The sequence below is a fragment of the Eucyclogobius newberryi genome, unplaced genomic scaffold (genome assembly GCF_026437365.1).
Source record: "Eucyclogobius newberryi isolate DKJ021-1_F unplaced genomic scaffold, fEucNew1.0.hap1 SCAF_15, whole genome shotgun sequence".
In the NCBI taxonomy this organism is placed as follows: domain Eukaryota; kingdom Metazoa; phylum Chordata; class Actinopteri; order Gobiiformes; family Gobiidae; genus Eucyclogobius; species Eucyclogobius newberryi.
Window position 1 is genome coordinate 37,435,663 of NW_027315779.1, and position 144,179 is coordinate 37,579,841.

The window sequence follows — 144,179 nt, forward strand, 5'->3', positions numbered from 1 at the left end:
TTAGCATCAGATGGGTTAGCGTTAGCGCATGTTAGCATCAGATGGATTAGCGTTAGCGCATGTTAGCATCAGATGGGTTAGCGTTAGCGCATGTTAGCATCAGATGTTTCCTGTTCATCGACGCGCTGCATCTAATTATCCAAACGCATGACGTAAAGAGACATTAAAACAGAAGTGACATAACATTGTCCCTCAGTGCTGCAGGTTGTCATGGAGACGACCAAAGCATCAAGTCCCGTGTCATCTCTTTGTTCACCGTGATGACATCATCAATATTTTTGTTCGTTCATGTTTCAGCCAATTATGACTTTTCTGACGTTCGTTTACTTTTGTGTTTGTTTTAGAATCGAACAAAACCTAGTTCAGTTTTAGAGCAGGATTTCTTGTGCCTAAAGGACGTCGTCATGACAACTGTCATATTTCCCTAGTAAAGTCGCCACCTGCTGGTATTAAAATGAAATGACAGGTTTTTAATCTTTACACTGTAAAACCAAAAGTTGTATTTATAGAATGTGAAACTGAAAAACAGAGAGAATGTTTTTCACTGTTTTTATTTTGTTTTTGACGTTTAAAGTTTAAAGGACACATTTAAAACTTAAAGGACACGTTTGAAGTTTAAAGGACACGTTTAAAGGACACGTTTAAAGGACATGTTTAAAGTTTAAAGGACATGTTTAAAGTTTAAAGGACACATTTAAAACTTAAAGGACACGTTTGAAGTTTAAAGGACACGTTTAAAGGACACGTTTAAAGGACATGTTTAAAGTTTAAAGGACACGTTTAAAGTTTAAAGGACACATTTAAAACTTAAAGGACACGTTTGAAGTTTAAAGGACACGTTTAAAGGACACGTTTAAAGGACATGTTTAAAGTTTAAAGGACATGTTTAAAGTTTAAAGGACACATTTAAAACTTAAAGGACACGTTTGAAGTTTAAAGGACACGTTTAAAGGACACGTTTAAAGGACACGTTTAAAGGACATGTTTAAAGTTTAAAGGACACGTTTAAAGGACATGTTTAAAGTTTAAAGGACACATTTAAAGCTTAAAGGACACGTTTGAAGTTTAAAGGACACATTTAAAGAACACATTTAAAGTTTAAAGGACACATTTAAAGGACATGTTTAAAGTTTAAAGGACACATTTAAAGCTTAAAGGACACGTTTGAAGTTTAAAGGACACATTTAAAGAACACATTTAAAGTTTAAAAAACACATTTAAAGGACATGTTTAAAGTTTAAAGGACACATTTAAAGCTTAAAGGACACGTTTGAAGTTTAAAGGACACGTTTAAAGGACACGTTTAAAGGACACGTTTAAAGGACACGTTTAAAGGACACGTTTAAAGTTTAAAGGACACGTTTAAAGTTTAAAGGACACGTTTAAAGGTTAAAGGACATGTTTAAAGGTTAAAGGACACGTTTAAGGTTTAAAGGACACATTTAAAGGACACGTTTAAAGTTTAAAGGACACGTTTAAAGTTTAAAGGACATGTTTAAAGGACACGTTTAAAGTTTAAAGGACATGTTTAAAGTTTAAAGGACATGTTTAAAGTCCTTTAAATTTTAAAGGACACGTTTAAAGTTTAAAGGACATGTTTAAAGTTTAAAGGACACGTTTAAAGTTTAAAGGACACGTTTAAAGGACACGTTTAAAGGACACATTTAAAGTTTAAAGGACACATTTAAAGTTTAAAGGACATGTTTAAAGTTTAAAGGACATGTTTAAAGTCCTTTAAATTTTAAAGGACACGTTTAAAGTTTAAAGGACATGTTTAAAGTTTAAAGGACACGTTTAAAGTTTAAAGGACACGTTTAAAGGACACGTTTAAAGGACACATTTAAAGTTTAAAGGACACATTTAAAGTTTAAAGGACATGTTTAAAGTTTAAAGGACACGTTTAAAGTTTAAAGGACACGTTTAAAGTTTAAAGGACACATTTAAAGGACACGTTTAAAGCTTAAAGGACACGTTTGAAGTTTAAAGGACATGTTTAAAGGACACGTTTAAAGGACACGTTTAAAGTTTAAAGGACACGTTTAAAGTTTAAAGGACACATATAAAGTTTAAAGGACACTTTTAAAGTTTAAAGGACATGTTTAAAGTTTAAAGGACATGTTTAAAGTTTAAAGGACACGTTTGAAGTTTAAAGGACACGTGTGGCTCTGTCTCGCTGCTGGACCAAAGACAGGAAGTACAGTCCTGCTGCTTTCACTTTATTGTGAATATTTGCTCAGTATTTTCTCGCATGTTCTTGGTGTGTTAGACTGCTGGTTCTGTCTGTCTTTTAAGTCTTTATGCATTTTCTATGTTTGCCCTGTTTAATACCGTCAAATGTGTGCGTGATTTGATTTTGAAGAGGAATTGAAACATCTTCCGCTGTTCACTAAATCATAATAAACGTATAACCCAATTTATGTGTGTCTCACTTGAACCGATGGCCGGCAGATATCGAGGAGGTTGTTTCTTTTCTGCTGTACACGCCCCTCAGTGTGGAGCAGGTCTGTTACTATTGGTCACACGCTTGACCGTGGGCGTGGCTAGAGGACTCACTCTGTGACAGTTTAATGTGTAAAGTGCGTCTGACACGTCGGACAACTCATGGAACTAAAATGCATTTAAGATTAATATATTTTTGATTTAGCTAAAAATGATGAATATTATCACAGAATAGCAAACATTTTATGTTTATAATTTCACTTCTTGTTTGTAATGACATCACCCGGCAAAATCTCATGTCACTTTTTTGTGTAAATGATGTTATTGTGTAAATGATGTTATTGTGTAAATGATGTTATTGTGTAAAGTAAATGATGTTATTGTGTAAAGTAAATGATGTTATTGTGTAAATTTTGTTATTGTGTAAATGATGTTATTGTGTTAACACAAATTAACATTTGACTGGTATGAGCAGCCCAAGTTTGATTGGTGTTAAACTCATTTAAATGGATTTCTGGCGTCTCGCAGTGAAACTTCATTCTAACTTTTATTGTTCAAGGGTAAAAAAAATGGAAAAATATTGAATTGGCCATTTGTAACGATCTGCTCCTCTGAACCCAATTACCATTATTTATTTAGGGAGAAATAGTGATGCTTTTGTGCCTGTCTAAGCTGCTAATAATGTCAGAAAATGTGTAACTTAGAAAATAAAATGTCCACGCCCCAAACTCTTTCGTTGTGGCCTCGTGCCTTTTACTTTAACCAAACAAAAAAACACGTCACATGCAACACAGCTGACGGCTTCAGTTTACAGTCTCGACGGTCCAAACCTTCCCGGCAGTGGACCCCAAACTTTTTGACTCGAGGGCCACATTGGGTTCTAAAATTTGGCCGAGGGGCCGGGCCAGGAAAATATGGTGTGTTTGTGTGAACTAATGAATTACAATAAATTACACGCAATATTTGACCTGTAACTTGTAACAAAGCAACAAATGCATTAAATAATGATTAATTATCTACTGTCTTCTACTGTCCACAAGAGTCTTCTACTGCTCTGTATAGAGCTGGTCCAGTGTTCCACGACCGGGACGAAAACCACTCTGCTCCTCCTGAATCCGAGGTTCGACTATCGGTCGGATTCTCCTCTCCAGGACCTGGAATAGACCTTACCCGGGAGGCTGAGGAGTGTGATCCCTCTGTAGTTGGAACACACCCTCCGGTCCCCCTTCTTGAACAGAGGGACCACCACCCCGGTCTGCCAGTCCAGAGGCACTGTCCCCGAACGCCACGCGATGTTGCAGAGACGTGTCAACCAAGACAGTCCTACAACATCCAGATACTTTAGGTCCTCAGGGCGGATCTCATCCACCCCCGGAGCCCTGCCACCGAGGAGTTTGCGAACAACCTCAGTGACTTCAGCTTGGGTGATGGATGAGCCAGCCTCCGAGTCCCCGGTCTCTACTTCCTCTTCGGAAGACGTGACTGAGGGATTAAGGAGATCCTCAAAGTATTCCTTCCACCGTCCGACGACATCCCCAGTCAAGGTCAGCAGGCCTCCACCCGCACCGTAAACGGTGTTGGTGAGGCACTGCTTCCCCCTCCAGAGGCGCCGGACGGTTTGCCAGAATTTCTTTGGGGCCGACCGATAGTCCTCCTCCATGGCCTCCACAAACTCCTCCCAGGCCCGGGTTTTTGCCTCTGCGACAGCACGAGCCGCGGCTCGCTTGGCCTGATACCTGTCGATGACCTCGGGAGACCTACAAGCCAGAGTGGCCTGATAGACCTCCTTCTTCAGTCTGACGGCATCCCTTACTTCCGGTGTCCACCACCGGGCGGAGACCTTGCGACCACAGCTCCGAGCAGCCGCATCAACAATGGAGGCGGAGAACATGGTCCACTCGGACTCAATGTCCCCAACCTCCCCCGGGACATGGGAGAAGCTCTCCCGGAGGTGCGAGTTGAATACCCTACTGACAGAGGGCTCCACAAGACGTTCCCAACAGACCCTCACAATGCACTTGGGTCTGCCAAGTCTGTCAATTGTCTTCTTGATATCAATCAAGCGCGTCCTCCTGCTCGTCCCAGCGCGTTCTCCGCCGCTGAATAAAGCGTAATCCGAATCGGCAGCAAGGTTCGCTACGTGGGTTTTGCCCCGGTGGTCCTCACAGTCCGGTTCCACTTCCACAAGTTCTCACGGTGGGTTTAGGCGGCCGCCGCTCGTCTCTCAAGATCCGGTCCGGTACCAAATTTCACCAAAACGAAGCTCCTCCCCCCACCTGTAGTAACCCTAATAAACGCTCCAGTCCACACACCTCGGACACGCCTCCCATTCATAAAAGGGATACAGGGCAGAATAAACAGAAAAGCGGCACATTACACACATTTTTGTGCACCTTCTGTGGCTCTGCTACAGAGTGAATTGGAATTTTTAAAGTCTTATGTGTGAAAAGTCTTCAAATCGGTCCAAAATTAGAACTTGGCACAAATGTATGTTCCATGACGTCGCCAATGGCGCCCTCTCGAAAATCAAAATACAGTATGCCTGTCCCTGCATTTGAACAAACTTGTCCAAGGGATTTGTCCTGATGAGGCTGCCTCATCAGGATCAAAAGTTGTTGAAATAATTTACGTAAGTCTCAGGGTCATAACGAGATCTTAAGAAAAAGAAGAAAAATCCTTCAAACACGCTCATATTTGGACAGACCTCATGAGGCTTTTCTGTATGTTGACGAGCTGGATATAAGGATATTTGAATTAAACGTCTATCTTTAAAATGTACTCTCCAGCGCCGCCTACAAAGTTAACATGGGACAAATGTAGACCACGCCCTATCTCCACCCTCACTGGCATGGCCACCTCTCGTAAAATGGGAGTGAAACATCTGGTACCTGTCTGTGACCTCGAGCAGAAGTCTCATGGGACCACGCCCTATCTTCAATGGGAATGCGGCCATTTTGAATAAAAGTCTGCAGAATCTACAAACTTGTCCTATGGTTTTCATCACCAAACTGACACATCATCAGGGGGATCAAAAGTGGGATCAAAAGTTGTCAAAATAATTTGCGCAGGTTTCAGGGAGTGGTCATAACAAGCTATTCAAAAATATAAAAATCCTTGTAAATTTGGCAAACATCAGATTTAGAAAGACCGATGAGGCGTTTGTGTATTTCTATAAGCTGGACATATTGATATGTTAATTATATTATCATTATTGATATAATGGGATGGAAACTGCAGTTTTTCAAAACTTGTATCACCGCGGTGGGTGGACGGCCCTCCCACTGCAGGGCCCTCCCACTGCAGGGCCCTCCCACTGCAGGGCCCTCCCACTGCAGGGCCCTCCCACTGCAAGCCCCTCCCACTGCAGGGCCCTCCCACTGCAAGGCCCTCCCACTGCAGGGCCCTCCCACTGCAGGGCCCTTCCATAGTCACAAGGACTGCAAGGGCCCTTCATTTAACCAGAAAGTCCCACTGAGATGTAACATCTCCAGAGGGGCGGAGCCTTTAGCAGGGAACCCAGAGGAAAACTACAGACATGGGGAGAACATGCAAACTCCACAGAGAAAGGCCATAAGACTAAGCATGAAAGACTTCATAATAAAAAATAGTTTATTAAGGATGTTTAGTAAGCCAAACCCCTTAATGAGTTACTTAAATCTGAGGTACTAATCAGGTACTAATCTGTTAATTATGCATCAAATGGCATTTTAAAGGTCATCAACTGTTGTGTCAATTAGACGTTTTGTCTTTACTAATGTCCAACCAGGAAGTACAATATATAAATGTCATCAAATCTGAAACAAAATCATGTCGTCTAACCTGCCATATGCATCTTCATGCTTTATTAAGTTAAAGGGATAATGGAGGATTTTTTGGCGCCAAATCTTTGTCTCATTTCCTCGTGGCGTGGACAGTTCATTCACGTGTCAATCATAGGATGCAGAGCCCCGTTCACCTGCAGAGCCCCGTTCACCTGCAGAGCCTCGTTCACCTGCAGAGCCCCGTTCACCTGCAGAGCCTCGTTCACCTGCAGAGCCCCGTTCACCTGCAGAGCCCCGTTCACTTGCAGAGCCCCGTTCACCTGCAGAGCCTCGCTCACCTGCAGGGCCTGGTTCACCTGCAGAGCCTCATTCACCTGCAGAGCCTCGTTCACCTGCAGAGCCCCGTTCACCTGTAGAGCCTCGTTCACCTGCAGAGCCCCGTTCACCTGCAGAGCCCGGTTCACCTGCAGAGCCTCGTTCACCTGCAGAGCCCCGTTCACTTGCAGAGCCACGCTCACCTGCAGAGCCTCGTTCACCTGCAGAGCCTCGTTCACCTGCAGAGCCCCGTTCACCTGCAGAGCCCTGTTCACCTGCAGAGCCCCGTTCACCTGCAGAGCCTGGTTCACCTGCAGAGCCGCGTTCACCTGCAGAGCCCCGTTCACCTGCAGGGCCTGGTTCACCTGCAGAGCCCCGTTCACTTGCAGAGCCCCGTTCACCTGCAGAGCCTCGTTCACCTGCAGAGCCTCGTTCACCTGCAGAGCCTCGTTCACCTGCAGAGCCTGGTTCACCTGCAGAGCCTGGTTCTTATAACTTGGCCTACCGGCTGCTTGTCTCCATGGAGATGGATAAGTTTAAGTTAGTTGCTAAGTTAAGCCGTTCAAATGTGGCTAAATGTTGAAAGCATGTGTCTGGTGAAGTGGATTGGACTTTAAAAACACGGAGAAGACAACCACGTGATAAGACAAATAAAAGCTTGACAAAACCGACACATTTTCTATCAAATCATTTTATTGAGTTTAAAGGGGTCATTGAATTGAAAAGCAGCTAATATTGTACACACTCTACAGCGACATTAGGACACGAGTCGTTTTCATTCTTAGCAAATTTGTCACTACAAAAGAGCGTCAATAATAGTAATCAGTATTTCTTTGCATATGAAAACTCTGAATGCTATAAAAATACGTGGGCTAAAAGTGTGTGGAGGTGGTCGTCATGCTGCTTTTGAATTCTCTCCGGTTGGAAAAGAGAGAAAAACACCCACACGGCAAACGAAAACGACTTTGTACAATTTCTCATTTAAAACAAAAAATAGATTTGGACTATGTTTTTATGTACAATGCTAGCAATGGATATGCTATTGATAGAACAGTAAATGTTTAGGTCCAGACATAGAAAATCAACAAGGGAGTTTCAAAGTCACACAGAGCTCTCCGCGGGAAACACAACTTAAGAAGAACAAAATGACTGACGTCATTTGCAACGGAAAAAAGAATAAAATAAAAATGTGTCTCTTTTGAATTCATTTTCTTTTGGGTTCAGAATTATCATGGATTTGAATGATGCACGTGGCGTTTCTTGTTGGGCGTCTGTCAGTTTCCCGTTTCCTGTCTCCATGGAGATATTGCTTTGCCTGGAATGTTCTACAGTTTGGCATTAATCATATCTGTCCTGCGTTTATTCAATTACAAGTGTTTTTATTACTGTCACATGTTTTGTTTGGTCATGAGGTCAGTTTAAAGTGACACTCTGCACCTTTAAGAGGACTTGATGTGTTCTGCACCTTTAAGAGGACTTGATGTGTTCTGCACCTTTAAGAGGACTTGATGTGTTCTGCACCTTTAAGAGGATTTGGTGTGTTCTGCACCTTTAAGAGGACTTGATGTGTTCTGCACCTTTAAGAGGACTTGATGTGTTCTGCACCTTTAAGAGGACTTGGTGTGTTCTGCACCTTTAAGAGGACTTGATGTGTTCTGCACCTTTAAGAGGACTTGATGTGTTCTGCACCTTTAAGAGGACTTGGTGTGTTCTGCACCTTTAAGAGGACTTGGTGTGTTCTGCACCTTTAAGAGGACTTGGTGTGTTCTGCACCTTTAAGAGGACTTGATGTGTTCTGCACCTTTAAGAGGACTTGATGTGTTCTGCACCTTTAAGAGGACTTGATGTGTTCTGCACCTTTAAGAGGACTTGATGTGTTCTGCACCTTTAAGAGGAGTTGGTGTGTTCTGCACCTTTAAGAGGACTTGGTGTGTTCTGCACCTTTAAGAGGACTTGGTGTGTTCTGCACCTTTAAGAGGACTTGGTGTGTTCTGCACCTTTAAGAGGACTTGATGTGTTCTGCACCTTTAAGAGGACTTGGTGTGTTCTGCACCTTTAAGAGGACTTGATGTGTTCTGCACCTTTAAGAGGACTTGATGTGTTCTGCACCTTTAAGAGGACTTGGTGTGTTCTGCACCTTTAAGAGGACTTGATGTGTTCTGCACCTTTAAGAGGACTTGATGTGTTCTGCACCTTTAAGAGGACTTGATGTGTTCTGCACCTTTAAGAGGACTTGATGTGTTCTGCACCTTTAAGAGGACTTGGTGTGTTCTGCACCTTTAAGAGGACTTGGTGTGTTCTGCACCTTTAAGAGGACTTGATGTGTTCTGCACCTTTAAGAGGACTTGATGTGTTCTGCACCTTTAAGAGGACTTGATGTGTTCTGCACCTTTAAGAGGACTTGATGTGTTCTGCACCTTTAAGAGGACTTGATGTGTTCTGCACCTTTAAGAGGACTTGGTGTGTTCTGCACCTTTAAGAGGACTTGATGTGTTCTGCACCTTTAAGAGGACTTGATGTGTTCTGCACCTTTAAGAGGACTTGATGTGTTCTGCACCTTTAAGAGGACTTGATGTGTTCTGCACCTTTAAGAGGACTTGGTGTGTTCTGCACCTTTAAGAGGACTTGGTGTGTTCTGCACCTTTAAGAGGACTTGGTGTGTTCTGCACCTTTAAGAGGACTTGGTGTGTTCTGCACCTTTAAGAGGACTTGATGTGTTCTGCACCTTTAAGAGGACTTGATGTGTTCTGCACCTTTAAGAGGACTTGGTGTGTTCTGCACCTTTAAGAGGACTTGGTGTGTTCTGCACCTTTAAGAGGACTTGATGTGTTCTGCACCTTTAAGAGGACTTGATGTGCTCTGCACCTTTAAGAGGACTTGGTGTGTTCTGCACCTTTAAGAGGACTTGGTGTGTTCTGCACCTTTAAGAGGACTTGGTGTGTTCTGCACCTTTAAGAGGACTTGATGTGTTCTGCACCTTTAAGAGGACTTGGTGTGTTCTGCACCTTTAAGAGGACTTGGTGTGTTCTGCACCTTTAAGAGGACTTGATGTGTTCTGCACCTTTAAGAGGACTTGGTGTGTTCTGCACCTTTAAGAGGACTTGATGTGTTCTGCACCTTTAAGAGGACTTGATGTGTTCTGCACCTTTAAGAGGACTTGGTGTGTTCTGCACCTTTAAGAGGACTTGATGTGTTCTGCACCTTTAAGAGGACTTGATGTGTTCTGCACCTTTAAGAGGACTTGATGTGTTCTGCACCTTTAAGAGGACTTGATGTGTTCTGCACCTTTAAGAGGACTTGATGTGTTCTGCACCTTTAAGAGGACTTGGTGTGTTCTGCACCTTTAAGAGGACTTGATGTGTTCTGCACCTTTAAGAGGACTTGATGTGTTCTGCACCTTTAAGAGGACTTGATGTGTTCTGCACCTTTAAGAGGACTTGATGTGTTCTGCACCTTTAAGAGGACTTGGTGTGTTCTGCACCTTTAAGAGGACTTGGTGTGTTCTGCACCTTTAAGAGGACTTGGTGTGTTCTGCACCTTTAAGAGGACTTGGTGTGTTCTGCACCTTTAAGAGGACTTGATGTGTTCTGCACCTTTAAGAGGACTTGATGTGTTCTGCACCTTTAAGAGGACTTGGTGTGTTCTGCACCTTTAAGAGGACTTGGTGTGTTCTGCACCTTTAAGAGGACTTGATGTGTTCTGCACCTTTAAGAGGACTTGATGTGCTCTGCACCTTTAAGAGGACTTGGTGTGTTCTGCACCTTTAAGAGGACTTGGTGTGTTCTGCACCTTTAAGAGGACTTGGTGTGTTCTGCACCTTTAAGAGGACTTGATGTGTTCTGCACCTTTAAGAGGACTTGGTGTGTTCTGCACCTTTAAGAGGACTTGGTGTGTTCTGCACCTTTAAGAGGACTTGATGTGTTCTGCACCTTTAAGAGGACTTGATGTGTTCTGCACCTTTAAGAGGACTTGGTGTGTTCTGCACCTTTAAGAGGACTTGGTGTGTTCTGCACCTTTAAGAGGACTTGATGTGTTCTGCACCTTTAAGAGGACTTGATGTGTTCTGCACCTTTAAGAGGACTTGATGTGTTCTGCACCTTTAAGAGGACTTGGTGTGTTCTGCACCTTTAAGAGGACTTGGTGTGTTCTGAATAAGTCTGGAAAAAAGGTTTATTACATTATTAGATTAGTTAAAAGTTCTGATTTTGTTTGGATAGTTTTCACTCGTTAATATGTATTTACTTGATGGACATAGAATATTTTTTACTCGTTACAAGACGTTTCTGCCTTGTATGAATACATTTCTTCCTTTTTCAAGTCCAAATATTTCCCAATGAGGTAGGAAATACTTTGATACTTTCTTAGTTCAAGCTAAATTATCAGTCACATTATTACTATTATTGTTTTTTAAATATGATACAATAATTATAACCTGGCTGAAACAATTCAATTTAATTTTAATGATTGGAATTTCATACATTTCCCCAAGGCTAGATATTAATTTCTTTGCAGTGCAGGATAGTTCTGGTCCTTGCATAAGTGGTGGTCTTAGGGTCAGGGGTCAGGGGTCATCAGCGGAGAGCTCTGTATGTTTTGTATTGCCATAGTAATTCAATGATATGTTTGAGAACACTTTTCACAAGGCACTGAAGCCCTAGAGTCTGGTCAAGTGTCCCTGCCACATATTTACAGTGTGTTTGACCTGTGCATATGTGCGTTAAAGCAGAACATGTGGAAATAAAAACACATTTAGAGAATTTTGTGTTGAACGTTTCAACCAAGGCTGAATAAGTCATCGAAATCAAATCAAAAATTGCAATTTGAATGGTAGTGATTAGCAATAGATACGGAACCCCTAAAACCCCCGAAATAATAAGAAACATCTTGTTTCGACAACACAATTGACAAGATAGTTTTGTCTTTTTGATGTGGCATTAGGGGCTCCGTACATGGATGTTTTCTTCAATTAAATTTTGAGAGAGAAAAAAACAAAACAATAAATTTGCAACATCCGTGAGAAAAATTGCAATTTGATAGAATTTCAAAATAGTTCAGCCCTAGTTTCAGCACATGACTAAATATGTCCATCAAACATTTTCTCCCCAAATAATGTTTTACTATGATAATATCACATTTCGGCCAAAAGCATTTTCCCCCCTCAAAAACCATGAACAATATGCACACAAATTTACATTTACTATAAAGATAAATGTAAAGCTTTTCAATCTTCGAGCCCTTTCCATAAAACTCTCAGGTTTCTCTCAAGCAATCTTATTCTTTTGTTTTTATTTTTTCCCCAACTCTTGCATAATGTTATGTTAAAGGAACATTACAACCAAGACCATTCAAAATGAATACAGGCATTTTTCTCTCTGGACATATAAACATAAGTATTTTATCCTAATTCATTCAATTTAAAACGATCAACAAAAATTAAGACGTGTTCAGAAATAACTACATCATTATATGAGCAATTTGCTTAAATTAAAGGTCCCATATTAAGACAATTATGAAAGCACTTTTTTTTTTAACACATCTGCATTCATATTTCATGCAAAAACAAAAGAGAAAACGCAGAGAGTCGAGTCCAGTGACGATGGACTTTCTCTGGAGGGAAATATGATGATGATAATATCTTCAACATGAAACAACACCCAACTCCAAGTAAACAACATGATTCAAAAAGAAAGAGGCATAACATGGGACCTTTAATCATCTTCAGACTCACACACTGGACACACGCGAGCGCTTGGTCACTCAAACAGAGTTCATATTTCTATTCTTCAACATGATCTCCGGGATCACCATAAAACTTCAGCAGATAAAATAAATCACTTCATTAGAATATTTAAATATCTTCATAAGCTCTCCCATTTTAAAATAATACAACCCTGAGCAAAGAGTCAAACTTTCTGTAGGAACAATGTCAAGTAGGTCAATGAGTATTTTGATATAGAATACAGTTATGTTATGGCAGTGGTTTAAAAAGTCCTGCTTCTCGTGAAATGACCATGTTTGTTACATCTTTAAAGGACAGATATTATGCACTTTTTTGGATTGTTATTGGCCTTTAAACGTGTTCTAAAAATTGGACTACAAGAAACCCTGAAATAGAACTCCATCTACTGGTTGCAGAGGGAATTACATATATATAAAGCTAGCTTGCCCCCGACATAATACAGCAGGCATGCAGTTGTAATGTACGTGACTTGAGGCGTAAACGCTCAGAACAACTGCACAGGAGACATCGGAGCGCTTCACATTTGGAGTGTTTTCTGAGGCTTTTCTAAACTAGTGAATGAAGCGACTCCAGGTGTGTTTGTGATGAAGAACAATGTTAGAACAGGGTTGAAAGCTCTGAAAGTCCATTTAGCATATAACGTGTCCTTTAAAGGTGACACCTTTAAAGGACACGTGTCACCCCCCCACGTGTCCAATAAAGGTGCACTGCGCAGCTTTCCAGGTGGGGGGGGGTGCTTTTTTCTTTTTATTGAGCAATAAAAACACTTATAATGTAATAAATACTAATTGAGACAAAGCAATAAGAAGCAGGTGCGGACCCCCCACCAGAAAAATGATGCAGTGTAACTTTAATACAGACATGAAAGTGATCTCAATTATCATAATCACATGATGGAGTTGAAAAGCCCTTTTGGCATCGATTTCCTCATTAAAATGTCTTTATCACATACAAATGTATGATTATATTTTCATATATTGCTTTTTCAATGAGTCATTAATATTGATATGGTAACAAAATATTTCATTAGGGAAACATTTTAGTGTAGGATATGGTTCAAAACGTTGCTTGTGTAATACAAATGGGACAAAATGATGGCTCTACACAGAATATAATTTACAATATAATTTTGAAGATATATTTTGGGTGTTGAAATAAATACAGTAAAATATTGATAAAAAGCTTCATGGCAGTACCTCATAACAGCCCTTTTCTGTACTTTGTCAATATGTTTTGCATAGACAACAAACAGCACATCTACGATAATATCATGAGAACTATGTCATAAATAATGTAAATGATGCAATTATTGCTCTGAAGTGCCACACCCAACTACACTATCGTAGCAACGGACAACAAAATACTGGCCAATATTGTACAGTTTGACACTGATGGAATCATTTTGGACCGAAATGCTGCACGAAGAATGACCTCTGCTGTCAACGGTCGATCATCATCGTAACTCTAACCCATCGAGATGTTTTTTCGACTGCCATTCATTTCGACTAATGCAACAACACATCATCAGGAAGGTAAAACTGTCCCACAACAGTCTTTGTCCCACAGAAACAAAGACAAAGTCTTAGCGTCACCTCCAGAGTCTCTAAAACCTACAAACCAAGTGATAAATCTGGAGGTAATAATGGACTCAGACTTGAACTTTAACACATCAAATCTATAACATCAGCAGCTTTTTACCCTCTAAAAAACATCGAAAATATAGTGTCTGAACCAGATTTGGAGAGACTTATCCATGCGTTTGTCTCTAGTACCAGGTGTTCGCAAACTTTTCATGCCAGGCCCCTCAAAATAACCATGCAACCGACTCGAGACCGCCACAGTGAAAGGAAATAACCTCTGTAATCATTTCAAGTTGTAAACGTTTAAAACCAGTTTTTTTGTATTTATTTTAGCAGTTTATTGTGTCAATTGACCAAATTTGTCTATAAAATACAGTTTTCAATTAAATGTATTTAATACAGTGTAATCCTCCTGCTTCAGGACCCCAGGGGATCCTGAACCCCACTTTGGGACCCGCTGGGTTAAGCCACTGTAACGGCTGCTCACTGCCGCTCCAGCTGCAGCACCTTTACCTTTTATGCAGCTTAATGTGGAAGAGAGGCCTCTAGAGGGAGGGAGCCGCTCTAGAGGCAAGAGAGCCGCTCTAGAGGCAAGAGCCGCTCTACAGGCAAGAGCGCCGCTCTAGAGGCAAGAGCCGCTCTAGAGGCAAGAGAGCCGCTCTAGAGGCAAGAGAGCTGCTCTAGAGGGAGAGCTGCTCTAGAGGGAGAGAGCCGCTCTAGAGGGAGAGAGCCGCTCTAGAGGCAGGAGAGCTGCTCTAGAGGGAGAGAGCCGCTCTAGAGGGAGAGAGCCGCTCTAGAGGGAGAGAGCCGCTCTAGAGGCAAGAGAGCCGCTCTAGAGGGAGGGAGCTGCTCTAGAAGGAGAGATCTGCTCTAGAGGGAGAGATCTGCTCTAGAGGGAGAGAGCCGCTCTAGAGGGAGAGAGCCGCTCTAGAGGCAAGAGAGCCGCTCTAGAGGGAGAGCCGCTCTAGAGGCAAGAGAGCCGCTCTAGAGGCAAGAGAGCCGCTCTAGAGGGAGAGAGCCGCTCTAGAGGGAGAGAGCCGCTCTAGAGGGAGAGAGCCGCTCTACAGGGCAAGAGAGCCGCTCTAGAGGGAGAGAGCCGCTCTAGAGGGAGAGCTGCTCTAGAGGGAGAGCCGCTCTAGAGGGAGAGCCGCTCTAGAGGGAGAGAGCTGCTCTAGAGGGAGAGAGCCGCCCTAGAGGCAAGAGAGCTGCTCTAGAGGGAGAGAGCCGCTCTAGAGGGAGCGAGCCGCTCTAGAGGAGAGAGAGCCGCTCTAGAGGAGAGAGAGCCGCTCTAGAGGGAGCGAGCCGCTCTAGAGGGAGAGAGCCGCTCTAGAGGGAGAGAGCTGCTCTAGAGGGAGAGAGCCGCTCTAGAGGCAAGAGAGCCGCTCTAGAGGGAGAGAGCCGCTCTAGAGGGAGAGAGCCGCTCTAGAGGCAAGAGAGCTGCTCTAGAGGGAGAGCCGCTCTAGAGGGAGAGAGCTGCTCTAGAGGGAGAGAGCTGCTCCAGAGGGAGAGAGTTGCTCTAGAGGGAGAGAGCTGCTCTAGAGGGAGAGCCGCTCTAGAGGGAGAGAGCTGCTCTATAGGCAAGAGAGCTGCTCTAGAGGGAGAGAGCTGCTCTAGAGGGAGAGAGCCGCTCTAGAGGGAGAGAGCCGCTCTAGAGGGTAGAGGGAGAGAGCTGCTCTAGAGGGAGAGAGCCGCTCTAGAGGGAGAGAGCCGCTCTAGAGGGAGAGAGCTGCTCCAGAGGGAGAGAGCTGCTCTAGAGGGAGAGAGCTGCTCTAGAGGGAGAGCCGCTCTAGAGGGAGAGAGCTGCTCTATAGGCAAGAGAGCTGCTCTAGAGGGAGAGAGCTGCTCTAGAGGGAGAGAGCTGCTCTAGAGGGAGAGAGCCGCTCTAGAGGGGAGAGAGCCGCTCTAGAGGGGAGAGAGCTGCTCTAGAGGGAGAGAGCTGCTCTAGAGGGAGAGAGCCGCTCTAGAGGGAGAGAGCCGCTCTAGAGGGAGAGAGCCGCTCTAGAGGGTAGAGGGAGAGAGCTGCTCTAGAGGGAGAGAGCCGCTCTAGAGGGAGAGAGCCGCTCTAGAGGGAGAGAGCTGCTCCAGAGGGAGAGAGCTGCTCTAGAGGGAGAGAGCTGCTCTAGAGGGAGAGAGCCGCTCTAGAGGGGAGAGAGCCGCTCTAGAGGGGAGAGAGCTGCTCTAGAGGGAGAGAGCTGCTCTAGAGGGAGAGCCGCTCTAGAGGGAGAGAGCCGCTCTAGAGGGAGAGAGCCGCTCTAGAGGGAGTGAGCTGCTCTAGCGGGAGAGAGCCGCTCTAGAGGCAAGAGAGCTGCTCTAGAGGGAGAGCCGCTCTAGAGGGAGAGAGCTGCTCTAGAGGGAGAGAGCTGCTCTAGAGGGAGAGCTGCTCTAGAGGCAAGAGAGCTGCTCTAGAGGGAGAGCCGCTCTAGAGGCAAGAGAGCCGCTCTAGAGGGAGAGAGCTGCTCTAGAGGGAGAGAGCTGCTCTAGAGGGAGAGCCGCTCTAGAGGCAAGAGAGCTGCTCTAGAGGGAGAGCCGCTCTAGAGGGAGAGAGCTGCTCTAGAGGCAAGAGAGCTGCTCTAGAGGGAGAGAGCTGCTCTAGCGGGAGAGAGCCGCTCTAGAGGGAGAGAGCTGCTCTAGAGGGAGAGAGCCGCTCTAGAGGCAAGAGAGCCGCTCTAGAGGGAGAGAGCCGCTCTAGAGGGAGAGAGCTGCTCTAGAGGCAAGAGAGCTGCTCTAGAGGGAGAGAGCTGCTCTAGAGGGAGAGAGCTGCTCTAGAGGGAGAGAGCTGCTCTAGAGGGAGAGAGCTGCTCTAGAGGGAGAGCCGCTCTAGAGGCAAGAGAGCTGCTCTAGAGGGAGAGCCGCTCTAGAGGGAGAGAGCTGCTCTAGAGGCAAGAGAGCTGCTCTAGAGGGAGAGAGCCGCTCTAGAGGGAGAGAGCTGCTCTAGAGGCAAGAGAGCTGCTCTAGAGGGAGAGAGCCGCTCTAGAGGGAGAGAGCTGCTCTAGAGGGAGAGAGCTGCTCTAGAGGCAAGAGAGCTGCTCTAGAGGGAGAGAGCCGCTCTAGAGGGAGAGAGCCGCTCTAGAGGCAAGAGAGCTGCTCTAGAGGGAGAGCCGCTCTAGAGGGAGAGAGCTGCTCTAGAGGCAAGAGAGCTGCTCTAGAGGGAGAGAGCCGCTCTAGAGGGAGAGAGCTGCTCTAGAGGCAAGAGAGCTGCTCTAGAGGGAGAGAGCCGCTCTAGAGGGAGAGAGCCGCTCTAGAGGCAAGAGAGCTGCTCTAGAGGGAGAGCCGCTCTAGAGGGAGAGAGCTGCTCTAGAGGCAAGAGAGCTGCTCTAGAGGCAAGAGAGCCGCTCTAGAGGGAGAGAGCTGCTCTAGAGGCAAGAGAGCTGCTCTAGAGGGAGAGAGCCGCTCTAGAGGGAGAGAGCCGCTCTAGAGGCAAGAGAGCTGCTCTAGAGGGAGAGCCGCTCTAGAGGGAGAGAGCTGCTCTAGAGGCAAGAGAGCTGCTCTAGAGGGAGAGAGCCGCTCTAGAGGGAGAGAGCTGCTCTAGAGGCAAGAGAGCTGCTCTAGAGGGAGAGAGCTGCTCTAGAGGGAGAGAGCTGCTCTAGAGGGAGAGAGCCGCTCTAGAGGCAAGAGAGCCGCTCTAGAGGCAAGAGAGCCGCTCTAGAGGGAGAGAGCCGCTCTAGAGGGAGAGAGCTGCTCTAGAGGCAAGAGAGCTGCTCTAGAGGGAGAGAGCTGCTCTAGAGGGAGAGAGCTGCTCTAGAGGGAGAGAGCTGCTCTAGAGGGAGAGCCGCTCTAGAGGCAAGAGAGCTGCTCTAGAGGGAGAGCCGCTCTAGAGGGAGAGAGCTGCTCTAGAGGCAAGAGAGCTGCTCTAGAGGGAGAGAGCCGCTCTAGAGGGAGAGCCGCTCTAGAGGCAAGAGAGCTGCTCTAGAGGGAGAGCCGCTCTAGAGGGAGAGAGCTGCTCTAGAGGCAAGAGAGCTGCTCTAGAGGGAGAGAGCCGCTCTAGAGGGAGAGAGCCGCTCTAGAGGCAAGAGAGCTGCTCTAGAGGGAGAGAGCCGCTCTAGAGGGAGAGAGCTGCTCTAGAGGGAGAGAGCTGCTCTAGAGGCAAGAGAGCTGCTCTAGAGGGAGAGAGCCGCTCTAGAGGGAGAGAGCCGCTCTAGAGGCAAGAGAGCTGCTCTAGAGGGAGAGCCGCTCTAGAGGGAGAGAGCTGCTCTAGAGGCAAGAGAGCTGCTCTAGAGGGAGAGAGCCGCTCTAGAGGGAGAGAGCTGCTCTAGAGGCAAGAGAGCTGCTCTAGAGGGAGAGAGCCGCTCTAGAGGGAGAGAGCCGCTCTAGAGGCAAGAGAGCTGCTCTAGAGGGAGAGCCGCTCTAGAGGGAGAGAGCTGCTCTAGAGGCAAGAGAGCTGCTCTAGAGGGAGAGAGCCGCTCTAGAGGGAGAGAGCTGCTCTAGAGGCAAGAGAGCTGCTCTAGAGGGAGAGAGCTGCTCTAGAGGGAGAGAGCTGCTCTAGAGGGAGAGAGCCGCTCTAGAGGCAAGAGAGCTGCTCTAGAGGGAGAGAGCCGCTCTAGAGGGAGAGAGCTGCTCTAGAGGCAAGAGAGCTGCTCTAGAGGGAGAGAGCTGCTCTAGAGGGAGAGAGCTGCTCTAGAGGGAGAGCCGCTCTAGAGGCAAGAGAGCTGCTCTAGAGGGAGAGCCGCTCTAGAGGGAGAGAGCTGCTCTAGAGGCAAGAGAGCTGCTCTAGAGGGAGAGAGCCGCTCTAGAGGGAGAGAGCCGCTCTAGAGGCAAGAGAGCTGCTCTAGAGGGAGAGAGCCGCTCTAGAGGGAGAGAGCTGCTCTAGAGGGAGAGAGCTGCTCTAGAGGCAAGAGAGCTGCTCTAGAGGGAGAGAGCCGCTCTAGAGGGAGAGAGCCGCTCTAGAGGCAAGAGAGCTGCTCTAGAGGGAGAGCCGCTCTAGAGGGAGAGAGCTGCTCTAGAGGCAAGAGAGCTGCTCTAGAGGGAGAGAGCCGCTCTAGAGGGAGAGAGCTGCTCTAGAGGCAAGAGAGCTGCTCTAGAGGGAGAGAGCCGCTCTAGAGGGAGAGAGCCGCTCTAGAGGCAAGAGAGCTGCTCTAGAGGGAGAGCCGCTCTAGAGGGAGAGAGCTGCTCTAGAGGCAAGAGAGCTGCTCTAGAGGGAGAGAGCTGTGCATGTGAAAGGATCTTCTTTTGGGAAGTATTATAAAGATTATGTATGTTTTTATTTCTTTGTATTGCGGTTTTAATACATTTTTGTGTGAAGTACTTTGAATTAGGTTGTGTACAAATACTTTTCCCTTGCCTTGGTCTGTGTAGTTCCTTGGTTAGCAAAAAGAAGGCCTTTAGGCCACCACACTTGGCATTACTGAACAGTCATGTGACTTTTCATACAGCAATATTATATCTATTTCTCTCTGTGGCCCTCAGGGGCCACCGTTGTTGTGATTTTGGGCCTTACAAAAATAAATTGAATTGAATCTATGACGTGTTTTAACATCTCTTTATATAATGCATTGGATTGTGATCATTAGATGCATTGTGTACTTGAAATATAATAGTTTGGGTCTTGACGCGAGTGCCCTTCATCGATAAACAGGAAACGACTGATGCTAACATGTGCTAGCTTTGTCGGCGCAACATCAGTGGAGAAATGATTCTTATCTGTTTGTATCTGCATTTTCTGTCTTATTTTGGCGTTGGCGTGTGTTCTGTGGTGTGAAGGTGAACGCTCGACACAACCTCTGACAGAAACATTTGTAACTATGCGCGCGGAAATGAGCGGGATTTCCAAGCAGCTAGCTCAGATTTCTTGGGTCGACACGGCGCGCAGACTATAGATACTGCCTCTTCCCCGCTGCCCTCAGCACGTCTCATTTCCCTGTGGAATTTACATGTGTGACGTATAATACAAGCTTTAAGGTGTTGCAGGAGCCAAAGCGAGCAGACCGCGTGGAAAGCTCAGGGGCCGCTCCGAAGCCATGGAAACAAGCCTCGGCGAGCATTAAGATAATTCCAACACAAACGCCTCATATTGGCCATTATTATGTTATTGGTTGCTAGAGTCACACACCAGACAATTAAAACTGTCCCACCCTCCAGGGCCCAACCCTAACCCTCCAGGGCCAAACCCTAACCCTCCAGGACCCAACCCTAACCCTCCAGGGCCCAACCCTAACCCTAACCCTCCAGGGCCAAACCCTAACCCTCCAGGACCCTAACCCTCCAGGGCCCAACCCTAACCCTCCAGGGCCCAACCCTAACCCTAACCCTCCAGGGCCCAACCCTAACCCTCCAGGGCCAAACCCTAACCCTCCAGGACCCTAACCCTCCAGGGCCCAACCCTAACCCTAACCCTCCAGGACCCTAACCCTCCAGGGCCCAAACCTAACCCTCCAGGGCCCAACCCTAACCCTCCAGGACCCTAACCCTCCAGGGCCCAACCCTAACCCTAACCCTCCAGGGCCCAACCCTAACCCTCCAGGGCCAAACCCTAACCCTCCAGGACCCTAACCCTCCAGGGCCCAACCCTAACCCTCCAGGGCCCAACCCTAACCCTCCAGGGCCCAACCCTAACCCTAACCCTCCAGGGCCCAACCCTAACCCTCCAGGGCCCAACCCTAACCCTCCAGGGCCCAACTCTAACCCTCCAGGGCCAAACCCTAACCCTCCAGGACCCTAACCCTCCAGGGCCCAACCCTAACCCTCCAGGGCCCAACCCTAACCCTCCAGGGCCCAACCCTAACCCTAACCCTCCAGGGCCCAACCCTAACCCTCCAGGGCCCAACCCTAACCCTCCAGGGCCAAACCCTAACCCTCCAGGACCCTAACCCTCCAGGGCCCAACTCTAACCCTCCAGGGCCAAACCCAAACCCTCCAGGACCCTAACCCTCCAGGGCCCAACCCTAACCCTCCAGGGCCCAACCCTAACCCTCCAGCGCCCAACCCTAACCCTCCAGGGCCCAACCCTAACCCTCCAGGGCCCAACCCTAACCCTCAGCATTACCCGTAAAGCCTGACCACAAAGCTCCCATGGAAGACAAGCTCAAAGTATTTGTGCAATTGTACGAAATTCACATGTAAATAGGTCGTTCAATCCAATAGGAAAAGTTTGATATTTTTGCATCTTCAGGCAACAAATGTGTGGGTCTTTATTTGAAGTATTATTCTCACTGTTTGCTTGTTCATTTGAGCATGCGTTTATGTTTTTTGACCACTAGATGTCGTTCTAAGACATGTTTCTGCATCAATCCTAAAGAACTAAAACAACACATTTTTTGTATGTTTGTGTGCACGTTTTTAAACTGGTGAATACATAATAACAAGCCATAAATGTTGCATAAAATGAAATAATTTAGAAGAATAAAACACTTCATTATTGGGTGTTGGTCACATTAAACGAGGGGTGAAGTTGGGTCCCGACCGAAATCAGACCAGCTGAAAAGCCTCTAGAACATTCCACGTGACAGAGGAACGTCACGGGCCAAACCTGCTCAAGCAAAATGTAGTAACGTGTCATGTAGTGAAGAAAAGCCCCGCCCCGTAACATTTCTGCTTCCAGAAGGGGAATGAGAGTAAAGCCGTACTTCTGGAACATTTTTCATGGAGTTTTCAAAGTACTGATACAGAGGCAAAAAAGTATTGAATTACCCTTTGAAAAATGAGTAATTCACTTGTTTTGATAAAGAATTGTGCAGATTTTTGGTCAAAGGAAGAGACTGAATCCATAAGTTAAAGCTGCGGCACCATTTTCTTTTGTATATTTAGTGTTTATCCAAAGAGTCTATTGTAAAAGCTGCACTTTGTGATGGAAATGAGACCTTTGCACGCTGCATCTAATAATGAAGTATTTTATGTCTCATCAACCAGGAAGTAAGAGCCTGTAGCAGCGCTCTGATTGGCTGTGCTTGGGTGCTTCGCCCCAGTTTCACTTCAAACACATCAGCAAATGAAAGCATGTGATTATTGTGAGCGCTCGGGACGGGGTTCACGGGGTACATGGGGTACACGGGGTTCACGGGGAGCATGGGGTTCACGGGGTACATGGGGTACACGGGGTACACGGGGGACATGGGGTTCACGGGGTACATGGGGTTCACGGGGGACATGGGGTACACGGGGTTCACGGGGAGCATGGGGTTCACGGGGTGCACGGGGTACATGGGGTTCACGGGGTACATGGGGTACACAGGGTACACGGGGGACATGGGGTTCACGGGGGACATGGGGTTCACGGGGTACATGGGGTTCACGGGGGACATGGGGTTCACGGGGTACATGGGGTTCACGGGGTACATGGGGTTCACGGGGGACATGGGGTTCACGGGGGACATGGGGTTCACGGGGTACACGGGGGACATGGGGTTCACGGGGTACATGGGGTACACGGGGAGCATGGGGTTCACGGGGTGCACGGGGTACATGGGGTTCACGGGGTACATGGGGTACACAGGGTACACGGGGGACATGGGGTTCACGGGGTACATGGGGTTCACGGGGGACATGGGGTTCACGGGGTACATGGGGTTCACGGGGTACATGGGGTTCACGGGGGACATGGGGTACACGGGGGACATGGGGTTCACGGGGGACATGGGGTTCACGGGGTACATGGGGTTCACGGGGGACATGGGGTTCACGGGGTACATGGGGTTCACGGGGTACATGGGGTTCACGGGGGACATGGGGTTCACGGGGGACATGGGGTTCACGGGGTACATGGGGTACACGGGGTTCACGGGGAGCATGGGGTTCACGGGGTGCACGGGGTACATGGGGTTCACGGGGTACATGGGGTACACAGGGTACACGGGGGACATGGGGTTCACGGGGGACATGGGGTTCACGGGGTACATGGGGTTCACGGGGGACATGGGGTTCACGGGGTACATGGGGTTCACGGGGTACATGGGGTTCACGGGGTACATGGGGTTCACGGGGGACATGGGGTTCACGGGGGACATGGGGTTCACGGGGTACATGGGGTTCACGGGGGACATGGGGTTCACGGGGGACATGGGGTTCACGGGGGACATGGGGTTCACGGGGTACATGGGGTTCACGGGGGACATGGGGTTCACGGGGTACATGGGGTTCACGGGGGACATGGGGTTCACGGGGTACATGGGGTTCACGGGGTGAAACCTGCTTCTGGGGGTGCAGTTCCCTCACAATCTCCAGGATCATACGATGATAAAAAAGATGCAACAAAAAAGTCAAATATGCAGTAAAAGTACAGATACTGCTCTCAAACCTTGTGAAGTGAAAGTATCCAGTATAAAATGTCCTTAAGTACAGTAACAGTACTTTCAAATGTGTACTTTGCTACTTTCCACCACTGCCATGACATAACCAGATGGCAAGCTCACAGCGGAGACACATGTCTTATGTCCCACATTAAGCCCCGCCCACTGCAGTGACTTCTGTCAAATGGACAAAAGAAACACATCCGAGCGTTCTGCTCAGTCTTCCACATGTGCCTGAAACGGTTGTCTAGGTGACAGAATTCAATGTTCTTTTACCATGTTGAAATGTTACGTGAAGGGGCTTTACAAAGTCATGCTTTTCTTTATTTAGACCTCTATTTTTAACCTTGTTTTGGTCTCGATTTAGTCTCGGCCATTTTTTAATTTTTTTTTTTTAAACACAAGTTATGTGAATTAAATCGATTCTATTTAAGTTTTAATTCAACTGAACTTATTGTATCATATCCAACCCATATTTGTCATATCATGCAGCCCAAATAAAAACCCTCTAAACTCCTGTCGTCATTGGCTCAGGGCGTCGTCTTTAACTTTAACACCATTAAAATCAAAACAATCATTCAACCAGGAACATCATAAGAGCCATTCATCCGTCTGTACACTTCTGATCATTAGTAGTTAGGAAGGCTAAGCTAGCACTGCTACAACTGGTAAAGAGTTCAATAAAAGGAGGTTTCCACAAGTTCAGAATAATAATATTTCTGGAAACCTTCATTACAGTAAAGTGAAAGATAAAGTCACATTAAAAAGGATATAAGTGACAGAACTGACCTGTTGAATCACAGCAAAAATAACATCTACACCAGTTAAAATGACATCAAATTATTTAATTTGTGTATTTGGACCATATGTAAATTTCTCATGCTGTTTTTGACTGGTCCCGCCCCTTTTTTTATTTCAAATTTACTGCCCAAAATAAGAACAAAATTGTCAATTGTAATTTTAATTCATGGTTTGTTATTCATTTCTTTTTTAAAATTGACTGCCAGTGGAGTATGACATTTGCAGCTATATATATTTATTTTTAAAGGATATTTTTTTTCCTCCACTTGCAGAAAATGTATGTAAAAATCTAAATAAATAAGAAAATAAAAATTGTCAAAATGATTCACATCTATATTGTTAATTGTAATTTTAATTCAGTTTGTTATTATTTACTTATTTCACATTTACAGCTAGTTGAGTTTGACATTTGCATCTTTATATATGTCTTTTTTAAGGATAATTTCTTCCCCCAACAAATTTATGTAAAAAAAAAATAGAATAAAAAATGAGTCAGAATTACTCAAATCTATACGTTTCATTGTAATTTTAACTCTTGTAGATACGATTTTTTGCGGTGTAAAATTCTAGCTTAACATTACGCACTCCGTATCCGACGTTCCTCTCGCCTGGGCCTTATAGAGCAAAGTGAATGTAGTGGAAAAAAATCAACCAAAATAAATATCAACTGTTTCAGCAGCTTATCGTCGCCAGGAGAGTCCAGTCTATTCATAATTCACAAAAAAACTAAAGAAAAAACCTCTCACGTCAGATATGTCTGTTTAAGATTCGCTAAGAGGCATTGACGTGTGCGGCGGCGACGCCCAGGGCCGCGGACGTCCTGAGAGGGCGAGCGCGGCGTCAGTTGTCTTTGGCGCCCCCTGGTGGTGCGCTCGCCCCTCGGCTGCGCTGGTACAGCCGGTAGCCTTTCCGACACAGCAGGATGAACCAGTAGAGCTGCGGCGCCAGGATGCAGCAGCTGCCCAGGTTGGTGGCGGCGGGCAGGTGGAAGGGCACGAGGTGGAGGGGCAGCCCGTGGTGGTGCCCGTAGCTCCAGTACATGAAGGGGAAGAGGGCGATGCGGCACAGGAAGAAGGTCAGGAGCACCATGCCACCGTTGGCTTTGTGGATCCAGCACTCCTGTAGGCCCAGCTGTGCAGAGAGAGAGCAACGGAGGGAGGGAGCAAGGGAGGGAGGGAGCAGGGGGCCGAGCAAGGGAGGGAGCGGGGGAGGAAGTGAGGGAGCAAAGGAAGGTGGGAGAGAGGGAGGGAGGGAGCGGGGGAGGAAGCGAGGGAGGGAGCGAGGGAGGGAGCAAGGGAGGGAGCGAGCGAGGGAGGGAACAGGGGAGGGAGCGAGCGAGGGAGGGAGGAAGTGAGGGAGCGAGCGAGGGAGTGAGCAGGGGAGGAAGCGAGGGAGGGAGCGAGGAGGGGAGCAAGGGGGGGAGGGAGGGGGAGCGTGGGAGGGAGATTTCCAACATATTTTACTCTTTCAGTTCCGGATGTTTCCAGTTTTTTGTCAAAGCATTTTACACTGTTATTCAGACCTTTTCTTTTTTAACAGACTAATGAGTTAATCCCAGATAAATAGATTATGGTCTTGTGTTGTTTGTTATTATCTCCCTTTCTCCATATTTTAAAATCTATATATCAGCACAAGCAAATATGGGTTATTGATATCCAACACTCGGAGCGCGATATGATTATGAATGTCACGGTATGACATTCATAATCATGTGACAATGTGACAAAAAGCCCAAGATTAAAAAATAGGTTCTTTACATTTAGGTGTTAATTTTGCTTCTAAAATGTAATTAATCCAATAATGGTGACATCCCCAGATACGATGGATAACTAACACATCCATGTTCAAAATATCCTTCATATCAGAAAACAATTCAACAGCTCAACTTTATGAAACTTTTTTGTATCAATATTTTGTGCAGATGATGGTGATGATGGTGACGATGGTGATAATAGTGATGATGGTGACGATGGTGATAATAGTGATGATAGTGACGATGGTGATAATAGTGACGATAGTGATGATGGTGATGATGGTGATGATGGTGACGATAGTGATGATAGTGATGATTAGTGATGATGGTGATGATGGTGATGATAGTGATAATAGTGATGATGGTGACGATGGTGATGATGGTGATAATAGTGATGATAGTGATGATGGTGATGATGGTGATGATAGTGATGATGGTGATGATGATGGTGATGATGGTGATAATAGTGATAATAGTGATGATGGTGACGATGGTGATGATGGTGATAATAGTGATGATAGTGATAATAGTGATGATGGTGATGATGGTGACGATGGTGATGATAGTGATGATGGTGATAATAGTGATGATGGTGATAATAGTGATAATAGTGATGATGGTGACGATGGTGATGATGGTGATAATAGTGATGATAGTGATAATAGTGATGATGGTGATGATGGTGACGATGGTGATAATAGTGATGATGGTGACGATGGTGATGATGGTGATAATAGTGATGATAGTGACGATGGTGACGATGGTGATAATAGTGATGATAGTGATGATGGTGATAATAGTGATGATAGTGACGATGGTGACGATGGTGATGATGGTGACGATAGTGATGATTAGTGATGATGGTGATGATAGTGATGATGGTGATGATGGTGATGATAGTGATAATAGTGATGATGGTGACGATGGTGATAATAGTGATGATAGTGACGATGGTGATGATGGTGATGATGGTGACGATAGTGATGATTAGTGATGATGGTGATGATAGTGATGATGGTGATGATAGTGATAATAGTGACGATGGTGATAATAGTGATGATAGTGATGATGGTGATAATAGTGATGATGGTGATGATAGTGATAATAGTGATGATGGTGATGATAGTGATGATAGTGACGATGGTGATGATAGTGATGATGGTGACGATAGTGATGATTAGTGATGATGGTGATGATAGTGATGATGGTGATGATAGTGATGATGGTGATAATAGTGTTGATAGTGATAATAGTGATGATGGTGATGATGGTGACGATGGTGATAATAGTGATGATAGTGACGATGGTGATGATGGTGATAATAGTGATGATGGTGATAGTGATGATGGTGATAATAGTGATGATGGTGACGATGGTGATAATAGTGACGATAGTGATGATGGTGATAATAGTGATGATAGTGATGATGGTGATGATAGTGACGATGGTGATAATAGTGATGATAGTGACGATGGTGACGATGGTGACGATAGTGATGATGGTGATGATGGTGATGATAGTGATAATAGTGATGATGGTGACGATGGTGATAATAGTGATGATAGTGATGATGGTGATGATGGTGATAATAGTGATGATGGTGATGATAGTGATAATAGTGATGATGGTGACGATGGTGATGATGGTGATAAGAGTGATGATAGTGATGATGGTGACGATGGTGATGATAGTGATGATGGTGATAATAGTGATGATGGTGATAATAGTGATAATAGTGATGATGGTGACGATGGTGATGATGGTGATAATAGTGATGATGGTGATGATAGTGATGATGGTGATAATAGTGATGATGGTGACGATGGTGATGATGGTGATAATAGTGATGATGGTGATAGTGATGATGGTGATAATAGTGATGATGGTGACGATGGTGATAATAGTGACGATAGTGATGATGGTGATAATAGTGATGATAGTGATGATGGTGATGATAGTGATGATGGTGATAATAGTGATGATGGTGACGGTGGTGATAATAGTGATGATGGTGACGATGGTGATGATGGTGATAATAGTGATGATGGTGATGATAGTGATGATGGTGATAATAGTGATGATGGTGACGATGGTGATAATAGTGATGATAGTGATGATGGTGACGATGGTGATGATAGTGATGATGGTGATAATAGTGATAATGGTGATGATGGTGATAATAGTGATAATAGTGATGATGGTGACGATGGTGATGATGGTGATAATAGTGATGATAGTGATGATGGTGATGATAGTGATGATGGTGATGATGGTGATGATGGTGATAATAGTGATGATGGTGATGATAGTGATGATGGTGATAATAGTGATGATGGTGACGATGGTGATAATAGTGATGATAGTGATGATGGTGACGATGGTGATGATAGTGATGATGGTGATAATAGTGATGATGGTGATAATAGTGATGATGGTGACGATGGTGATAATAGTGATGATGGTGATGATGGTGATAATAGTGATGATGGTGACGATGGTGATGGTGATAAGAGTGATGATGGTGATAGTGATGATGGTGATAATAGTGATGATGGTGACGATGGTGATAATAGTGATGATGATGATGGTGATAATAGTGATGATGGTGATGATGGTGATAATAGTGATAATAGTGATGATGGTGACGATGGTGATGATGGTGATAATAGTGATGATGGTGATGATAGTGATGATGGTGATGATGGTGATAATAGTGATGATGGTGATGATAGTGATAATAGTGATGATGGTGACGATGGTGATGGTGATAAGAGTGATGATGGTGATAGTGATGATGGTGATAATAGTGATGATGGTGACGATGGTGATAATAGTGACGATAGTGATGATGGTGATAATAGTGATGATAGTGATGATGGTGATGATAGTGATGATGGTGATAATAGTGATGATGGTGACGATGGTGATAATAGTGATGATGGTGACGATGGTGATAATAGTGATGATGGTGACGATGGTGATGATGGTGATAATAGTGATGATGGTGATGATAGTGATGATAGTGATGATGGTGACGATGGTGATAATAGTGATGATGGTGATAATAGTGATGATGGTGATAATAGTGATAATAGTGATGATGGTGACGATGGTGATGATGGTGATAATAGTGATGATAGTGATGATAGTGATGATGGTGATAATAGTGATGATGGTGACGATGGTGATAATAGTGATGATGGTGATGATGGTGATAATAGTGATGATGGTGATGATAGTGATAATAGTGATGATGGTGACGATGGTGATGATGGTGATAATAGTGATAATAGTGATGATGGTGATGATGGTGATAATAGTGATGATGGTGATAATAGTGATGATGGTGACGATGGTGATGATGGTGATAATAGTGATGATGGTGATGATAGTGATGATGGTGATAATAGTGATGATGGTGACGATGGTGATAATAGTGATGATGGTGATAATAGTGATGATGGTGATGATAGTGATAATAGTGATGATGGTGACGATGGTGATAATAGTGATAATAGTGATGATGGTGACGATGGTGATACTAGTGATGATGGTGATAATAGTGATGATGGTGACGATGGTGATAATAGTGACGGTAGTGATAATGGTGACGATAGTGATAATAGTGATGATAGTGATAATAGTGATGACGGTGACAATATTGATAATATTGATAATAGTGACAATAGTGATGATAGTGATAATAGTGACCCTAACCCAGCCTTTAGCTCAGTTAGCCTTTAGCTCAGTTAGCCTTTAGCTCAGACGCCAGTTACACACAAATAAACATGTAAAATAAAACACGTTTAACTATCACCCTCTGGATTATTTGTGGGCTGATACTAACGGCTAATGTTAGAGTTTAACGCGTTAAGAGTACAAGCACTTTTTTTAGAGTAATGAGGAATGTACCACGTTAGTTTTGTGCACAAATGTAATCTAGTACTCCCCAAGCTACTTTTTCAACTCAGTAATGCGTTGGTTTTGGTCTCATCTCCTCACCACAAACCCAGAGCTCGGCGTGTTGTGGATCATTTGAGGAACTCTAGGGTCAGTCCTGTGTGTTTCTCCTATTGCCCTTAGCATTAGCCATTAGCATCAGCCCTTAGCATTAGCTGCCGTGTTGGGTAGTGTTAATTTTAAAAGTAACTCCTTACGTTACCTCGTTACTGCTCTGGAAAACTAGCGTGTTATGTTACTGCTCGACCACCGCACGCTAAACTAATCTTTTATGATGACCACATTACAATGCCACACAATAAGCACGTGTCGGCCTCAAGCAATGACAAACATCGCTCAAACAAAATGAGTGAATTAGCAAGAGCACACTTGTTTTAGCACAAAATATGAATTATTAGTGTGAGGACAAGACTCCCAGTCACTAGTTGTGCAGTGCACATGCTCACAACACACCGAGCTCTGGGATTGTGGTGAGGAGATGAGACCAAAACCAACACATTAGTGATTTGAAAAAGTAACTTGGGGTGTACTAGATTACATTTGTGCACAAAACTAACGTGGTACATTCCTCGTTACTCTAAAAACTTAATTTGAGTGATCTAACACCCTCTCCCCTCCTTCATCTAGCCATAACTACTATATACAAGGGAAGTACAATATCACAAACTTTATATATTCGCCTCAACAATAACTTATTTTGAACAGAAAAAGCTCATTTAGAAAACAAACTTTAATATTAGATAAGAACATTTCAAGAAACGAATATTCAAAAAAAATCGAAGCCAGATGTCGTGTGAAATTAAAACATAAATGGACAAATCAAGTGATGCAAAGTGACAGTTGAATCCAGGCCCTTCCTTCAGCTGACACTAGATGGCAGCAAAACCTTGTTCCTGTCGCACTTCAAGGCTCGACTCAGAACACTAAGATTATAAGATTCTACGCTTGTTTCAAGATGAAATGTGCTCGTGTCACTGGACGACCCATGGGCAGTTTGTGTCCTCTTTGGGTAAGTCCTGTGTTAGAACAAGCTGTTTACACCGTTTGGTGGGACGAGTCACAACTAAGACTAAATTCTGACGAAATTACAAATAGAACAAATTTGTAAAAATTGGTTTGATTCACAATTTGGCAGAAAGAATCTATGCTTTGACAGAAGAATTAGAAGAACAAATGAAAATGGAAGGTAAGGAAGGTTTTTCATAAGTTACAACATTTTAAGTGTACTTTATTTAATTTGAGATGTTTAGCTTGCTTTATGTTCAAAGTTTTTCAGAAAATTAAGAATATTATAATTTATTTCGACCCTTAATCTTAACCTTTAACCTGAAGCTCAGAGTTCGTCCTGGAGCAGAAATGACAGACAAGCTCCTTCTTGTTTTATTCTACATCGTTTCAAATTAATGATTGTTTCTGCCACACCGCAGGACACGCTTGGATTACAGCATTCAACTTATTTTTACATTTAAAGAGAGAGATTAAGGTGTAGTTTTAGTAAAGACTTTACATTTATCTTTCTGCAAACATCTTTATTAACTGTCTCATAAAGTCACACTGTTTTCATTCTAAAACTATGTGTGATTTCTAGAAGACACTTTTGTGCACTGTTATACACACATTATTTATAAAGTCATTTAAAGTGGAGGTCAAGCACTCATAAAACTCATTTTCTTTGATTCTTGTGGTATAATTATGTCACTCTTCCTCAAGTTTGTGATAGGATTTATGAAATGGAACCTTCTGAAAGACAAAATAAACTTTTGGACACTAGATTGAACTAAAAAATACTTAATTTTGCTTCTGAAATTATTATTATTTGGTTCTTACGACTACATTGTGACCTGAAATGATCACAATGATCAAAGAACAGAATAATCTTGACATCTCTGCTCATAAATAAAGTTTTTCATGACTAGTGCGGTTTACAGTGAGCTAAATGAAACATAATGACAGTTTAACACTAAATACCTACAAAAGGACAGTGAGTGCAGGTCTGTTTGTGCCCGTCCCCTGACCCGTCCAGCGCCCTCTCAGATGTCTGGCCTGACTGGACTGACTGGACCTGAAGGTGCTTAGTGGCTCTTTCCCTGCGCTCGTCTGCGTGGAGTGGTGCAGTGTTTTTCTGCTGAGGCGGTGCAGGGCTCCGGCTCCGGCTCCGGCTCCGGACCACAGCTCTTATCAGACGCTAATGAGGAGGCGCTGTGTGTCTTCACGACCCGCCGCTGATGGGCAGGAGCGCGGTGGAAGTACAGTGTGTGGCTAGTGTTACATTTACTCGCAGCATTAGCAAACATTACAACTGTAGAGAGAGCGGGGCCCGGATCATGTTACTGGGACAACAGAGCAGGACGCTAATGCACTTTAACTTCACAACGTCCATCACTGCCTCTGAGATCGACCCTCACGCCTCTTCGATCGACCCTCACGCCTCTGCGATCGACCCTCATTGCCCCTGCGATCGACCCTCACGCCTCTGCAATCGACCCTCACTGCCTCTGCAATCGACGCTCACTGCCTCTGAGATCGATGCTCACTGCCTCTGAGATCGACCCTCACTGCCTCTGCGATCGACCCTCACTTCCTCTGCGATCGACCCTCACTGCCTCTGCGATCGACCCTCACGCCTTTGCGATCGACCCTCACTGCCTCTGCGATCGACCCTCATGCCTCTGCGATCGACCCTCACTGCCTCTGCGATCGACCCTCACGCCTTTGCGATCGACCCTCATGCCTCTGCGATCGACCCTCACTGCCTCTGCGAACGACCCTCACGCCTTTTCGATCGACCCTCACGGCCTCTGCGATCGACCCTCACGCCTCTGCGATCGACCCTCACTTCCTCTGCGATCGACCCTCACGGCCTCTGCGATCGACCCTCATGCCTCTGCGATCGACCCTCACTGTCTCTGCGATCGACCCTCAGGCCTCTGCGATCGACCCTCACGCCTCTGCGATCGACCCTCGCGGCCTCTGCGATCGACCCTCACGCCTTTGCGATCGACCCTCACGCCTCTGCGATCGACTCTCACTGCCTCTGAGATCGACCCTCACGCCTCTGCGATCGACCCTCACGCCTCTGCGATCGACCCTCACTGCCTCTGCGAGCGAACCTCACTGTCACGCCTCTGAGATCGACCCTCACTGCCTCTGTGATCGACCCTCACTGTCTCTGCGATCGACCCTTACTGTCTCTGCGATCGACCCTCATGCCTCTGCGATCGACCCTCACTTCCTCTGCGATCGACCCTCACTGCCTCTGCGATCGACCCTCACGCCTTTGCGATCGACCCTCATGCCTCTGCGATCGACCCTCACTGCCTCTGCGATCGACCCTCACGCCTCTGCGATCGACCCTCACTGCCTCTGAGATCGACCCTCACGCCTCTGCGATCGACCCTCACTGCCTCTGCGATCGACCCTCACGCCTCTTCGATCGACCCTCACGGCCTCTGCGATCGACCCTCACGCCTCTGCGATTGACCTCACTGCCTTTGCGATCGACCCTCACGCCTCTGCGATCGACCCTCACGCCTCTTCGATCGACCCTCACGCCTCTGCGATCGACCCTCACGCCTCTGCGATCGACCCTCACGCCTCTGCGATCGACCCTCACTTCCTCTGCGATCGACCCTCACGGCCTCTGCGATCGACCCTCACTGTCTCTGCGATCGACCCTCAGGCCTCTGCGATCGACCCTCACGCCTCTGTGATCGACCCTCACGGCCTCTGCGATCGACCCTCACGCCTTTGCGATCTACCCTCACGCCTCTGCGATCGACTCTCACTGCCTCTGAGATCGACCCTCACGCCTCTGCGATCGACCCTCACTGCCTCTGCGAGCGACCCTCACTGCCTCTGCGATCGACCCTCACTGCCTCTGCGATCGACCCTCACTGTCTCTGCGATCGACCCTCACGCCTCTGCGATCGACTCTCACTGCCTCTGAGATCGACCCTCACGCCTCTGCGATCGACCCTCACTGCCTCTGCGATCGACTCTCACTGCCTCTGAGATCGACCCTCACGCCTCTGCGATCGACCCTCACTGCCTCTGCGATCGACCCTCACTGCCTCTGCGATCGACCCTCACTGTCTCTGCGATCGACCCTCACGCCTCTGCGATCGACTCTCACTGCCTCTGAGATCGACCCTCACTGCCTCTGCGATCGACCCTCACTGCCTCTGCGATCGACTCTCACTGCCTCTGAGATCGACCCTCACGCCTCTGCGATCGACCCTCACGCCTCTGCGATCGACCCTCACGCCTCTGCGATCGACCCTCACGCCTCTGCGATCGACCCTCACGCCTCTGCGATCGACCTCACTGCCTCTGCGATCGACCCTCACTGCCTCTGCGATCGACCCTCATGCCTCTGCGATCGACCTCACTGCCTCTGCGATCGACCCTCACTGTCTCTGCGATCGACCCTCAGGCCTCTGCAATCGACCCTCACGCCTTTGCGATCGACCCTCACGCCTCTGCGATCGACTCTCACTGCCTCTGAGATCGACCCTCACGCCTCTGCGATCGACCCTCACGCCTCTGCGATCGACCCTCACTGCCTCTGCGATCGACCCTCAAGCCTTTGCGATCGACCCTCATGCCTCTGCGATCGACCCTCACTGCCTCTGAGATCGACCCTCACGCCTCTGCGATCGACCCTCACTGCCTCTGCGATCGACCCTCACGCCTCTTCGATCGACCCTCACGGCCTCTGCGATCGACCCTCACGCCTCTGCGATTGACCTCACTGCCTTTGCGATCGACCCTCACGCCTCTGCGATCGACCCTCACGCCTCTTCGATCGACCCTCACGCCTCTGCGATCGACCCTCACGCCTCTTCGATCGACCCTCACTGCCTCTGCAATCGACGCTCACTGCCTCTGAGATCGATGCTCACTGCCTCTGCGATCGACCCTCATGCCTCTGCGATCGACCCTCACTTCCTCTGCGATCGACCCTCACTGCCTCTGCGATCGACCCTCACGCCTTTGCGATCGACCCTCATGCCTCTGCGATCGACCCTCACTGCCTCTGAGATCGACCCTCACGCCTCTGCGATCGACCCTCACTGCCTCTGCGATCGACCCTCACGCCTCTTCGATCGACCCTCACGGCCTCTGCGATCGACCCTCACGCCTCTGCGATTGACCTCACTGCCTTTGCGATCGACCCTCACGCCTCTGCGATCGACCCTCACGCCTCTTCGATCGACCCTCACGCCTCTGCGATCGACCCTCACGCCTCTTCGATCAACCCTCACGCCTCTGCGATCGACCCTCACTGTCTCTGCGATCGACCCCCAGGCCTCTGCGATCGACCCTCACGCCTCTGTGATCGACCCTCACGGCCTCTGCGATCGACCCTCACGCCTTTGCGATCGACCCTCACGCCTCTGCGATCGACTCTCACTGCCTCTGAGATCGACCCTCACGCCTCTGCGATCAACCCTCACGCCTCTGCGATCGACCCTCACTGCCTCTGCGAGCGACCCTCACTGTCACGCCTCTGCGATCGACCCTCACTGTCTCTGCGATTGACCCTCACGCCTCTGCGATCGACCGGTCAGTCGCGATCGACGTATTGGGCAACCCTGGAATAGATGAATGACTAAAAGCCCCTGCATCAAAAGTCTCTATAAACCTTTTATAATCCTATGTAATGCCACTGGCAGCAAACTGAAGTGGACCATAACTTCCTATGATTCAGAATCAGAATCAGAAAAGGGTTTATTGCCAATTGTCAATTAACAAAATCCACAAACATAGGAACTTGTCCTGGTGATTCGGTGCAACACAGACAACAAAACAATGAACAATGAATACAAAACGGCATGATCTGTACAGAATAAAATATAAAGTTATGTAGTGCAATAAGAGTGAACAGTGCAGTGAGTGCAAGGTGTTTAGGCAGTGTTCATGAGTCCAACGGCAGAGGGAAAGAAACTGTTCTTGTGACGGGAGGTTCTGGTAGCCTCCTGCCTGAGGGGAGTGGCTCAAATAGTCTGTGTCCAGGTGTCCTGTGATCCGATCTGCACGTCCCAGAGCCCTGGAGACGTACAGGTCCTGCAGAGATAGAATTTTGCGGCAAATCACCTTCTCAGCAGAGGGCACAATGCGCTGTAGTCTCTGTTTGTCCCTGGCTGTGGCTCCAGCGTACCACACGGTGATGGAGGAGGTGACAGAGGAGGTGATAATGGACCGTATAGAACTGCACCATCATCTCCGCTGTCAGATTGGCTTTCTTCAGCTGCTGCAGGAAGTACATCCTCTGCTGGAGCGTCTTGATGAGGAGCTGATGGTGGCTCCCACTTGAGGTCCTGGTGATAAAGTGGGTGAGAAAGTGGAGGGAGGGGGGGCGCTCCACCTCCTGTAGACAGACTCATCCCCGTCCGAGATGAGCCCGATGAGGGTGGTGTCGTCCGCAAACTTAATTAGTTTTACGGAGTCGTGGCTGGAGGTGCAGCACTTTGTGTAGAGGGAGAAGAGCAGGGGAGAAAGTACACAGCCCTGTGGAGCTCCTGTGATAGTCCATGTGTCTGAGACATTCTTCCCCAGCCGCACGCACTGCCTCCGATCCGTCATCAGGATGTCAGTGCTCCCCCTGCAGGTGGAGTCAGGCACGTTGAGCTGGTAGAGCTTGTCCTGGAGCAGAGCAGGAGGTGGTGTTGAATGCAGGACACAACAGGATCCTGGCGTAGGTTCCCGGAGAGTCCTGATGCTGGTGCAGGTGTGGGAGGACCAGGCGTTCAAATGACTTCATGACTACAGACGTCAGTGCCACAGGTCTGTAGTCATTAAATCCAGTGATCCGGGGCTTCTTGGGGACAGGGACAATGATGGACGACTTGAAGCTGGTTCATGGCATGACTCCAGGAGGTGTTAAAAATGCCAGTGAAGACAGGGGCCAGCTCGCCTGCGCAGTGTCTCAAGGTGGCCGGGGTGACACCGTCTGGTCCAGCAGCAGAGGGTTGGATTTACGAAATAGTTCCTGTTCCTGAACTGTGAGAGGCGTGGAGGAGGTGGAGGTGGAGGGGACCGGGGTTGAAAACAGACAAAACAACACGGAGCACCGAAACGCCGTGGCAGCCATCTTGTATCTCTACGATTAACTGACATTAGAAAATAATTATGAAAGATCAAAATCTAAACAGTGCTGATTTTAAGTCAATATCAAGCTACAATTTGGAATTTCCAGGATAGACTCCAATTGTATGTAAGACTCACAAAAACTATATTTTGTGGTAAAGTATGTGATATATCTGTAGATAAAATGAAAAACTATTGTGGGCTCAACATATCTGAACATATTTGCCCAGTAAAACATAAAAATCACATCACAAAGTGTCAAATTTCCAAATGCAGTAAAATGCAATGTGAAGTGTGTTTAAACCAGGCTGATTTATCTGTGTTATGATCATATTAAATCATTCCGTGTTTTAGTCTAGACTGAGGTTTTTCAAGTACTTACTATTGAACGTTAACATAGTACGTAATTATTTTCTTTTGACTATTGTAAACCACAATATTGATCTAAAACAGCTTAGTAACAGTAACAGATCCATGGACTTCCTGTTCAGAACTGCCTCTTCATAGTGACATTTCACTTTAACAAGCAGCAGATTGTCATTTACATGTTGTGTTGGTACAAGTGGTTATGTGACATTTTATACCTCTATGTGTCACTTAGTCTTCATTTGTTAACAGTAAGTACCGGGAGTGGGCGGGGCTAGGTGAAAACAGGACTTTTCTGAGAACCCGAGCCTCAATTGCAGGACAATACAGGATTAATCAAACATGCATCATTGATTAATCCCAACTAATTATTGAGACAATAGTCAACTAATTTAGTCATCAAATAATCCAGACACAGACTCCAAAAGGTGTTATGTGCTGAGAGAAAAGGTTTTGTGATACTTCACAAAGACATTGGAAACATGAACAATTGGGCCACATCCTCTTTTAGTCCATTTATTCCTGCAAAGAATGACTTGATGGAAATAATGTATTTAGTTAACTTCAGCCCTACAAATTACAGTATTATCTTTTTGGTTATTGTCACAGTCCAATCACATTTACTGGCTTAGCACATTTCAGATGGATTCCTATTATACTGTTGTTCACGCCTAACCATGATAAAGAAGCACATCATTAAATATACAATATGAGAGGACTAGAGCTGTGTCTCACCTGAATGAGGATTTTGCCCAGGGAGACGAAGGGTGTGCTGACCTCCGTGAGGAACAAGCAGCCGATGAAGAAGTCGCCCTGCTCTTTCCTGAAGAACTGTGGAGCAAAACAAGGTGAATATTCATGATTGTTGACATCGTGGTGAAACAAAGAGGATGTTTTGGCCCGTAGGCTTTTAGAAATGTATAAAGTTGTCCCATCATAGGACACCAAACTGCAGAAGGAACAGATGAGCTCCTTCTGGTTTTAAGATAAGATAAGATAAGATATTCCTTTATTGTCCACACATGGGGAAATTTCATTGTTGCAACGCAGTAGATACAGAGGTAAATACAGAGGAAAAGAAAAGATAACTTATAGGAAGTTTGAAAAACACTCTCAATAGAAGATCTCTTATAAACAAAAGGGAGTGTCTGCAGAGCCGTGGCGAGTGGCCGAAACTGCCATGTTATTTTTGTGCCGGCCGCGCGCCGCGGCTCCTGAAACTGCGCCGCTATTTGACCGCGTTTTAGCGCCGTTTTAGACCGCGCCGGGTTAAGGTTATGGTTATGGTTAGGGTTAAGGTTAAGGTTAGGGTTAAGGTTAAGGTTAGGGTAAGCTATGAGGCTATAAGTGAAATGCCGCGGTCCCTGAAACTGTGCGGCTATTTTACCGCGCCGCGGCTCTCCAGCCACGGCCTAAACAAAAACTCCTATAGACAAAACCTCCCATTTCCCAACAAGAGATGGAGGGGAAAAATAATAAAGATAAATAAAAAATACATAAATACCATTGCATGTGATCACGACATTAATTGCACATGAATATGTGTCACGACTAGGGATGCAGACCTAAACCCACGTTCAGGTTCAAGTCCGGATTCGAATCCAGAGGTTCAGGTTCAGGTCCGGACCTAATGAGTCCGGACCTGAACTCATGCCATATTTGCATCATGTTATAACAGCCTAACACAAGACACTTGGCTCAATTAAGTTGAAGACACATGAACAAGGACGACTGTCAAACACAAGGCTTAACTGCAGACTGAAATAAACTCAACTTGTCTGGTTTATCCACTCTTTTGAACAGAAGTTACAACTTACAAATCACAAGCTACGAGCTACGAGCTAACACACATTCATGTGTTTTACTAGAGGAACAACTCCCGAACAAGAGCATGTTGAGTATTGGTATTGGAGCAGCTGTTTCAGCTGATACTGTGTTTGTAAGTGTGTTACTGGTTTGACTGGGCTGTTCCCACACCTGAAGTTTAATGCTTTAGATACATTTCCACTCTTTAATTTTGCAGATCCATTGGCATCAAAGTCATGTAAAAATCTTCAAAAACTCTCATAACAGTCGACTAGAACCATGCGCGGTCTCTGGGGCGGAGCTAAGAGCGGCTCAGGAGACCAGGTAGTTTCTGATGTTCCTGTTCCATCACCATGGTTACGGCCAACAGTAACCAACTCTGTTCAAGAAATAAAGTGACAACTTGTGACATTAAACCAGCATTATTGACCTGAGCGAGAAGTTACAATATTTACACCCAAACCAACCACCCGCTCCTTTAACGTCTTAAACTAACTCACGGAGCGACACAAAACGATTCAATTGAGCCAGCGATCTTCCCGAAGGTTCGGTCTCTCGCGTCTTTAAACTCATTGCGCCGGCTTCAACTTCTGCCGTTGGGAAGACTCGTGCGTCGCTGATGCTCCGGGCGCCATTGACAGCGATGTCAGTGTTTACGTCTTTTCTAGCGCGAATTTCGCGATCTATGGAAGGTTTAGGATGGTTTAGATTCTAGAACGTAAAGGATATAGAAAGTGAGTGGTAGATTTTATATGAGTCCAGAACCGAATCACCGGAGTTTTGGTTTTTTGGGACCTGAACCGAAACGTTTTTACAAGTCCAGATCCGGTCCGTCGTAGCGGTCCACATCCCTAGGCGTGGCTGGTGTGGTCAGAATAGCACAGCTACGTCAGTGGACAGGACAAAAAGAGAGGAGACAAAGGGCATCCTTGTCACCAGCCTGTTGTCTGTGTGTGTGGTACATGAATAAAGCATGAACGCCTCCGCCCGGGGCCCCCACCATCTGGTCATCAGGGGCCCCTCCTCACCTGTACCTGTCTCTGTCACCAAACACCTGTCCCTGCTAACTGGCTGCACTGAACACGGCTCTGTTGAAGTCACTTGATATGAAAACACTTTAACTGAACAATACAATACACATTTTCTCACAATTCACATCCACTTTGGACCAGGGATTTCTTCATTCGGGAGAGTTTGGTGAGAGTTTGGTGAGAGTTTGGTGAGTCCTGCTTAGAAAATCCTCCCCTCCGACCACCAAAAACACTCCCCAAACTACCTTACTCTTCAGGCTATACAGCTCCTGAATAAAAGCCGCACACACAGAATGTACAAAGAAAATAGAACTTGTCAATACACCTGACAATAATACCTGCACCTGACAATAATACCTGCACCTGACAATAATACCTGCACCTGACAATAATACCTGCACCTGACAATAATACCAGCACCTGACAATAATACCTGCACCTGACAATAATACCTGTACCTGACAATAATACCTGCACCTGACAATAATACCTGCACCTGACAATAATACCTGCACCTGACAATAATACCAGCACCTGACAATAATACCTGCACCTGACAATAATACCGGCACCTGACAATAATACCTGCACCTGACAATAATACCTGCACCTGACAATAATACCAGCACCTGACAATAATACCAGCACCTGACAATAATACCAGCACCTGACAATAATACCAGCACCTGACAATAATACCTGCACCTGACAATAATACCTGCACCTGACAATAATACCTGCACCTGACAATAATACCTGCACCTGACAATAATACCTGCACCTGACAATAATACCTGCACCTGACAATAATACCAGCACCTGACAATAATACCAGCACCTGACAATAATACCAGCACCTGACAATAATACCTGCACCTGACAATAATACCAGCACTTGACAATAAACTGCAGGTGCCCACGTTGTAACATGAGATATTTACACATAAATAAACGCGGTAGTGATGAGACTTTTGTGTGTCTTTTGAAGCGGGGGTCTCGCCCCTGAATTAGACACATTTCTCAGTGATGAGTTGGATTGTAATAAAACACACAGCATTTGAAGTTTAACAAACACATGGCAGCTGTCCCTACTGTCCCCTCTGTCCTGGATTACTCTGTGTGAGCTGATTTACTTCACATCTGGTTCTGAGCTTGTGCTTAGCGAATGTTACGTTTTAACATGAGATATTTAAACAGAAATATGTGCCATGTTGTCCGTGAATATGAGTTGGATTGAAATAAAACACACAGCGTTTTGAAGCGTAGAAAACACCATGAGTGGACAGTGCTTCCACTGACATCTTCTACTGAGGGTCAAATGCATGCGCTTCCTGCTAGAGTGCCCCCCGGTGGCCATTAGCCAGTAAAAATCGATCAATTAGACGGACCGCTGTAATGGCCGCAAAAAGTAGCGGCTTAAAGTCCGAAAAGTCCGGTATCCCCTCATTTATACCAACTCTGTAGCAAAATACGTCTGCCGCAAAATATAGAACGTGTTCAAAGTGAATGCGCCTGTTTACGGCACAGCGTCGCGTCTCCGCTCCGTCTGCGGCAAAAATATGCAGGATCTATTTTTGACGGATGCCGTAGCGATATGAGTGAAGGTGAACTATTTATGAATAGACACGTGTTTATTTTAACAATATATTTAACAATAAACACGGTGAAATTGCCCATGTTTAATGGTGTGTACTGTGTCAAGTCTTTCATTTCACACTGTCAGACACAACTTTGTTGACAGCAGGATTTGAGTCCAATAATAATACAATATTTGCCCTTTAAGAGTCACGTTGTAAAGTTGCTAATGTGTGCCGCTTACCGTAGCAGGTAAAAGATCAAACCATGTAAGATTAATATCAGTTCATAAATACTACAGCGCACTCAGGTTTGCTCAGTCTTTATGGAAGAATTTTGGACTTTCAACAAACTAGTTTTCCCTCAGAGACGTGACAGTTGCATGAGGTCACATGGGTGCCTTCTGGTGGCGCAATTGTGTATTAAAACACAGAAAACAAGTGAAATGCGCCATTTCAATGGGCAAGATGTCTTCACTCGGTTAAGCATTTAGCTTAGCTTAACACTCCTTAAGGCTGGGTACCAAAGATTTTTTTTACCAGTACTTTAACAATAGCCGCTTTTCAATACGAGTCCCTTTAAAGTGTAAATGAATGCCCAACATAATGCAAATCAATTAACAATTAAGTTAAATCCTATCTTCAATTCAATTTCAATTCAATTTAGTTTCCTCTGAGGGCAACAGTGAAAAACAGATTAAACAATGTCTGTGGGGACGAGCAGGCTTTTAGATCGCCGTCCGTCTTCCCGTATTTTGGACGGGGTATTTTGAAATGTGGACGGGGATTTTCGAGTGCAAGGACGGGGTCATTTTTATTAATAAATCTTAGAAAAAAGGGAATGTTATCATTAAATCAGTCCGGGAAGCGTTTGACAATAGTCCGCCATGACAGTTTACAGTTTACAAGTGAAAATTTGCATGCTGCGCGTGATTGGTCGACGAAGTTTGTGTGCTTGGCTCTGATTGGCTGTAGAACCGTGTTCCAGAGAATGCCGAAGCTCCACGTTTGCCGAACCTCCATGTTTGTTCGTGCACTTTGACAGAATTTAATCGAAACCTCATTACCTCAAAAAGTACACTACCGTGTACTTTATGTATAAATATCTTATGTTACAATGTGGGCACCAGCGGCTTATTGACAGATAACACACCGCATCGGTCAATAAGCCGCTGGTGCCCACATTGTATGTGTATGTACCTATGTACAATTTCTTGTTGAAGCGGCTTTTATTCAGGCTTTAATTAAGGCCATATTGTGGACTATTGCAGGTAATCCAAATTCCATTACTAAAGATAAAATGAAAATTGTAAAAATCTGGTTAAATTAAATCAAAATTACGCATCTATTTCAAATCTTTCATAATTTAGTTGCTCCCCCATGAAGAAAGTTTAATGTGCTCCAACGTGTGGAGCCAACGGCCAGAGGAGAGTGACGAGTTCCAAGACTTTTGGTCAGAGCCATAACTCTGGAACATTCTCCCACGTGAAATCATATCATGTACAAATATTTTACACATCCGATGAAACAATGGCTTCATAAATAAAGCAACATGAATTGTAAATATGCAAATATTGTATGGATATGTGTGAGATCGTGGAGTGGGACTGGTTTTACTACATGAATGATTGGATGAGTGATGTATACTGAACATTTATTGTATTTATTGGCATAAATGACATTTTGACATCAACCTGTCCAGGAACTGCAGGTGGAAATGAGCAACGAAGCTATAACCTGGGTTAGCATCTTTCCTGTTGGTCAACGTTTTATGTGCACTGACCCTGATAAATGAACTAATACATCCAATACTAATATTCCGCAGGAACTCTTAGACTTCCCTTACCCCAGACACCTCCTCCAACTCCTCCAGGGGGTTCCCAAGGCAGAGCTGGAGGAGCTGACAAGATGGGGGTGACTTTACAGGGCCTGGATGACAACAGCTGGAGGTGAATAATGTAGCGTCATGTGATCGCCTCTCTCAGGTTACCACGGCACCTGCTCTGCTCATTGGGCAGGACACGACAGGGTGAGCACTGCCTGTCTGCGACAGGTGCCTGTACACACCGCTGGGATACCTCTGTTGCATTTCCAGCATGTTTGAATAATTCTGCATTGTCCTGCTTTTGAGAATAAAGTGTCCAGAATATTCCTGTTTTCACCTACCCCCTATCCCCACCCACAGCTCTGAATATTCAAACGATTCAAAATTCTGGTAGAAAAAAATAAAAAATGACTGCCATTTTTCAACAATAAAACATCAGTGAAAAGTTACAATCAGCTATGCAGTTTTGATATGGTACTAAATACCTGAAAAATATGTCTCCTTTAATATATTATATGAAATATACAAAGTGTAGGATTGCCACAAACTGGGAAATAGTTACATTCTTAACATCACATTTTCATTGTATCGTATCAAATGTATTGGTTTCTTACTCTGAGTATTGTACGTGTTTAATTCTTTAAGAATGATTCGGGCATTAAGATAAGATAAGATAAGCCTTTATTTGTCCACACAGCGGGGGAAATTTAAATGTTGCAACACAAAGTAGGTACAGAAGTAAAAGAACAGATAACTTATAGAAAGCTTAAAAAAACACTCTTAATAGAAAAGCTCTAATAAACAAAACTCTTATATTCTTAATGATGAGTTAAAAAATAAAAATAATAGTAACAAAAGTAACACTCTTATTTACAACAGTTATATGAACGGAGAATATTGCACCAAGATGATTGACATTATGGAGTATTGCACATGAATATGACAGTATTACACATGGGTATGACAGTATTGCACATGGGTATGACAGTATTGCACATGATTATGACAGTATTGCACATGATTATGACAGTATTGCACATGATTATGACAGTATTGCACATGGGTATGACAGTATTGCACATGGGTATGACAGTATTACACATGGGTATGACAGTATTGCACATGGGTATGACAATATTGCACATGATTATGATGGTATTGCACATGATTATGACAGTATTGTACATGGGTATGACAGTATTGCACATGGGTATGACAGTATTGCACATGGGTATGACAGTATTGCACATGGGTATGACTAGGGATGTGTACTGCTACAACGGACCGGATCTGGACTTGTAAAAACGTTTCGGTTCAGGGCCAAAAAAACGAAACCCCGGTGATTTGGTTCTGCACTCATAAACAAATATAGCACTCACGTATAATATCCTTTTCGTTCTAGAAACTAGACCATCTTAAACCTTCCATTGATCGCAAAATTCGCGCTGGAAAAGACGTAAACACTGCCATGTGCCGCTGTCAATGAAGCACACGGACCATAATTAGTGACGCACGCGTCTTCAGGGCAGAAGTTGAAGCCGGCGAAATAAGTTTAAAGATGTGAGAGACAGAACCGTGTCTCCACACGTGAACACTGAAGTGAACCGTGTCTCCACACGTGAACACTGAAGTGAACCGTGTCTCCACACGTGAACACTGAAGTGAACCGTGTCTCCACACGTGAACACTGAAGTGAACCGTGTCTCCACACGTGAACACTGAAGTGAACCGTGTCTCCACGTGTGAACGCCGAAGTGAACCGTGTCTCCACGCGTGAACGCCGAAGTGAACCGTGTCTCCACACGTGAACGCCGAAGTGAACCGTGTCTCCACGCGTGAACGCCGAAGTGAACCGTGTCTCCACGCGTGAACGCCGAAGTGAACCGTGTCTCCACGCGTGAACGCCGAAGTGAACCACGCCGAAGTGAACCGTGTCGCCACGCGTGAACGCCGAAGTGAACCGTGTCTCCACGCGTGAACGCCGAAGTGAACCGTGTCTCCACGCGTGAACGCCGAAGTGAACCGTGTCTCCACGCGTGAACGCCGAAGTGAACCGTGTCTCCACGCGTGAACGCCGAAGTGAACCGTGTCTCCACGCGTGAACGCCGAAGTGAACCGTGTCTCCACACGTGAACGCCGAAGTGAACCGTGTCTCCACACGTGAACGCCGAAGTGAACCGTGTCTCCACGCGTGAACGCCGAAGTGAACCGTGTCTCCACGCGTGAACGCCGAAGTGAACCGTGTCTCCACGCGTGAACGCCGAAGTGAACCGTGTCTCCACGCGTGAACGCCGAAGTGAACCGTGTCTCCACGCGTGAACGCCGAAGTGAACCGTGTCTCCACGCGTGAACGCCGAAGTGAACCGTGTCTCCACGCGTGAACGCCGAAGTGAACCGTGTCTCCACGCGTGAACGCCGAAGTGAACCACGCCGAAGTGAACCGTGTCGTCACGCGTGAACGCCGAAGTGAACCGTGTCTCCACGCGTGAACGCCGAAGTGAACCGTGTCTCCACGCGTGAACGCCGAAGTGAACCGTGTCTCCACGCGTGAACGCCGAAGTGAACCGTGTCTCCACGCGTGAACGCCGAAGTGAACCGTGTCTCCACACGTGAACGCCGAAGTGAACCGTGTCTCCACACGTGAACACCGAAGTGAACCGTGTCTCCACACGTGAACACTGAAGTGAACCGTGTCTCCACACGTGAACGCCGAAGTGAACCGTGTCTCCACGTGTGAACGCTGAAGTGAACCGTGTCTCCACACGTGAACGCCGAAGTGAACCGTGTCTCCACACGTGAACGCCGAAGTGAACCGTGTCTCCACACGTGAACACTGAAGCCGGTAAGATCGCTGGCTTTATCTGAACTGTTTTAAGCTGTGGCCGCCGCGTGCGATGTTGTGATTGTTAATGTTAATTGTTCCTCAAGTAAAACACATGAATGTGTGTTAGCTCGTAGCTCGTGATTTGTATGTTGTAACTTCTGTTAAAAAGAGTGGATAAACCAGACAAGTTGAGTTTATTTCACTGCAGTTAAGCCTTGTGTTTGACAGTCGTCCTTGTTCATGTGTCTTCAACTTAATTGAGCCAAGTGTCTTGTGTTATGCTGTTATAACATTATGCAAATATGGCATGGTTTAGGTCCGGACCTAATGAGTCCGGACCTGAACCTGAACCTCTGGATTCGAATCCGGACTTGAACCTGAACGTGGGTTTAGGTCTGCATCCCTAGGTATGACAGTATTTGTTATACAGTCTGACAGCAGCAGAAGGAAAGACGTGTGAAACGTCTCCTTCACACAGCGTGGGTGGATCAGTCACTGAAGCTGCTCTCCAGAGCGGACAGAGTGTCCTGCAGGGGGCGACACTCATGGTCCAGCATAGATGTGAGTTTAGCCAGGACCCTTCTGTCCCCCACCTCCGAGTCCAGAGCACAGCCCAGGACGGAGCTTTGCCACTCTGGCTCTTCCTGTTCAGTCTGTGTTATGAGTCCAGTTTGTGGTTCAGATGAACACCAGGTCCTTGTATGAGTCACTCTCTCAATGTCCCGTCCCTGGATGTTCACTGGTGAGGGGGGCGTGGCCTCTGTGGAAGTCCACCACCGTCTGCTTGGTCTTCCCCGCGTTGATGAGGAGGTGGTTCCACTGACACCAGTCCACAATGTCCTAAACTCCTCAAGTCCTTATTATATCTTCTTCAATAAGGGGTTAGGGTTAGGAGTTAAGGGGTAATTAAGGGGTTAACTTAATAAGCCAGAAGATTATTTCATCCCGAAGGCTTTAATTGACAGGACAGTTGTAGTGTGAATTAGGAAGAAAGAGAACAAACATTTTGGCAAATGGCCCAGGTCAAGAATCGAACCCACATCGCGTTTAACCACTGCACCACCAGCGACGCGCCTGAATCATTCATGACTTCTTGTGGCTGCTTCTTACTTATTCTCCTTTAATTAAGTGTAAATGTGATTTATGCTGTCTCTCGACTTAATCTTCGACACAATCCCTTGTATTGGCTCCTAAATGAATGATTAATGTTCCCCCAACTGTTTTTCTTTCTTTTCCTTCCTGTCCGATCATAACCCTTCACCCTCTGTATTCGGACATTGTAGAGCTGTGGAAGAAAACAAAAGCTTCACTTCAAAGAGGGTAATCTGTTTTGTTAATGTCCTAATTGTGCTCCAACATTCCTGTGCGGTTTATAAATAAGGGTTAGGGTTAGGGTTAATTTCACGTTAATCATAATTCTGAGCAGTCAAACAGATGGAGCCCAGTCAGGTTACAGTTCGAGCTTTGTAGTGGACATTGACCCGCTTGTCTAGTCTTACCCTCACCTGGCTGGGGTCATGAAACTTGAATGAGTCGAGGATAATCGCAAATGTGGTTCAGATGACCTTTGTGTCATGGTGGACGGGCTCGCTCTGCATGAGGACACCATCATTTTTTTTTACTTTTAAGGGCTAATGTTGACTTTATTTGGTGTATTTAAACCTGTTGTACATGTAAATTGTAGTTTTACACCAATTGAGTTGGTATATGTGGAGAAAATGTAACAAAATCTCTAGAAAATGACAGGAAGTGACGTCACACTCATTACGTCAAAGTTTATGCATCATTTACCCAAAAGAACGCTCTAAACATTAATTCAACAAAATAAAGTGACATTAGATGGGGTTTTGCCTAGTGCTAATTTCCTAGTGTGATGTCATACATCACAAACAGGAAGTTAAATTATAAAATAAATTAGCTTATTTTGGGTTCTAAATATATTGATCTTAACTGCATTTCAGTTCAATGAGTCGTCCGACCTGTAGGGGGCACATTAACTATGATCAGTTGTATTGCGCTGTTTCATGAGATGTACATATTTGTATATGATCTGGTACACTAAAGTGCTTTACATACAGTATAAACAGTACAATCCAACCATGATCCTTTCTGTGCAGATAATTGGACTCGTACTGATTAACCTCAATAATTGCACTAAAAGCTTGTCAGTAGTTCTATAAAAGCCCATAGGTCACCACAGGGCAATCAATGTCATCAAGCTATTATTGTGTTTAACAGTAATATTTCATGTAGTGCATGTTCATTTTGTCCCTTTGTGTGATTCATATTCAGGAGAGTTAAACGAGGTTATGTAAACATGACATTTCTGTGGAATCTGACTTAGACACACAGGCTCAAGTGTGATTCTCGGAGCTTTTGTTTAAACAATACCATACCACAAAAGAGAATATTCCTTACCAAAGTGACAGGCAGCAGGATAGTGAGCAGAGCGATGTGATGCAGCACCAACAGAAACTCTCTCCTCACAAAAGAGTTGACCGTCCTGAGCGAGTGCTGCTTGTACTCCTCGTGCCCTTTGACCCGGAAGCGATGGTAGTGGCTGAGGTACATGGCGAAGATGTCGTAGGTCATGTAGGGAACGCCGTAGTAGATGACAAAGTCTGTGGCCAGCCAGTGCCTGAAAGGAAAGAGAGCGACGGGTCAAGGCTCGGGCTGAGAAACAAACTGTTTATGAGATTTGAATCATTGTCATCCCTCATCAAAAACAGACCTAGAGTTGTAGATGCAAGTTAGGTTTGTTTATCTCCCCTATGTAATTCCACCTACAGTCAGTAGATGGAGCGCTAAATCAAGTCCTGACCTTAGAAATGCCTGGCTGATTTATATAATACGAGCGCTGATTATGGAGCGATAAGGTTGGGTATCTGACCTGTGACCTCTCCTAAAGGTCAGCTGCATGTTCAGACGTGCTACTGATTGTTTATATATTGAGCTGTTGAATATTTTGTTCAAAAATATGAAAATGGGAGTTATGGAGAATAAGAAGCCACATCATTCATCAGGATTGGGGTTGCACACACACCTGTGCTAATGTCAAGGTTCTATCCCATTCATGTTATAAAAAGCTGCAAACTAAAATATACATTTTGAAGTGGATAGACAGTGCAGATAAATGGTTGTTAATAATAAATGATAATCTCTGTTGGATTTGTGGAATTTAGTGAAAGAAAACAAACATTTTGTTGTGAAATGTCATTTTTTGGTGTGCGATTTGTCCAGTATAAATGATACATTTAATAAATGTTTATTTTGTGGCTGATATCATTTATGCTAATTTTGGCTGCTATGTCAAATAAACTCAACTAAACTGTGCTACAGATGGTAAGGCAAGGCAAGTTTATTTGTGTTACATATTTCATACACAAGGCAATTCAAAGTGCTTCAAAGCAGGAAAAATGCATTAAAATCAAAAAGAAATTACAGCACAAAACAATTTAAGACATAAAAGAGAAGAATGCAAAGAAAAACCCTTTCAGTCTTAAAAACAGCTGTTTTTAGCTTAGAATTGAACATTGTCAGAGTAGAACCTGTCTCACATCTTCAGGGAGAATGTTCCAGATTTTAGCTGCATAAAACTGAAACACAGATTCTCCATGTTTAGTCCTGACTCTGGCACCAGCAGGAGGCTGGTCCATGTTTAGTCCTGACTCTGGCACCAGCAGGAGGCCGGTCCATGTTTAGTCCTGACTCTGGCACCAGCAGGAGGCCGCTCCATGTTTAGTCCTGACTCTGGCACCAGCAGGAGGCTGGTCCATGTTTAGTCCTGACTCTGGCACCAGCAGGAGGCTGGTCCATGTTTAGTCCTGACTCTGGCACCAGCAGGAGGCCGGTCCATGTTTAGTCCTGACTCTGGCACCAGCAGGAGGCCGCTCCATGTTTAGTCCTGACTCTGGCACCAGCAGGAGGCCGGTCCATGTTTAGTCCTGACTCTGGCACCAGCAGGAGGCCGCGTCCATGTTTAGTCCTGACTCTGGCACCAGCAGGAGGCCGGTCCATGTTTAGTCCTGACTCTGGCACCAGCAGGAGGCCGGTCCATGTTTAGTCCTGACTCTGGCACCAGCAGGAGGCCGCTCCATGTTTAGTCCTGACTCTGGCACCAGCAGGAGGCCGGTCCATGTTTAGTCCTGACTCTGGCACCAGCAGGAGGCCGGTCCATGTTTAGTCCTGACTCTGGCACCAGCAGGAGGCTGGTCCATGTTTAGTCCTGACTCTGGCACCAGCAGGAGGCCGGTCCATGTTTAGTCCTGACTCTGGCACCAGCAGGAGGCCGGTCCATGTTCAGTCCTGACTCTGGCACCAGCAGGAGGCCGGTCCATGTTTAGTCCTGACTCTGGCACCTGCAGGAGGCCGGTCCATGTTTAGTCCTGACTCTGGCACCAGCAGGAGGCCGGTCCATGTTTAGTCCTGACTCTGGCACCTGCAGGAGGCCGGTCCATGTTTAGTCCTGACTCTGGCACCAGCAGGAGGCCGCTCCATGTTTAGTCCTGACTCTGGCACCAGCAGGAGGCCGGTCCATGTTTAGTCCTGACTCTGGCACCAGCAGGAGGCCGGTCCATGTTTAGTCCTGACTCTGGCACCTGGAGGAGGCCGGTCCATGTTTAGTCCTGACTCTGGCACCAGCAGGAGGCCGGTCCATGTTTAGTCCTGACTCTGGCACCAGCAGGAGGCCGGTCCATGTTTAGTCCTGACTCTGGCAACAGCAGGAGGCCGCTCCATGTTTAGTCCTGACTCTGGCACCAGCAGGAGGCCGCTCCATGTTTAGTCCTGACTCTGGCACCAGCAGGAGGCCGGTCCATGTTTAGTCCTGACTCTGGCACCAGCAGGAGGCCGCTCCATGTTTAGTCCTGACTCTGGCACCAGCAGGAGGCCGGTCCATGTTTAGTCCTGACTCTGGCACCAGCAGGAGGCCGCTCCATGTTTAGTCCTGACTCTGGCACCAGCAGGAGGCCGCTCCATGTTTAGTCCTGACTCTGGCACCAGCAGGAGGCCGCTCCATGTTTAGTCCTGACTCTGGCACCCGCAGGAGGCCGGTCCATGTTTAGTCCTGACTCTGGCACCAGCAGGAGGCCGCTCCATGTTTAGTCCTGACTCTGGCACCAGCAGGAGGCCGCTCCATGTTTAGTCCTGACTCTGGCACCAGCAGGAGGCCGGTCCATGTTTAGTCCTGACTCTGGCACCAGCAGGAGGCCGGTGCATGTTTAGTCCTGACTCTGGCACCAGCAGGAGGCCGCTCCATGTTTAGTCCTGACTCTGGCACCAGCAGGAGGCCGGTCCATGTTTAGTCCTGACTCTGGCACCAGCAGGAGGCCGCTCCATGTTTAATCCTGACTCTGGCACCAGCAGGAGGCCGGTCCATGTTTAGTCCTGACTCTGGCACCAGCAGGAGGCCGGTCCATGTTTAGTCCTGACTCTGGCACCAGCAGGAGGCCGGTCCATGTTTAGTCCTGACTCTGGCACCAGCAGGAGGCCGGTCCATGTTTAGTCCAGACTCTGGCACCAGCAGGAGGCCGGTCCATGTTTAGTCCTGACTCTGGCACCAGCAGGAGGCCGGTCCATGTTTAGTCCTGACTCTGGCACCAGCAGGAGGCCGGTGCATGTTTAGTCCTGACTCTGGCACCAGCAGGAGGCCGCTCCATGTTTAGTCCTGACTCTGGCACCAGCAGGAGGCCGGTCCATGTTTAGTCCTGACTCTGGCACCAGCAGGAGGCCGCTCCATGTTTAGTCCTGACTCTGGCACCAGCAGGAGGCCGCTCCATGTTTAGTCCTGACTCTGGCACCAGCAGGAGGCCGGTCCATGTTTAGTCCTGACTCTGGCACCAGCAGGAGGCCGGTGCATGTTTAGTCCTGACTCTGGCACCAGCAGGAGGCCGCTCCATGTTTAGTCCTGACTCTGGCACCAGCAGGAGGCCGGTCCATGTTTAGTCCTGACTCTGGCACCAGCAGGAGGCCGGTCCATGTTTAATCCTGACTCTGGCACCAGCAGGAGGCCGGTCCATGTTTAGTCCTGACTCTGGCACCAGCAGGAGGCCGGTCCATGTTTAGTCCTGACTCTGGCACCTGGAGGAGGCCGGTCCATGTTTAGTCCTGACTCTGGCACCAGCAGGAGGCCGGTCCATGTTTAGTCCTGACTCTGGCACCAGCAGGAGGCCGGTCCATGTTTAGTCCTGACTCTGGCACCAGCAGGAGGCCGCTCCATGTTTAGTCCTGACTCTGGCACCAGCAGGAGGCCGCTCCATGTTTAGTCCTGACTCTGGCACCAGCAGGAGGCCGGTCCATGTTTAGTCCTGACTCTGGCACCAGCAGGAGGCCGGTCCATGTTTAGTCCTGACTCTGGCACCAGCAGGAGGCCGGTCCATGTTTAGTCCTGACTCTGGCACCAGCAGGAGGCCGGTGCATGTTTAGTCCTGACTCTGGCACCAGCAGGAGGCCGCTCCATGTTTAGTCCTGACTCTGGCACCAGCAGGAGGCCGGTCCATGTTTAGTCCTGACTCTGGCACCAGCAGGAGGCCGCTCCATGTTTAGTCCTGACTCTGGCACCAGCAGGAGGCCGCTCCATGTTTAGTCCTGACTCTGGCACCAGCAGGAGGCCGGTCCATGTTTAGTCCTGACTCTGGCACCAGCAGGAGGCCGGTGCATGTTTAGTCCTGACTCTGGCACCAGCAGGAGGCCGCTCCATGTTTAGTCCTGACTCTGGCACCAGCAGGAGGCCGGTCCATGTTTAGTCCTGACTCTGGCACCAGCAGGAGGCCGGTCCATGTTTAATCCTGACTCTGGCACCAGCAGGAGGCCGGTCCATGTTTAGTCCTGACTCTGGCACCAGCAGGAGGCCGGTCCATGTTTAGTCCTGACTCTGGCACCTGGAGGAGGCCGGTCCATGTTTAGTCCTGACTCTGGCACCAGCAGGAGGCCGGTCCATGTTTAGTCCTGACTCTGGCACCAGCAGGAGGCCGGTCCATGTTTAGTCCTGACTCTGGCACCAGCAGGAGGCCGCTCCATGTTTAGTCCTGACTCTGGCACCAGCAGGAGGCCGCTCCATGTTTAGTCCTGACTCTGGCACCAGCAGGAGGCCGGTCCATGTTTAGTCCTGACTCTGGCACCAGCAGGAGGCCGCTCCATGTTTAGTCCTGACTCTGGCACCAGCAGGAGGCTGGTCCATGTTTAGTCCTGACTCTGGCACCAGCAGGAGGCCGGTCCATGTTTAGTCCTGACTCTGGCACCAGCAGGAGGCCGCTCCATGTTTAGTCCTGACTCTGGCACCAGCAGGAGGCCGCTCCATGTTTAGTCCTGACTCTGGCACCAGCAGGAGGCCGCTCCATGTTTAGTCCTGACTCTGGCACCCGCAGGAGGCCGGTCCATGTTTAGTCCTGACTCTGGCACCAGCAGGAGGCCGCTCCATGTTTAGTCCTGACTCTGGCACCAGCAGGAGGCCGCTCCATGTTTAGTCCTGACTCTGGCACCAGCAGGAGGCCGCTCCATGTTTAGTCCTGACTCTGGCACCAGCAGGAGGCCGGTGCATGTTTAGTCCTGACTCTGGCACCAGCAGGAGGCCGCTCCATGTTTAGTCCTGACTCTGGCACCAGCAGGAGGCCGGTCCATGTTTAGTCCTGACTCTGGCACCAGCAGGAGGCCGGTCCATGTTTAGTCCTGACTCTGGCACCAGCAGGAGGCCGGTCCATGTTTAGTCCTGACTCTGGCACCAGCAGGAGGCCGGTCCATGTTTAGTCCTGACTCTGGCACCAGCAGGAGGCCGCTCCATGTTTAGTACTGTCTCTGGCACCAGCAGGAGGCCGCTCCATGTTTAGTCCTGACTCTGGCACCAGCAGGAGGCCGGTCCATGTTTAGTACTGACTCTGGCACCAGCAGGAGGCCGGTCCATGTTTAGTCCTGACTCTGGCACCAGCAGGAGGCCGGTCCATGTTTAGTCCTGACTCTGGCACCTGCAGGAGGCCGGTCCATGTTTAGTCCTGACTCTGGCACCAGCAGGAGGCCGGTCCATGTTTAGTACTGACTCTGGCACCAGCAGGAGGCCGCTCCATGTTTAGTCCTGACTCTGGCACCAGCAGGAGGCCGGTCCATGTTTAGTCCTGACTCTGGCACCAGCAGGAGGCCGCTCCATGTTTAGTCCTGACTCTGGCACCAGCAGGAGGCCGGTACATGTTTAGTCCTGACTCTGGCACCAGCAGGAGGCCGCTCCATGTTTAGTCCTGACTCTAGCACCAGCAGGAGGCCGCTCCATGTTTAGTCCTGACTCTGGCACCAGCAGAAGGCCCTCTGGCACCAACAGGAGGCCCTCTGGCACCAGCAGAAGGCCCTCTGGCACCAACAGAAGGCCCTCTGGCACCAGCAGGAGGCCGGTCCACACACTGATCTGTTGTTGCAGTGACAGAGTGAATCCACTGGTCCATATTCACCTGCGACAGTGAAACATAGATCTGACTCGTCTGCATCATTGTGATAGGACACATTTTCACTGCGTATCAACTAATGTTATGGTAATGTTTTCTAATGAGGCTCTGGTGTGTTTGAGTGCATAAAGGCTGACACTCTTCATGTAAGATAAGATATCTTATCCCATGCAAGTAGAAATGCCATACTGTTTCAAGTGGTATTGCATTTCCAGACGCAGCATAAACCGATAACAGAGCAGAGACTGGAAATAGCAATTATTTCATAAAAACAGACGGACACAAATGTAACTTATTTCCCCTTCAAGTAACTATAGAGATGTATTGAATAAAAGTTCATGTTCTGAGCCCACAACAGTCAGAAAACGTATACCAGTAATACCAGTTACAACGTACATGTCCAAACAAGATATCGGCTGAACAAATATCCTTGAACAAATCCAGTATTTCTTTCTGTATCAAAGCCAATACTGCATCCCGACACGGAAGCTGGCTTATATTTAGTAAGAATCCTTTGCACAGTTTATTTGAATAATGTGTAGCACTTTAAATGATCATGCTATTTCCAAAATGATGGCTACAGACGGTGGTTTATTAGTCCAAAAAAGGGGGCTCTTTGGCTTCCCTTACCAATAAAACAAACAATTCAATCAATAAAATGTTTTGAAAAGTCTTTTGTTTTAAATCTGTAAACCTTACAACAATTCATCAATTTTCCCAGTTTCCTAAATGGACTACAGTAGAGCTGCAACAAACGATCATTTTGCTCATCGATTAGTTTACTGATTATTCTTACAATTAAATGTTGTTTATTTTCATGCAATTGCGTTTTTTTCCCTCCTTTTCTCAGCACATGGCATGTCAGGTAACAGCGTGTGGCGTCTTCAAAATGGCAGTAAAAACCAACCCATGAATTGATCAAATACTAAATTAGTTGACAATATTTTCAATTAGTTGCGTTTAATTGATTAGCTTGTTGTAGCCCTAGACTGCAGTTTGTGCCGTGATCAGCCTCAGTGTAAATTGAACAGGCACAGAAAGAATACCACAGTCATGATAGGTCGAAACTAGGGTCCTGCGTTACAAAATGGGCTCTCCTTTTGTTCATTAAGGAAGGTTGTGTGAGGTTGAGGACAAACTCATCCTCCTGGGCTAATATTAAAGCACAACACAGCTGCCGTCTTAACTTTTCTATTGATGGCATTAGAATGCTCACTGCTCAGGATGACATGTGAAACACTAATCCAAAGCAACTACGGGACAAAGTTCAGACTTTGGAATGGATTTGGAAACATTCAGCTAGCCATCTAACACTTAGCCTCCAACCTCATCCTGCTGGTGGTGGTGGATTTCCAGGAAGTTCGTGCACTTCAGCGATATCTTGACTTTATTCTGGTTTCATTAATGCTTAACAAGTTGGGGTGACTGTAACAGCGCTGAGGGAAACTGGAAACTCTTTTTAAACAGAGCACCACGTTTTACCTTGAATTTGCAGCCCGGTTTGTTCGTAGGTCTTGTTACACTACAATGTATATTATGTATATGTAATAAACAACTGAGCCTAATTTAGCATGTCAGTGCATGGAATGAGTCGGCTTGGATCCAAGAAGATACAAGTAGATTTGAAACAAGTGAATATGGTAATTGCAACTGCAGTTATACTTGATCAACATGTCCTCAATCAACATTACTTAAGCTTTTTCTTGGTCCATCTGTTTATAACGATGTGTTGTTTGGTAGAAAAGTCTATTTGTTGAGTCTGGGGAAGGTGGTCTCGCATTGAGCTAGCACAGCGTTTGAGAAGGAGACAACCCCAAACAGCCTTAGTGATGTGGAAGCAGATCTTATCTAACTTCTGCCCTCTACTTGTCTCCATGGAGATGTGATTGCTTTTCCAGGAATGTTCCATGGAATGTCATTAAACAGATCTATCTCTATGAAGACAAGACCCAGAACAGACTAGAAGACCTTTAACTATACCTTGAATAGCATTCAGCGTGTATTTGGTCTAGTGTCAGTAATAGTTATCATACATTTTCTCTTTCAAATTGCCATGTACATTTTAGGTCATTGGCCCTGCCCTAGTTGTGATGAGATTACATCATTATAACAAGGTAAAAGAGTCAAGAAAGTCAAGTCAAGTGATCACAGCAGTGTCAATGTAAACAAAAGACAGTGGTGCTTTAACAGGATCACGTAAAGGCTAACCAAAGGAACCAAAGCCTCGATGGAGAGCGCTTTAGTAAATGAGGTCAGGGAGGCTAAATGGAGTGACAGATTGTGCCGCCGAGTATTAGCGTATTGGTGGTTGGAATCAGGAGCGTGCAAGAGCGTCTGAGTGTGTGTGTGTGTGTGTGTGTGTGTGTGTGTGATAAGCTGTGTGTGTGTCACGGGGGGGGCTGAAAAACTGAGCAACCAGCCCTAAGCTGCGTGTGTGTGGGAAGGGGGGGAAGGAGGAGCAAGAGGAGCAGGGGGAGCAGGGGGAGCAGGAGGAGCAGGGGGAGGGGAAGATTAGCAACTGCCCCGGTCACAGCGCTGACTCAGGATTAGTTTACTGTGGTCACACTGAGCGCAGGCACGGGGTTGCTCTGGTATGCTAACACACAGGCTAGCACGCCGGGGGGGAACAGGAAGGAAGTGCTCGTGCCAGTGCAGGCTGCGGAGGGGAAAGGCCAGAGGATGTGATCCCAATGCACAGACGTATAAATGGCGCCGCTTTTGTGGAAACGTGGTCCTTGGTATTACCTAATCAAGCAAAGTTGGAATTGTTCCATATTTAGCCATTTGCTTTTTGTGACATATTCAAATGTATTTGAAATGGAATATTCCACCTGGTCATGTTATACTCTCTAGAATACAACCATATCCAATTTCAATTCAGATTAATGCAGTTTTATGTAGCACAACACCAATACTTTAGTATGTTTGTGTGTGTTTTAAGGTCAGACAGATGGGTTTGACCGACATCGTCCATCAGTCAAAATGTCGCTGATTTGCGCCAATAATTTGGATTCATCTAACTGCAAACTCTTTAAATGTTTTTAACTCTTTTCTGCAGCACTTGACATTTCCTTGTAATGTAAAGTTCAATAGAAATAAAATGTACTATAAAAATAATAAAGATCATTATTAATATTATTATTATTAATAATAATAATAACTGGCCCCAATACACATTGTTACCCACTTCAGCCGCTCGTATAGACATACTATAGCTCAATCCATAATCCACACATCTACTTTTGATCGCCAGGCAAAAGTCTCTAGATTGTGTTTGCCCAAATCTGCCATTGGGGCAAACACACTTTTATTCCAGCCAAATTCAGTTTTGACCACTTGGAATACCTCGTTCTGAAGCCCAGAGCCACCATTATTCAGTCGAGTTTATTTTATAATCCAACATCATCCGCATGCATTCAAAATTTAAAAAAATATATCTATAATGTGGCGTTTAATGCTAAATAACAGTTTAAAACAAAGTAAATGTTGGAGGATTATTTGTAATCGCAAGTCTAAGTGCCCTCACATCCATAATCCATATCAGGCTTTGGTGTTCATGACGCCATAATGCACCTAAATGCAGCACCGGAGTTCCACTTTGCCCACTCCGACTGGGGCCGCGCTGGATTGAAATGTTCTGAACTAAGCAGAAGATGGATGGATGGGTGTGACATTAACAAATGGATAAAAAAGAAGTGTTTCGTTGTAGAAAAAGATTCAGTTGTAGTTACACTGTTTCAACTCTCATCCAAGAGTCATTCTCAATCTGCGGCTAAAATCTGAGAACGCAGACATTTATCCTCCTCTGGGCTGTGTAAGCCCCGCCTACCGGAGGCAAATAATGTGTTGAAGTGTCATAAAGGTAATTTTTGTTAGTTTTCCAGTGAAACTCATGGATGTCTTGTGTCTCAGGCTCTTTGGGTCAGTGAAATCAATCTCAGAAATCTGTGCCAATTAGTTTGCCAGGTCGGTCCAATTAAAGGAAAAACTACTTAAGAAGGACGGTCCACATTATTAAGCAGACCACCATTTTATAGCAATATGGGAAAAGAAAAAGGATCTCTCTAGTTCCGAAAAGCGTGACATAGTTAAATGCCTTTGACAAGGCATGAAAAACTGAGATATTTCATGAAAACTTGATCATCGTACTATTAAGAGATTTGTAGCTGATTCAGAGCACACACAGACTAATGCAGATAAAAGGCACAATGAGGAACGTTTCTGACAGACAAATACATCTGACTAAGAGAGCAGCTGCTAAAATGCCATTACAAAGCCGCAAACAGGAATTTGAAGCTGCTGGTGCCTCTGGAGTCCCAAAAAAAAAATGATGTAGATCCTCCAGAGGCTCGCAGTTCTGCATAAACCTTCTATTCGACCCTTAACCAATGCTCACGAGCAGAAACGGCTCCAGTGGGGCCAGAAATACATGAAGACTCATTTTCAAAAAGTCCTGTTCACTGATGAGTGCCGTGGAACCCAGGATGATCCAGATGGATGGAGTGGTGGATGGTTGGTTGATGGCCACCATGTCCTAATAAGGCTGCGACCTCAGCAAGGAGGAGGCGGAGTCATGTTTTGGGCCAGAATCATGGGGAGAGAGATGGTTGAAGGTGTGAAAATGACCTCAGTCAATTATGTTGAGTTTCTGACTGACCACTTTCTTCCATGGTTCAAAATGAAGAACTGTGCTCTCCAGAACAAAATCATCTTCATGCAGGACAATGCACCATCTCATGCTGCAAAGAACACCTCTGCATCACTGGCTTCTATAGACGTCTATGCAACACTGGAATTTACCCATTGTGGGGATTATCTTATAAAAGAAGAGAAACTCATGGTGTGGCCCCCATCCTCCCCTGACCTCAACCCTATTGAGAACCTTTGAAACATCCTCAAGTAAAAGATCTATGGGGGCGAGAGACCGTTCACATCCAAACAGCAGCTCTGGAGGCTCTGATCCTGCAAAGACATCAAGCAGAAACTCTCCACAAACTCAAACGTTCAATGGATGTAAGAATTGTGTAGTTCCTGTCAAACAAGAGGTCCTATGTTCACTTGACCTGTTCAGATGTTTTGATGGAAATAGCTTTTGATTTGAGTAAATAGGACCATTTTCCGTTCTTTACAACAATAACACGGTTTGACACGCTCCTGTACATAATCATTTTGAATTGTGCTCTAAAGTTTGATGACTTGAAAATGATAATGACTGTCATGTCAGATGACTTCCTGACGGAGGCAGTGCGTGCGGCTGGGGAAGAATGTCTCAGACACTTGGACTATTAGCACAGGTGCTCCACAGGGCTGTGTACTTTCTCCCCTGCTGCACCTCCAGCCACGACTCTGTTAAACGAATTAAGATTGCGGCTGACGACACCCTCATCGGGCTCATCTTGGACGGGGATGAGTCTGTCTACAGGAGGTGGAGCGGCTGGTGTCCTGGTGCAGCGGTAACAACCTGGAGTTCAACGCCCAGAAGACAGTGGAGATGATCGTGGACTTCAGGAAAGTCACAGCCCCCGAGGCACCTGCGGTTTATTGTCAGGTGTGGCCCGTATATGGACGGTATGTATAAGTTCTATTTTCTTCATAAATATTTTGTGCACGGAGCGCGGTATAGCCCGAAAAGTACAGTAATCAACAACTCACTGCACTGTTCACTTTCTGCACATCTGTAAATTGAACTGGAAATTTTTGTTCATAGTAAGCCTATTATCACCTTTATCTTTTAGTAGATTTAAATTGTATTTCTTCAATGCATGCGCTTTTTGATTTTATATATGTTGTTTTATTGTTGTTCGTTGTTTTATGTTCCACCGAATCACCAAAGCAAGTTTGTGAATTCTGTTCTATTGTCGATGGCAATAAACCTCTGACTCTGATGTAAACTATTGACTAAATCAGAGAATATGTGGGTGTAATCCCTCATTCGTCCAGGCGTGTTCCATAGTAGAAAATGCTTCAGTTGTTTCATCTGGACTCAGTTAGAAAAAATAGACGTTTCGACTCTCATCCAAGAGTCATTGTCAATAAAATAATTTAGGTCGAGAACTCTGTCTTTTCTGAAGATTAGCAGGAGAAAAGATGGTTTGAAAGAGGAGTTAAGGAAGCTATTTTTGTTAAAAAAGAAAAACCTTCTTTAAACAGAAACGGAGGGCTAAGGTTCAATCTTCCTGTAGTCTACAATGGTATTCTGAACCCCTGGAGAGGTAGAGGACCAGGACCAGGACATTTAGATGTTAATCAGGTACTCAGGGTGAGCCAGGGTCTCACAAAGACAAAGGGGAGACTAATAGCCCATTAAAGGGTTGAATAGGCTCGGTAGATACCAAGAGGGTAAGTTTCTTTTGAAACAAACAACTCTTTCCTCTTCAGGAGGCTCCGCCCAATGGGCTGGACTTACCACAGAACAGTATAAATATCGGAGTTCTCGATCTAAATTCTTTTATTGACAATGACTCTTGGATGAGAGTCGAAACGTCTATTTTTTCTAACTTAGTCCAGATGACTACAGCTGAAGCTTTTTCTACTATAAATCAGAGAAAAATATAATTTGTATAGAATTTTGAATGCAGTGTACTTTTTAGAGGGAAGACTGAATTGGGTTTACTTTTTTATGCTTCTAAAACTCTAATGAATGTCCTTTTTTAGTTCTCACGGTTGTATTGTGGTGTGTGTAATCATCAGTATCAAATAACCAATAAGTTCCGACATTTAGGCTTTCTTCTAAATGTGAATGATGAGGGCGTTGAACAGCACATATTGTACCAGAAGAATGAGACTAATGAATGATTGTAGGTTTTGTTTGTATAGTTCCAGTGATGTGATGTGTGTAGAGAAATTACCTGTCCTGGATGACATTGTTCCAACAGGACGCCACGACAACCACTCCCGCGGCGGTGGCCATGAGCGCGTGGATCGAGGACACCAGTCTGTCAACAGAGACACACCAGTGAGACAAAACTGCTGGAGACATAACACATGGAGGTCACAGTGGGAGTGATAGCAGAGGGATACATATTTGTAACCTAACCCTTCGGCTGGTCACCGCCACGCCCAAAAGATACCGGCAGGTATTAAGATCACCGCGCTCGCGAAAAGCACCATGGCACTCGCACGGCGGCCTTAAGATCACCAATACCATATTTAAGCACTTCTCGCTCGCGCCGCCCACAGCGCCCGCACAGTTTGTCCCACCGCTTGACCCACTTCAATCTCAGCCCAGCTTGAACACTGGAAAAGAGACGATTAGTAACAGTTTTTGAAGAAAGTGCACTGTGACTACAGTTGTAATTTTAGCATGTTCTCCTGTAAGAGCTGCTACAGTCTAATAACGAATATAAATGGCCACAACAAAGTTAAATATTAAGTTTGTACCTAAAATAAGTAAACAGCAGTAGAAAACCAGATAAAGGGCATTTTTATCAATGATTCAGACTTTGAGATCACACAACTGATTCTCTTTCTCTACTTTGCTCATAATTTGCTAATAAACTAGCTAAACTCTGCACAGTCAGAGCAACAACTGATAAACTGTATGCATAGATAATTAGTAGTTATTAGTGTTCGATGCTGCTGCAGTAAGATCTGAGGGATTCTGAAGCCAGTCCCCTGCAGTATCAACATTAGCCCACAAAAAACATAAATGATGAATAATCCTGAGGATTTGGGCTGGTACATCGACCCATCGACCACATTTTGGTCAAAGCCTTGTTAAGTCATTGTTGACAGTCCAAACCGTTTTATTTTAGATATTAGTTAGCGTGTAAACGGACATCTGAGCTAAAAGCAAACATAGTTGAGATTTCTGATGTCCCCAAAACACTAATGATCAAAAAATGAATGAATGAACTAATGAAAAAGAATATATCAATGTTTTTAGCATTATTTCAACAACAATATTCAGCTGATATTTTCACAATGCATCAGAAATGTGCTAAAATGTGCCTGTAAATGTTTTGGTTGCAAAATTAGTCACAAAGGCCAAAAATATCAAGATGTATTCAGTAGATAATATCAAATATCAAGATTACAGAAGACATTTCTGTCTCTTTTTGGTGTATTTGATGTACTTAAATTGATAGAGAATACTCGATATTCCTATTTAGCTTTCAAAACAACAATAGCAACATTAACTATTTTATGATCTATCGCCCACCTTCAAACTAAACTTTTTTAGTTTCTAAAGTTGCTGCATGAATGTGTTTGAATGTAACATAAGATATGCAGAATAATCCAAATGAACAGTAAAATGGACTTTGATGGTCTTCAGGTGAGCTAAAGCAGAACCATGCTAATGCTGCTCCTGGGATTAGCAGTGCTCAGGCTAAAAACAGAGCTGTGATATAGGAGAGCCGGCCATCCCCAAATACACTAACGGGGCCCCCCCATTTACACATACTGGACACAACTATGTCTTCTCAACTATGTCTTCACAAATCCAAATACTAGATGAAGGGACAGCACCAACAGAAGAGGAACTATATAAAGAGACATTAGTAATAGTATTTAACCTGTGTTTGAACATAGAGCTGCGGTCAATCTGACCATTTCACTAAAAAGCATATTGTCACAGAAGATCACAATTTTATCACCATATCGCCATTTCTATTTTGATGCTAAAAAATGATCTATATTCTATGTCAATTTTAATATTACAATCAATAAATAAACCAAAAATCCAAAACTAATAAATTCTAAAACTTACTCACTCATTTGAGCAAGTATTGATATGAAAAACACACAAGGCAACAAAGGACCTCTCCTGAACAGATTTAAAAGGATATTGAACATTGTAAGAACTAGTAAAAGACCACATGGTATCTTGATTTGTCCTACAAAGGGGAAATTCTAGTGCTGCAACGCACAGTTCAAGAGAGACAGGCATTTCAAATTACTGTATTTTCCAGACTATACGTGGCACCTTTTTTCATAGTTTGGCTGGGGTGCGACTTATATGTGATATTATTCGTTATTTTCACACTGGCAACCCTGAAAGTCACATGTTGATTATTTTCACCCTGACAACCACAAGAGGGCGCTCTAGGCTCTAAGTGACGCAGAAGAAGAATCTGCACTTCCTCTGGAGTTTGTGGAGTTGTTTAGAAGTGACACAGAGGAAGAAGAATTCAATGGATTTAGTGATTTGGGGTAAAACTGATGCTTTGGTAAACTTGTTAGCATGTTAGCTTGTTAGCATATTCTGTATGCTATAGTTATCGGAATAACTGTTCATATGTTACGCTAACATACCAGACACTAGGGCTGTGTTCATGCGGGTCAGTGAGTCACAAGATGGAGGAAGGCGGAAACAGGTTGTTGTCACCACCAGCCAAATTTAAGGGAAAAATATGGGGACATTTTTTTTTTTTTTTTCAAAACACCCGGCAGCCAGGAGTTGGAGGCGAGCCACACAGTATGCAAATACTGCCGCTATAAAGTGAAGTATAGCAGAAACACGACAAATCTTCGCCTTCACATGACGAGACATCATCCAGAAACGCCGCTTTCAACAGAGCAACAGGGAGCCTCTACTACACAGTCAACCATAAGTGACACTTTCAAGACAAAATACCCTTCGTCATCACCCAGGGCTCAGAAAATCACATTGTTGCTTTTGGCTCACATATAAAGACTTGTGCCCATATAGTGTAGTCAAGAATGAGGGATTCAGGGAGCTTTTGGAGGCATGTGAGCCCCGGTACACAACACCCACTCGTCGCTACATCACTGAAACAGCCATGCCACAATTATATGGTGAAGTTAAGGACCTCGTCATACATTACAATGACATGCCACTATCTTTCTCCGGAGTGGGAGATGGTGTCAAACGTTCTCCAGACCAGAGTGATGTTCCAAAGCCACACCGGGTCAAATGTGGTGGATTTGCTGCTTGAAGTTCTGGACGAATGGGGGCTTAAAGACAAGGACCCTGTGTTAGTAACAGACAACGCCGCCAACATGACAATAGCAGCGGATATCGCCAAACTTTTGCACGTAAGATGCTTTGCGCATACGTTAAATCTGGCCGCTCATCGGGCTCTCAAGACCCCGGCAGTCTCCAGACTTTTGGGAAGGATCTATCAGATGTGTGTCTTGTTTTAGAAAGAGCCCGACCGTAAGCCACGTCCTGCCGGAAAAGCAGAAGCTGCTCACTCTTCCTCAACACAAACTCATGACTGACGTACAAACACGATGGAATAGTGCTGTTGAGATGCTCGAGCGCTTCGTGGAGCAGCAGTCAGCTGTGTGCGCCGCGCTACTCTCGGCCGAAGTGAGAAGAAACGTGAAGGAGCTGTGGACCTTTATCAAAAGCTGACCTCGTTTGTGCAGAAGATGCTGCTGCAGCCCTACGACATCTTAGAGTCGCCACGCTCGTCATGTTGGAAGAAAAAACACCAACTGTGTCTGTAGTGGCCCCCTTAATCTCACAACTGTGCCAAGGAGCAGCAGTAAGAAGCTCTGACTCGGCCGTTACACGAGACATAAAAAAGGCAGTTAGAGAAGACCTAGCAAAGAGGTACCCGGACAAAAGATTTTTGCAACTGGCCTCAGGGTTCAGAATAAGCAGTATTGCATCGCAAAATGCGACGCAATTTCTCTCAAATGCGATGCATTCGTCAGAAAAAAGTGTTTCTGTATCGCAGCTTTTGCTATACAAAAATGTGTGTTCAAATGTGTAACCAAAGCGCCTAAAAGTACTGATCACTCGTCAATTGATCGTCAATAACGGCCTGACACATGTAGGACGCTGTGTTGACCTGACGAGTCCCGCTGCTGTCTCAGATCAGAGTCTGAAAGTGGGAGGAGCCACAGTGCGGTAAAGTTAGCGTCACAGATTCAGACTTCCGAGGTCAATAGCTCCTAAACACAAAAGTCTTTTCAGATCATTCACAGCCAAAATATTCATATTTACACTGCCAAGTTACTACAACCTTGTTTTTAACAATCAGATGCGTATTTTGGGCGCAGAGAATTACACTGATCCAAATGTGCAGAGCCGAGACGAGTGCTTAGGGACCGTCATCAAATAGAAAAACAAAAATGGAATGGAACGTCAAATCGAGCTGTACAATTTGAGTAACACATAAAATACACCATGATGGACGCCACAGTAACATTTATTTTTGCATCAGAAGCTTAATACATATTTTTTTGTGAGTGTAAAGACAATTAATATGTAAATGAGACTCATGCAACTAGTCATCTGATTGATGATGATATGGAAGAAAGTTGTAAATGAGGCCATCTGACTTTGTGTTGATTAATTTGTTCAACAACTAATTTTATTTGCAAGTTTTCTTTTTTCTTTTTTTTATGTCAAAAGTGTTTAAAAGTCAATTTGTTAAGAGTTTTCTTTAATAGAATGTTTACAAATACATTTTAAATAAATAATCGTGTTATATCAATGGAAAATATTGATTGTTAGTCACTTTTGTGTTTTGCTATGCAATTATCAAATTGCTATACAAATTTGGAAAAAATAACGGATTGTTTAGCAGCTGCTGCACAAGTGAAAATCCTTCATCTGAGCCCTGGGCCTCTGCTCTCGATCCTCTCGATCTTTTAATCAGAGGAGGAGCAAGATGACAGGATATCCGGTGACGTCATTTCCGGTGAGTGTGTCGCGTTTTCAGAGCTGTTCGTTCTTAGAGCCTTTTACCGATTAATCCACGAATTATACACACTATTTACGCATCATATACACGAAAGTGAACGTTTGATTTCTCCGCAAACAATCCGGAGCCTCAAGCCGCTCGCTTTTCAGTATTTCGTGGATTAAAAAGCCCTCCTCACTTTCTAGCTCCAGCCTGAACTAGCCTAGCGTAGCCTAGCCGCTAGCGTCATGGCTGGATCTACCTTTACCTGTTTGAGCTGTCATATGTCGAGTCAGAACCCTGGCTCCTTCTCTGATGATAGGTGCGTGAAGTGCAGTGTAGTGGTAGTTTTGGAGGCCAGGGTTACGGAGTTAGAAGCGCGGATCCGCTGTTTAGAGGAGCTAAAGTCCAGTTATAGTTCGGTTTTAGCGCGAGGGCTACCGGACCGCGCTGCAGGGCGTAGCATTAGCATTAGCAGTAGCAGTAAGGCCGAGCTCAGCCCCTCAGCGTCTCCCGTGCAGCCGGGACTAGACCAGGAACAGAATAGGGACCATTTTGTGACAGTTCGGAGGGGACAAGGCGCTAAACGCCGAACCTCAGAGCGCCGTGAGCTTCACGTCTATAATAGGTTTTCTCCCCTCAGCGATCACACGCCCGCTGAACACACGAGAGAAACTCTTGTAATCGGGAGTTCTATTGTTAGAGACGTGAAGCTGCCAGCTGCTAGCGTTAGGTGTTACCCGGGGGCCAGAATGGGTGACATCGAAGGAAACCTTAGGATCTTAAAGCGGAGTAGGACCCGTTTCCGGCGAGTCGTGGTTCACGCAGGCGGTAACGACGCCCGTCGGAGACAATCAGAGGTGCTCAAAGTTCAAGTAGCCGCGGTGTGTGACCTAGCGAAGTCGATGTCGGACACTGTAATATTTTCTGGTCCCCTGCCCAATCGGATCAATGCTGAATTGTACAGCCGTCTCTCAGCATTCAACAACTGGTTATCCAGATGGTGCCCTCAAAACAACGTTGTCTTTATTGATAACTGGAGTGCGTTTTGGGGAAAGCCCGGGCTCATACGCAGGGATGGCATCCATCCGACTTCGGAGGGTACATCCCTATTAGTTCGGAATTTGACCGATAGTCTTAGTCGTGTTAAGTGACCATCTAGGGATGAGCCCCGGGCGCAGAGCAGCAGTTTAAGACGCTCCTCTGTCGCCGAACTCTCGCCCGTTCTGTTACCTGTGAAGTGTTCAGATTCAAGACAGATAGAGACTGTGTGTGTCCCTCGTGTCCCTCGTGTCCCTCGTACAAATAATGCCAAAAAGTCACATCTCAGAAAAAATATTTCAGGCGTCAGACCAAATAACTTAAGGAAAATAACAATCACAAATGACACAAATACACAAATGAATAAACACGTAAAATGTGGACTGCTAAACATTAGAGCAATTTCCTCCAAATCGCTCTTAGTTAATGAATTAATTAGTGACTATAACATAGATCTTCTAGCTCTAACTGAAACGTGGCTTCAACAAGACGACTACGTCAGACTAAATGAGTCCACCCCACCCACCCATGTTAACCCCACCCACCCATGTTAACCCCACCCACCCATGTTAACCCCACCCATGTTAACCCCACCCACCCATGTTAACTTTCAGACTGCCAGGAGCACAGGCCGAGGTGGTGGTGTGGCAGTGATCTCACACTCAAGCCTACTCATGAGCCCTAAAACTAACAATGCATTTCACTCATTTGAAAGCCTTATGCTGTCGATCACATGTCCAAATATGAAAAACCAAAAAGGAGTTTTGTTCATAGTTATCTACCGACCTCCTGGTCCTACTCAGAGTTTTTAACAGTTTTCTGACTTTATATCAAACTTAGTGTTAGCCTGGGATAAAATAGTTATAGTTGGAGACTTTAATATCCACGTGAACATGAGTGATGACGCTCTCAGTAATGCCTTCAGCGCCTTGTTAGACAGCATTGGTTTCACTCAGAATGTAAATAAACCGACTCACACTCACAAGAACACTCTGGATCTTGTCCTAACGTATGGAACAGAGATTAGTGACCTCATTGTCCTCCCTCAAAACCCTATATTGTCAGATCATTTCCTAATTACCTTTCAGTTTATTCTTAAAGATCATCCAGTCCCACAAAATAAAGTTATAATGAAAAGGACAATATCTGAAAAATCTATCTCAAAATTCAAAGAAATAATAGAGCCAATATTCAGTGACATGTCATGTGATCCTGCTGAGAACAGCTTTAGTCCCAGTTTAAGTGATCAATGTGTCGACTTGACCATGAATTCTCTGAAGTCTGCTCTTGACGTTGTCGCGCCGTTAAAACAGAAGGTCATTAGGCCAAAGCGCGCCTCCCCATGGTACAACCAAGAACTGCGTTCACATAAACAAAAAGTTAGAAAGTTAGAGGGATTATTTCGTCGCTCTCACACCGAAGAATCCCTAAAAGCATGGAACAGTTGCCTGCTGTCCTATAAGCAGGCTCTGCGTAAGGCCCAAACCAGATATTATTCAAATCTAATAGAAGTCAACAAAAGTAACACTAAATTCCTTTTCAGCACTGTAGCTAGGCTAACAAACTGTCACAGTGCAGTAGAGCCCTCAATCCCAGCTACACTTAGCTCTGATGATTTCCTCCTATTTTTTAATAATAAAATAAAAACAATCAGAGATAAATTAGATGAAATTACCCCCGCTATTAGCCCTGAACTAGCCCAAGCTGTAAATCTAACGTCCCATATAAATCCACCTGTAAACCTAGAAAGGTTCACAGCTGCTGATCAAGCAGAGATAACTTCAGCCATTATGTCCTCTAAAAGCTCAACTTGTGTCCTAGACCCCATTCCAAGCAGACTCCTCAAAGACATTCTTCCCCTAATTATAGACCCTATTCTTAATATAATAAATACTTCACTCGAAAGTGGCTATGTTCCACAGTCCTTCAAACATGCAGTCATTAAACCTCTTCTGAAAAAGCCTAATCTAGATCCCGACCTATTGGTAAACTACAGACCTATTTCAAATCTTCCCTTCGTCTCTAAAATCCTTGAAAAAGTTGTAGTAAAACAGCTTTGTCGCCACCTGCAGGACAATAACTTATTTGAAGTTTTCCAGTCAGGGTTCAGAGCCCACCACAGCACTGAAACTGCACTAGTTAAAGTCACAAATGATTTGTTATTAGCCGCTGACGATGGACTGGTCTCAATCCTGGTTCTGTTGGACCTCAGCGCAGCGTTTGACACCATCGACCACAACATTCTACTGCAGAGGTTAGAATGTGATGTAGGTGTTGGAGGAACAGCCCTCAGCTGGTTTAAATCCTATCTATCTGATAGGTTCCAATTTGTTAATGTAAACCAGAGCTCCTCACCAAGCTCTAAAGTAATTTACGGTGTGCCACAGGGTTCGGTACTCGGTCCAATTCTGTTTACTCTTTATATGCTACCATTAGGCAACATTATCAGAAAGCATGGCATTAACTTCCACTGCTATGCAGATGACACTCAGCTGTATTTATCAATGAAACCTGATCAGAGCGATCAAGAAGGAGATAAAAACCTGGATGACACTAAACTACCTGCTTCTTAACCCTGAAAAAACCAAGGTCATTGTGCTTGGCCCTAAGCATCTACGAGACGCTCTATCTGAGCAGATAGTCACACTGGACAATGTCAGTGTAGCCTCCAGTTCTACTGTAAGAAACCTTGGAGTCTTATTTAACCAGGAGCTCTCATTTAAAGCTCATATAAACCAAGCTTGTAAAACAGCCTATTTCCATTTGCGCAACATCGCCAAAATCAGAAGAATCCTGCCTAAAAGTGATGCCGAAAAACTTATCCATGCATTTGTAACGACTAGATTAGACTACTGTAACTCCCTGCTTGCAGCGTGTCCTAAAAGCTCCATAAAAAGCTTTCAACTGGTTCAAAATGCAGCAGCAAGATTACTAACAGGAACAAAAAGAAGAGAGCACATTACGCCAGTGCTGAAGTCTCTTCACTGGCTCCCCGTCGAGTCTAGAATCAAATTCAAAATTCTACTCTTGACCTACAAAGCCATAAATGACATGGCCCCATCCTACCTCAAAGATGCTATAGAACCATATCATCCAAACAGAGCTCTTCGCTCTCAGAATGCTGGCCTTCTGGTGGTGCCAAGAGTCTCTAAAAGTACTGTAGGAGGTAGAGCGTTTAGCTACCAAGCTCCTGTGTTATGGAATCAGCTCCCGACCCATGTTAAATATGCTGACACAGTCTCTTCATTTAAGTCCAGGCTTAAAACGTTCCTCTTCGAAATCGCTTATGGTCAGAGTAGTTAGGAACAGAAACATAAACCCACAGCTTCAGCTACGCTGCCCTAGAAGTAACTATGCTGGGGGAAGTATGACAGCTTGAGCACTATCCTCTTCTTCTTCTGACTACTTATGCTATCAAACAATATTTATTTTTTGATTCCACTTGCAAACTGTTCACCGCCTTCTTTTCTTTCTCTCACTCCTGAGGACCTGTGGACCCAGATGCCCCTCCCCTGGTGAAGTGGTCCCTGCCCTGTGTGGACGGTCCCTCATCTGCCTGAAGAGTGGCTCCAGTTCGCCTCAGTCGGTCCCTCATCTGCCTGAAGAGTGGCTCCAGTTCGCCTCAGTCGGTCCCTCATCTGCCTGAAGAGTGGCTCCAGTTCGCCTCAGTCGGTCCCTCATCTGCCTGAAGAGTGGGTCCAGTTCGCCTCAGTCGGTCCCTCGTCTGCCTGAAGAGTGGGTCCAGCTCGCCTCCGACGGTCCCTCTTCTGCCTGAAGAGTGGGTCCAGCTCGACTCAGACGGTCCCTCTTCTGCCTGAAGAGTGGGTCCAGCTCGACTCAGACGGTCCCTCTTCTGCCTGAAGAGTGGGTCCAGCTCGACTCAGACGGTCCCTCTTCTGCCTGAAGAGTGGGTCCAGCTCCAGTCTCCTTGTGTCCGTCTGTCCGTCTGTGAGAGTCGGAGCTCTCCTTCACTGGAACTCCTCCAGGTTTCTACGCTTTTTTCCCAAAGAGGTTTTTTTGTAGTTTTTCCTGGCCGAGAAGGAGAGTCTAAGGACAGAGGACCCTGGGACATCGTCCCTCGCCACCACAGACATTGTCTGACTTCATCGCCACCACAGACATTGTTGATTCATTTCTCCCTGTGGCCCTCAGAGGCAACTGTTGTTGTGATTTTGGGCCTTACCAAATTAAATTGATTTGATTTGATTTGATTTGACACCTTTGCTACCGTGGCAACAGAAGCAAAAGGATGTCAGAGGTGAGAGGATTATTTTTGTGAAAGTTTTAATTCTTCTTTTGCTGCTCCTATAACAGCTGCTTCTCATATTATTCCTGACACTATTAATATTTGGATTAGTCACTGAGTAAACTGCTTCTACTACTACTACTACTACTACTACTACTACTACTATAATTACTACTACTACTATAATTACTACTACTACTACTACTATAATTACTACTACTACTATAATTACTACTACTACTATGATTACTACACTACTATAATTACTACTACTACTACTATAATAACCACTACTACTATAATTACTACTAGTACTATAATTACTACCACTACTATAATTACTACTACTACTATAATTACTACTACTACTATAATTACTACTACTACTATAATTACTACAGTACTATAATTACTACTACTACAATAATTACTACTACTATAATTACTACTAGTACTATAATTACTACTACTACTACTATAATTACTACTACTACTATAATTACTACTACTATAATTACTACTAGTACTATAATTACTACCACTACTATAATTACTACTACTATAATTACTACTACTACTATAATTACTACTACTACTATAATTACTACTACTACTACTACTATAATTACTACTACTACTATAATTACTACTACTATAATTACTACTAGTACTATAATTACTACCACTACTATAATTACTACTACTATAATTACTACTACTATAATTACTACTACTACTATAATTACTACCACTACTATAATTACTAGTACTATAATTACCACTACTACTATAATTACTACCACTACTATAATTACTAGTACTATAATTACCACTACTACTATAATTACTACTACTACTATAATTACTACTGCTACTATAATTACTACCACTACTATAATTACTACTACTATAATTACTACTACTATAATTACTACCACTACTATAATTACTACACTACTATAATTACTAGTACTATAATTACTAATACTACTATAATTACTACTACTATAATTACTACTAGTACTATAATTACTACCACTACTATAATTACTACTACTATAATTACTACACTACTATAATTACTAGTACTATAATTACTACTACTACTATAATTACTACCACTACTATAATTACTACTACTACTATAATTACTACACAACTATAATTACTAGTACTATAATTACTACTACTACTATAATTACTACTACTATAATTACTACTAGTACTATAATTACTACCACTACTATAATTACTACTACTATAATTACTACTACTACTACTATAATTACTAGTACTATAATTACTACTACTACTATAATTACTACTACTATAATTACTACTACTACTATAATTACTACACTACTATAATTACTAGTACTATAATTACCACTACTACTATAATTACTACACTACTATAATTACCACTACTACTATAATTACCACTACTACTATAATTACTACTACTATTACTACTACTATAATTACTACTACTACTATAATTACTAGTACTACTATCATTACTACTACTATTACTACTACTATAATTACCACTACTACTATAATTACTAGTACTATTACTACTACTATAATTACCACTACTACTATAATTACTACTACTATTACTACTACTATAATTACCACTACTACTATAATTACCACTACTACTGTAATTACTACTACTACTATAATTACTAGTACTACTATTACTACTACTATAATTACCACTATTACTATAATTACTACCACTAATATAATTACTAGTACTACGAATAGAGCTGGGTTTCGATTCAAATTTCAAGAATCGATTCGATTTCGATTTTTACGTTTCAAAATAGTTTTTTTCCGATTTTCCCAGATTCCATCCGATTAGCTCCGATTTCGATTCGATCCGATTTCGATTTGATCCGGGGGTTAATGTTATTAAAAAATGAAAAATGTATTTGAAGCGTTCCCTTCACTTCATGATTGTGTAGAGAAGCAACATATTAAAACTAGTATTATATCAATATTAAACAGAGTATTGGTAGTTACTGATGCAACAGTCCAACAGTGGATTCTACTGCGACACGAACCACTGCATTATTATTATGCTTGAAAATAATTAAGAATTCACCCAAAAGCATTTTTATTTTCAAACTGCTCACACACTGCCAGTACTGAAACTGGAAGTATCAAATGTAAACGTTGAGCATTTTTCAAACTCACTAAGGACAATAAAAGATAAATATAGCCGCAAGCGGTAATGATCGGCCCTCGTCGCCACGCCGCAAGAGGAGGGGGCGCTAATGCGCCCCAATTGTCCTTTTAGTACGCCTACTGCTGAATCTGTGACGCTGTCACATCTTCTCCCCTTTGTTTTACCATCAAAAAGCTATTTTATTTTGAATTCTTGGCAAAATGTGCGGCTTTGCCGCACAGACACCGTGACTCTTTGAATAAAAATGTGGATAACTTTTGATGGTCCTGAAGATGAGTCTCACCAAATGTCAGGTTAATAGGGCTAACGCCCTGGGAGGAGTTTGTGAAAGTCTAAAGTGTAAACATGTTCTGGCGATTTCCCCATTGGAATAACATGGGAGGTTTTGGTCATCGCTACGGCAACGCCATAACAATTATGACATGGGTCTCATTGACTTTTTTGATGGGGCCAAAATTGAGTTTTGTGTCAAATTTCAGATAATTTCGCAAAACTAAACATTTAACCTCCATATAAAATCTGTAGGGGGCGCTGTGGCGCCAAATTAATTAATTTCACTTCAAGTAGGTTTAGGGCAAAGAGTTTAACAACTGATTCTAATTTGACGCAATTCGGACTTTATCTGCACAAACGGCAGAAATGTTAAATTTGGGAGATTTCTGAAATTCTAGCTACAGTTTGCGGCTTCGCCGCACAGAGACCGTGACAGGGTCAATGTCATTTGAATAACTTTTGATGTCCCACTCCTCAGTACCATTTTCACCAAATTTCAGCTTTTTAAAGCCAACGCCCTGGGAGGAGTTCGTAAAAGTACGACGTTTGGAAAAACTCCAGAGTCATGTTGAGCCATTTTTGAAGCAATATGGCCGACATTTGGTTGGGCGGACGGCGTTGCAGTGATAATATTTTTTACTTCTCTTGTCACCATCTACCTCTGCGCCAAATTTCATGATTCTACGATCAGATTTTTTTGGGTCATTTCCCATCTCTCAATGCATTTTTGGTACATTTGGAAAAGGGAAATAGCCAGAATGTAGAGAGGCACGATTTTTAGAGGTGTGCAAATTTTTGTGACTTTTCGTCAATGTCACTGGGTGAAAAATGGTCCCGAGAAGAAAGAAAGAAAGTGTCGTGGCAAAAATCTCTCGATAAGACAAAGAAGCAAGTTGTCTCGTTTCAAAAGTAAACTGTTTAATCTTGTGGCTGAATCAGAAAGAAACTTGCGTGGACTCGGCCATTCTCATCGAAGGCCGAGTCCACGCGTCTGTCTCTTCCCTGCTTCCCAAACTGTGTGTCTCCCAAATCCTCCCGTCCCACGTCTGTCCCCTGCCTTTAATCACAGATGGTCACATGACCACACACACACAGAAGGAGCAAATGGGACATCAAAGAAACAGTGGTTTCAGGAAGGAGACAGTACATAACTTTTGCATTAATTCAATTCACATGTCTATTAGTGTGAAACATAACGTGGGACTTCCAAGCCACTCCAGGAGGTCCAGACATGTAAATTTCCAGGCCAAAAGGGGTTGTCTGGCTGTTAGAACTAAATCTGATTAGAAATAGGATTGAAAGTTAAAAAGTAAAGGGCCAGATTATATTTTTTCCACAACAAAAGAAAGAAGAAAGAATAATATTCCGATGCGAAAACAATGTTTCCCATTTTTCAAATATCATAAACTATACATTTTTTCGGAAAGCGCGAGCGCTTTCCTACCTCATGGTGTGGCTCCATGGTCACTGACGGGTACTTTCGTCAATTTTGAGTGGGCTCCGCCCACTTTGTGTTTTTGGCCTTCTAAACAGTAATAATGTTCAATTTTTGCATTACATGTTTATATGCACGGAACATGCAAGAGATGGGGAACGTATTCGTGAGCTACTTAGCGCAAATGAGTGCTTTATAAGGGGATGATGTATGTATGGGTTAGGGTTAACCCTGTAATGTAAAGTGCTCGTTTAGTGCGCACTTTTGCACGGGCTTTGCCCGTTTACAACGGTAATGTTCCATTTTCCTACTACTAATTAGTCTGCACGGGGCGTGCGTGAGTGAAGGAGTGCGTTAGTGAGTGTTTGGAAGTGAGCGAGCGCTTCGCGCTCGATTTCGTGCGCACTACGTCTTACGGGACTAATAGGCCTCTCGCCAGCTTGTGGCGCTCGGGCCTAAAAATATAACCGTGTTTGTAGCTCAGGTGTCTTAAGTGTTACGCTAACGTTACCATCTCTGTCCGACGCCATGATTGTTTTCGAGTTATTTTTAGACCGAGCGCGCCTGCGTGACTTTAGTGACGCGGCGTGGGTAAAGGTTCACTGAGGGAAATGTAGAAAATAATTTTAATTTTTTAAAAATCGATCTTTGGACGTACGAATCGATAATCGGTCATTAATATGCGAATCGATTAAAAATCGGAAAATCGATTTTTTTTTCAACCCAGCTCTAACTACGAATATAATTACTACTACTATTAATAACTACTACTGCTGCTACTACTACGTACTGCTACTTTTTTTTACATATTTCTTTTTCAATTTCAGAAAACATCACACCTGGGGTGCACGGTGGCAAAGGCGGTTAGCGCTCTTGCCTCCCAAGAAGGAGATCATGGGTTCATTTCCCGGACCAGACCAACATCACATGATCTCTCTGGGTGGAGTCTGCATGTTCTCCCCGTGTTACCGTGGGTTCTCTCCGGGTTCTCCAGCTCCTCCCACCGTCCAAACACATGTATGTGTTAGGCAAAATTGGTGACTCTAAATTGGCCCTAGTGAATGAATGTGAGAGTGAACTGTCTGTAATGTCTATGTCTCTGTGTCAGCCCTGCGACAAGTTGGCCACTGTCCAGGGTGTACCCCGCCTAAGGCCCGAAGTCACTGGGATAAGCTCCAGTCACCCCGAAAGGGAATAAGCGGTAGAAAATGGATGGATGGATGGATGGAGTCCATCACACCAGTTCAAGATGAAGACTTGCCTGCAGATCCAGAAGTGGCTTCTACACCACCCTGCAAAAGAAAGGACTTTGCACTTGCTGATTTATTTGGAGAGACCTTTGCACTTCCAAAAGGTCTGGAGTCTCAGAAAATGATGCCACATGATCAGGCAATGAATGAAGTGAAGACATGAGATAACCCACTGATATTGTCAAAGTCACTTATCCTCTGATGTCAAACTAGAAATACTCTCTGCATTCCAGGTCCCAGTGTATCAGCAGAGCGAGTGTTCTCCACTGCTGGAGATATTGTGACCAGAGAAGCATCTTAAAACCAGAACATATAGATCAACTTCTGTTTCTGAACAAAAATCTGTCAAGGCGTCGTAATAAGCAATAGGCTTTTATTTGTTGTTTATGTTCATATTGCTGCTCTTGCCTTGATGGTTAGATTGTTTCATTGGCAGCTAAAGTGTCCTTGTTTCTTTTATAATATTCCTTTTCTACGGGTTTTTTGCAATGCAAAATGCATTAATTTAAGGTTGATTAATGCAGCCATTTATTTGTTATAGTTTCATTAAAGCAATGCCAGTTGTTCGGCGACTAACATGTACTATTAGAAGGCTAATTAAGATAGCAATGTTTACATTCATTTAAGTTACTGTTGTTATTTATTTTGTTCAGACCTTTCCAATTGTTTGGCAACTTTACTTGAATGTGTTTTTTGCATTAACTGTGTGGATAAACATGAAAATTCATGCATTTTCTTAATACCCATTTGGTAAATTTTAAGACCCTTTTTTCAAAAAAGTATCAGGATGCAGTAATGAGGGAATTGTATCGGGACATACATGTATCGGGATACATATCGTATCGCGACCCCTGTATTGGGATACGTATCGTATCGCGAGGGTCTTGGCAATACCCAGCCGTACCAGACACTTAAGGTGTGTTGAAGATTTTTTTGTATCACTGGAATTCGCCAGAATTATTTTAAAGCTGAAAATGTCGCGAAAACCGTTGAGAAATGTAACTAACACGAACGGAGAACGTCTCATTGACTGTTGAAGCCCGACGCGGTTACTGCGGGTCACTGCGGGTCACTGGCAGAATCAAAAAATGGCGACAACAACATGTGTGTTCAGTGTGTCAGTGACAGATCGGTCGAAGCGTGGCGTGATGTGCTGGTGGCGTGATGTGCTGGTGGCGTGATGTGCTGGTGGCGTGATGTGCTGGTGGCGTGATGAGCTGGTGGCGTGATGTGCTGGTGGCGTGATGTGCTGGTGGCGTGATGTGCTGGAGGCGTGATGTGCTGGAGGCGTGATGTGTTGGTGGCGTGATTTGCTGTGCTAGTGGCGTGATGTGCTGGTGGCGTGATGTGCTGGTGGCGTGATGTGTTGGTGGCGTGATGTGCTGGTGGCGTGATGTGTTGGTGGCGTGATGTGCTGGTGGCGTGATGTGCTGGTGGCGTGATGTGCTGGAGGCGTGATGTGTTGGTGGCGTGATGAGCTGGTGGCGTGATGTGCTGGTGGCGTGATGTGCTGGTGGCGTGATGTGCTGGTGGCGTGATGAGCTGGTGGCGTGATGTGCTGGTGGCGTGATGTGCTGGAGGCGTGATGTGCTGGTGGCGTGATGTGCTGGTGGCGTGATGTGCTAGTGGCGTGATGTGCTGGTGGCGTGATGTGTTGGTGGCGTGATGAGCTGGTGGCGTGATGTGCTGGTGGCGTGATGTGCTGGAGGCGTGATGTGCTGGTGGCGTGATGTGCTGGTGGCGTGATGTGTTGGTGGCGTGATTTGCTGTGCTGGTGGCGTGATGTGCTGGTGGCGTGATGTGCTGGTGGCGTGATGTGCTGGTGGCGTGATGTGCTGGTGGCGTGATGTGCTGGTGGCGTGATGTGCTGGTGGCGTGATGTGCTGGTGGCGTGATATGCTGGTGGCGTGATGTGTTGGTGGCGTGATTTGCTGTGCTAGTGGCGTGATGTGCTGGTGGCGTGATGTGCTGGTGGCGTGATGTGCTGGTGGCGTGATGTGCTGGTGGCGTGATGTGCTGGTGGCGTGATGTGCTGGAGGCGTGATGTGCTGGTGGCGTGATGTGCTGGTGGCTAATCATTAATTGGGTGGATTTTATTTACAAATTTGAATTTTTTTATGCCTTCAAAGTAAAAAAAATTAAAAGAATTTACCTACCTACCAAGTGGGTCGGGTTACAGCAAACAGCCTTGTCTGTGCGTCATGTAGCTGAAGGTGTTACGTTAGCATACGTAAACCTATTCACCATGTTCTCTAATCTGTTATGATAGATATATATTTCTTCTCTATTATGCATTTCTTATACTCCGGTATTGGGGCCTCACAACAATACACGATACACGGCTTACGATACGATAATATCACGATTTTGCGATACATGCGATAATCTGTATATTGCTAATGATATTCTACAATATATCATCATTTTTTAAAGAACCCAATACAAAATGTTTCTTTGTTAAACCACAACCTGCACGAGTTTAATCATCAATCGAAATGTCAAATGGTTTCGCTTAAACATGTAGTGCGGCCACAAAATGATTCTGGATCCGGCAATATATCGATCACCAAATTTAGTATCACGACATATCGATATTCCAATATTTTGGCACGCACCTACTTATTATTATGAGCGTTTCACAACTTCCAAAGGTAATGCTAACAACAACTAGCATGCTAACGGCGCACTTCCTAGTTTATTGGAGTGAATACAACGAACTGTGCGCAGGGCATTCACGTGCCCAGTATTTCAGTGCTGCCCAGTCCAGCGCACAGCAACTCAGTGTTAACTTATTAAACAGTCCCTTGTGTAAAACAGGACTTGGTTTATTCACTACAGTGGTTTTCCCACAGAGGCTGAGGGACCCACATAGAACTGGACCAGTGGAAGTGGGCTTTAAAGGGCTGTGTGGAAATGGCCTGTGGCTCAGCGAGAACAATACACCATTTTAATGCTCATGAATAGGCTCAACTGACTGCACAAAGACCAAATAAAGTGTGTGACAACATGAAGCAGCCTATGCGTGATTACACATTATACTCAGGTCGCAACTTCAAATATTACATAACCTTCAGTTTCCTAAGCAAATAACTGGGGATAAAATACTACAATAATACAGTTGGATTTGCAATGTTTGTGGTTTTGGATTCAGTCTAATATTTAACACCTGAGGGGCCTTAAAACTTAGAGAACACTAATACAGCGATAATCCCTTTCAGCCCAGTGAGTCTTAGCAGTGTTAGCAGTGTTAGCACTAGCATGGTGAAAGGTCATCTGCGTCCGAATGCCCACACTATTCACAACATACGGCACTAAATTGTGGTTACATACAGCAGACTGTGAAAAGGTGCACTGAAGACGCTTAAATGTATTGTCCAGTGCTGGTGGCGAGAGGTCAGTAAAAACAACAGCAGACACAACGCGAGACAGCATAGCCCTTTTACCTGTGATAGTGAATATACTAGAGTGATACACGTGATACGGACGTTATGGGAAAAGCTTTGGCCGATAACCGATATTAGACCGATCATCTCTAAATCTTATTATGATTATTTTAAAGGGAGTGTCTACAGAGCCGCGGCGCGCGGCCGAAACTGCCATGTTATTTTACTGCTGCGCTATTTGACCGAGTTGTTTCAGACCGCGCCGGGTTAAGGGTAGGGTCAGGGTCAGGGTTAGGGTTAGGGTTAGGGTTAAGGGTAGGGTCAGGGTTAGGGTTAAGGGTAGGGTCAGGGTTAGTGTTAGGGTCAGGGTTAAGGTTAGGGTTAGGGTTAGCCATGAGGCTATATGGCAGTGCCGCGGTTCCTGAAACTGCTGGGCCATTTGACCGCGCCGCGGCTCTGCAGCCACAACCTAATTTAAACACATGTATTTATTTGTAATTTTTATCAAAGAAATATTCTAGCTATAGACCAAATTTATTCTAAAAGGATCAAATCTATTTTAAAATTGGTAGAACCAGTTAGAACATATAATACCCTTCGTTGGGGGGAAAAAAAGGACAAACTTGTGTATGTGTATGTTGTGTATATGTAGCACTATGTTTAGATATAGACAGGCTTTTGGCTTTAATATGAATATTCTTTATTGGAATAAAATCAGCCTTCACACATTTCCATTCTGTAAATGTCTTGTTTTATTTTGATTATTTCTCAGACTGAAGTCTGCGTGTCATCCTCGCGTTGCTCCGCCTCCTCCTGTAACAGCAGAGTCTTTCCTTCTTTAAACCTCTCACACTAAAGTTTCTTGAAGTAAAAATGTCTAAACTGATCATTTAGGGGGAAAACTAGTCAAATAATATCTGTAAAAATATCGCGTTTTTTGCATGTCACGGGTGAATTCCTTGCATATATTATTATGTTCCGTCAAAAACTATTCTAGAGCTTTTAAAAGTCTGGAACTTTCCTGTTTCTGAAGGGACGGCAGAGTTAACTCTTGCATTACTTTATATTGGTATATTGCTATATATTGCTATATATATATATTGCTTTTGGCTGAAACCGATATTACTCAATGAAATGTGAAATTAGTCTAATGAGGAAGTGAATCTAGACGCGGCAAAACACAAAGGCACACACATATATGGCGGTCTGCGGGTTTAGAACCTGCCGTGTTGAAATGAGACTTTCTTGGACAAACCTGACCCATGAATCAAAAGACACATGTGCATCACGACCATGGACCATGTCTCTGTGTAATGTCTCTGTGTAAATATCTCATGTCACAACGTCACACTCACTCGATAAGCACGAGCTCAGGAGCAGATGATCCAGGTGTGAAGACACAGAGTCAACAAGGACAGAGGGGACAGAGGGGATAGAAGGGACAGAAGGGATATAAGGGATAGAAGGGACAGAGGGGACAATAGGGACAGAAGGGACAATAGGGACAATAGGGACAGAGGGGACAATAGGGACAGAGGGGACAATAGGGACAGAAGAGACAATAGGGACAGAAGGGACAGAGGGGACAATAGGGACAGAAGGGATAATAGGGACAGAGGAGACAGCTGTGATGTGTTATTTATTTGTTAAACTTTAAAATGCTGTGTGTTTTATTTCAAACCAACACATAATCACTGAGAAATTAGTCTAATTAGTCCTGCAGCGCAGCGGACCGCAGGTGCACTGCAGGTGCACGGCATGTGCACTGCGAGAACCCCTGTTCAAAAGACGCATCAGTCCCGTGTAGTATATGTGTAAATATCTCATGTTACAACGTGGACACCTGCAACTTATTGACGGGTGCGGCCCAGGTGCGGTCAAGCGGGCCCAGTGTCACACGCACACTTGACAGAACAAGGAACACAATGGGAAGGCAAAGATCAGTGTGTGGGTCAGTCTCTGTCCACTGCACTGCATGCGGGTCACTCTGTGTCCACTGCACTGCATGCGGGTCAGTCTGTGTCCACTGCACTGCATGCGGGTCACTCTGTGTCCACTGCACTGCATGCGGGTCAGTCCTTGTCCGCGGTGCTGTTTATGGCGCATTTCCCACGAGCCACATTTGGGGCGTGACCCTAAGTTTGAGAACCAATGATATAGAGCAGGGGTGCGCACACTTTTTCAGCTCACAAGCTTCTTTTAGATTCAACAAAGGCCGAAGATCTACGTACAGATTTGGGTTAGAGTTAGGGTTCTGAAAGTGGGAGGAGCCACAGTGCGTAAAGTTAGCGTCACAGATTCGGACTTCCGAGGTCAATAGCTCCTAAACGCAAAACCCTTTGCAGATCATTCACATGCCAAAATACTCGGCCAAGTGACTAAAACCTCGGGTTAGAGTTAGGGTTAAAACCTAACCCTAATCCTAACCCTTTTTAACAATCAGATGCGTATTTTGAGCGCAGCGAATTACACTGATCCGAATGTGCAGCCGGTGCCGTGACGAGTGCTTAGGGACCGTCATCAAATAGCAAAACAAAAAATGAAATGGAAGGTCAAATAGAGCTGTACAATTTGAGTAACACATAAAATACACCATGATGGACGCCACAGTAACATTTATTTTTGCATCAGAAGCTTAATACATATTTTTTGTGAGTGTAAAGACAATTAATATGTAAATGAGACTCATGCAACTAGTCATCTGATTGATGATGATATGGAAGAAAGTTGTAAATAAGGCCATCTGACTTTGTGTTGATTAATTTGTTCAACAACTAATTTTATTTGCAAGTTTTCTTTTTTTTATGTTTAAAAAGCTTTTAAAGGTGAGTTTTTTTTTTTTTTAAATAGAATGTTTACCAATACATTTTAAATAAATAATCGCTGAAACACCGGGCGTGCCTGTCGCCCCCGCCATGGCAGCCAGTCTGCACGCTGACCCGGGCGTGAAACTGTCCCATAGGTAAAACTGTACCATAGGTAAAACCAAACCTGTCAAAAGTGCAGCAATTTTCATATCTTACGATCCCCACAGATTATTTTTTTCCCGCAGCTTTTGGATTCTTTGCTTTTTTGGCCTAATATTATTGTATTATAAAAGAACACTATAAAACAGGTAGAGAAATTCTGTTATTTACCTAGATAATTTGATAAAGTTAATTACTTTGAAAATAAAATATAGTCTCCACAACTAAGCTTAACAAGGTTGATTTTTTGGCGATTTGAGAACGCAGGTGGAAGTGCGCATGCCACTCCCCCGTGCACATGCGCACTTCCCGTGCACATGCCACTCCCCCGTGCACATGCCACTCCCCGTGTGGACTGATACAACACACACGTGCGTTTGTTTATTAGCGCAACGGAGCGCATCACATCTCTCGTCTCCCGTAGATTTCTGTCCACTTCTGCGTCAGCTCAAACTGTCTTTCTCCGTCTTCATTTTGCCCCGTACACTGAGGGAACTATATTATGATAGATCCATGCGCTTAGGCACGCGGAAACGTGGGGACGAGCCTGACGCGGCTGCAGGTGAACGACAGGTGCGTTTTATGATTGATACGTGGCAGGACAAATGATTTATCCACGCCACGAGGAAATATGATACAAAATTTGCTGAAAAAAATCGTCCATACCACCTTTAAGCACCACTACCTGTCTCCTCCTCCTGCTCTGCCCTGACTCTCTCCTCTCTCCTCCTCCTGCTCTGCCCTGACTCTCTCCTCTCTCCTCCTCCTGCTCTGCACTGACTCTCTCCTCTCTCCTCCTCCTGCTCTGCCCTGACTCTCTCCTCTCTCCTCCTCCTGCTCTGTCCTGACTCTCTCCTCCTCCTGCTCTGCCCTGACTCTCTCCTCTCCCTGCTCTGCCCTGACTCTCTCCTCTCTCCTCCTCCTGCTCTGCCCTGACTCTCTCCTCCTCCTGCTCTGCCCTGACTCTCTCCTCTCTCCTCCTCCTGCTCTGCCCTGACTCTCTCCTCTCTCCTCCTCCTGCTCTGCCCTGACTCTCTCCTCTCTCCTCCTCCTACTCTGCCCTGACTCTCTCCTCTCACCTTCTCCTGCTCTGCCCTGACTCTCTCCTCTCTCCTCCTCCTGCTCTGCCCTGACTCTCTCCTCTCTCCTCCTCTGCCCTGACTCTCTCCTCTTCCTGCTCTGCCCTGACTCTCTCCTCCTCCTGCTCTGCCCTGACTCTCTGCTCTCTCCTCCTCCTGCTCTGCCCTGACTCTCTCCTCTCTCCTCCTCCTACTCTGCCCTGACTCTCCTCTCACCTCCTCCTGCTCTGCCCTGACTCTCTCCTCTCTCCTCCTCCTGCTCTGCCCTGACTCTCTCCTCTCTCCTCCTCTGCCCTGACTCTCTCCTCTTCCTGCTCTGCCCTGACTCTCTCCTCCTCCTGCTCTGCCCTGACTCTCTGCTCTCTCCTCCTCCTGCTCTGCCCTGACTCTCTCCTCTCTCCTCCTCCTACTCTGCCCTGACTCTCCTCTCACCTCCTCCTGCTCTGCCCTGACTCTCTCCTCTCTCCTCCTCCTGCTCTGCCCTGACTCTGTCCTCTTCCTGCTCTGCCCTGACTCTCTCCTCCTCCTGCTCTGTCCTGACTCTCTCCTCCTCCTGCTCTGTCCTGACTCTCTCCTCTCTCCTCCTCCTACTCTGCCCTGACTCTCTCCTCTCTCCTCTTCCTGCTCTGCCCTGACTCTATCTTCACAGTGAGTTAGTTGTGTACCATGTGCTCAACACCTTCAGGTCTACACATTCATGTTTTCTTAGAGGTAATCGAGTATAAATAGCTTTACTTGTGCTTTTAAAGTAAAGGAATGGGGTTAGCCACACTGTTACATATCTAACTGCTTGAGCAAGAACAGAAACATATGCTTTTAAAGATCTAATATTGAAGTGAATAAATCCCAATCTCTGTAAAGCAAGTGCCTCTGGGTGCAGCTCATTCCACAGCCCAGTCACAAAAACTGCATTTATGCTTGTCCTGGTTCAACCTGCTGTCAGCTCTGCCCCATCTCCACGGGAATGCAGCTATGACATAGGCACGGTCAGGCGACACGTAGACCCGCCCCTCCAAACCTGCACCACACACTGTCCCATCTGAGCTCTACGCCTCACTGCACCCTGTCACAAGACCCAGCTCCAACAAGCTTGGCTTTGTGCGGCCGCCACTGTCCCCTGTGCACTGCTGCTGGGGCCGCGGTGGAAGAGGCGGGCAATACATTGTTTACAAGATAATATTGTAATCGAGGTTTTGGGAGTATGTGAGCATGTGTAGTGTATTGTATAAACATCAGAGAGGATCCGTCAGGGACTTCTAGGCCTTCACAGAAGGTCTAAACATTTCAATATTTAAATGTTGCATTTCATATTATAATGATGTTACTTTGCATTAATTAGATCATATTTCAAGGCAACAATATGTAGTCTTAAAATTCTGTGTCGTTTTGGAGGTCAGAACAGGCAATCATTGACTTGGCTTTCAGACAGAAAGGTGAAGGCCTCATGCTGTTCGAGATGATCTGGCACTGACCAATCAGATTCTCCCTTTACACTGATTGACAGGCTGAAATTAACTGGGACTAGTCCCACCCACAACTTCTCAAGGACTATCTGTGCTACTCTGGTGTAATGACTGGAGGAACCTTTAGAGGGCGCACAACTGTGTTTGCATTGAAAGTTTGTTGACGGCCATTAACCTGTTACCACCCACCTGTGGTGTGGTAACAGGCGCGCATTTTCTATATCTCAAATATTCTCTTACTTCATCACTTTTATTTCTGTGGTCAATACCAGCAAGTTATACATAATTTTAAAGCTTAAAGATATTGTCAAGTAAACAAAGTTTTCTTCTTTGACGATGGTCAGGATTAAGGCTCGTCCGGCGCATTTCTCCGTCCATAACAAATTACCTGTTTGACTTATAAGATGTTGTTTGGTATCGATCTTTTCTTCAGACTATTACCTACAGAATGAGACCATCCACCAATTTTTCTGTCGACGGGTTTGTTTTCTAGAGCCTCCGGAGGAAAAATAATGCGCCGCTTTCGACGCACATGGTTTGTTGTTGACATCAAGATAGCGCTGCATGCTAGCGACGTAGCCGATTTTGATTGACATATTATTCTAGCCAATAAGAATAGCTTTAGAATGGTGGGGACTTAGGGTTTATTCACACAGAATCAATCTAGGCTGTCAGAACCTAGATTTTTGCGCAGGAGGGACCAAGCCTCGAAATAACGGGCCGGACACGGTCAATGACCGGCGCAAAAATCAGTTTTGACCGACTCCAAAATCAAGGCTCCGGACAAATGACCGACGCAAATTTTTTGCCGTAATATACATTTTTAATAGGCAAAAACAGCGCGGTGAACATGCCCAAAGCGATTGCTGTAGTTATACAGCGGCGGAAGGCAGCGGAAGGCAGCGGAACACATGTGGCGCATGTGTGCGCGGTGTATGCGCTCCGCGCGGAGCGCGGTGTATGCGCTCCACGCGGAGCGCATGTGTGCGCGCGGAGACAATCATGGCAGATAAACACCACGCTGCCGCTTTCAAGGGTTAGGGTTTAGGTTAGGTTAGGGCATTTTGTTGGATATATGTATTATTATATCAATACAGAAATAAAATTTAAAAAAAAATATATATTTTTTTTACCTCTTATGGGAAATTCATGGGTAAACTCATATTTACACATTTTCACATACATTGTTTTTAGCAGTTATAATAGGTATTAGTGGCCTACAAAACATCAAAATGTATGTTTTATGATCATAGAGGAGCTAAAATTGTAATAAAACAGTTTGGCACAGTTGGCACATATTTGGATCACTTGTTCCGAATATACTTTTTGATACAAAAAGGTCAACAGCACCAAAATGCCTGTTCTAGAGATCTGAAACTTTACACAGTTGTTGTCAACAAGATAAACAGCAAGTACAGTGAACAGCATAAGCACAAAATGAAGTATGTCATGCTCAGGACCATTACAAATTGACAATATTCAGGCGAGACTAAAAAAGGGATGTTTGGTTTATGTTTGTGCTTCTGTAGTGTAGGTTCTGAAGCCCTGACAGTGTGACATCTGCACATCTGCAGAAACTAGAAGGCCTAAGCTTTCTAATGATGCATCACACTCACATGTGGAACATAAGATCCTCTTTTCATAAGCAATGCCATTTGGGTCCAACCATTGTGCACAGGGCCAAATAGGCGGATGGAAACAGGTTAACATACGATTTTCAATATTAACATAAGAGTTTAAGAGCAAGAAATAAAGAAAATGGGGATTTGTTTGAATATTTCATTGTGACAAATAATGGGATTTATTTTCAAAGCGAAACAATTTGTGTTTGTTATGTAAATTGTTCTGAAACATAAGTGCATCTAAAATCAACCGGGCAAAATATTTATGACACACTCACACAGTGTGTGTGACCCAAGTGTAATAACAGTGTGATGAGTGTTTTAATGCGCCTTTGTGCAGTGCTAAACTGAGATCAGCCTATTGATAAATCCAGAACAACAAACTGATGCTGGGTCTCCTGTTGTCTTTAGTGGTTATGGTGCTGGTTCTATCTGGACGTCTGCTTCATCAGCTCATGTTGTGATGAAGAGGTGGAGACGAGCAGAATGTTTCACTCTAATTTGTGGCATAAACTTGTTATAAGCATTTAAGATGGTCAGCGTAGTTAGACTTCTGGGTGAACGTGTGCAGTGGACAACAGTGGATAGTTAAATGTGCATTGAGCAGGAACTCAGCAGCTCTTTAGGATCTGGCACTTTTAGTGACGGTTGCATTTGGAAATACAAGTGTCTGAAGGGTTAGGTCCAGAGGCCATGGTTCACCACTGATAAAGATTATACAAGCGCAGGTGAGCGCAGGGACTGACCGGCTTTATACAATCGCAGGTGAGCGCAGGGACTGACCGGCTTTATTTAGTTTTTATTGATGATTTTACTGAGATGCTTTCAGTTGTATGCACAGACTTTGATGGTTTGGTCATTACAGGTGATTTCAATGTGCATGTTGATAATATTTGTGACAGAAACGCTAAAGAGCTTGATGCTGTCCTTGAAACCTTCAGTCTTACTCAGCATGTGAGAGGCCCCACCCACAGCAAAGGACACACTCTAGATCTCATAATTACAAAGGGGGTAAATATTTCAAATGTTAATGTGATCGATGTTGCTCTGTCTGATCATTTCTGTGTCTTCTTTGACCTGTCTGTTTCTCCCAAACCACCGGTTGGTCCTGCAGTTGTTCAGAGGAGACACATAAGTGATGGCACAGGTGCACTGTTTATGGAAATGATAAACTTTGAAAATGTCTCATGTTCTAATGTAAATGATTTGTTGAACTCTGTTACATCTAGTGTTTTGAATGTTCTGGACACCATCGCCCCTATAAAGGCTAAAATGGTTAAAAATAAGCAGTGGAGAAATGATGATAGGGTCAGGGCACAGAAAAGGGAGTGCCGCAGGGCCGAACGGAAATGGCGCAAGTCAAAGCTCCAGGTTTAAAAAGAGATTTACAAAGAGAAGCTGAACATGTACAACCTAATCTTATGTAGAACTAGGGAAAGATATTTTTCTGAAATAATTGGAAGCTGCAGTAACAACTCGCGTGTCCTGTTTGCCGCAATGAACGGATTAACAAACCCTCCAGCTCAGCTGCCGTTAGAACTCTTTTCCACATCCAAGTGTAATGAGTTTGCATTATTCTTTAATGACAAAGTTCAGGGCATTAAAAATGCTATAAATCCCACAATGCAAAAAATTACCCTAAAACCACCAAGACACTTAGAGCTAACTCACTTTGCACCAGTAACTGACAAAACTGTCCATGAGATCATCACCAGTCTGAGTTCATCTACATGCTGCCTCCATGTGTGACCCTCCAGATTTCTAAAGTCTGTGCTGAACAGTTTGTTAGCACCACTCACTCACATAGTTAACATGTCGCTTCAATCTGGAACATTCCCAATGTCTTTGAAAACTGCGGTCATAAAGCCTCTCCTAAAGAAGAGCAGTCTTGATGCCGCAGTACTGAGTCATTACCGGCCCATCTCTAATCTGCCATTTTGGGGCAAAGTCCTTGAAAAGGTTGTTTACCAATAGCTCACAGATTTCCTCTTAATAAACAACTCATTTGATGTTTTTCAGTCAGGTTTTAGACCTCATCACAGCACTGAGACTGCTCTTGTCAAGGTGACAAATGACATCCGCCTGAACACTGACACGGGCAAAGCCTCAGTCTTAATTCTGTTAGATCTGAGTGCTGCTTTTGACACTGTCGATCATGGGATCCTCTTACAGAGACTAGAGGACTGGGTGGGCATCACTGGCCCCGCCCTAAACTGGTTAAGGTCCTATCTGGAAGACAGGAAGAACTTTGTTGAAATTGGTAGCTGTGTCTCAGACCACATGACCCTGACCTGTGGAGTGCCCCAAGGGTCAGTCCTGGGTCCCCTTCTGTTCAACCTCTACATGCTGCCGTTAGGTCAGTTGATACGCAGTGAAAATGTGTCCTATCACAATTATGCAGACGACACTCAGATCTATGTTTCACTATCGGCAGGTGAATATGGACCAGTGGATTCACTCTGTCACTGCATCCAACAGATCAGTTTGTGGAGCAAAACAACTTTCTCCAGCTGAACTCAGACAAGACTGAAATAATCGTTTTTGGCCCACAGAAACAAAGAGAAAGTGTTAGCGTCACCTCCGGAGTCTCGCTCTAAAACCTACAAACCAAATTAGAAATCTGGGGGTAATAATGGACTCAGACTTGAACTTTAATAGCCACGTCAAATCAATAACATCAGCAGCTTTTTACCATCTAAAGAACATTGCCAAAATCAAAAATATAGTGTCAAAACCAGATTTAGAGAGACTTATCCACGCGTTTGTCTCCAGTAGATTAGACTACTGTAACGGCCTGCTCACTGGCCTCTCCAAACGAGCTGTAAAACAGCTGCAGTACATCCAGAACGCTGCTGCTCGGGTCCTGACTAGAACCAGGAAGTATGATCACATTAGTCCTGTTCTCAGGTCTCAGAGAATAGACTTTAAAGCAGCTCTGCTTGTGTACAAGTCTCTCCATGGCCTAGCACCAAAGTACATCTTGGATATGTTAGTGCCATATGAACCATCTCGGACTCTGAGGACCTCAGGGACCGGCCTCCTGCTGGTGCCCAGAGTCAGGACAAAACATGGGGAATCTGCGTTTCAGTTTTATGCAGCTAAAATCTGGAACATTCTTCCTGAAGATGTGAGACAGGCTTCTACTCTGACAATGTTCAAATCTAAGCTAAAAACAGTTTTGTTTAGCTGCGCATATGACTGAAAACATTTTTTCTTTGCACTCTTCTCTTTTTTTTGTGATTTTATTAGTTTAGACAATCAGTTGGATTGATAATTTTTAATTTAGTTAATTTTATTGTATTTCTGTTTCTGTAATTTCTTTGTGATTTGAATGCATTTTTCCTGCTGTGAAGCTTTGAATTGCCTTGTGTATGAAATGTGCTCTACAAATAAACTTGCCTTGCCTTGCCTTTATACAATTGCAGGTGAGCGCAGGGACTGACCGGCTTTATACAAGCGCAGGGTGAGCGCAGGGACTGACCTACATAATCTGTAGGGCTGTAAGCTTTTAGTTGTTTGGTCGATTAATCAGTCAGTGGCGTCCAAGTCAACCAAAGGTTTTATTAGTCGACCAGATACTTTGTGGGGTGATAGGTTTTTGGCAGAAAGAAGGCATGGAGGGAGTTAACTGGAATTTTGGTAGTGAATTGTATGTTTTCTCTACATACAAATACAAATGTCTCGATTATACTTCTTTGTATACATTGCTGTTTTTGCATAAACTCAAATTATTATAAACATATTTTGTCACGCCACATCCCCTCTTAGTCGACTAGTTGATCCACAGATCTAATATTATGTGCCCTTTAAATTCAATAAAACATTTTTGTGCAATTCAGCCAACAAGATATTTTCAGGCATGTCATATCAGCAATCTCCTTCTCCTCGCGGCAAAAGGGGAAGAATGTCTCACTGTCTTGTCGCTGCTTTGCTAATGTTGTCTTTGAGCCTTCCTGCTGTGTCAGAGCTCCATTACCTTTCACCCAGTCTCCTCCTCCAGGCACACGCCGTGGTGTAAAGTCTACTGTACAAAGTCCAGAAATATACCAGGATCCCTAGATCTGGCGAAAAAGATGCAATATTTGATAGTATTTTGTAATACATATAGGAATATAGGAATATTGTGAATAAAATTTGCCTTTTAACTACATTTTACTTAGAGGCACTGTACCTGATTTCTAAGGTCTTGAAAACGTGAAAAACACAACTACCGGAAGTTCATTTTAAAGGAATTGCAGCTCTCCACGCTGCTCACTTATTCTCCGCAGTGAGTTTATGAGCACTTTTGAGAACGCTCTGTCACAGTAAAGCTAACAACAGCTAGAATGCTATCAGCGCACTTCCTACTCTATTATTAGATGCAGACAGGACACAGCAGTCTCATTTTTACCCAGATATCCATCCATCTTCTGCCGCTTTATCCGGGGCCGGGACGCGGGGGCAGCAGTCTAAGCAGGGACTCCCAGACTTCCTCCTCCCCAGACACTTCCTCCAACTCCTTCAGGGGGATCCCGAGGCGTTCCCTGGTCAGCCGAGAGACATAGTCCCTCCAGCGTGTCCTGAGTCTTCCCCGGGGCCTCTTCCCGGTGGGACATGCCTGAAACACCTCCCGAGGGAGGCGCCCAGGAGGCTCTGGAACAGATGCCCGAGCCACCTCAGCTGGAGGAGCAGCGGCTCTACTCCGAGCTCCCCCCGTGTGGCCGAGCTCCTCACCTCATCTCTAAGGGAGCGCCCAGCCACCCTGAGGAGGAAACTCATTTCGACCGCTTGTATCTGCGATCTTGTTCTTTCGGTCACTACCCAAAGCTCATGACCATAGGTGAGGTCAGAACGTAGACCGACCGGTAAATAGAGAGCTTTGGCTTTCGGCTCAGCTCCTTCTTTACCACAACAGTCGATGCAGCGACTGCATCACTGCAGCCGCTGCACCGATCTAACTGTCGATCTCACGCTCCATCCTTCCCTCACACGTGAACAAGACCCTGAGATACTTGAACTCCTCCACTTGAGGCAGGGACTCCCCGCCAAACTGAAGAGGGCAAGCCACCTTTTTCCGGTCGAGAACCATGGCCTCGGATTTGGAGCTGATTCTCATCCCAGCCGCTTCACACTCGGCTCAAACCGTCCCAGTGCAGCTGCAGGTCCGGGTTTGATGGAGCCATCAGGACAATATCGTCTGCAAACAGCAGAGATAGAATCCTGTGGTCCCCAAACCGGACACCCTCCGACCCCTGACCACACCCTCCGACCCCTGACCACACCCTCTGACCCCTGACCACACCCTCCGACCCCTGACCACACCCTCCGACCCCTGACTGCGCCTAGAAATTCTGTCCAAAAAAATTATGAACAGAACCGGTGACAAAGCGCAGCCCTGAGGAGTCCCTCATGCACTGGGAACAGGTCGGATTTACTGCAGTGAACACAGTTCCTGCTCCGGTCATACAGGGACCGGACAGCCCTGAGCAAAGGGCCCCGGACCCCGTACTCCCGGAGCACCCCCCAAAGGACACCCCGAGGGACACGGTTGAAAGCCTTCTCCAGATCCACAAAGCACATGTGGACTGGTTGAGCAAACTCCCATGAACTCTCGAGCACCCGATGGAGGGTATAGAGCTGGTCCAGCGTTCCACGACCGGGACGAAAACCACTCTGCTCCTCCTGAATCCGAGGTTCGACTATCGGTCGGATTCTCCTCTCCAGTACTACTAACATGTCGGTGTAATCCCTCATTCGTCCAGGCGTGTTCCATAGTAGAAAAAGCTTCAGTTGTAGTCATCTGGACTCAGTTTGAAAAAATAGACGTTTCGACTCTCATCCAAGAGTCATTGTCAATAAAAGAATTTAGATCGAGAACTCCGATATTAATAATATTCTGTGGTAAGACCCGCCCATTGGGAGGAGCCTTCCTGAAGTAGAAAGAGTTGTTTGTTTCAACAGAAACTCCCCCCTTGTATCTACCGAGCCTATTCAGAATCTTAATGGGCTATTAGAATCCTCTTTGTCTTTGTGAGACCCTGGCTCAACCACCCTGAGTACCTGATTAGCATCTAAATGTTCTTGTCCTGGTCCTCTACCTTTCCAGGGGTTCAGTAACTCATTATAAATAACAGGAAGATTGAATCTTAGCCCTCCATTTCTGTTTAAAGAAGGTCTTTCTTTTTTAACAAAAATAGCTTCCTTGACTCCTCTTTCAAACCATCTTTTCTCCCTGCTTAAAACCTTCACCTCACCGTCTTCAAACGAGTGATTAGAGGCTTCAAGATGGAGATGCACGGCACTCTGAGGTCCTGAACTTGTATTTCTTCTGTGCTGATAAAGCCTCTTGTGTAGAGGCTGTTTCGTCTCACCTATGTACCGTTCTTTACAGCTTTCTTCACTGCATTGGATCGAATAAACTACATTGCTCTGTTTTTGAGTCGGCAACTTGTCCTTAGGGTGAACCAGTTTTTGTCTTAAAGTGTTTCCTGGTTTAAAATAAACAGGGACTTTGTGTTGTCTAAAAATTCTCTGCAGTTTTTCCGACAGGCCAGAGACATAAGGGATAGAAACACCCTTCCTTCTCTGTTCAGTTTCCCTTTTGTCCTGCTTCTTGGTTCTCTTCACTCTGTTGAGAGCCCAAGCGGGGTAACCACAGGCTGAGAGGGCATTTCGGACATGTTTTTCCTCTTTCTTCTTGCCCTCTGAGCTGGTGGGCACACCTTGAGCTCTGTGTTGTAAGGTTCTGATCACACCCAGCTTGTGCTGTAGTGGGTGGTTGGAACCAAAGAGCAGATACTATTTTTGTTAAAAAAGAAAGACCTTCTTTAAACAGAAATGGAGGGCTAAGGTTTAATCTTCCTGTTATTTATAATGGGTTACTGAACCCCTGGAAAGGTAGAGGACCAGGACAAGGACATTTAGATGCTAATCAGGTACTCAGGGTGGTTGAGCCAGGGTCTCACAAAGACAAAGAGGATTCTAATAGCCCATTAAGATTCTGAATAGGCTCGGTAGATACAAGGGGGGAGTTTCTGCTGAAACAAACAACTCTTTCTACTTCAGGAAGGCTCCTCCCAATGGGTGGGTCTTACCACAGAACAGGATTAATATCGGAGTTCTTGACCTAAATTCTTTTATTGACAATGACTCTTGGATGAGAGTCGAAACGTCTATTTTTTCAAACTGAGTCCAGATGAAACAACTGAAGCTTTTTCTACTACTACTAACATGATAAATCAAAATGGCCCGCCATCTAATGTGACATGGGGAAAAAATTAACCATCCCTGAAACCCAACTTCATCCCATATTTTAGGTAGCACCATCATTAAAATACTACTTCAGATAAACAAGTTCATACCGCCGCGTTTACGCCTCCAGTTTACATTCAAAGTATATGTTGACGCGCGTCTTGAGACCACTTCCAAACCTAAGTCTCGGTACGGTTCTCTAGTTCTTTAGATCAAACTGCTTTCACACCAGCCGAAACAAAACCAATTTTGCCTCTTTTCCGAACTCAAGTTCGATTGAACCGTACCAAATGGTTGACTTTTTCTGACCAAACTATTATCTAGTCAGTGAGAAAAGCCATATTGAGACCAACATGTAAACACATGCAAATGCCTCACAACAACAGCATGTAAGACAGTTGGTGCAGTTTTTAGCTCATTTGCATAATGAGGAGTTGCAGCCACAAAATGTTGAATGTTGTGAATAAACTAATAGAGGTTTGAAACAAGCTGTGAGATTCATTCATAAAAATAATGTGATAACAAAGGCTGTTTTTTCCTGGGATCTGCTGTAGCCACTTCCGTTTGGGGGTCACTGCCCCGACTGCTCCGAGAGCTTTCGCCTAGAGATGCACCCATCAATCGGCCGCCGATTAAAAAAAACGTTTTTATGTCGAATCGGCCCGAATCGTTGACCGGCCGGTTCATGTCGTAATTTCCAGTTTTCGGCCGATCAAACTGACCGGCATGCGCGGTGCGTAGCAGCTCAACGCGCCCAGAGCAAAACAGCTAAAAGCTAGAAAGACTCATTCAGACCGCGGCGGCCAAAGCGTCCAGAGTGCGGCGTGGAGGGTGCGTTGTGGCGTTTTCCGCTCTAGACGCTTTGACAGGCGTATAAGCTTCAAGGCGTTAAAATTGTTCGCCGCAGAAAAGTTCAGATTTGTTCAAATTTTCTATGGCGCAGCAGCCAATCAGAGATGACTCTCCTTATATATATATACATATATATATATACATATATATATATATATATATATATATTATTTTTATATATAGTTATTTATTTTTCTATTTTTCCGAAAAACTAAATCAAATTATATATTATAAACGTGTGTCCTGTAAACATGCACCTTTTTCATATATATATAATACTGGGGAGTTTGTGGGAAAATCAGTGGCTAGATAGAAAATCGGTATCGGAAAAAACGGTTTTGGCAGGTCAGATCTCCTTAAAACCGGAAATCGGTGTCAGCCAAGAATTTTGCAATCGGTGCATCTCGACTTTCGCCTTCACCTTCCACGCCTTCTCCAGATCTTCTCGGAGCCCTTAGTATTTCACATGTTCCTTTTTCCTGATATTGCCATCACTTGGTATTACCACGCCAACCAATAACAATAACTGCTACATCAACTTATGGTTCAATAAATAATAGCTGGAACATACTTCTTGGGGCTCAATATTCATCACGTGGCGAACGTAATTTTTTTTGTAGTACGATAAGATTTGAGCTTTAGAGTTAATCGAATAATTCGATTACAAAAAAGCTTTGATTATTATTTATTGATTCGATGCTTCGTTTAATTTACATATTTTATTAAACACAGGTGAATCTGTGGCGCGCGGAGCGCACGGAACGACTTGTGGCGCTTTTGTTTCCACACTCCCGCTCCACACTCGCTCCACACTCGCTCCACACTCGCTCCACACTCGCTCCACACTCGCTCCACACTCGCTCCACACCCGCTCCACACTCCCGCTCCACACTCCCGCTCCACACTCGCTCCACACTCGCTCCACACTCGCTCCACACTCGCTCCACACTCCCGCTCCACACCCGCTCCACACTCCCGCTCCACACCCGCTCCACACTCCCGCTCCACACTCCCGCTCCACACCCGCTCCACACCCGCTCCACACCCGCTCCACTCCCGCTCCACACTCCCGCTCCACACTCCCGCTCCACACTCGCTCCACACCCCCGCTCCACACTCCCGCTCCACACTCCCGCTCCACACTCCCGCTCCACACTCGCTCCACACCTGCTCCACACTCGCTCCACACTCGCTCCACACTCGCTCCACACTCCCGCTCCACACTCGCTCCACACTCCCGCTCCACACTCGCTCCACACTCGCTCCACACTCCCGCTCCACACTCCCGCTCCACACTCCCGCTCCACACCCGCTCCACACTCCCGCTCCACACCCGCTCCACACCCGCTCCACACACCCGCTCCACACCCGCTCCACACCCGCTCCACACCCGCTCCACACCCGCTCCACACCCGCTCCACACCCGCTCCACACCCGCTCCACACTCGCTCCACACTCCAAGCCTTGAAATAATTATTTTTATGTCCCTGTCAACATGACAGGTACCGATCATTTGGTACCTGTCATGGCTAATTCTGAAACGGTCACAAGGAAAGGAAAACAGAATAACATAATTAATGAAAAATGAACTTTTATTAACATGTCTCTTTATCATTTACAGGCTGAGAAATAGATTTTCAAAGTTAGGGGCCAAGGGGGCCCCCTACCTAAAAAAGTTAGGGGCCCCCCAGCAATTTCAGGGGCCCACAAGCACGCGCGGCATCGCGGCGTCATAAGAACAAGATAAATGTGTTGTTTTAAATCTGGTTATTAGCATGTAAAACAATTTAAAGTACTTTTATTTGTTATTTGATATGAAGAGCACAAATACTGAATTCCTATAAACCAGAGATTATGATCTTTAAAACTGTTTAATTTAATATAATCATGTTTCTTAGATCCAAAATAAATACTGTTTACAGCATTTGACACAAGGAGATCTTATGGAATATATAAAATCACAGCCTACAAAATAAACTACTAACATATATACATTGCCCCGATGCTAACAACTCCAAAGGGGGCGGGGCCCTTGGGGCCCTTGGATACTTCCACATTGACATTGTCCCTAATGTGCAAAATTACAGCTTTTGTTGCAAACAACTTTAAAAAGACTGAATTGCGAACTGAGGAGAGATTGACGCCCGCCAACCTCGATATCACTTGTGGCGCAAAATTAGAGCGGGCATTTCCGAGTACAACCGAACGCAACCGAACGCAGCGGCCAATCAGATGCCCGCTTTCGTCGACATTAGATCACGGACACCGCTCGGCCAATGAGAAGCGAGAAGACTGCGAAGTGGCATGTCTGTCAAAACGAAACTTAAGCGATGGAAATGCGCGCGCACATGCTCCGCTGCTTCCTCCGCTGTACAAGTACAGCAATAATCCTGGTCTGTAGTACAGCGCGCCCGAGTTTGTGCAGAGGAATCGCTTTGGGCGGGTTCACCGCGCTATTTTTGCCTATTAAAAATATATATGACGGCGAAAAATTTGCACTTGCTCCACACTCGCTCCACACTCCCGCTCCACACTCGCTCCACACTCGCTCCACACTCGCTCCACACTCGCTCCACACTCCCGCTCCACACTCCCGCTCCACACTCGCTCCACACTCGCTCCACACTCCCGCTCCACACTCCCGCTCCACACTCCCGCTCCACACTCCCGCTCCACACTCCCGCTCCACACTCCCGCTCCACACCCGCTCCACACTCCCGCTCCACACTCCCGCTCCACACTCCCGCTCCACACTCGCTCCACACTCGCTCCACACTCGCTCCACACTCGCTCCACACTCGCTCCACACTCTCGCTCCACACTCGCTCCACACTCGCTCCACACTCGCTCCACACTCGCTCCACACTCGCTCCACACTCGCTCCACACTCTCGCTCCACACTCGCTCCACACTCGCTCCACACTCGCTCCACACTCTGCTTCCCTGTCACACTCGTACGTTTCAAACATGCCACACGCTCGTCTGCGGCGCCTTGAAACGGTCAACACTTCTATGGAAACAGCAGGAGGAGCACGACCGTGTTAGAATAATCTGATGTGAAACAGAAAGTCCGCGATGACACGAAGACAACGCCGTAAAGTGACAAAATGTAGAGCCACCGCTCCAAACACCAGCATCGCTGTCCCACACACAATGTTTTACAAACTAATGTCTTATTTTAAATTATGTGACAGAAACGCAAATTAATTCATACTATAACTGTCTGGTGACAAGTTAATTAGCCCTTTATATATTTTCTTTATATATTCTTTATATTCAAACAGAACACTTGGACTGGTGAAGTGAAATGTTGCTGTTTTGGGGACAAACTTATGTGAAATTAAGAATTTTTTTTTTTTTTTTAGGCAATTTGTTATTTGTTTATTACAATGAACTATAGCGTTTATTTAAAAAAAAAAACAATTTAAAATGCTTTTAAATGGTTTACGGAATGTACAAAAAAATTAACCGATTCATCGATTAATCGAAGAAAAAATAGATTAAAAATCGATTCATCGATTGCTAAAATAATCGATAGCTGCAGCCCTACTTTTAGTGTAACTTCTAAGTAACTTCGATGACCAATCATAAATAAGTAATCTGCTACTTTCTTCGAATCAAGTTTTTTGTTTTGTTTTCAAACAATAAAAGGGTTTAATGGGATTATCCTGTTTTCGGGTTATTGTGTTTGGCATAAAATAGCATAAAATGGTGTATCGTAATAATATTTTCTTTGCAATATCTGAGACTGTGACATAGAGAAATCTAGATATCGGCTCAAATCCATATTGGACCATCCCAACTGAAAATTGACAGGATTAAGAATGCAACGATTAATTTAGTAAATCAAGTAATTAGATTACAAAAAAAGCTTGATCATTCTATTGCATTGATGATTTGTTTACTTTGCATATTTAATTAAAAACATGTGAATCGCTCGGAACGACTTGTGGCGCTTTCGTTTCACACGGAGCTTGTTCCGCACGGACCTGCAGCAACTAACGCACAACAGAGAGAGAACGGCGTGTTTTAAACTCACGGATGCGACTGGGAAGAGTCTTGTTGTGTGAAAGAGCACAGAAGACCGCGAGAATGAAATAGAAAGTACGCGATTATGGGGCGACGACACTGAAGGCTGAAGTGAACAGCACACGGAGCTAATGCTGCAAAATGACTGCAGAGTTACAGCTCAAATGTGCTGCCTCTGAATGTCCACTCGTCCCCTGACCCCTCATTCCCTACATAGTCCTGCACTATTTAGCGATAGGACTTTCTCCTCACCACAGGTCACATGACTGGCATTTAGGTGAAAACAAGTCAACAAAACGGGTTAGAAAAAAATATTTATTACATAAATATTGGTAACGACTAATCATTACTCAAGTCATGGATCTCTCAACAACAAATGGACAGGATTATTCGACTTTTTGCCTGTGATGGTGACTCAAGCGAAGATTAATGCTAGTAAGTTTCCTTAATTATGTTCATATTTGCAGGTTCAATAGTGCATTTAAACAGTTCTTCTGCTTCATTTAGTCTGTTGTGTCCAGTTAAAGACCTGTCGCTATGGTTTTAACAACTCACCCAATGCATTGTGGACTATATAGACTAGTCTAGTGACCATCGCTGGACACTACTTTTCAAGATGCAGGGCAAATTGAATTGAGTTGAGGGAAATTTTGAGTGCACTAGTTATTTAAAAAAAACAAAATGTGTTATTTTAAGCTGAAACTCCTTATTTGTTACGTGTTTCTTACTATGAACTATAACATGTATATAAAAAAGATCCCTCTGCTTGTTTGAACGGGACTGAGGGCACATCTCAGATGCACTCCTTGCTAACCCTGACAGTTGACCTCTCTAAAGTCATATCTGAAGCACTGTATTCCTCCATGTACTGGCCCCGAGGCAATGAGGCTTCTAAGTACACGTTCCATTCAGTGAGCTTTAGTAAATTAGTGGGAGCGATATTCCAGTGGCTGAGTACTTTTGCTTTTGCTGGGCTAACAAGCTAGCACTGAGCAGCAGCCTATGCTAAGTGGAGCTCAGCAGAGGATTAGCAATAGCCTGGATTTAAGAGTGTTCAAATGAGCACTGGAGTGAACCGAAAACATGGGAGATGCTGCAAACCAATAGGCAGTGTGTACAGCAGCCCCCGGTGAGATCATTGTTAGCGTTACTACATCCAGTCCAGCATTTCCCCTCCCATTGAATAAGCAGAGTGCCCTGCCCCCAACAACCCTGTCAATCAAAGGATCCAGCGGTAATCACTGATCGTAAAAAACGAGGGTCTATATTAAAGAAATTACTGTTTTTGTAGAAATCCAGCCCACATTTTCTCTCGTGCTTCACCTGCCTAATCCAGTCCATGACTCCCACTGATCCGGTCAGCGTTTTGTATCTCCGTGGCTCCAACATGCTTTAACAAGCAGCAGGAGCAGGAGCAGCACCAGCAGGAACAGCAGCAGCAGCAGCAGCAGCAGGAGCAGCAGCAGCAGCAGCAGCAGCAGGAGCAGCAGCAGTAGCAGCAGCAGCAGCAGCAGCAGCAGCAGCAGCAGCAGCACCAGCAGCAGCAGGAGCAGCACCAGCAGGAACAGCAGCAGCAGTAGCAGCAGCAGCAGCAGTAGCAGCAGCAGCAGCAGGAGCAGCAGCAGCAGCAGCAGCAGCAGCAGCACCAGCAGCAGCAGGAACAGCAGCAGCAGCAGCAGCAGTAGCAGCAGCAGCAGCAGCAGCAGTACCAGCAGTAGCAGCAGCAGCAGGAACAGCAGCAGCAGGAGCAGCAGCAGCAGCAGCAGCAGCACCAGCAGGAACAGCAGCAGCAGGAGCAGCAGCAGGAGCAGCAGCAGGAACAGCAGCAGCAGCAGTAGCAGCAGCAGCAGCAGCAGTACCAGCAGTAGCAGCAGCAGCAGCACCAGCAGGAACATCAGCAGCAGGAGCAGCAGCAGGAACAGCAGCAGCAGCAGTAGCAGCAGCAGCAGCAGCAGCAGCAGTACCAGCAGTAGCAGCAGCAGGAGCAGCAGCACCAGCAGGAACAGCAGCAGCAGGAGCAGCAGCAGCAGTAGCAGCAGCAGCAGCAGTACCAGCAGTAGCAGCAGCAGCAGCAGGAGCAGCAGCACCAGCAGGAGCAGGAGCAGCAGCAGCAGCAGCAGCAGTAGCAGCAGCAGGAGCAGCAGCACCAGCAGTAGCAGCAGCAGCAGCAGCAGCAGCAGCACCAGCAGGAGCAGCAGCAGCAGCAGGAGCAGCAGCACCAGCAGGAACAGCAGTAGCACCAGCAGGAGCAGCAGCACCAGCAGTAGCAGCAGTAGCAGCAGCAGCAGCAGCAGCAGTAGCAGCAGCAGCACCAGCAGGAGCAGCAGCAGCAGCAGTAGCAGCAGCAGCAGCAGCAGCAGCAGCAGCAGCAGGAGCAGCAGCACCAGCAGCAGCAGCAGGAGCAGCAGCACCAGCAGCAGCAGCAGCAGCAGCAGCAGCAGCAGCAGCGCTGCTCCACGCAAACATGATCCATGGGACAGATGCAGAAACTGTCTCTGTTCAAGTTAAACTGGTTGTATCATAAGCAGGATTAATGTTCACTAGCAGTTTAGATAAAGCTGTTTGTAATATTTTTTTCAACACCCAAAATCACAACAGCCGTTGGAGGGCGACAGTGAAAAGCAGATGAAACGATGTTCAGAGGATGAGTTGAGTTGTGCTTGGGCTAATGTAAAGCGAAAGTGCCTTTTATTGCATCAGCGTTTAAGAAGATAATTCATTCATTAATGTATTTTCATTGAGTACTTGAGTTTCTCTGGAGCAGACGAGGCTTAGAGTCTTTATAGTTTCAAACTGAGCCTGAGACAGGTCAGTATTCTGTGGTAGAGTATGACCTGGTTTATGATTCATATCTCTGAAATTACTGGGCCTATCCACATGAAACAAAGACTGGCACAAAGTTCAAAATCTTTTCTGACACTAAATAAACAAAAGTGAAATTATGTTCTCACAATAGACTCAGAAAGTGCCGTTATTCAACTCCAATGGTGTGAATGTTGTCAGTTAAAAGGACTTTAGGCCACAAGATGAATATGAGATGTCTTTACATAGGCCCTCGCCCACAGTCTGAGATTATCACATCATCCAATCCCAGATCCTGAACAGCCTATTATATCTGTGTGAGGCTCAAATACTTAAAGATCATAGTGGACAGCGAGCGGACAACATGTTTCAGACTCTCCAAATGAGGCGGACGCTCCACACTTCTGTGGCACGTGTCTCAATGCAAACGCTTATGCAAAATATGAAAATAATGCCACAAAATTAATCTAAATATAAAACACTTGGGATGTCGTTGCTTTAAATTGTAATAGTATGTGTGTAAGTATGTGTGTAAGTATACATATGTATGTATGTATGTAAGTATGTGTGTAAGTATACATGTGTAAGTATGTGTGTAAGTATGTGTGTAAGTATACATGTGTAAGTATGTGTGTAAGTATGTGTGTAAGTATACGTGTGTAAGTATACATGTGTAAGTATATGTGTAAGTATATGTGTAAGTATACGTGTGTAAGTATACATGTGTAAGTATATGTGTAAGTATATGTGTAAGTATACGTGTGTAAGTATACATGTGTAAGTATATGTGTAAGTATATGTGTAAGTATACGTGTGTAAGTATACATGTGTAAGTATACATGTGTAAGTATATGTGTAAGTATACGTGTGTAAGTATACGTGTGTAAGTATACATGTGTAAGTATACATGTGTAAGTATATGTGTAAGTATACGTGTGTAAGTATACGTGTGTAAGTATACATGTGTAAGTATACATGTGTAAGTATATGTGTAAGTATACGTGTGTAAGTATACGTGTGTAAGTATACATGTGTAAGTATATGTGTAAGTATACGTGTGTAAGTATACATGTGTAAGTATATGTGTGTAAGTCGGTGTAATCCCTCATTCGTCCAGGCGTGTTCCATAGTAGAAAAAGCTTCAGTTGTAGTCATCTGGACTCAGTTTGAAAAAATATAATATATAATATTATAAAATATAATATATAATATTATAAAATATAATATATTTTTTCAAACTGAGTCCAGATGACTACAACTGAAGCTTTTTCTACTATATACGTGTGTAAGTATACGTGTGTAAGTATATGTGTAAGTATACGTGTGTAAGTATACGTGTGTAAGTATATGTGTAAGTATACGTGTGTAAGTATACGTGTGTAAGTATACATGTGTAAGTATACATGTGTAAGTATATGTGTAAGTATACGTGTGTAAGTATACATGTGTAAGTATATGTGTAAGTATACGTGTGTAAGTATACGTGTGTAAGTATACATGTGTAAGTATACATGTGTAAGTATATGTGTAAGTATACGTGTGTAAGTATACGTGTGTAAGTATATGTGTAAGTATACGTGTGTAAGTATACGTGTGTAAGTATACATGTGTAAGTATACATGTGTAAGTATATGTGTAAGTATACGTGTGTAAGTATACGTGTGTAAGTATACATGTGTAAGTATACATGTGTAAGTATACATGTGTAAGTATATGTGTAAGTATACGTGTGTAAGTATACATGTGTAAGTATACGTGTGTAAGTATACGTGTGTAAGTATACATGTGTAAGTATTAGGGCTGGGTATCATGGCCAATTTCCCAAAATCGATTTGATTTCGATTCATAACATCCTGAATCGATTAATCACGATTCGATTCAATTCAATCTGCTCTTAAATAATGAAAATGGCTCAACTGTGTTACAAAATACAAATGTACTTTATTTTTTTCTTAACAGGTTTTAAGTGCAAACTTGTAAATTGGACAGTTTAAACTTCAGCTGTAACAAAACTGTCTCAAAAAGTACAATTTTGAAACAAAGTAGTTTTTAGAGCTGTTTGTGAGGCTCAGTTCAGTGTGACGTGCATCAGCTGCTTTATCTCCACTGCACCAACCATTATTTGTAGCGTTGTCCGTCACGACTGCTGGGTCTTTGCTGGTCAGCCCCCCACCCCTGTACGGCCCCCCACTCCTGTATGGGCCCCCACCCCTGTATGGCCCCCCACTCCTGTATGGCCCCCCACCCCTGTATGGCCACCCACCCCTGTATCCCCCCCACCCCTGTATGGCCCCCCACTCCTGTATGGACCCCCACCCCTGTATGGCCCCCCACCCCTGTATGGCCCCCCACTCCTGTGGCCCCCGTCAACATATTAGCTATATTATTAGGGAGTGTCCACAGAGCCGCGCCGCGCGGCCGAAACTGCTATGTTATTTTGTGCCGCGGCTCCTGAAACTGCTGCGCTATTTGACCGCGCTGTTTTAGACCGCGCCGGGTTAAGGTTAGGGTTAAGGTTAGGGTTAGGGTCAGGGTTAGCCATGAGACTATATGGCAGTGCCGCGGTTCCTGAAACTGCTGGGCCATTTGACCGCGCCGCGGCTCTGCAGCCACGACCTTATTATTAGCGGTGTGGCTCGTCAGGAGTACGGGTGCGTAAATCTTTGCAGGCAAAAGTTGCGACGGCCTCTGTTATCTTTATGATCCGCGGAGAATCGGCTGGTAATGTTAGTGATTCCCTCAGTTTCATTTGTTTTGCCGGACAGCTTGTTGTCGGAAGCTAACGTTAGCGTAGTGTGATACCTGGTCAAGTGGTTTCTGAGGTTTCTAGTATTTCCACAATAACTGACCTCCGCTTCGCAGATTTTGCAAACCACTTTGGTTTTATCTGGCTCTTTGTTTTAAATCCGAAATGGTTCCAGAAGTCAGACTTGAGTTGGGACGGCTCGCTGAGCCCAGTTTGACCTGCGTCTTGCACGCTTGACAAGCGGACGTAAACGCGCCACTGCTGCGCCTGCACAAGACTTGATGGGGAAAAATCGATCTCATGCCGTATGAATCGATATTGCAAAAAATCAATCCAAAATCGATTAAATCGATTTTTTTACCCAGCCCTAGTAAGTATACATGTGTAAGTATACATGTGTAAGTATACATGTGTAAGTATACATGTGTAAGTATACATGTATACTTACATATGTGTAAGTATACAGGTGTAAGTATACAGGTGTAAGTGTACATGTGTAAGTGTACATGTGTAAGTGTACATGTGTAAGTATACATGTGTAAGTATACATGTGTAAGTATACATGTGTAAGTACTGGGCCAAATCCAGTTACGTGGACAAAGCCTCACGTTTGTCGGCACAAATGAAGATTAAAATGGCAAATTTGTCGACCCAATTCATAAAAAATAATGGAAAGGTTTTGTGCTTGTGGATATTTATTTCAAAAAGTGTGAGTGAAACATTGCTTTATTCCGGCCCCTTCCATCTGAAATGATCACGTCATGTGATTGTAGCGTTGGTGAACACAGAGTAAAGGAGGTAATCGAACAGATGGAGCCATTATAAGCGGATGCTTCGATTAATGCTACTTCCTTATGCAAAGAAGTCCTCAGAGCTATTATTAGAATAACCAAGTCACAAGTAACAGCCCGGAAGAGCCGTGTGCATTAAGCTGCGTTCATGTGATGTTAGAGTATACACTATAGCACTGTAGCAAAAGAAACCATTTTAGAAACATATCCATCCTTTTATTGTATTGTGATTAGATTTGCGGATAAAAGAGTATGATTGGGATCAGTGTTCATCCTAGAGCCCGGGTCAGTAATAGGCGGACCAGAATCTCTAACACGAAACTTTCAAATTATTCTTAATCTGATGTCTCTTTTATTCTGACTAAATAACAAGGAAGTGCAAAAACAGTCTTTGCGTGTAACACTAATCAGCCAATCACATCGCTGCATTCAGTGAAGTATTGCTCATGTCAGCTTTAGGCCTATATTCTACCTCAGATCAATCAAATATTTCAGTTCATTCTGAAACCATCATGAGACTATTTGATATGAAATATACTGAACTGGTGTATTAAGAATAACTAACCCTATTATAATACGATAAGGTTAAAATGTTTCGCTGTCTGGAATGAAAGAAGACTGATCCTAGGGAACATGGAGCACACAACGTGGGTCGTAGGTCTCACAGTGAGAGAGGGACAAAGATTGAACTCAGGAAGATAAGAAGAAGATAAACGTTAAACTGCTGAACGACAAAAGACACATTGTGACCTTGTTCGCAGAGTGAGACCTCCTCTCGCCGCGTCTCCAATCAATTTCTGTCAAAGGTCACCAACATTTAACACGAGCGCTCAAGGATCCAACGGGACACATGGTTTCATCAACTAACTTTACCAAGCTCTAAAAATACTTCTAGCATGTAGCGATAGCCTCTGCAAACCGCTGCATACTTCTAGCATGTAGCGTTAGCCTCTGCAAACCGCTGCATACGTCTAGCATGTAGCGTTAGCCTCTGCAAACCGCTGCATACTTCTAGCATGTAGCGTTAGCCTCTGCAAACCGCTGCATACTTCTAGCATGTAGCGATAGCCTCTGCAAACCGCTGCATACGTCTAGCATGTAGCGTTAGCCTCTGCAAACCGCTGCATACTTCTAGCATGTAGCGTTAGCCTCTGCAAACCGCTGCATACGTCTAGCATGTAGCGTTAGCCTCTGCAAACCGCTGCATACTTCTAGCATGTAGCGTTAGCCTCTGCAAACCGCTGCATACTTCTAGCATGTAGCGATAGCCTCTGCAAACCGCTGCATACTTCTAGCATGTAGCGTTAGCCTCTGCAAACCGCTGCATACTTCTAGCATGTAGCGATAGCCTCTGCAAACCGCTACGACTACGGCCCTAGAGACGATATTCGTCTTAGAAACGTTGGTACATTGTGTGAATACTGAGCCCCACGTCTCGTAGAATGAAAACATATAAAACATCTAGTGTTAATTAGTGTTTCAATTTTCTAATGATGCAGTTTTAGCAAGTTCTGTTTTATGTTAATATGTTGATCTTTTACCTAAAATACATTTCAGATCAGGACATAGTCCCACAGTCATATCTGCTGCTTAAACAAGACTTATTATGTCTTTGTCTTCAACATAATTCATTATTTCATATTGTAAGCATTTGATATCACAATATTAATTGATGAATATTGATAAAAGAAACAGGTGCAGCGTTGAAAACTGCAGCGCTGCTTTGCACCTGCTCATTTATGGTAAAGCGCTGCAAATGGCATCGCCGCAGAATCTGAGCTGTTTCACCGATAGAAAAGAGAATAATTGGAGATCTGCAACTGAATCTTTTTCTACAGCTGAACAACTTAAACACTGAGCAGTCGGCGCGTGTCAGGGCGTGTCAGGGCGTGTCAGGGGTCAGTGAAAACAGGGAGATGCAGGAGAATAACCATTACTCAAACATGCATGAATCACTCTAAATACAACTACAGTAAGAGGGTAAATGAGAAGAGAAAGCAATTATAACGTGGTTAAAAGTCCCTTTAAATCACCCAAGTCAGAGGTTTTGTCCTAGTTTAATATCTCTAATTACTGTGTCCACAAAGTATAAAGTATTTAAACTCACCTCAGAACAAAAACACGTGACATGTCTTCACAATGCTCCGATTACTATCGTCTGGCGATACAAACGCTCCTCGATATCCTGCAGATGATGTCACGCCACGATATGGCACAGTTTAGGAACTAATAGGTGTTTAGGACAGTATTTTGACGTTGAACCCTTACATGCACGTCCCGTTTAATGCACACAACAATCTGCAAACGTGACATCGTTTGGCGAAATGTACCACAGAACTCACGGCGATATATCGACACAGAAGCCCCAGATATGGATTTAGCACGTTCTTTTCTTTGAAGCTGGAGGGTATGAATCGTGGCTTCTTGGGATTGTCTCATTTTAACTCGATAACAAGTTAATTATGTAATTTTGAAATGATTGCGTGAGTTCCAGATTTTCAAACAAAAGGCCAAGAATCAGGGCCGCAATTAACGATTATTTTAGAGGTCGACAAGTTTAACAATTATCTCTACTCGATTATCAACCGAGTAAAGGTTGAAATGACGACTGAAGCCTTCAAGATACAGAATGTTTATCTTATTATTGATAAAAAAATCTTTCCATATGTTTTAGACAGAGAACAATCATCAAAACACGACTACAACTATGTTCTTAGTCGAATAGTCGATCGTTGCAGCTTTATAAACTATTCCCATGTTATTATCATTCTTGAACGGTTCTTGTGGTGACAGTTAGTTCCCCGGGCAACTTGGTGTCCTCAGGGGCGGATGAGAAGACGAGTCACGTGCTCCATATGACGGCTTTTCTTCTTAAATGGAACAAACCAAAGGAGTTGTGCAAAGCGCACGTCACTGCATCGCTCAGAGCCTCGTCCAGCACCTGAGCACCAGAACCCTGAGCACCGGAACCCAGAGCACCAGAACCCTGAGCACCAGAACCCAGAGCACCGGAACCCTGAGCACCGGAACCCAGAGCACCAGAACCCTGAGCACCAGAACCCTGAGCACCAGAACCCTGAGCACCGGAACCCAGAGCACCAGAACCCTGAGCACCGGAACCCTGAGCACCGGAACCCTGAGCACCGGAACCCAGAGCACCGGAACCCTGAGCACCGGAACCCAGAGCACCAGAACCCTGAGCACCAGAACCCTGAGCACCAGAACCCTGAGCACCGGAACCCAGAGCACCGGAACCCAGAGCACCGGAACCCTGAGCACCGGAACCCTGAGCACCGGAACCCAGAGCACCAGAACCCTGAGCACCAGAACCCTGAGCACCAGAACCCAGAGCACCAGAACCCTGAGCACCAGAACCCAGAGCACCAGAACCCTGAGCACCGGAACCCAGAGCACCGGAACCCTGAGCACCAGAACCCTGAGCACCAGAACCCTGAGCACCGGAACCCAGAGCACCAGAACCCTGAGCACCAGAACCCTGAGCACCAGAACCCAGAGCACCAGAACCCTGAGCACCAGAACCCAGAGCACCAGAACCCAGAGCACCAGAACCCTGAGCACCGGAACCCAGAGCACCGGAACCCTGAGCACCAGAACCCTGAGCACCAGAACCCTGAGCACCAGAACCCTGAGCACCAGAACCCTGAGCACCGGAACCCAGAGCACCAGAACCCTGAGCACCAGAACCCTGAGCACCAGAACCCAGAGCACCAGAACCCAGAGCACCAGAACCCTGAGCACCAGAACCCTGAGCACCGGAACCCTGAGCACCAGAACCCAGAGCACCAGAACCCTGAGCACCAGAACCCAGAGCACCAGAACCCAGAGCACCAGAACCCTGAGCACCAGAACCCTGAGCACCAGAACCCTGAGCACCAGAACCCTGAGCACCAGAACCCAGAGCACCAGAACCCTGAGCACCAGAACCCAGAGCTCCAGAACCCAGAGCACCAGAACCCTAGGCACCAGAACCCTGAGTGTGTTTGTGTTCTACTGACGGTTCCTGTCCGGTTCCTCGCAGAACTTGCCGATGACCGGAACCCAGAGCACCAGAACCCTGAGCACCAGAACCCTGAGCACCAGAACCCTGAGCACCAGAACCCTGAGTACCGGAACCCAGAGCACCAGAACCCAGAGCACCAGAACCCTGAGCACCAGAACCCTGAGCACCAGAACCCAGAGCACCAGAACCCAGAGCACCAGAACCCTGAGCACCAGAACCCTGAGCACCAGAACCCTGAGCACCAGAACCCAGAGCACCAGAACCCTGAGCACCAGAACCCAGAGCTCCAGAACCCTGAGCACCAGAACCCTGAGCACCAGAACCCAGAGCACCAGAACCCTAGGCACCAGAACCCTGAGTGTGTTTGTGTTCTACTGACGGTTCCTGTCCGGTTCCTCGCAGAACTTGCCGATGATCGAAGCCGATTTCGTCGCGGTGCGGCTTATTACACCGGTATTATCTGAGTAGAAGTCTGCAAAAACACACATCCGCGCCGCAAAAAGGCGCAGTGTTGAATGGACAGTATAACGCACTAGCTCACGCGGCTAACGGTGAGGCTATCCAAACAACTAGCCACAAACTAGCTTCAGCCCAAAATGCAACTGCGACACCGCAGAATAAACCACATGGTGCAAATCCCAAGGTCCTGTTATGAAAAGGTGAAAAAACGGGAAAGGACTGATATGGCGCTTTACCTCTCGCTGACCAGCACCACGTCGGCATCGCTCCAGCGGCTGAACACGCGCGGCAGGATCCTCCGAAACGCGAGGAACAGACCGGGAAAAACTACGGCACCGCTAGCCAAAACTTTCCACATCCTGGCGAGGGATGTGCGCACACCAGCCCGGATCCCTGCTACGTTTCCCCCGCGGGACACTTGAGAGGCCTTCACGAGCGGCTACGAGGCATTTTCCGCGGGGCTTCGCTGGGGGTTCTGCGGGCTTCGGTCATCCGCAGACGGAGGGAGCGGGATTCAGCAGCGGCAGCAGCAGCACCAGTGTCAAGACCACGGCGCTCAGGCACGGGAGGAGGCGCGGCTTCCGGTCATTCCGTCAGAATAAAGCACACAGGAAGTACGCGTTTGATGACATCCGTAATAGAAAATAAAATAGAGCCATTCATTTACAACTCCCTTTACTGTAGAATAATAAGATAAGATAATCCTTTATTGTCCACGCATGGGGAAATTTCATTGATACAACGCAGGTAGATACAGAGGAAAAGGACAGATGACAGATTATAGGAAGTTTAAAAATGAATAATGAAGGAATTGTAAGTAATACTACAGGATTATAATGATCGTGATCGCGTACAAGCGAATGTGTTTGTTCGCTGGATTTTACTGTGAGACAAACACAAACTGTATGTACTGTTTTCATATAAAAAGAATCAAACAATATTTGTACATTTTATTTGTATGCACATACGTAAATCTGAAAAGGGACACAACCAGGTTTGAATAGTTTGCTTCATTTTCTTGACATTTTAAATCCAAAAAGAATTACGAAGGGGATCTTGGAATTCTTATTTAGTTTAACCCTAACCCAATTTAACTGAGATTTTTTGTAAAAATTCAAGAGTAAAAATGTTATTGGATCTAAGATTGTAAACGTTGGTGCGTGTCGCATAATAAATGGATTCAGTTCAATTATTAAAAAAAAAAAACTTTCATTCCGATTATACAGTTTTTTTGTTTGATCAGTTTGTTTGCTTAGATCTCTGATTTTTTCTGTTCATCTGCCGTGGTTCACCAAAAATAACATAACATATAACATAACTCTTAATAACTACAGTTTTTTTTCTTGTGTAAAATATAATAAAAAAGGAACAATTAAGATACAAACCGGTTTCATAGAATTTGGGTTGTCATTATTAGGTTCAATACTTTTCAAATTAATTTCATAAAAAAACACAAAATTTGTGTTCTTAATACACTTTTTAGTGTAGTAATATGACAAGTAGACTTATACACACATATTATGTTCTTGCGCCCTCTGGTGGCTGCAACTGGATCAGGCTAATGTGCTCTATAGCCCTCTATATAAGACGGTTTAAAATGACAGTAAGAGCATTATATTATATAATATTATAGAACATGGGCTGGATCTTCTAATGATCTTTCTTCTCAGTGAAAAACAGAAGACACAAGACTTTTTTTCAAAGGTCAAATCAGTCAAGACATGAATACAAAGCTGATGGGATTTTATTTAACACCAAAGATAATCAAAACAATGTGACATTCTCTGTTGACCTTTCGAGGTAAATATTTTACTGCTTTTAATCTTGTGATTAAATCAAATCACACACATTCGTGAATTCCAGTGGTTACTTCACAGTAAAAGGGCAGATGCAAATCGGGATATCTCATGGTTAGAAGAAACATCACAATTTTACGCTTTGTCATAATTATTGAAATGTAATCGGTCAATCAGCCAAAATGGTGCACAAGATGTTAAACAGAATACAAGTAAGAACACAAATTAAAAATAACTATTTATTAAGCCTAGTTGTCTTTTTGGAACAGCGATTTGTCAAAAGGTTCTTAATCAATTCAATTCAATTTACGAGCCTGTTTACAGTGAAAATGCATGTATTTCAAGGTACATTTTTGATCAATAAAAGTAAAGTAGACCCTTCCAGAGTTTGTAAAGAACCCCTGCAGCAGTTAGCGCTGATGTATTTTCTATGGGACAGTTAGCATTAGCGTTAGCCTCCAAACATCACAAACTGAAACCACTTGACCACACGAGAGTAACACCAGAGCCTCGATAGAAAACAACACGTGTAGAAGTGTTTTGATGAATAACTGATGTAGCAATCAGAGCCAGAATTAGCATAAGGGCTAACAACTGCTACTAAACATATCTAACATCATGTCGAATGATAATGTATCAAAAATATAGCGAACCACAACAGTTTGACAATTACATTTCGGTTTTATTTCATCATGCACCACAAACATTAGTGAACAAGTAAAAATAGAACTGGAAGTTCGGCTATATTTAGACTTTTATGCTGGTAAATGGAGGTTTTTACAGAATAAACGAGTGAAGCACTGAACTGTTAATGTGAGGAGAGAGAAGCTCGATATCTTTTAACAATTGCCTCCCAGGGGATGAATAAAGCATGTTATTCTATAGAAATTCTAAATGATAGAGGAACGGAAACCAGAAAACTATATTATATCCTACATAAAAATATGTAGGACTAAAAAAATGTCTCTTTCACGTTGCTATACGATTGGTCAGAACATTAAACCTAAACATCCAGAAGGTAAATGAAATCCTAAAGGATTTGGTGAAACGCTCTGTACGTAAAGGTGTTAATGGTGATGTGGACCCTACGTACTCAACACAAGCAGATCTCGTACAACTGATTTAATGTCAGTCTAACTTTATACAAGCCCTGGTATAAAGTGAAGAGCAGCATTTTTCATAGTTTTTACTTTTTGGACAGGTTTGAAGCACTTTTCCTGAATAAAAGCTTTATAGGACAGTTATTATGCATTATTTGTTTAGTTATTGAAGTTTAAACCTGCTCTCGAGTACTTTTACTTTGGCATCTCATGTTTAAATTGTTTGCAGAAAAACAAAATGACTTCCTGTCACGCTCGTGTTTCATACTGCATCTGGCTCCATCTACTGGCTGCAGAGGGCATTACATGCTGTAGGTGAGATAAACAAAGCAAGCTTGTCCCAACATGCAGTTATAATGATCGTGAATTGAGGCAGAAATGGTCCGAAGGAGTTTGGTGATGATCTATTATGACGACTTAAAAACATTCAAACTTAAAAAGGTCTCTGCGATCCGGGCAATTCAGAATTCTATTCTGAGTGGTTTTGACGCTCGGAGGGGAGAGGACTTTCTGACCAGGAGTCATCAAACTAGTGTGGATATAGGTAAATGCTACGCTAATTCATTTTTGGATAGTATGTGTGCATAATAGATCATTACATTTAGTCCAACGAGATTCACTTTGTCGTCTGATACTTTATTATCATTAGGTTAACGACAGATATATATTTGAGCAACTCTTAAACTAATAAACTGGTGGTAAGCGAGTTCCTTCTGATGCTACTCCTCAACACACAGTCAATTCTATTCAAAGTTTTGTCCTCCTTAGAACTAGCATCCTGTAAGATAAGATAAGATCCATCCATCCATCTTCTGCCGCTTTATCCGGGGCCGGGTCGCGGGGGCAGCAGTCTGAGCAGGGACTCCCAGACTTCCCCCTCCCCAGACACTTCCTCTAACTCCTCCGGGGGGATCCAGAGGCGTTCCCAGGCCAGCCGAGAGACATAGTCTCTCCAGCGTGTCCTGGGTCTTCCCCGGGGCCTCTTCCCGGTGGGACATGCCTGAAACACCTCCCGAGGGAGGCGCCCAGGAGGCTCCGGAACAGATGCCCGAGCCACCTCAGCTGGCTCCTCTCGACGTGGAGGAGCAGCGGCTCTATTCCGAGCTCCCCCCCTGTGGCCGAGCTCCTCACCTTATCTCTAAGGGAGCGCCCAGCCACACGGCGGAGGAAACTCATTTCGACCGCTTGTATCCGCGATCTTGTTCTTTCGGTCATTACCCAAATCTCATGACCATAGGTGAGGTCAGAACGTAGACCGACCGGTAAATTAAGAGCTTTGCCTTTCGGCTCAGCTCCTTCTTCACCACAACAGTCAATGCAGCGACTGCATCACTGCAGCCGCTGCATCGATCTAACTGTCGATCTCACGCTCCATCCTTCCCTCACTCGTGAACAAGACCCCGAGATACTTGAACTCCTCCACTTGGGGCAAGGACACCCCACCCACCTGGAGAGGGCAAGCCACCTTTTTCCGGTTGAGAACCATGGCCTCGGATTTGGAGGTGCTGATTCTCATCCCAGCCGCTTCACACTCGGCTGCAAACCGTCCCAGTGCATGTTGCAGGTCCGGGTTTGATGGAGCCATCAGGACAACATCGTCTGCAAACAGCAGAGATGGAATCCTGTAGTCCCCAAACCGGACACCCTCCGACCCCTGACTGCGCCTAGAAATTCTGTCCATAAAAATTATGAACAGAACCCGTGACAAAGCGCAGCCCTGGCGGAGTCCCTCATGCACTGGGAACAGGTCTGACTTACTGCAGTGAACACAGCTCCTGCTCCGGTCATACAGGGACCGGACAGCCCTGAGCAAAGGGCCCCAGACCTCGCACTCCCGGAGCACCCCCCAAAGGACGCCCCGAGGGACACGGTCGAAAGCCTTCTCCAGATCCACAAAGCACATGTGGACTGGTTGGGCAAACTCCCATGAACCCTCGAGCACCCGATGGAGGGCATAGAGCTGGTCCAGTGTTCCACAACCGGGACCAAAACCACTCTGCTCCTCCTGAATCCGAGGTTCGACTATCGGTCGGATTCTCCTCTCCAGTACCTTGGAATAGACCTTACCCGGGAGGCTGAGGAGTGTGATCCCTCTGTAGTTGGAACACACCCTCCGGTCCCCCTTCTTGAACAGAGGGACCACCACCCCGGTCTGCCATTCCAGAGGCACGGTCCCCGAACGCCACGCGATGTTGCAGAGACGTGTCAACCAAGACAGTCCTACAACATCCAGATACTTTAGGTACTCAGGGCGGATCTCATCCACCCCCGGAGCCACCGAGGAGTTTACGAACAACCTCAGTGACTTCAGCTTGGGTGATGGATGAGCCAGTCTCTGAGTCCCCGGTCTCTACTTCCTCTTCGGAAGACGTGACTGAGGGATTAAGGAGATCCTCAAAGTATTCCTTCCACCGTCCGACGACATCCCCAGTCAAGGTCAGCAGGCCTCCACCCACACCGTAAACGGTGTTGGTGAGACACTGCTTCCCCCTCCTGAGGCGCCGGACGGTTTGCCAGAATTTCTTTGGTGCCGACCGATAGTCCTCCTCCATGGCCTCCCCGAACTCCTCCCAGGCCCGGGTTTTTGCCTCTGCGACAGCACGAGCCGCGGCTCGCTTGGCCTGCCGATACCCGTCGATGACCTTCGGAGACCTACAAGCCAGAGTGGCCTGATAGGCCTCCTTCTTCAGTCTGACGGCATCCCTTACTTCCGGTGTCCACCACCGGGTTCGGGGGTTGCCGCCACGACAGGCACCGGAGACCTTGCGACCACAGCTCTGAGCAGCCGCATCAACAATGGAGGCGGAGAACATGGTCCACTCGGACTCAATGTCCCCAACCTCCCCCGGGACATGGGAGAAACTCTCCCGGAGGTGCGAGTTGAATACCCTACTGACAGAGGGCTCCACTAGACGTTCCCAACAGACCCTCACAATGCGCTTGGGTCTGCCAAGTCTGTTCGGCTTCCTCCTCCGCCAGCGGATCCAACTCACCACCAGGTGGTGATCGGTTGACAACTCTGCCCCTCTCTTCACCCGAGTGTCCAAGACACGCGGCCGGAGGTCAGATGACACGACAACAAAGTCGATCATTGACCTCCGGCCTAGGGTGTCCTGGTGCCATGTGCACTGATGAACACCCTTGTGCTTGAACATGGTGTTCGTTATGGACAATCCGTGGCTAGCACAGAAGTCCAATAACTGAACACCGCTCGGGTTCAGATCGGGGAAGCCGTTCTTCCTGATCACCCCTCTCCAGGTGTCACTGTCATTGCCCACGTGGGCGTTGAAGTCCCCCAGTAGAACAACGGAGTCCCCGGTCGGTGCACTGTCCAGTACCCCTCCCAAGGACTCCAAGAAGGCACTCTGCACTGCTATTCGGCCCGTAGGCCGCCACAACAGTGAGAGACCTGTCCCCCACCCGAAGGCGGAGGGACGCGACCCTCTCGTTCACTGGGGAAAACTCCAACACGTGGCGGCTGAGCTGAGGGGCTATCAGCAAGCCCACACCAGCCCGCCGCCTCTCCCCGCGGGCAACACCAGAGAAGTGGAGCGTCCAGTCCCTCTCGAGGAGATGGGTTCAGACCCCAAACTGTGCGTGGAGGTGAGGCTGACTATATCTAGTCGGTATCGTTCAACCTCCCGCACAAGCTCAGGCTCTTTCCCCCCCAGCGAGGTGACATTCCATGTCCCCAGAGTTAGTCTCTGTTTCTGGAGATCTGGTCGCCGAGGCCCCTGCCGTCGACTGCTGCCCAGATCTCTCTGCACCGGTCCCTTATGGATCCTCCTGCGGGTGGTGGGCCCACGGGAGGGCGGCCCCACGTCGCTCTTTCGGGCTGTGCCCGGCCGGGCCCCGTGGGGTAAGACCCGGCCACCAGGCGCTCGCCATGGAGCACCCATCCCAGGCCTGGCTCCAGGATGGGGCCCCAGTGACGCCGATCCGGGCGACGTAAACTGCCTTGTTCTTGTAGTCATCATAAGAGGCTTCTGAAGATAAGATAAGATAAGATATTGCTTTATTGTCCACACATGGGAAAATTTCATCTAGTGGGATAGTCCTGTTATAGTCCAATAAGCCTCTCCTTATTATGGGTGGGTGATGCCATGGAGACAATGTAGATGTGTCAGTTTTGTGAATGATTAATGAAGTTATAAAAACAACGGTAAAACAAATTGATGGTACATAAAATAAATGTTATTTCCTTGAATCAATTTCTAGCAGGAAGCACTTCTCTCTGGATTTGAAGGGGACATATTATAATACTTTGTCTCAAGTATTTGAAACTGTAACATACATAGATCATTATTTATGTTACTTGGCCATTGCAAACGGCAGTATGGATCTGAAATAGCTGTGTGTTGGACTGCGACACATATTAATCAGGCGTTACACAGGATTCTTGCAACACTCAGTGCTCTGAACTTCTATATCCGCTTTTTGCTTTGATAAAAAAAAAAAAAAAAAAAAAGATCAAATCATGAAACTTTGCTGTTGGCTCTTATAAACACAATTATATATCACATTGACATTATTTGTTTTGACCCCTGTTCGTCCAGGTTTAGCCTTGCTTGAAGAAAGAATTATTCTTCTATAACATTCCCAATCTCCAGATGGGAATTAGCTCCATCAGGAGAAAGCAGATCACTCCAGACCTCGCACTGGGCTCTCAGGTAGCAGCTGGCTAACGCTAACGCTAATGCTAACACTTACACACAACTACAGTGGCTTGTAGTTGGGGCAATCAAGTCAAGCAGTGATTGACCAATAAAATATTCTTATCATATTAATGTATTATATTTAAATTGCTTCACAGTATATGTATGTGTGACAGGACGACTCATTCATATGTTCATTTGTCACGCACTCTCCGTGTTCAGGGGCCCGTTCATGCTCCGCTCTCAATTATTTATTTATTTCAGGACATAGCATTTGGACGAACCAGATGCAATGTTTTAAGTGTATGTAGCAGAATATGCTAATTTCCATTAGCATGTCCATTGGGCAAATTTAGAGTTGCCAATTTGCCTAACACAGGCATGTCTTTGGACGGTGGGAGGAAGCCGAAGAACCCAGAGAGACCCCACGGGGAGGACATGCAGACCCAGAGAGATCATGTGATGTTGGTCTGGTCCGGGAATCGAACCCATGGATCTGTGCCACAATGAATAGGCCACATATTCAGCCGTCGTCACACCTGTATTTAAGTTGGGGAATGTGGTTGAGGTCACAACACTACAGATCTATTTACTACAGACCTGTGCAGACCTGTGCAGTCTGAACTGGACACAGGTGTAGTTGGTGCCATTTCCTGGACTTGCAAAAAGGCCTTAGACACTAGGGCCTGACCGATGTATGGGCCAATATGCGCCCTTGGAGAAATATCCCCCTGGGCATGTTATACATTGTTTTAAAACTTAGAATACAATCATTTAATCATATTTATGGACAGATTAATGCCCCTATATTTAGCACAGCTTCATTTGTCTGTGCAGTAGTTCAGTGTCTGAGATGCCGTAGTGCACTTTAGTTGGTGATTAGCTCATTAAGTGCTACCACATTGTAAATTCTCTGATTGCCCCTGTAAAGTGATTATAGCTGTATCCGTGTTTACAGGACTGACACTGACATGTAACCGAGTTGTGAAAAGAGGCGGAATGTTCGCATATTAATTACCGCGACGCATACGCAGTAATAAGACTCACCTCAGGCTCGTAAAGTCTTAGTTTAAATCTATCAAAAAGAATGTATTGCAAACATACTTTTAGAATAACAGTAAATGTTGTCCTAATAACCAAATGAATACTGACACACTTATAATCAGCTGTCTATAAACCATTTATTATCAACAGTTATATTGGCACCTCCAACTTCCTTACATATCGACCTCGTATCGGCCCCGAAAATCCATGTCAGTCGGGCCCTATTCAACACCATCATGAATGTAATTATCTCTTAATTATCAGCTTATCAAACATTGCTGTGGGTCAAATCACATCTAGAACATCCCAGTGTCGTCCCATGTGGCCCTTCATGTTGGTCACTGATGAAGGCTTTTGTTTTCAGCCTGGATCTGTTTGTTCTGGTCGTGATCTGCACATGTCACAGGGATGTAAGACCACACTAATATACAGATATGTGTATAATATACACATATCATGTGTATAATATACACATATGTGTATATTATACACATATATTAGTGTGGTCTTACATCCCTGTGATCTGCACATGTCACAGGGATGTAAGACCACACTAATATACAGATATGTGTATAATATACACATATCATGTGTATAATATACACATATGTGTATATTTACACATATATTAGTGTGGTCTTACACATGTCACAGGGATGTAAGACCACACTAATATACAGATATGTGTAAATATACACATATTATGTGTATAATATACACATATGTGTATATTTACACATATATTAGTGTGGTCTTACACATGTCACAGGGATGTAAGACCACACTAAAGCTGATCCATAGTGTTTACTAAAGCACCTGAAGCTTTTCCTTCAGCCTCATTGCCTCCATCGCCACCACAGACATTGTTGATTCATTTCTCCCTGTGGCCCTCAGAGGCAACTGTTGTTGTGATTTTGGGGGGCGTGTATGACTGGAGCCTATCCCAGTGACTTTGGACCTAAGGCACACCCTGGGCAGGGGCCAGCTCGTCGCAGGGTTAAACTTGTGCGTGTGTTCTGGCATGTGACTCAGGGGGTGATGCAGTGATTACTTGGAAGAGTAAAGCTACGGAAATGAGCACACTTTTTGTATTCATGCCAAGGCCATAAATTAATAATAAAAAACAATAAGCACCTTTTTCTCTTGCTTAATATTTTTAAGTTAGACTCTTTGTCCTACACCTGAGGGTGTTTGGTTTTGCTATGCTAATAAACATTATTAATAAGATAAGATAAGATAAGATAATCCTTTATTGTCCCACATGGGGAAATTCCATTGATGCAACGCAGGTAGATACAGAGATAATGACTTGTAGACTTAACGTTAGCCTCATTTCTTATTGTCCAGGTGAATATTTTTAGGATCAGACACAAAGTTTGTGCTTTTGAATGCTCTGAGGGGCATGTCCATACAGAGAGCAGCTGTGGACAAGAACGTTTGGACATAAATGTCCTCAAAAGAGTGTCAGCGACTCGAAGAATAAATAATCAAGTGAAGTATCGCCCCTTTTCCTCTTGAGTGAGATGTGTTCTTTTTATATCATTTCATGACATATCTAACAGTGTGTAAGGCTTTTACACATAGTCACATCCTCAAAATGGCAACAAACAAATCACGTGACAGACCCCCATGAATAAAGTGGAGGACTAAACAGATACGCTGACTATGACGATGAGCTCCAAAAAAGCAGATCACATTGACATTTTTACAGCCACATCACCCAGCCAGGGTTTCTAGCCTGAAACATTTTAATATTGTAATTTCACTGTGTTTATAATTATAAATAAAGCACATTGCGGTACATTTGCAAAGGGGGCTGGTTGCTTGGCTAATTCAGCAGGATTCGCTGACTATGCGCCCTTCTGTCTGTTCTGTGCCGTCACTTATTTGAAGACACATAAAAGTGGTATCACTAAAGATGAGATCCACTATCTACATCCTTACTACTGCCGCGAGTTTCTATTTCCTCAAGACGTCTTAGAGAGCTGCATCAAGTTAGGGGCTAAAGCTACAGGAGAGACTGATGCTTCTGCTGCTGCCGTGGAGATGCAGACACCAGGCTTGTTCCACTGGTTCACTCTGGAGCAGATTGGGAGGGTCTGAAATAGTCTCCAGAACGGTCTAATGTAAACCACATATTCATGTAATCTCTACTCTACTCGCTAAATATTGATTATATCTAATAGAGATATCAGATGTATCCAGTATCTTAACTCTAGATACTGGATAAACATAAAACACATAATGGCAGAATGCATAATAGCATTGCCTTCCGTTCATTTGAAAATGAATTTAAATGATTTTCCTTTTTTTGCTGTGTCATCTTCAAAAGCCCAGGGAATTACATCTGAGCTTGGAATATAATTTAAAGAGGGATAATGCTTTCATTAGTGTGTGAATATGTTCAGGTATTTACAGGGAACATGACTGTATAGATAAGACCGCTGCTGATTGTGGTCTATGTAAATATTGAGTGAATTATGAGGACGGGGGCTCATCAGGCTGCCAAAAAACAGGCCTAAAATGACAAAGCACATCCACCAAAGGAACTCCACAGAGGAACAAAAAGAGAGCATCTTAAGCACAAACTGGGATGCAATCACACAAAAATACAATGTTTTCAAATCCAACATTTACAGCATATACTTGTAGGTAATCGCTTTAAAGGATTACGCATTATTTGTATTGTTATTGGCCTTAAAACAGGCCTTTACGTATGCATCTCTTGTTCCAGTTTTGCAGCTTCTCTTAAACCAGCACCCACCAAAATAATGAAGTCCTCACACCAAAACAAGACATGACTATTGTGTCTGTTTATTTGTTTGTTCTTAAAAACCTCTAGGGACTCCATGTTGGTTTCATTCACACACAAAAACCTCTGTACAGAACCAAAACAGAGTTTTACCGAATCAAGTCAAATATGGGTTTGTAGTCGTACACTGTGAGAGGTCAAGCTTCCTCTTTCTGCTCCTGGGACGCTTCAGAGTGACATGTGAGAACTTGTGTGAATTGCTGAGATCGGCCTCATGATTACACAGTTTAATTCAGGTACTATTTTTAAGGTAAATCTATTTATAAAGAAATTATGACTTATGTTTGGCGACATCGCCTGTCCACATATGAACCCAGCCCCGAGCATGTAAAAGAACCCTGTCAAAGGGTCCTGGGCCAGTCGAAACGTGGCTATGACAAGCCTGATGTCAGCTCTGCCGAGGAGAGAGAGTGTATTTAAATGAATGCCCTGAGAGTTTGGACTTTGCAGTTGACTCTTTTGTACTGTACTGTGGTAGCTTTAGCATTGTGATTGTTCATTTTACTTCCATTAAGCACTCACTGACCACATTAAATGTATTGACCATTGACAGTGCGTAAACAAGACATGAATAGTTTCAATATTTTATGAGGCAACTGGTTCATTCCATTAGAAAACAAATCCACTTCGCTCATCAAAAACAGGCCTGGACTTGTGCTTTGCTCCGTTCATGCTTCTTTCTGCAAAAGGTCATCACCCCCTGAGCCTCAGAAAACACTGTCCTGCTTCTGCTCAGTTTTTAAGTTCCTAAATCCTCACCAGACTTGTTCCGAGCGTTGCTGCACTCTAACTGGTGTGTATTAGCAAACCGCTCGCATTGCTACTTACTGTGTTTACAATGACACAGCTCAAACGTGAAAAGAAAAAAGGCAAGAGAGACACTGCTGACTGATAAACTCATATACATTGAGAATCATCTAAGGTTATTGGGTATTGGCATGTTTCTTTCCACTATTCATTTGTTAAATAAGACGCCAGTCCGCCAACACCAGTCAGTTCCACGAGGCATCACAAAGACAGAAAACCCTCCATCAATGTCCCAAAGGCCACAAGAGACCCCCACAGTGCTCTTGAAACATCATCAAATGTCTATGAGCACCCAGATATTGTACAGTAGCTAAGTGTATAATGCCATACTGAGGAACATTCAGACTTCTTCATGAAACCAAGCAGGACCTTCAACCAAAAATATTACATATGGCACCTAAGAAAACAAAACATATACACTATATTCTTTCACCTCAGACTTTCTAACACAAGCCCCACTGTTGAGACCGCCCATAGTGCTCCACACAGATCAATGTAGAAGCACAGAATGGCCCCGTCAGCCTGTCTGGCCGCTGGGTCACTTACAGGAGTAATGTTGTAATAATGACATATCACAGCTCATGTCTGAGAGGGCAGAACTCTGTAATACTTTTACTTGTGGGTAACGCTCAAATTACTTCTTTAGAGTAACAAGAAATGTACCGCGTTAGTTTTGTGCCCCCAAATAATCTAGCACACCCCAAGTTACTTTTTCAAATCAGTAATGTGTTGGTAAATGGTCACATTTATATAGCGCTTTTCTACCGTCAAGGTACTCAAAGCGCTTCACATCAGGGAACCAGTCACCCATTCACACCCCAGATGTACGCAGACACTGGGGGGAGAGTTGGGTTAAGTGTCTTGCCCAAGGACACAACGGCAGTATTCACATGAGGCAGCTGCGATCGCACCGCCAACCTGGGGGCCAGTGGATCTGACCACTCTGACCGAGCGGGGAGTCGAACCGCCGACCTTTGGATCAGAAGACGAGCACTCTACCCATCTCCTCACCACAATCCCAGAGCTCTGTGTGTTGTGAGCATGTGCGCTGCACAACTAGTGACTGGGAGTCTTGTCCTCACACCAAAGAGAAATACATTTTCAGATGCACATTTTGAAAAACTCCTTCCCCTTCATTATAACCACTACTTTGTATTGAATGAGTACATGTCGGCAAACAATCTCGAGTCTCATTTCCTCGTGGCGTGGACAGCCGATTAGTCCTCCCACATGTCAATCATCCCTTTCGTCCTTCTGCCCACCTGCAGCCTCGTTCAGCCTCGTCTCCAGCATAGAAGCACCTTTCCCTGGCTGATCATGCATGCTTGATATGCCGGAGTGTGTTTAGCGAGTTCCTTCAGTTACAGTACAAAATGACGACAGAGAAAGACTGTGTTTGAGCTCCGGAGAGACGGAAATCTGCAAACGAGAGATGATGCGATCTGTTGCGCTAATAAACAAACGCATGTGTAGCGAGGCTGTTGCGTGCTCACGCACAGGTTTGATGGTAGGTTGTTGGATATAACAAGAGGGTGGGGGGGAGTATGCGCATGCGTATTTTTAAAAAGTTCTCAAATCGGCCAAAAATCCTCTATTATTCTGTAACACTAGTTAAGTCTTCAGGAATTGCAAGTATGCTTTAATAACAAAACAAGTCAGTCAGTGTGGGTCAAACAGCCTTTTATTTACAACAAAAGATTGGTTTGATTGAGAGTTGGTGAGGTTCCACTCTAAGCTGTGGAGGGAGAGGCATGCTACAAGTGACAAACAAACAAGATTAAAGCAAACAAATCCCTTTCCATCACAGAAAACACCCAACAACAAGTGCCACCATAACCAATAACTATAAATAAAATTACCCACTAAAGTGAGCCCCAATCCTCCCCAGCAACCTCAGGACCAACACCAATTACAGAACTATTAAAGGCGCAAATCGGCGATTTGAGAACTCAGGTGGAAGTGCTCATGCCACTCTCCCGTGTGGACTGATACAACACACACGTGCGTTTGTTTATTAGCACGATCACATCATCTCTTGTCTCCCGTAGATTTCCGTCTCTTCTGAGTCAGCTCGAACTGTCTTTCTCCGTCTTCATTTTGTCCCGTACACTGAGGGAACTATATTATGATAGATCAATGCGCATAGACGTGGGGACGAGCCGCATGCGGCTGCAGGTGAATGGTAGGTGCGTTTTATGATTGATATGTGGCAGGACTAATCGGCAGTCCACGCCACGAGGAAATAAGACTCAGATTTGGGCCAAAAAAATCGTCCATTCAACCTTTAAATACAGATTAAAAAGGTTTAAAATAAGCTATGTAAAACAAACTATATAAAAACGGTATAAAAACGGTAACCAGCACTGAGCCTGAAAGCACAATGCAGTGGCATTGCATTCAACAGTTTTATGACATTAATAATACAATCAAATATAAAAGCATACCTTTAAAAACACTGGACTGTTGAGACCCTTTAAAATGCATTATACAACCTTACAAATACGTCTTTTTACAAAAGGTTAAAACATAAAGATCACAATTGTTTGGCTCACCAGAGACCCCCATGTGCTCACGGCTGCTCAGGAAGAGGAAGTGACACACTTGACCTCTGACCTTTATAGTCTCATGTGACTTACTCACATGACTGAGCCAACCCTGCCACAGAACCTTAACACTGGACTGTTAAGTCCCAGAAACCACCATGTGCTCACAGCTGCTCAGGAAGAGGGAGTGAAACACTTGACTTCTGACCTTTACAGTCTGTCATGTGACTTACATGACTGAGACCACCCTGCCACAATTCCTTTAAAATAAACTACAGCGGTAAAACATGCGCGTTCCTTTGTTGTGCGTCGCTGCTTTTGTCAATTCACAAGTTTGTCATTGCTTGAGGACAGACCAACACATGCTTATTGTATGGCATTGTATGGTGGTAATCTGTCATCAGAAAATGTAAATAAAGCTCAGTCGAACCTGTTTACTTTGCTTGTTTATTTGATATTTTAATGATTATGTTGCTGTGTTCAGCGACACAAAGGGTCAGCAAACTATATGGGTTATACAACAATGTTAATTAACGTTAACGCAAGAGTACTCTAACATGTTACTTTTATAACAAAGTAGTGCAGTAACTTAACATGTTATTTCTCTAGGGCAGTAAAGTCATAACGTGTTACTTTTAAAAACAATGACGTAGTCACTAACAAACGGACAGCAGGAAGTCATTGTTCGTGTTTGCATTACTGTTCCATCTTACAACACACTGTTTATGTTTTACATACCAACGATGCCAGCAGATGATGCAAATACCTAGCAGTTAATAAATGTCAGTGTAATCCCTCATTCGTCCAGGAGTGATCCATTGTAGAAAAAGATTCAGTTGTAGTCGTCTGGACTCAACAGCTAATACAATTGTAAAAGTAGCTTGCACTGAAGTTGGTTAGCTGCGTTGTGAATGATCCTGCCTTTCCCTATTTTAACACAACGGTGGAACGAGTACTAAAAATGTAAAAGTCAAGTGGCTAAAATGTACTGCTGCTTACTTAAGTAAAACATGCAAGAAAAATACTGCAGCTTTAGCAGCATTATATTCTAGTCTTTTAATAAATCAGTGGAATGCTGAATTTATTGTTAAGTTGTAAAGCACAATCCACTAATTCTCTGATTTAAAGCTTATCAGAGCAGGCAGTTCTCTTTGTACGATGCCGTGTTTGTGTATAAAAGGCCTTACTATAGGCCTGGAGTATTCAAGGATTTTTAAATGTAACATATTTATTGTCTATTGTTGTGCTCTGGCACATGTTTCCCCCAGTAATCTGTTTTTATATGGACTCCTAATCTTTTATGTTTCTACTAATACTAATTGTACTGTATATCATGTAAATGTGTGGTTTGTATGTTGCTGGCATTCTACACCTTGCCTGGGACGACAGTTGGAAACTAGCTAAACTAAAGCTAATACTGGCACATTTACAGAAATGTCGATTAATGTTACATGTCCCAGTTCAAATAAACGAATAATAAATAAACCAATTACAATTACATGCCATAATTACACTCAATTATAAGTAAGAAAGTACAATTACCCAAAACATCCACTCAAATACAGTATTATGAATGTTTGTTATTAGTTTTTCCACCCGTACTTTTACAATATATCCGTTCCGGGACAAAAACACAAACCCGTGTAGCTGGTAATAGTTGGTGACCTTGCCCCCCCTGCTTTGGATATTCAAACACGAGGCAACGCTGTGATGTGACTCTTTAACTCATGTTCGGATCATTGGAAGAATATCAAGTATGCGCAGTATGTAGTACAGCATACAGCTGAACTTTAGCCTAAAGTATTTGGGTGTGTTTTATTTCAGATCAAACCCAGATGTCCGATTGGCCTTGAACTCATCAAACAGTTTTATCTTATCCTGACACATCAACAGAAATACAGTTCTGAAGACTACCAGTGTTGTAGATGTATGAGTATATGTAAAAATGTAGTATTAGAATGGGTAATATTTTGCTCATATTTTTTGTTAATCAAGTTTTTTCCATTGCAGCATTTCCATTCCCTAATCTTTTTATGATGGATGACCAAACATCTGTGTTTGATGTGCCTACAATAAAAACTTCTTAACACTGACAAGCCTGATTAACGTACGATTAACGTACGGACAACTACGCAAACTCAGAATATACTATGCCATTTTACCTTTTGGCTGTAGCGAGGGCAGGTCACTTTGTTTTTCTTTGCCATCGGAGAAAGTTGGTCTAAAGCAGGCGTGTGAAAACTAGTGAGGCGTTGTGATAACTAGTGAGGCGTGTAAATACTAGTGAGGCGTGTGAAAACTAGTGAGGCGGGTGAAAACTAGTGAGGCATGTGAAAACTAGAGAGGCGTGTAAATACTAGTGAGGCGTGTGAAAACTAGTGAGGTGTGTGAAAACTAGTGAGGCGTGTGAAAACTAGTGAGGCGTGTGAAAACTAGTGAGGCGTTGTGATAACTAGTGAGGCGTGTAAATACTAGTGAGGCGTGTGAAAACTAGTGAGGCGTGTGAAAACTAGTGAGGCATGTGAAAACTAGAGAGGCGTGTAAATACTAGTGAGGCGTGTGAAAACTAGTGAGGCGTGTGAAAACTAGTGAGGCGTGTGAAAACTAGTGAGGCGTTGTGATAACTAGTGAGGCGTATAAATACTAGTGAGGCGTGTGAAAACTAGTGAGGCGTGTGAAAACTAGTGAGGCATGTGTAAACTAGAGAGGCGTGTAAATACTAGTGAGGCGTGTGAAAACTAGTGAGGTGTGTGAAAACTAGTGAGGCGTGTGAAAACTAGTGAGGCGTGTGAAAACTAGTGAGGCGTGTAAATACTAGTGAAGCGTGTGAAAACTAGTGAGGCGTGTAAATACTAGTGAGGCTTGTAAATACTAGTGAGGCGTGTGAAAACTAGTAAGGCGTGTGAAAACTAGTGAGGCGTGTGAAAACTAGTGAGGCGTTGTGATAACTAGTGAGGCGTGTAAATACTAGTGAGGCGTGTGAAAACTAGTGAGGCGGGTGAAAACTAGTGAGGCATGTGAAAACTAGAGAGGCGTGTAAATACTAGTGAGGCGTGTGAAAACTAGTGAGGTGTGTGAAAACTAGTGAGGCGTGTGAAAACTAGTGAGGCGTGTGAAAACTAGTGAGGCGTTGTGATAACTAGTGAGGCGTGTAAATACTAGTGAGGCGTGTGAAAACTAGTGAGGCGTGTGAAAACTAGTGAGGCATGTGAAAACTAGAGAGGCGTGTAAATACTAGTGAGGCGTGTGAAAACTAGTGAGGTGTGTGAAAACTAGTGAGGCGTGTGAAAACTAGTGAGGCGTGTAAATACTAGTGAGGCGTGTGAAAACTAGTGAGGCGTGTAAATACTAGTGAGGCGTGTGAATACTAGTGAGCCGTGTGAAAACTAGTGAGGCGTGTGAAAACTAGTGAGGCGTTTGAAAACTAGTGAGGCGTGTAAATACTAGTGAAGCGTGTGAAAACTAGTGAGGCGTGTAAATACTAGTGAGGCGTGTAAATACTAGTGAGGCGTGTGAAAACTAGTGAGGCGTGTGAAAACTAGTGAGGCGTGTGAAAACTAGTGAGGCGTGTGAAAACTAGTGAGGCGTTGTGATAACTAGTGAGGCGTGTAAATACTAGTGAGGCGTGTAAATACTAGTGAGGCGTGTGAAAACTAGTGAGGCGTGTGAAAACTAGTGAGGCATGTGAAAACTAGAGAGGCGTGTAAATACTAGTGAGGCGTGTGAAAACTAGTGAGGTGTGTGAAAACTAGTGAGGCGTGTGAAAACTAGTGAGGCGTGTAAATACTAGTGAGGCGTGTGAAAACTAGTGAGGCGTGTAAATACTAGTGAGGCGTGTGAATACTAGTGAGCCGTGTGAAAACTAGTGAGGCGTGTGAAAACTAGTGAGGCGTTTGAAAACTAGTGAGGCGTGTAAATACTAGTGAAGCGTGTGAAAACTAGTGAGGCGTGTAAATACTAGTGAGGCGTGTAAATACTAGTGAGGCGTGTGAAAACTAGTGAGGCGTGTGAAAACTAGTGAGGCGTGTGAAAACTAGTGAGGCGTTGTGATAACTAGTGAGGCGTATAAATACTAGTGAGGCGTGTGAAAACTAGTGAGGCGTGTGAAAACTAGTGAGGCATGTGTAAACTAGAGAGGCGTGTAAATACTAGTGAGGCGTGTGAAAACTAGTGAGGTGTGTGAAAACTAGTGAGGCGTGTGAAAACTAGTGAGGCGTGTGAAAACTAGTGAGGCGTGTAAATACTAGTGAAGCGTGTGAAAACTAGTGAGGCGTGTAAATACTAGTGAGGCTTGTAAATACTAGTGAGGCGTGTGAAAACTAGTAAGGCGTGTGAAAACTAGTGAGGCGTGTGAAAACTAGTGAGGCGTTGTGATAACTAGTGAGGCGTGTAAATACTAGTGAGGCGTGTGAAAACTAGTGAGGCGGGTGAAAACTAGTGAGGCATGTGAAAACTAGAGAGGCGTGTAAATACTAGTGAGGCGTGTGAAAACTAGTGAGGTGTGTGAAAACTAGTGAGGCGTGTGAAAACTAGTGAGGCGTGTAAATACTAGTGAGGCGTGTGAAAACTAGTGAGGCGTGTAAAAACTAGTGAGATGTGTGAAAACTAGTGAGGCGTGTAAAAACTAGTGAGGCGTGTGAAAACTAGAGAGGCGTGTAAATACTAGTGAGGCGTGTGAAAACTTGTGAGGTGTGTGAAAACTAGTGAGGCGTGTGAAAACTAGTGAGGCGTGTAAATACTAGTGAGGCGTGTGAAAACTAGTGAGGCGTGTAAAAACTAGTGAGGCGTGTAAATACTAGTGAGGCGTGTGAAAACTAGTGAGGCGTGTGAATACTAGTGAGCCGTGTGAAAACTAGTGAAGCGTGTGAAAACTAGTGAGGCGTGTGAAAACTAGTGAGGCGTGTAAATACTAGTGAGGCGTGTGAAAACTTGTGAGGTGTGTGAAAACTAGTGAGGCGTGTGAAAACTAGTGAGGCGTGTAAATACTAGTGAGGCGTGTGAAAACTAGTGAGGTGTGTGAAAACTAGTGAGGCGTGTGAAAACTAGTGAGGCGTGTAAATACTAGTGAGGCGTGTGAAAACTAGTGAGGCGTGTAAATACTAGTGAGGCGTGTGAATACTAGTGAGCCGTGTGAAAACTAGTGAGGCGTGTGAAAACTAGTGAGGCGTTTGAAAACTAGTGAGGCGTGTAAATACTAGTGAAGCGTGTGAAAACTAGTGAGGCGTGTAAATACTAGTGAGGCGTGTAAATACTAGTGAGGCGTGTGAAAACTAGTGAGGCGTGTGAAAACTAGTGAGGCGTGTGAAAACTAGTGAGGCGTTGTGATAACTAGTGAGGCGTGTGAAAACTAGTGAGGCGTGTGAAAACTAGTGAGGCGTGTGAAAACTAGTGAGGCGTGTAAATACTAGTGAAGCGTGTGAAAACTAGTGAGGCGTGTAAATACTAGTGAGGCTTGTAAATACTAGTGAGGCGTGTGAAAACTAGTAAGGCGTGTGAAAACTAGTGAGGCGTGTGAAAACTAGTGAGGCGTTGTGATAACTAGTGAGGCGTGTAAATACTAGTGAGGCGTGTGAAAACTAGTGAGGCGGGTGAAAACTAGTGAGGCATGTGAAAACTAGAGAGGCGTGTAAATACTAGTGAGGCGTGTGAAAACTAGTGAGGTGTGTGAAAACTAGTGAGGCGTGTGAAAACTAGTGAGGCGTGTAAATACTAGTGAGGCATGTGAAAACTAGTGAGGCGTGTAAAAACTAGTGAGATGTGTGAAAACTAGTGAGGCGTGTAAAAACTAGTGAGGCGTGTGAAAACTAGAGAGGCGTGTAAATACTAGTGAGGCGTGTGAAAACTTGTGAGGTGTGTGAAAACTAGTGAGGCGTGTGAAAACTAGTGAGGCGTGTAAATACTAGTGAGGCGTGTGAAAACTAGTGAGGCGTGTAAAAACTAGTGAGGCGTGTAAATACTAGTGAGGCGTGTGAAAACTAGTGAGGCGTGTGAATACTAGTGAGCCGTGTGAAAACTAGTGAAGCGTGTGAAAACTAGTGAGGCGTGTGAAAACTAGTGAGGCGTGTAAATACTAGTGAGGCGTGTGAAAACTTGTGAGGTGTGTGAAAACTAGTGAGGCGTGTGAAAACTAGTGAGGCGTGTAAATACTAGTGAGGCGTGTGAAAACTAGTGAGGCGTGTAAAAACTAGTGAGGCGTGTAAATACTAGTGAGGCGTGTGAAAACTAGTGAGGCGTGTGAATACTAGTGAGCCGTGTGAAAACTAGTGAAGCGTGTGAAAACTAGTGAGGCGTGTGAAAACTAGTGAGGCGTGTAAATACTAGTGAGGCGTGTGAAAACTAGTGAGGCGTGTGAAAACTAGTGAGGCGTGTGAAAACTAGTGAGGCCTGTGAAAACTAGTGAGGCGTGTGAGAACTAGTGAGGCGTGTGAAAACTAGTGAGGCGTGTAAATACTAGTGAGGCGTGTAAATACTAGTGAGGCGTGTGAAAACTAGTGAGGCGTGTGAAAACTAGTGAGGCGTTGTGATACCTAGTGAGGCGTGTAAAAACTAGTGAGGCGTGTGAAAACTAGTGAGGCGTGTGAAAACTAGTGAGGCGTGTAAATACTAGTGAGGCGTATAAATACTAGTGAGGCGTGTGAAAACTAGTGAGGCGTGTGAAAACTAGTGAGGCATGTGTAAACTAGAGAGGCGTGTAAATACTAGTGAGGCGTGTGAAAACTAGTGAGGTGTTTGAAAACTAGTGAGGCGTATGAAAACTAGTGAGGCGTGTGAAAACTAGTGAGGCGTGTGAAAATTAGTGAGGCGTGTGAAAACTAGTGAGGCGTGTGAAAACTAGTGAGGCGCGTAAATACTAGTGTGGCGTGTGAAAACTAGTGAGGCGTGTGAAAACTAGTGAGGCGTGTGAAAACTAGTGAGGCCTGTGAAAACTAGTGAGGCGTGTGAGAACTAGTGAGGCGTGTGAAAACTAGTGAGGCGTGTAAATACTAGTGAGGCGTGTAAATACTAGTGAGGCGTGTGAAAACTAGTGAGGCGTGTGAAAACTAGTGAGGCGTTGTGATACCTAGTGAGGCGTGTAAAAACTAGTGAGGCGTGTGAAAACTAGTGAGGCGTGTGAAAACTAGTGAGGCGTGTAAATACTAGTGAGGCGTATAAATACTAGTGAGGCGTGTGAAAACTAGTGAGGCGTGTGAAAACTAGTGAGGCATGTGTAAACTAGAGAGGCGTGTAAATACTAGTGAGGCGTGTGAAAACTAGTGAGGTGTTTGAAAACTAGTGAGGCGTATGAAAACTAGTGAGGCGTGTGAAAACTAGTGAGGCGTGTGAAAATTAGTGAGGCGTGTGAAAACTAGTGAGGCGTGTGAAAACTAGTGAGGCGTGTGAAAACTAGTGAGGCGTTGTGATAACTAGTGAGGCGTGTAAATACTAGTGAGGCGTGTGAAAACTAGTGAGGCGTGTGAAAACTAGTGAGGCATGTGAAAACTAGAGAGGCGTGTAAATACTAGTGAGGCGTGTGAAAACTAGTGAGGTGTGTGAAAACTAGTGAGGCGTGTGAAAACTAGTGAGGCGTGTAAATACTAGTGAGGCGTGTGAATACTAGTGAGCCGTGTGAAAACTAGTGAGGCGTGTAAATACTAGTGAGGCGTGTAAATACTAGTGAGGCGTGTGAAAACTAGTGAGGCGTGTGAAAACTAGTGAGGCGTGTGAAAACTAGTGAGGCATTGTTATAACTAGTGAGGCGTATAAATACTAGTGAGGCGTGTGAAAACTAGTGAGCCGTGTGAAAACTAGTGAGGCGTGTGAAAACTAGTGAGGCGTGTAAATACTAGTGAAGCGTGTGAAAGCTAGTGAGGCGTGTAAATACTAGTGAGGCGTGTAAATACTAGTGAGGCGTGTGAAAACTAGTGAGGCGTGTGAAAACTAGTGAGGCGTGTGAAAACTAGTGAGGCGTTGTGATAACTAGTGAGGCGTATAAATACTAGTGAGGCGTGTGAAAACTAGTGAGGCGTGTGAAAACTAGTGAGCCATGTGTAAACTAGAGAGGCGTGTAAATACTAGTGAGGCGTGTGAAAACTAGTGAGGCGTGTGAAAACTAGTGAGGCGTGTGAAAACTAGTGAGGCGTTGTGATAACTAGTGAGTCGTATAAATACTAGTGAGGCGTGTGAAAACTAGTGAGGCGTGTGAAAACTAGTGAGCCATGTGTAAACTAGAGAGGCGTGTAAATACTAGTGAGGCGTGTGAAAACTAGTGAGGTGTGTGAAAACTAGTGAGGCGTGTGAAAACTAGTGAGGCGTGTGAAAACTAGTGAGGCGTGTAAATACTAGTGAGGCGTGTAAATACTAGTGAGGCGTGTGAAAACTAGTGAGGCGTGTGAAAACTAGTGAGGCGTGTGAAAACTAGTGAGGCGTTGTGATAACTAGTGAGGCGTATATATACTAGTGAGGCGTGTGAAAACTAGTGAGGCGTGTGAAAACTAGTGAGGCATGTGTAAACTAGAGAGGCATGTAAATACTAGTGAGGCGTGTGAAAACTTGTGAGGTGTGTGAAAACTAGTGAGGCGTGTGAAAACTAGTGAGGCGTGTGAAAACTAGTGAGGCGTGTAAATACTAGTGAAGCGTGTGAAAACTAGTGAGGCGTGTAAATACTAGTGAGGCGTGTAAATACTAGTGAGGCGTGTGAAAACTAGTAAGGCGTGTGAAAACTAGTGAGGCGTGTGAAAACTAGTGAGGCGTTGTGATAACTAGTGAGGCGTGTAAATACTAGTGAGGCGTGTGAAAACTAGTGAGGCGGGTGAAAACTAGTGAGGCATGTGAAAACTAGAGAGGAGTGTAAATACTAGTGAGGCGTGTGAAAACTAGTGAGGTGTGTGAAAACTAGTGAGGCGTGTGAAAACTAGTGAGGCGTGTAAATACTAGTGAGGCGTGTGAAAACTAGTGAAGCGTGTAAAAACTAGTGAGGCGTGTGAAAACTAGTGAGGCGTGTGAAAACTAGTGAGGCGTGTAAATACTAGTGAGGCGTGTGAAAACTAGTGAGGCGTGTGAAAACTAGTGAGGCGTGTGAAAACTAGTGAGGCGTGTGAAAACTAGTGAGGCGTGTGAAAACTAGTGAGGCGTGTAAATACTAGTGAAGCGTGTGAAAACTAGTGAGGCGTGTAAATACTAGTGAGGCGTGTAAATACTAGTGAGGCGTGTGAAAACTAGTAAGGCGTGTGAAAACTAGTGAGGCGTGTGAAAACTAGTGAGGCGTTGTGATAACTAGTGAGGCGTGTAAATACTAGTGAGGCGTGTGAAAACTAGTGAGGCGGGTGAAAACTAGTGAGGCATGTGAAAACTAGTGAGGCGTGTAAATACTAGTGAGGCGTGTGAAAACTAGTGAGGCGTGTGAAAACTAGTGAGGCGTGTGAAAACTAGTGAGGCATGTAAATACTAGTGAGGCGTATAAATACTAGTGAGGCGTGTGAAAACTAGTGAGGTGAGGCGTGTGAAAACTAGTGAGGCGTGTAAATACTAGTGAGGCGTGTGAAAACTAGTGAGGCGTGTGAAAACTAGTGAGGCATGTAAATACTAGTGAGGCGTATAAATACTAGTGAGGCGTGTGAAAACTAGTGAGGTGAGGCGTGTGAAAACTAGTGAGGCGTGTAAATACTAGTGAGGCGTGTGAAAACTAGTGAGGCGTGTGAAAACTAGTGAGGCGTGTAAATACTAGTGAGGCGTGTGAAAACTAGTGAGGCGTGTGAAAATTAGTGAGGCGTGTGAAAACTAGTGAGGCGTGTGAAAACTAGTGAGGCGTGTAAATACTAGTGAGGCGTGTGAAAACTAGTGAGGCGTGTGAAAACTAGTGAGGCGTGTGAAAACTAGTGAGGCGTGTAAATACTAGTGAGCCGTGTGAAAACTAGTGAGGCGTGTGAAAACTAGTGAGGCGTGTGAAAATTAGTGAGGCGTGTGAAAACTAGTGAGGCGTGTGAAAACTAGAGAGGAGTGTAAATACTAGTGAGGCGTGTGAAAACTAGTGAGGCGTGTGAAAACTAGTGAGGCGTGTGAAAACTAGTGAGGCGTGTGAAAACTAGTGAGGCGTTGTGATAACTAGTGAGGCGTATAAATACTAGTGAGGCGTGTGAAAACTAGTGAGGCGTGTGAAAACTAGTGAGGCATGTGTAAACTAGAGAGGCGTGTAAATACTAGTGAGGCGTGTGAAAACTAGTGAGGTGTGTGAAAACTAGTGAGGCGTGTGAAAACTAGTGAGGCGTGTGAAAACTAGTGAGGCGTGTAAATACTAGTGAAGCGTGTGAAAACTAGTGAGGCGTGTAAATACTAGTGAGGCGTGTAAATACTAGTGAGGCGTGTGAAAACTAGTAAGGCGTGTGAAAACTAGTGAGGCGTGTGAAAACTAGTGAGGCGTTGTGATAACTAGTGAGGCGTGTAAATACTAGTGAGGCGTGTGAAAACTAGTGAGGCGGGTGAAAACTAGTGAGGCATGTGAAAACTAGAGAGGAGTGTAAATACTAGTGAGGCGTGTGAAAACTAGTGAGGTGTGTGAAAACTAGTGAGGCGTGTGAAAACTAGTGAGGCGTGTAAATACTAGTGAGGCGTGTGAAAACTAGTGAAGCGTGTAAAAACTAGTGAGGCGTGTGAAAACTAGTGAGGCGTGTGAAAACTAGTGAGGCGTGTAAATACTAGTGAGGCGTGTGAAAACTAGTGAGGCGTGTGAAAACTAGTGAGGCGTGTGAAAACTAGTGAGGCGTGTGAAAACTAGTGAGGCGTGTGAAAACTAGTGAGGCGTGTAAATACTAGTGAAGCGTGTGAAAACTAGTGAGGCGTGTAAATACTAGTGAGGCGTGTAAATACTAGTGAGGCGTGTGAAAACTAGTAAGGCGTGTGAAAACTAGTGAGGCGTGTGAAAACTAGTGAGGCGTTGTGATAACTAGTGAGGCGTGTAAATACTAGTGAGGCGTGTGAAAACTAGTGAGGCGGGTGAAAACTAGTGAGGCATGTGAAAACTAGTGAGGCGTGTAAATACTAGTGAGGCGTGTGAAAACTAGTGAGGCGTGTGAAAACTAGTGAGGCGTGTGAAAACTAGTGAGGCATGTAAATACTAGTGAGGCGTATAAATACTAGTGAGGCGTGTGAAAACTAGTGAGGTGAGGCGTGTGAAAACTAGTGAGGCGTGTAAATACTAGTGAGGCGTGTGAAAACTAGTGAGGCGTGTGAAAACTAGTGAGGCATGTAAATACTAGTGAGGCGTATAAATACTAGTGAGGCGTGTGAAAACTAGTGAGGTGAGGCGTGTGAAAACTAGTGAGGCGTGTAAATACTAGTGAGGCGTGTGAAAACTAGTGAGGCGTGTGAAAACTAGTGAGGCGTGTAAATACTAGTGAGGCGTGTGAAAACTAGTGAGGCGTGTGAAAATTAGTGAGGCGTGTGAAAACTAGTGAGGCGTGTGAAAACTAGTGAGGCGTGTAAATACTAGTGAGGCGTGTGAAAACTAGTGAGGCGTGTGAAAACTAGTGAGGCGTGTGAAAACTAGTGAGGCGTGTAAATACTAGTGAGCCGTGTGAAAACTAGTGAGGCGTGTGAAAACTAGTGAGGCGTGTGAAAATTAGTGAGGCGTGTGAAAACTAGTGAGGCGTGTGAAAACTAGAGAGGAGTGTAAATACTAGTGAGGCGTGTGAAAACTAGTGAGGCGTGTGAAAACTAGTGAGGCGTGTGAAAACTAGTGAGGCGTGTGAAAACTAGTGAGGCGTTGTGATAACTAGTGAGGCGTATAAATACTAGTGAGGCGTGTGAAAACTAGTGAGGCGTGTGAAAACTAGTGAGGCATGTGTAAACTAGAGAGGCGTGTAAATACTAGTGAGGCGTGTGAAAACTAGTGAGGTGTGTGAAAACTAGTGAGGCGTGTGAAAACTAGTGAGGCGTGTGAAAACTAGTGAGGCGTGTAAATACTAGTGAAGCGTGTGAAAACTAGTGAGGCGTGTAAATACTAGTGAGGCTTGTAAATACTAGTGAGGCGTGTGAAAACTAGTAAGGCGTGTGAAAACTAGTGAGGCGTGTGAAAACTAGTGAGGCGTTGTGATAACTAGTGAGGCGTGTAAATACTAGTGAGGCGTGTGAAAACTAGTGAGGCGGGTGAAAACTAGTGAGGCATGTGAAAACTAGAGAGGCGTGTAAATACTAGTGAGGCGTGTGAAAACTAGTGAGGTGTGTGAAAACTAGTGAGGCGTGTGAAAACTAGTGAGGCGTGTAAATACTAGTGAGGCATGTGAAAACTAGTGAGGCGTGTAAAAACTAGTGAGATGTGTGAAAACTAGTGAGGCGTGTAAAAACTAGTGAGGCGTGTGAAAACTAGAGAGGCGTGTAAATACTAGTGAGGCGTGTGAAAACTTGTGAGGTGTGTGAAAACTAGTGAGGCGTGTGAAAACTAGTGAGGCGTGTAAATACTAGTGAGGCGTGTGAAAACTAGTGAGGCGTGTAAAAACTAGTGAGGCGTGTAAATACTAGTGAGGCGTGTGAAAACTAGTGAGGCGTGTGAATACTAGTGAGCCGTGTGAAAACTAGTGAAGCGTGTGAAAACTAGTGAGGCGTGTGAAAACTAGTGAGGCGTGTAAATACTAGTGAGGCGTGTGAAAACTTGTGAGGTGTGTGAAAACTAGTGAGGCGTGTGAAAACTAGTGAGGCGTGTAAATACTAGTGAGGCGTGTGAAAACTAGTGAGGCGTGTAAAAACTAGTGAGGCGTGTAAATACTAGTGAGGCGTGTGAAAACTAGTGAGGCGTGTGAATACTAGTGAGCCGTGTGAAAACTAGTGAAGCGTGTGAAAACTAGTGAGGCGTGTGAAAACTAGTGAGGCGTGTAAATACTAGTGAGGCGTGTGAAAACTAGTGAGGCGTGTGAAAACTAGTGAGGCGTGTGAAAACTAGTGAGGCCTGTGAAAACTAGTGAGGCGTGTGAGAACTAGTGAGGCGTGTGAAAACTAGTGAGGCGTGTAAATACTAGTGAGGCGTGTAAATACTAGTGAGGCGTGTGAAAACTAGTGAGGCGTGTGAAAACTAGTGAGGCGTTGTGATACCTAGTGAGGCGTGTAAAAACTAGTGAGGCGTGTGAAAACTAGTGAGGCGTGTGAAAACTAGTGAGGCGTGTAAATACTAGTGAGGCGTATAAATACTAGTGAGGCGTGTGAAAACTAGTGAGGCGTGTGAAAACTAGTGAGGCATGTGTAAACTAGAGAGGCGTGTAAATACTAGTGAGGCGTGTGAAAACTAGTGAGGTGTTTGAAAACTAGTGAGGTGTATGAAAACTAGTGAGGCGTGTGAAAACTAGTGAGGCGTGTGAAAATTAGTGAGGCGTGTGAAAACTAGTGAGGCGTGTGAAAACTAGTGAGGCGCGTAAATACTAGTGTGGCGTGTGAAAACTAGTGAGGCGTGTGAAAACTAGTGAGGCGTGTGAAAACTAGTGAGGCCTGTGAAAACTAGTGAGGCGTGTGAGAACTAGTGAGGCGTGTGAAAACTAGTGAGGCGTGTAAATACTAGTGAGGCGTGTAAATACTAGTGAGGCGTGTGAAAACTAGTGAGGCGTGTGAAAACTAGTGAGGCGTTGTGATACCTAGTGAGGCGTGTAAAAACTAGTGAGGCGTGTGAAAACTAGTGAGGCGTGTGAAAACTAGTGAGGCGTGTAAATACTAGTGAGGCGTATAAATACTAGTGAGGCGTGTGAAAACTAGTGAGGCGTGTGAAAACTAGTGAGGCATGTGTAAACTAGAGAGGCGTGTAAATACTAGTGAGGCGTGTGAAAACTAGTGAGGTGTTTGAAAACTAGTGAGGCGTATGAAAACTAGTGAGGCGTGTGAAAACTAGTGAGGCGTGTGAAAATTAGTGAGGCGTGTGAAAACTAGTGAGGCGTGTGAAAACTAGTGAGGCGTGTGAAAACTAGTGAGGCGTTGTGATAACTAGTGAGGCGTGTAAATACTAGTGAGGCGTGTGAAAACTAGTGAGGCGTGTGAAAACTAGTGAGGCATGTGAAAACTAGAGAGGCGTGTAAATACTAGTGAGGCGTGTGAAAACTAGTGAGGTGTGTGAAAACTAGTGAGGCGTGTGAAAACTAGTGAGGCGTGTAAATACTAGTGAGGCGTGTGAATACTAGTGAGCCGTGTGAAAACTAGTGAGGCGTGTAAATACTAGTGAGGCGTGTAAATACTAGTGAGGCGTGTAAATACTAGTGAGGCGTGTAAATACTAGTGAGGCGTGTGAAAACTAGTGAGGCGTGTGAAAACTAGTGAGGCGTGTGAAAACTAGTGAGGCGTTGTGATAACTAGTGAGGCGTATAAATACTAGTGAGGCGTGTGAAAACTAGTGAGGCGTGTGAAAACTAGTGAGCCATGTGTAAACTAGAGAGGCGTGTAAATACTAGTGAGGCGTGTGAAAACTAGTGAGGCGTGTGAAAACTAGTGAGGCGTGTGAAAACTAGTGAGGCGTTGTGATAACTAGTGAGTCGTATAAATACTAGTGAGGCGTGTGAAAACTAGTGAGGCGTGTGAAAACTAGTGAGCCATGTGTAAACTAGAGAGGCGTGTAAATACTAGTGAGGCGTGTGAAAACTAGTGAGGTGTGTGAAAACTAGTGAGGCGTGTGAAAACTAGTGAGGCGTGTGAAAACTAGTGAGGCGTGTAAATACTAGTGAGGCGTGTAAATACTAGTGAGGCGTGTGAAAACTAGTGAGGCGTGTGAAAACTAGTGAGGCGTGTGAAAACTAGTGAGGCGTTGTGATAACTAGTGAGGCGTATAAATACTAGTGAGGCGTGTGAAAACTAGTGAGGCGTGTGAAAACTAGTGAGGCATGTGTAAACTAGAGAGGCATGTAAATACTAGTGAGGCGTGTGAAAACTTGTGAGGTGTGTGAAAACTAGTGAGGCGTGTGAAAACTAGTGAGGCGTGTGAAAACTAGTGAGGCGTGTAAATACTAGTGAAGCGTGTGAAAACTAGTGAGGCGTGTAAATACTAGTGAGGCGTGTAAATACTAGTGAGGCGTGTGAAAACTAGTAAGGCGTGTGAAAACTAGTGAGGCGTGTGAAAACTAGTGAGGCGTTGTGATAACTAGTGAGGCGTGTAAATACTAGTGAGGCGTGTGAAAACTAGTGAGGCGGGTGAAAACTAGTGAGGCATGTGAAAACTAGAGAGGAGTGTAAATACTAGTGAGGCGTGTGAAAACTAGTGAGGTGTGTGAAAACTAGTGAGGCGTGTGAAAACTAGTGAGGCGTGTAAATACTAGTGAGGCGTGTGAAAACTAGTGAAGCGTGTAAAAACTAGTGAGGCGTGTGAAAACTAGTGAGGCGTGTGAAAACTAGTGAGGCGTGTAAATACTAGTGAGGCGTGTGAAAACTAGTGAGGCGTGTGAAAACTAGTGAGGCGTGTGAAAACTAGTGAGGCGTGTGAAAACTAGTGAGGCCTGTGAAAACTAGTGAGGCGTGTGAGAACTAGTGAGGCGTGTGAAAACTAGTGAGGCGTGTAAATACTAGTGAGGCGTGTAAATACTAGTGAGGCGTGTGAAAACTAGTGAGGCGTGTGAAAACTAGTGAGGCGTTGTGATACCTAGTGAGGCGTGTAAAAACTAGTGAGGCGTGTGAAAACTAGTGAGGCGTGTGAAAACTAGTGAGGCGTGTAAATACTAGTGAGGCGTATAAATACTAGTGAGGCGTGTGAAAACTAGTGAGGCGTGTGAAAACTAGTGAGGCATGTGTAAACTAGAGAGGCGTGTAAATACTAGTGAGGCGTGTGAAAACTAGTGAGGTGTTTGAAAACTAGTGAGGCGTATGAAAACTAGTGAGGCGTGTGAAAACTAGTGAGGCGTGTGAAAATTAGTGAGGCGTGTGAAAACTAGTGAGGCGTGTGAAAACTAGTGAGGCGTGTGAAAACTAGTGAGGCGTTGTGATAACTAGTGAGGCGTGTAAATACTAGTGAGGCGTGTGAAAACTAGTGAGGCGTGTGAAAACTAGTGAGGCATGTGAAAACTAGAGAGGCGTGTAAATACTAGTGAGGCGTGTGAAAACTAGTGAGGTGTGTGAAAACTAGTGAGGCGTGTAAAAACTAGTGAGGCGTGTAAATACTAGTGAGGCGTGTGAATACTAGTGAGCCGTGTGAAAACTAGTGAGGCGTGTAAATACTAGTGAGGCGTGTAAATACTAGTGAGGCGTGTAAATACTAGTGAGGCGTGTAAATACTAGTGAGGCGTGTGAAAACTAGTGAGGCGTGTGAAAACTAGTGAGGCGTGTGAAAACTAGTGAGGCGTTGTGATAACTAGTGAGGCGTATAAATACTAGTGAGGCGTGTGAAAACTAGTGAGGCGTGTGAAAACTAGTGAGCCATGTGTAAACTAGAGAGGCGTGTAAATACTAGTGAGGCGTGTGAAAACTAGTGAGGCGTGTGAAAACTAGTGAGGCGTGTGAAAACTAGTGAGGCGTTGTGATAACTAGTGAGTCGTATAAATACTAGTGAGGCGTGTGAAAACTAGTGAGGCGTGTGAAAACTAGTGAGCCATGTGTAAACTAGAGAGGCGTGTAAATACTAGTGAGGCGTGTGAAAACTAGTGAGGTGTGTGAAAACTAGTGAGGCGTGTGAAAACTAGTGAGGCGTGTGAAAACTAGTGAGGCGTGTAAATACTAGTGAGGCGTGTAAATACTAGTGAGGCGTGTGAAAACTAGTGAGGCGTGTGAAAACTAGTGAGGCGTGTGAAAACTAGTGAGGCGTTGTGATAACTAGTGAGGCGTATAAATACTAGTGAGGCGTGTGAAAACTAGTGAGGCGTGTGAAAACTAGTGAGGCATGTGTAAACTAGAGAGGCATGTAAATACTAGTGAGGCGTGTGAAAACTTGTGAGGTGTGTGAAAACTAGTGAGGCGTGTGAAAACTAGTGAGGCGTGTGAAAACTAGTGAGGCGTGTAAATACTAGTGAAGCGTGTGAAAACTAGTGAGGCGTGTAAATACTAGTGAGGCGTGTAAATACTAGTGAGGCGTGTGAAAACTAGTAAGGCGTGTGAAAACTAGTGAGGCGTGTGAAAACTAGTGAGGCGTTGTGATAACTAGTGAGGCGTGTAAATACTAGTGAGGCGTGTGAAAACTAGTGAGGCGGGTGAAAACTAGTGAGGCATGTGAAAACTAGAGAGGAGTGTAAATACTAGTGAGGCGTGTGAAAACTAGTGAGGTGTGTGAAAACTAGTGAGGCGTGTGAAAACTAGTGAGGCGTGTAAATACTAGTGAGGCGTGTGAAAACTAGTGAAGCGTGTAAAAACTAGTGAGGCGTGTGAAAACTAGTGAGGCGTGTGAAAACTAGTGAGGCGTGTAAATACTAGTGAGGCGTGTGAAAACTAGTGAGGCGTGTGAAAACTAGTGAGGCGTGTGAAAACTAGTGAGGCGTGTGAAAACTAGTGAGGCGTGTGAAAACTAGTGAGGTGTGTAAATACTAGTGAAGCGTGTGAAAACTAGTGAGGCGTGTAAATACTAGTGAGGCGTGTAAATACTAGTGAGGCGTGTGAAAACTAGTAAGGCGTGTGAAAACTAGTGAGGCGTGTGAAAACTAGTGAGGCGTTGTGATAACTAGTGAGGCGTGTAAATACTAGTGAGGCGTGTGAAAACTAGTGAGGCGGGTGAAAACTAGTGAGGCATGTGAAAACTAGTGAGGCGTGTAAATACTAGTGAGGCGTGTGAAAACTAGTGAGGCGTGTGAAAACTAGTGAGGCGTGTGAAAACTAGTGAGGCATGTAAATACTAGTGAGGCGTATAAATACTAGTGAGGCGTGTGAAAACTAGTGAGGTGAGGCGTGTGAAAACTAGTGAGGCGTGTAAATACTAGTGAGGCGTGTGAAAACTAGTGAGGCGTGTGAAAACTAGTGAGGCATGTAAATACTAGTGAGGCGTATAAATACTAGTGAGGCGTGTGAAAACTAGTGAGGTGAGGCGTGTGAAAACTAGTGAGGCGTGTAAATACTAGTGAGGCGTGTGAAAACTAGTGAGGCGTGTGAAAACTAGTGAGGCGTGTAAATACTAGTGAGGCGTGTGAAAACTAGTGAGGCGTGTGAAAATTAGTGAGGCGTGTGAAAACTAGTGAGGCGTGTGAAAACTAGTGAGGCGTGTAAATACTAGTGAGGCGTGTGAAAACTAGTGAGGCGTGTGAAAACTAGTGAGGCGTGTGAAAACTAGTGAGGCGTGTAAATACTAGTGAGCCGTGTGAAAACTAGTGAGGCGTGTGAAAACTAGTGAGGCGTGTGAAAATTAGTGAGGCGTGTGAAAACTAGTGAGGCGTGTGAAAACTAGAGAGGAGTGTAAATACTAGTGAGGCGTGTGAAAACTAGTGAGGTGTGTGAAAACTAGTGAGGCGTGTAAATACTAGTGAGGCGTGTGAAAACTAGTGAGGCGTGTGAAAACTAGTGAGGCGTGTAAATACTAGTGAAGCGTGTGAAAACTAGTGAGGCGTGTAAATACTAGTGAGGCGTGTAAATAATAGTGAGGCGTGTGAAAACTAGTAAGGCGTGTGAAAACTAGTGAGGCGTGTGAAAACTAGTGAGGCGTTGTGATAACTAGTGAGGCGTGTAAATACTAGTGAGGCGTGTGAAAACTAGTGAGGCGGGTGAAAACTAGTGAGGCATGTGAAAACTAGAGAGGAGTGTAAATACTAGTGAGGCGTGTGAAAACTAGTGAGGTGTGTGAAAACTAGTGAGGCGTGTGAAAACTAGTGAGGCGTGTAAATACTAGTGAGGCGTGTGAAAACTAGTGAGGCGTGTAAAAACTAGTGAGGCGTGTGAAAACTAGTGAGGCGTGTGAAAACTAGTGAGGCGTGTAAATACTAGTGAGGCGTGTGAAAACTAGTGAGGCGTGTGAAAACTAGTGAGGCGTGTAAATACTAGTGAGGCGTGTGAAAACTAGTGAGGCGTGTGAAAACTAGTGAGGCGTGTAAATACTAGTGAGGCGTGTGAAAACTAGTGAGGCGTGTGAAAACTATTGAGGCGTGTAAATACTAGTGAGGCGTGTGAAAACTAGTGAGGCGTGTGAAAATTAGTGAGGCGTGTGAAAACTAGTGAGGCGTGTGAAAACTAGTGAGGCGCGTAAATACTAGTGAGGCGTGTGAAAACTAGTGAGGCGTGTGAAAACTAGTGAGGCGTGTAAATACTAGTGAGCCGTGTGAAAACTAGTGAGGCGTGTGAAAACTAGTGAGGCGTGTGAAAACTAGTGAGGCGTGTAAATACTAGTGAGCCGTGTGAAAACTAGTGAGGCGTGTGAAAACTAGTGAGGCGTGTAAATACTAGTGAAGCGTGTGAAAACTAGTGAGGCGTGTAAATACTAGTGAGGCGTGTAAATACTAGTGAGGCGTGTGAAAACTAGTGAGGCGTGTGAAAACTAGTGAGGCGTGTGAAAACTAGTGAGGCGTTGTGATAACTAGTGAGGCGTGTAAAT

General features: G+C 45.0%; 1 protein-coding gene across 1 annotated transcript; it reads right to left on the reverse strand.

Annotated features, from left to right (window-relative positions):
* Window positions 1-24,363: 24,363 nt before the first annotated feature.
* Window positions 24,364-110,546, reverse strand: LOC140361281 (ceramide synthase-like). Its single transcript, XM_072447042.1, has 5 exons — window positions 110,230-110,546; window positions 61,357-61,443; window positions 48,501-48,720; window positions 37,758-37,853; window positions 24,364-24,985 (listed from the first exon to the last, which is right to left on the reverse strand). The coding sequence occupies exons 1-5, from the start codon at window positions 110,349-110,351 to the stop codon at window positions 24,695-24,697; spliced, it is 816 nt and encodes a 271-aa protein (XP_072303143.1). The 5' UTR covers window positions 110,352-110,546; the 3' UTR covers window positions 24,364-24,694.
* Window positions 110,547-144,179: the final 33,633 nt, after the last annotated feature.

Coding starts and splice junctions, on each gene's coding strand:
- LOC140361281 (XM_072447042.1), bottom strand. CDS start 110,351: ATGTGGAAAGTTTTGGCTAGCGGTGCCGTAGTTTTTCCCGGTCTGTTC. Junction 61,444..110,229: donor GTGGTGCTGGTCAGCGAGAG/GTAAAGCGCCAT, acceptor CTCTGTTGACAG/ACTGGTGTCCTCGATCCACG. Junction 37,854..48,500: donor TCCTGCTGCCTGTCACTTTG/GTAAGGAATATT, acceptor TTTGCTCCACAG/TTCTTCAGGAAAGAGCAGGG.